The 144179-nt window shown below is 42.8% G+C and overlaps 6 protein-coding genes, 3 long non-coding RNA genes and 1 pseudogene across 15 annotated transcripts; 7 read left to right on the top strand and 3 right to left on the bottom strand.

Annotated features, from left to right (window-relative positions):
• The first annotated feature begins 13751 nt into the window (after nucleotides 1–13751).
• Nucleotides 13752–16568, top strand: LOC133724482 (actin-7). Its single transcript, XM_062151238.1, has 5 exons — nucleotides 13752–13902; nucleotides 14849–14919; nucleotides 15007–15400; nucleotides 15488–16101; nucleotides 16207–16568. Exons 2-5 carry the CDS (start codon nucleotides 14860–14862, stop codon nucleotides 16270–16272), a joined length of 1134 nt encoding a protein of 377 aa, XP_062007222.1. The 5' UTR covers nucleotides 13752–13902; nucleotides 14849–14859; the 3' UTR covers nucleotides 16273–16568.
• A 1055-nt stretch (nucleotides 16569–17623) lies between these two features.
• LOC133724483 (stress-related protein-like) lies at nucleotides 17624–18578 on the bottom strand (annotated as a pseudogene).
• Nucleotides 18579–24975: 6397 nt separating this feature from the next.
• Nucleotides 24976–25847, bottom strand: LOC133724485 (stress-related protein-like). Its single transcript, XM_062151242.1, has one exon. It carries the CDS (start codon nucleotides 25727–25729, stop codon nucleotides 25082–25084), a length of 648 nt encoding a protein of 215 aa, XP_062007226.1. The 5' UTR covers nucleotides 25730–25847; the 3' UTR covers nucleotides 24976–25081.
• An 854-nt stretch (nucleotides 25848–26701) lies between these two features.
• On the bottom strand, nucleotides 26702–32703 carry LOC133724484 (nifU-like protein 4, mitochondrial). Of its 2 annotated transcripts, none has more exons than XM_062151240.1 (8): nucleotides 32576–32703; nucleotides 32386–32474; nucleotides 31449–31806; nucleotides 31116–31277; nucleotides 29144–29319; nucleotides 28218–28321; nucleotides 27939–28050; nucleotides 26702–26996 (listed from the first exon to the last, which is right to left on the bottom strand). In XM_062151240.1, exons 3-8 carry the CDS (start codon nucleotides 31648–31650, stop codon nucleotides 26928–26930), a joined length of 825 nt encoding a protein of 274 aa, XP_062007224.1. In that variant the 5' UTR covers nucleotides 31651–31806; nucleotides 32386–32474; nucleotides 32576–32703; the 3' UTR covers nucleotides 26702–26927. The 2 variants fall into 2 exon arrangements, with proteins under 2 accessions (XP_062007224.1, XP_062007225.1); XM_062151241.1 differs by having other exon boundaries at nucleotides 31449–31853.
• An 8163-nt stretch (nucleotides 32704–40866) lies between these two features.
• Nucleotides 40867–47282, top strand: LOC133728871 (uncharacterized). Of its 5 annotated transcripts, XR_009856092.1 has the most exons (5): nucleotides 40867–41012; nucleotides 41509–41642; nucleotides 42054–45256; nucleotides 45353–46437; nucleotides 47099–47282. It is a non-coding gene; the product is annotated as an uncharacterized LOC133728871 (long non-coding RNA). The 5 variants fall into 5 exon arrangements; XR_009856090.1 differs by lacking the exon at nucleotides 45353–46437 and having other exon boundaries at nucleotides 42054–42162; XR_009856093.1 differs by lacking the exon at nucleotides 47099–47282 and having other exon boundaries at nucleotides 41504–41642; nucleotides 45353–47083.
• Nucleotides 47283–49140: 1858 nt separating this feature from the next.
• LOC133725388 (uncharacterized protein At4g28440-like) lies at nucleotides 49141–50589 on the top strand. The gene is made up of 5 exons (XM_062152639.1): nucleotides 49141–49144; nucleotides 49215–49472; nucleotides 50020–50204; nucleotides 50330–50383; nucleotides 50521–50589. The coding sequence occupies exons 1-5, from the start codon at nucleotides 49141–49143 to the stop codon at nucleotides 50587–50589; spliced, it is 570 nt and encodes a 189-aa protein (XP_062008623.1).
• A 302-nt stretch (nucleotides 50590–50891) lies between these two features.
• Nucleotides 50892–51497, top strand: LOC133742199 (uncharacterized). The gene is made up of 3 exons (XR_009862421.1): nucleotides 50892–50991; nucleotides 51183–51230; nucleotides 51465–51497. It is a non-coding gene; the product is annotated as an uncharacterized LOC133742199 (long non-coding RNA).
• Nucleotides 51498–51504: 7 nt separating this feature from the next.
• On the top strand, nucleotides 51505–52310 carry LOC133742206 (uncharacterized). The gene is made up of 3 exons (XR_009862424.1): nucleotides 51505–51731; nucleotides 51840–51896; nucleotides 52131–52310. It is a non-coding gene; the product is annotated as an uncharacterized LOC133742206 (long non-coding RNA).
• Nucleotides 52311–52886: 576 nt separating this feature from the next.
• On the top strand, nucleotides 52887–54435 carry LOC133725398 (probable inactive ATP-dependent zinc metalloprotease FTSHI 5, chloroplastic). The gene is made up of 5 exons (XM_062152649.1): nucleotides 52887–52893; nucleotides 53059–53222; nucleotides 53369–53443; nucleotides 53895–53954; nucleotides 54041–54435. The coding sequence occupies exons 1-5, from the start codon at nucleotides 52887–52889 to the stop codon at nucleotides 54095–54097; spliced, it is 363 nt and encodes a 120-aa protein (XP_062008633.1). The 3' UTR covers nucleotides 54098–54435.
• Nucleotides 54436–59379: 4944 nt separating this feature from the next.
• Nucleotides 59380–61298, top strand: LOC133735202 (B3 domain-containing protein Os01g0723500-like). 2 transcript variants are annotated; one of them, XM_062162613.1, is made up of 4 exons: nucleotides 59380–59467; nucleotides 59906–60383; nucleotides 60463–60602; nucleotides 61013–61298. In XM_062162613.1, the coding sequence occupies exons 1-4, from the start codon at nucleotides 59405–59407 to the stop codon at nucleotides 61253–61255; spliced, it is 924 nt and encodes a 307-aa protein (XP_062018597.1). In that variant the 5' UTR covers nucleotides 59380–59404; the 3' UTR covers nucleotides 61256–61298. The 2 variants fall into 2 exon arrangements, with proteins under 2 accessions (XP_062018597.1, XP_062018601.1); XM_062162617.1 differs by having other exon boundaries at nucleotides 59918–60383.
• The last annotated feature ends 82881 nt before the right edge of the window (nucleotides 61299–144179 follow it).

Below are 144179 nucleotides of genomic sequence, written 5' to 3' on the forward strand. Positions count from 1 at the left end.
TAAAAATCTCTCAATGATCTATATTTAGGTTTTCATATTATTGTGCATTAAGGTTTGACAAAAGTTTCATGCCTTGATTAATATAATCGAAATATTCAAGTATTATATGACAGAACAATCAAATTGCATTGTGACCAAAAATTAAATTTGAAATATGTATTGGACCGATTCAAATATGTTTTAACTAATAATCATTGCCAAATGTTGCTATTATGGTTATAATACATGTATGTAATACACGAGTAATTCGATCAATCACATATTCGCGAAAAAATGATATATATATACACACACACATACAACCATTCTCAGGTGCGGACGTCCGTACCAAAGCAAAAAGTACGGATTTCCATTTTTTTCCCAGTTTCCGATCAAACATTTACATCTTAACCGTTCAGTTTTTAGGTCCTAATGTATAGATCATCTCTGCAAAATTTCAGCCAAATTGGTGATCGTTAAGGCATTCAAAACTGCAATTTACAACAATGAATACGAACGGTTCCGAATCTGTCGAACCAGAACCGTTCGTATTCATTGTTGTAAATTGCAGTTTTGAATGCCTTAACGATCACCAATTTGGTTGAAATTTTGCAGAGATGATATATACATTAGGACCTAAAAACTGAACGGTTAAGATGTAAATGTGTGATCGAAAACTGGGGAAAAAATGGAAATCCGTACCTTTTGCTTAGGTACCGACGTCCGCACCTGAGAATGGCTGTGTATATATATATATATATATATATAGAGTTGTAGTTGACGAAAAACTTTGTAGACTATATAATAAAATTGTTTATATTAAATAAAAAAGTTCATTATTTGAGGTTAGGGCATCCACTTGAAGGTTGTGCAGACATGGCAGGTTTAACTGAACAAGGTATGACATATTCCAGACTAACATCTTCATCCTAAAAGCAACCGTGACATGGTGCTTCAACAAAGAATTTAGTGATATGAGGTCTTTTGGTTCCGTCCCCTTCACTATCGGGTTTGCCGTAACCACTGCAATTACTGTTCATGTGGAATGAGCTGAAGATGGAGGTCGAATTGTGCATATCTTGAGCTTAAAAATTTTGACACCTTATATTTTGGCTCAGATTAATCAAATAAGACGAGATATGGAGAATGAATTTTCTGATAATCTATTCATCTCACAGTGGTGGTATATAAAGAGGATACATGAGTACAATTGACTTACGTCTCTATTCTCTACCACACATAGAATAGGTAAGTACTAACTATGATATAATTACAATATATATTACACTCCTAATGTTAAGCCATGACTCACGCTAACACTCCCCCTCAAGTTGGCGCATACACATCAACCATGCTCAACTTGCTTGGTGAGTCATAAAACGCATTTCTGGAAACTCCTTTGGTAAGTACATCTGCCAGTTGCTCTTCAGTAGGAACAAAAGGAAAGCTAATAATTTTGGCATCTAGCTTCTCCTTTATAAAGTGATGATCAACCTCCACATGCTTAGTACGATCATGTTGTACTAGATTCTAGGATATATCAATGGCTGCCTTGTTGTCACAATACAACTGCATGGTACTCTTGAGTTTGAAACCCAAGTCACGTAACAAATTTCTCAGCCACAGCAATTCACACACTCCATGAGCCATACCTCTATACTCGGCCTCAGCACTAGATCGTGCCACAACTTTCTGTTTCTTACTCTTCCATGTAACCAAATTACCTCCCACAAAGGTAAAGTAACTTGACGTCGACCTCCTGTCTATAATATTTCCAGCCCAATCTGCATCTGTGAAGCCACAAACCTCAAGAATGTTGTGTTTAGAAAACATTACTCCCATTCCTGGAGCTGATTTCAAGTACTTCAAAATCCGCATAACAGCATCCATATGACTCTCACTCGGGTTATGCATAAACTGACTCACCACACTCACTGCATATGCAACATCTGGTCTAGTATGAGCCAAATAAATCAAGCGCCCAACTAACCTCTGATAACGAGCTCGATCAGTAGGTACCTGATCTGGATACTCATCTAAACAATGGTTCTGCTCAATAGGAGTATCAATAGGTCTGCAATCCAATAAACATGTCTCTGTCCGTAAGTCAAGAACGTACTTCCTCTGGCACAGGTAGATCCATTCGCTCCCCTTAGCTACCTCAATTCCTAAGAAGTACTTAAGTTCACCCAAGTCCTTCATCTCAAACTCAGAGGCTAGCTGTCTTTGCAACCTATCCATCTCAACAGTATCATTGCCAGTGATTACCATATCATCCACATAAATAATTAAAAGTTGTTACCTTCCCTTGTTGATGCTTGAGAAACAAGGTATGGTCTGAATTGCTCTGTCTGTAACCCACCTTCCGCATGAACTGTGAAAATCTTCCAAACCAAGCACGAGGTGACTGTTTGAGACCATACAGAGATTTTCTCAACTTGCATACAAAATCACCAGGAGAAGCAACTACATACCCAGGTGGAAGGCTTATGTACACCTCCTCAGTTAACTCTCCATGAAGAAACGCATTCTTAACATCAAACTGTCAGAGTGGCCAGTTTAAACTAGCAGCAAACGAGAGTAGAACCTGAATAGTATTCATCTTGACAACAGGAGCAAACGTTTCATCGTATTCTATACCATATGTCTGAGTGAACCCCTTTGCTACAAGGCATGCTTTATACCGATTCACTGATCCATCTGCATTATGTTTCACGGTAAACACCCAACGACAACCTACAGCCTTCTTGCCTTGTGGTGGAGGCACAAGTTGCCAAGTATTGTTCTTCTGCAACGCCTCCATCTCTTCCTCCATTGCCTTCCTCCACTTTGGATCCCCCAACGCATCCTGCACTTTGTTAGGTACTGATACAGCAGATATTTGATTCACAAATGATTCATATGACTTAGACAACCTCCTAGTGGACATATAATTGGCTACTGGGTATTTTGATTTGGCAGCAAGAATAGGTTCATATCTTTTGGCTGGTTGACCTTGAGTAGTCCTATTTGGTAACACATATTGCCCAACATTAGACTCACTACTACTAGTATCAGTGGGTGGACATACCTCAGATGAGTGATCTTCTGTACCAGGAAGCTGTGGGTCAGGGGTAGGAGCGATGGCAAGAGGGGCAGTTATGGCAGTTGTGTCTGCAACTTCATTGTCAGTGATTGAAACTGGTGCCTGGATGTCTGGAGCTTCTACTTCTGGAGGTGACGAGTTGATGGTCTCAACTGAATCCGTCAATTCTTCTCCTCCTTCTGATTCCTCCCACTCTCCATGATACAGCTCTTCAAAATATGAATTCTCCCCCTGAAGGGCTGTATCTGAAGAGGAAAAATAACTCATGTCCTAAAAGAAAGTAACATCCATAGTGACATAGTACTTTCTGGTGGGTGGATGATAGCACTTGTACCTTTTCTGATAGCCTCCGTCGCCAACAAACACACACTTAAGCACCCGGGCATCCAACTTAGACCTCTGGTTTTTAGGAACATGGAAAAAAGCAACACAACCAAAGACACGAGCTGGAAGATTATGAAATGAAGGTAAGGAGACATCAGATGCAAGAACCTCAAATGGAATTTTTCCCTAAAGGACACTAGATGGAAGACGATTGATAAGATGGGAGGAAGCATGTACAGTATCGGCCCAAAGATACTTAGGCATATGAGCACTAACGAGAAGAGCATGAGCCATATCAAGTAAATGACGGTTTTTCCTTTCGGACACTCCATTCTGTTCTGGTGTTTGCGGGCATGTAGTTTGGTGGATAATCCCATGGGTTTTGAAAAACTCCTGGAAAGCATGATTAACATATTCTCCCCCATTGTCAGAACGAAGGACTTTAATGGTGCTATGATATTGTGTTTGAACAAGAGTACGAAAAGTTTGAAAAGCTGGAAAGACTTCATCTTTGGTTTTAAGAAGAGAAACCCATGACAATCTCGTACAATCATCAATAAATAACACAAAGTATCTCATACCCGATACCGTGGGCTCTCTAGAAGGTCCCCAAACATCAGAATGAATCAACTCAAAAGGAATAATACTTTTATTAGAAACACTAGGAGAATAAGTAGCACGATGACTCTTGGCCAAAACACATGTTTCACAATGTAAAACAGACTCATTCACACCAATAAACAAAGTAGGCATGGTTTTTCTCATAAGATTAAAAGATGGATGCCCTAAACGGCGATGCCACTACCAAATTTCACTTAGCTTATCAGAACTCGAAGTCAAAGCAGCGTGGGACTGTGCTCCTAGTTTCTCCCCTGCGTATGTCTGATCCAGATGGAATAACCTGCCCCTCAGATACCCCCGACCTATTATCTCCCTGGTGAGAAGATCCTGAAAAATTACATACATCGGATAGAAGGTTACAGAGCATTTAGACTCAGTATTCAACTGTGGAACATATATCAAGTGATGAGACAAGTCAGGCACATATAACACATTATGAAGTTCTAAGGTAGGAGTAATACGAACTGACCCTGACCCTAACACAAGAAAGGCCTCACCATTAGCATTGGTGACATAGGACACTGGTGGGGAAGACAATTCAGTAAAATATGATTTATCATAAGTCATATGATCGGAAGCGCCAGAATCAATAATCCATGTATCAGAACCAACAAAGTTAGAAACTTTTAAAGCCATACCAATCTTACCACGACCAGCTATAGATGCAGTAGGAGTGGCCCCACCTGCCGTATGATGATCTTGTCCAGCCACGCCATAAAAGTCTGGTTCTTGGACCTATTGAACCGCAGCTGCCTTTGCCTTAGGACGATAACCCTTCTTTTTAGGGTACCCATTTAGTTTCCAACAAGTCTCTCGGACATGTCCAAGGTCGTTGCAATAAGAGCATTGAGGATGAGGGCGGCTGGTGAAGCCTGGTGGGAAACCTTGCTAATGAAGTGGAACTGAACTTGGCTGCTGAAGGACAGGTGCTGGTGACTTGGCCTGAATGGCTAGACTAAAGACTTCAACCTGTGCATGTTTGATACTCTCCTGCTGAGACTCATCCTTTTGGATGTATGTAAAAGCTGTGTTTAGGCTAGGAGGGTCTATCATTCTGAGCAATTCTCCCTTGGCACTGCTATGCTTCTCATCAAGCCCTCTCAAGAATACATGAACGTTTTCAAGTTCATTCTCCTTCTAGTACCACACAAGATCTTCCTGATTCTTGATCTTGCAAGGACGCTTCTGATCAATCTCAGCCTATACATTTTTCAGCTTGGTGAAATACACAGCTATTGGGGTCCCATTTTGTTGCATACTGGCAGCTTTGGACATCAGTTCATGAACCTGTATAAAATCAGATTCATTTGTATACAGATCCCCCAATGTCTTCCATATTGCTTCAGCAGTCTCACACTCTTCTACCAACTGTAGCACATCTTCAGTCATGGCTTTGAATAAGATTGTCATCACAGATCCATCATCATCCTCCCACTTAGTATAGGCATCAACATCCTCCTCACGAGGCGCTTTGGTTGTTCCAGTCACATGCCCTATCTTATGTTTGCTGCGAAGATGGACAGACATAATCTTCTTCCACGTTCAAAAATTGGTACCATTGAGTTTCGTACCCCCAAAAGAACCATCGTCTGAACTTCGGATAGAAACCTCAACCTTTTGGACCTCATTGATCTTGGAACTCTGACCTTCACTTTCATCACCACCCATTGCAACAATATAGTAGCAAGATCACAAAAAAACAGAGTATGCAGCGGAATAAAAAGGACAAGAGATTCCAGAAGTAACAATAACACAACGTGTAACAATATCTTATTTCTTTTTCTTCCTTTTTTTTTTTTTTTAGAGATGTTGCACGGGTTGAGGTGAAACTGACTGGGTTCTAGAGGAAAGAAAATACCCGATCAGATCTGGTCTGAGTTCTCCCTGACGTTGAATAGGAGAAACTGATGGCCTAGACTGAGCGAACTGAAGTAGAAGCTCGACGGCGGGATTGAGCGACGGCGAGCGAAGCAAAGCAAGGGCCGACGGGTCTGGGCGACAAAGGGAAAGCGACGACCTGGGAACGTGATGAACATGAAATCGACGGGTCTGAGCTTGATCGGTCGAAGCTGTTCTGAGCAAGAGATGAAGATGATAGACGGTTCTGAATCTGATAGGTTCTAATGGGAACCCAAACTGTTGATGATGTCACCGAACGGAATAAACGGTCGGACGACGCGGTGGAGGAAACTGATCTGGAGAAGACAAAGCCGACCTGGCGTTGATTTTCTGGTGCTGGTACCCAAGCAAAACGTTGGGTCTGAACGAGGAAGACGAAGCCGACCTGGACAGGTGACGAAGGCGGCTGGTCTGATAACGTCAAAGTCCAAGAAGAAGACGATCTAGTCGTTCTTGGACGGATGTCAACGCAAGAGGAATAACGACGGAAGAGTAACGCCGTGAAGGAAAACAATAACCCTAACAATAGAGTTTTTGAGTTAATTCTTCGAACTATAGGAAAATTAAAAGTAGAAAATAAGAAACAAAGTCCTCTCGGATCTTTGCTCTGATACAAAGTCAAATAAGACGAGATATGGAGAATGAATTTTCTGATAATCTATTCATCTCACAGTGGAGGTATATAAAGAGAATACATGATCAGTACAATTGACTTACGTCTCTATTCTCTACCACACATAGAATAGGTAAGTACTAACTACGATATAATTACTATATATATTACACTCCTAATGTTAAGCCATGACTCACGCTAACAAGATTATCCATGACGAAGGGATCAATCTTCATACTTTGATTGGTGTTAGAGATAGTTGGAGTTGTGCAAGAACTGTAAAAAAATCATTGGATTACTGTGAGCTTTTGTGGCTCCATTTTTTGTCACTGTTTATCAAATGGACGATGCGTGGGTTTGGGTAGAGTCGTAGACTCACGCCAACGAGAGGAACACAATAGCATCGGTCCGTCATTAAAAGGTGGTTAAATGGCAGAACAATTTAGTCAAGTTTGGTCTTACAAATTGGTCGGTTAATAGGTAAGTATCTATAGGTTGGAGCAGTAGCATTTCTGTTCGAGGCAATAGCTTTTTTAAGGATGCCAATAGCATTCCTAAGGTTTTGAGTAGTTTTTAGGACACGATGGAATTGTTCTAAATATTGAAATAAAGATAAAGTGGGGTGTCTTTGTAAATATTGAAGTTTTTAATGTTTATTTGTTTTTTTTTTTAGGGTAACGGAATCGGGTTCCATTAATAATCTCAACGACCTCACTCGGTCAAGCTAGAAGGATTCGAAAATCCCTCATAATACAACTCAATGCCCAGACAAACTGCTCTAAGCAGAGAAACTAAAAAAACCAAACCAAGCGACTACTAAAAAGACAAAAGCTTAAAGACCCCTAGACCTCATTGGCCACGATCAAAGCAACTAAAATGACAAACTTGGATGCCTAAAGACCTCTGTGGTGTACATCGCCATTCATCAACCAGCAATAGCTAAGACCAAGGACCAAAAGGTTAAGAGCATTATTCAAAGCTAACAACCAAAAAATACCGAAAAAAAAAAACAAAAAAAAAAACAAAAGAACCTACACTACCCAAACCAAAACATCTGGCATGGAGGCAAAGACGCCTAAGATGTACATCCCTGCAGCCATCCCAGCAACGCTTGACGGAGGGTAGTGTAGGACGCTAAAACCTAGCCCTCTTGGGAAGGGGACTCCTACTCAATCGGTGCAGGCTTAGGTTTGTTCCTCTGACCACGGGGCCTACCCTTCTTCTTCGACACTTTCTCAACAAAAGCAATCGGGACATCCACAAGAGCTTCTGGTTGCACAACCAGCGGGACAATCGCATGCTTTAAACTCTTGCCAACCTCCACATAGTCATCCTCTCTCAGCCTACGAATGCCCAAAATCCTAGCTGACTCCCTAAAAGAAGGAGGAGAAAGCCCAATTCCAGCCTCAAAGCCATTAGCAACAGTAAAGCCCGACCCATTTTCTGCCAGCCCAGTCTGCCCCAGCCCGGTCAACCCTAATTTGAAATTAGGGTTTCTTGCTGAAGAATCCGGAATCACTGAAACAGCCGACTCCGACGCACACACCACCGATCCAGCCTCCGCTCCATGTTCCGACCCCGGTCCAGTATGCTCCGACTCCATTCCAACATGTTCCGATGCCATTCCAGCCATCACTGGCTCCGTGACCGACGCCGTCAGCGCCGGAACCTCCACCGTCAGCGCAGGAACCTCCGCCGTCAAACCTTTGTCACAATTGCCACAGCCATGCCCAAAGAAACCACACGCCGTGCAGATACCATGGCATTTCCATCTCTCCCTGCTTTCTGCCTCCACAATAGCCCATGCTATTGGATAGATTCCATTATTTCCATCTATTCCAACTGTAGAGGGGAGTTGACCTTTGTGTATAGTCTTCAAGTGGCAGCCATCCAAACCAATGTATGGCCTACATCCCTCTCTCCCAACCCTTTTCAAGCAGCTATACAAATGTAAATCCGCTTGAATCTGCATATCTCCCCATCAAGTTCAATTTGTATCCATACTGCTGTTCCAGGATTCCTCTTCTTGAGCTCATGGGCATATGTTTCTAACAAATTGTACTGGTCCTCATAGCTGCCTTGTGCTAGCTTCTTGGCTTTCATCCTGGCTCTATAACACATCTGATATCGAACCTCCATTCCAAAGTCTTTGTTAATTACATTCTGCATGCCTTCCCTTGTCCAATTTGGATCACCCATAAAAAACTCTTGATATTCTTCTACAATGAAGGGAGCATGCATATGGTAGACCTTCTTAGCAAGTGAACTACAAGTATGTTCAAGCTGCATACTTCTGATGAATATGATGAGGTTGTCTAGATCAATGGTTGATGCATAAATCCTCCATGGACATTTAGGGCCAGTCCTGCAGACAACACACACTTGCTCAAGGCATATGAAATAGTTAGAAAGACATATTCCATTCCAAGTGTTCAAAAAAGTATAAACATAACATGTTCTAGCAGAATGCTCACCTTGTGCCTTGTGTTGGGTTTAAATATGAGCTCCTTCTTTGTTATAACAGAATGCTTCCTAATAGCACTCTTGAACACCCCAGAGTTGGCAAACTCCATCCCCAATTCAAATGTAGGGTTTTTCATATCCTCTTTTCCCTTAAACTCTCTCCATTGGCTGAACTTTTTCCTACACTTGACAGGAAACCTGCCTCTGTTTTCACCATCCTCCTCTAAAGAATATTGCCCTCCATCTTGTCCTTCTGAACCATATCCATCATTTTCTGATATGTTCCCCTCATACCCCATCTCATCCCATTCATTGACCCCATTACCATCCACATTCTGTTCAAATTGAATGTCATCATCCTCATCATGGAGATCATTACCAGAGTCAACAATTCCATCAAAGTTTGAGTCCTCTGAATCTGTTGAATTTTCAGAGGACACATCATGTCCATCATCTTGTTGCTCAGAACCCTCAGCTTGTGCCTCTGCTTGTCTTGAAGATTTCCCTCCAAATCTAGTGGCATATCTCTTCTGGACTTGTCCCCTTGGTATTCCCTTCTTTTTCTTTGGTGCAAGAATGTCCTCTACTTCCACCCTTTGTTTACCTTTGTCAACAGCTCTTTTTTTTTCCCTCTTTGGGTTTCAATTTGGGTCACTCCAGAAGCACTTAGAAACCCATCATCCTCATTACCATGTACTGGCCCATCATCATTCTGTGCAGGTAATGGCCCATCACCATCATTACCTGAAACAGGCCCACTTCCATTACCAACTTCTGGCCCATCATCATCATCATCATCCACCACCACAACTTCTGGAATAAACTCATCAATCAAATCCTCATCCTCTTCCTCCTCATCAGCATTGGGCCCTCTTTCAATGCCATCAATCCACCAGTTCATGAATCTTGTGTGGTCAATATCTTCATCAAACTTATTCAGCTCATCCTCTCTAAACACTGTCCTCTCATTTAAGCAAACAATGTACATGTCAATGCTCTTTGTTCTTGGGGAGACGAAGGTGCACATGTCCATTGCATCCTTGTCATCAGTAATTGGCAGAAATTCACTCTCTTCCTCACTACCAGGAATCCTAAACCACATCTGTAATGGAGGGTTTTGATACCCTAGATCAAAAGCCCAATAGTGCAGCCCTGTCAGAGACACCTTGTCAAGTTCTACTCCATCAAGATACACTACCTCTCCCCCTCTATAAACCCTATTTAAACCTCTCTCACTGTGAAACCTTCCTCCATGGTGTATCTTCACAGTGAACACATCAGTACATGCATATGAAATTTCAAAACATCATGACCTAAACCATTGAGTGCAGATCAAATTCCACAATTTTAAACCCTAAGAACATAAGCTCATTACATCACATTTTCTTCTTAAAGTTTATTACTCAGATTTATTCCATAAATAGCACACATCAATTAAGGACAAACAATGAACTAAGATTTATGATTTTCACCAACCCAACATCAACAACCCGACCCTCTTCATTTAAGTCCGTAACCTCTAAAGCTACTGTTAAGCTGCTCTGAACTTAAATTCACAACCAACCAAACCACAAACCCTAAGCTAGGGGTGGGCACTTTGTACCGAAAATGCGGTTACTGACCCGAACCGCACCGAAAAAGCGGTTCGGTAACCGCACCGAACTAAAACGGTGTCGTTTCATGGTCACACCGCACCGAACCGCTTTTATGCGGTTCGGTTGCGGTTTCGGGTCATAAACCGCCCGATTTAAACCGACCTGCACCGAATTTGTTTTAATTACATTTTATTTATTTATTATTTCTCTGTTGATGGAAATGTTGGTTTTTAATATATAAGAAATCCATTTTTGTTTAGGTTTTCAAACAGTTTTAAATACACACCCCTAATTACTTAATACACACTCCTTACTCAATACACCTATCATTTAATTTCTCATTCTAACATTTTACTAAATACACAACCCAAATTACCTAAAATATCCTTAAACTTAAAAACCATGAAATACACTATTATTTAACATTTGATTAGTATATATAATTGACCATATTAATTACTTGTGTTAGTTATTGGGAAATCCATAAGGATTCATTATTGTTCCCTTCAAAGTTCAAATAGATGCTTAGAAATAGGTTTTATATTATTTGAGTTCTCATCCACTAAACATCCTTTTGATCAAGTATAAAATTTTGAGTCGAACATTCAACCAAAATTGTATCGGTAGTTTCTCCACAATGGCGGAACTACGAAGTTGTCATTGGATGGTCAAACACATTAACAATTACAAAGTTTTATACCTGTGATGTTTTATATTAGATAATAAATTGTCTAATAATCACTTTTAGATAAGAAAAAAATGAACTAAAAAGTGGGAGTAAAGCGATATGTTTTAAAAATCCTACTTAATGCTATTGATTTCAAAATTCTAAATTACATGGTATCTCACCCCATTTAATTACAATTCATTTAAGGAAAATTTAAATTAGATGATTTCTAACTTTATTCTTGTTTTAAATGAGGATGTCATGTATAGAAATTCATTGTGTTTATAATTATAGAATAATATAAGGAACATATGATTATTTTTTTCTTTTTCTTTTAATACATAGATGTCTATTTTGGTCATTTAACCTACCTATAAAATCTGATTTGAAATATAAAATAATAGGGATGTGTATTAAGTAGTTTGGGGTGTGTATTTAAAATTTCTCTTTCAGTTTGTAATAAGTTGCTATGTTTGCTTGATTATATATATATATATGGGTTTGTTAAGTGTTTAAATATGGTCTTTCTGCAAGTTGCTTGATATTTGGGTGACATTTGCCGATTTGTGTGGACTCTAAATGCATTCAAAATTTATTTATGCCTTATTGAAACTGTTAGGTAAATATAAGCATGATTTTGGCCCTCTATTTCTAGTTGAAATTAATAAATCGGTCCAAACCGAAACCGACCCGCACCGAAAAATGGTGTAACCGAAATAATCGGTTCATCCCTTTTGTAATGCGGTTGCGGTTTGATATATAGACCAACCGAAAAAAGCGGTTTCGTTGCGGTTTGGGCCTTAAACCGATCCGAACCGCACCGCGCCCACCCCTACCCTAAGCCTAAAGCATTTAACCTCAGCTACCACTTCAAGCCCGACATCAAATAGACAAGGAAATAAACAATTGCAGATGGAGATAAAAATGCCCTAAACCCTAAACCAAACCCTAGACAAAACCATATATAACGTTAAACAAAGCCATTCTACTCGAATAGAGTAAAAGGGAAAAATTTACACTGAGGACCATTTGATTTTACCTGAATAAACTGGTGGCTCCCTATAGACTCGAAAATACCTCCAGCTCTCTATAGTACCTAATCAGGAGAATCAAATCTCCTTTTCTCTGTTGTTTCAATGGATAGGGAATCAAATCTCTGTTGTGTTCAATAAAAGAGTGGAAGACTGAAAGAGAGAAGACTACAGATTCGGTATGAGAGAGAGAGTCTGAAAGTGAAAGTGAATCCAAATTGGGGATAACAGGTAGGTTAGAGAGAAAACATGAATGCCAATGAGAGTTGGTTCAGTTGGCAAGGGCGGACTTGAGGTGTAAACCCACACAAGTTCAATCCCGCTACCAACAATCTCTCATATGGTGGACAATCTAGAAAATGTCCTACATAATTCCATACCAATGGGCTGGGTTGGGACACTGGCCAGTTTTGTAAGTCCTGTTGGGTTGAGGTCGTAGGTTTGCCTCGGTCCTGGTAGTGTAGGGAAGCCTCCCTCTTACCTAAACTTTTTGTAATAATAATAATAAAAAAAAAAACATGAATGGATGAAACGACCCTTGCAAATTTGAATTTTGGCTAATGCTGTAATGACCAACAGTGTTTCAGGTACTAATATTGGGTCAGGGTCCAAACTTCAGGTACTAAAGTGACATTTTTTGAAGTTCAAATACGAAAGTTACTAATCGGCTAAAGGTCAGCTACTGTTTGCATTTTTTTCCTTCAAAATTTGGGTGTGACAGCTTCGGTCTTTCAATTGGTGGTATACTTCAACCAAGGCAAGTTAGATTTTTTAGGTAGAAATGATGTCATAATCAGTTTGTAGTTTGATACGATTTTTAGACTCCTAAACATTTTTGCTCTAATGTGGTTGTGAAGTCAAAATATTGTTAAAGTAAATTTTTCTTTTTATCTGCGAACTAGCATAACAAATTATCGGTTGATACGTGAAATTTTTTTTTACATTGGAGGATTTTTGTAATCAATTATTGTAAGATTTTTTTTTTTTTCAAAGAAGGAGTAAAAGAAAAATAAAATTGGTTGGTTTACAGTAGAGTGATTTGAAATTTGAAGAGAATTGGTGCCAAAGTCGCGTGTGTTTTAGTGCAAGCCAAACACCACTGTTCTACTACTTCTACATGAATAATGAATAATTGTCACGGGACAAACAGACCAATACAATACTCGAGATTCTGTAATGTGACGCGAACCGTGGGGCCCCAAACGCCGACGTGGCACTGATCTTCCACGCCCACAGATCGGACGGCTGAGCTTTACTCAAGCACAAACATCCATAACATGGAAAAGGCTGTCAGCCAGGTCAGTCTATCTTTTCTGGTGGCCGAAATGATTCCCCCTCACACAGAAATTAAATTCCTTTTTATTTATTTTTTCAAAAGAAAATAATTATATCCGAAAATTCAAAAAATAAATAATCTAAAATAATGAAAATTCTTAATTTGGTCCGAATTTCATGTGCATTTCAAAACCCCCGGCTATATATATAGCCCACTCTTATTTCAAGCTCACCCTAATTCTGCTTCATTTTCGAGTCCACTGAGTCAGAGACAGCCAAGCCTTCGTCAGCAGAGGTCGGCTCGGTGTTCTTCATCGCCGCCGTCTTCGATCGTCTTCAACTTTTTCAAGGTAATCGGAGCGGATCTGTGAGCTTCTTTCTGTTTTTGTATCATTTCGTTGTGAAATTCTGCTAGAGTTTGAAGTTTCTGGTTTGAATTTGAGAGCGGTTTTTTCTTTTTTTAAATGAGAAGTAGATTGGAGGTTGTTTGTGTTTGATCTGAAAGGTTTTGTGCTGATTCTGCTGTATGAGTGATGGTTGGAGTTAGATCTGGAATCAGCTTTGAATTTTATTGACCGATCGCTGTGTTTGAATGCGATTTTAGACTTTTCGTTGTGTTAGAGGCTGTGTGATTGTCTGATCTGGTTTTAGTTTATTTGGATCTCATGCTTCTGATCTGCTTTATCAGTAAATCGTTTAGATCTGTCTGCTTTTTTTTCTTCTTTTTGTTGTTGTTGAAGAATTGTGGAAGTTTTTCATGCTTAAAACTGTGCTTGGTAACTGTTTGGCGAAGCATTTGAACTCTGATAGTTTAGATTTAAACTCATGCAAAGTGTTTTTTGGTAATTTTTCAAAACAAAGTAGGATAAGATATAGATGGTTGGGGGAAATATAGTAAGCTGTTTGAAAGATAATGATGAATTTTGATGATTCATCACATTATTTAAATCTTTCTTAATGAATGTATGTCCTCCTTTTATTCAATCACTGATTTTTTGATTGATCAAATGATTTGAATAATGAGGCCTTAGAAAGTTTCTACCGGCATGTGTTTTTTTTTTTATTGAATTGAATAGCATAGTCTTGGATGAGATCTTTAAGTATTTCTTTGTTGATTAAAATGTAAGCTATTTGGAAAGGAATGGATATATGAGAGTGATTTACTGTTAAAATCTATGAACTAGAACACTGAATGTTCATTTGATTACTGAACAATGTGCCCGGTTCTGACCAATGTATGACATTAAAAAGGTAATTTGTTTTCATTGCACTAATTTCTTCATGTCCTTGCTTCAGGTTTGTAAAATATGGCCGATACTGAGGACATTCAGCCTCTCGTTTGTGACAATGGGACTGGAATGGTGAAGGTAAGTGTCATTGCTTGTTCCTGTTTATGTTTTTATATCACCCGTACCACTGCTTGTCAACATCTTAAGTCGACATTGGTTGTGTAGGCTGGTTTTGCCGGTGATGATGCTCCCAGGGCTGTGTTCCCTAGTATTGTTGGTCGGCCACGACATACTGGTGTCATGGTTGGTATGGGCCAGAAGGATGCCTATGTAGGTGATGAAGCACAGTCTAAAAGAGGTATTCTTACCTTGAAATATCCCATTGAGCATGGTATAGTAAGCAACTGGGATGACATGGAGAAGATCTGGCATCACACTTTCTACAATGAGCTGCGTGTTGCTCCTGAAGAGCACCCAGTTCTTCTTACTGAGGCTCCTCTTAACCCCAAGGCCAACAGAGAAAAGATGACGCAGATTATGTTTGAGACCTTCAATGTGCCTGCTATGTATGTTGCCATCCAGGCTGTTCTCTCTCTGTATGCTAGTGGTCGTACAACTGGTTAGTATAAACTATTTCTCTGGTCTGAGTCTTAATATCTTTATTATCAATGTTATTCTGGCATTGAATGGGCTCTTCCTTTCACAGGTATTGTGCTTGACTCTGGTGATGGTGTGAGTCACACTGTGCCAATCTACGAAGGTTATGCCCTCCCCCACGCCATCCTTCGTCTGGACCTTGCTGGACGTGACCTTACAGATGCTTTGATGAAGATTCTCACTGAAAGAGGGTACATGTTCACCACCACTGCTGAACGGGAAATTGTCCGTGACATGAAGGAGAAGCTTGCATATGTTGCCCTTGACTATGAACAAGAACTTGAGACTGCCAAGAGCAGCTCCTCAGTTGAGAAGAACTATGAGCTTCCTGACGGCCAAGTCATCACAATTGGAGCTGAGAGATTCAGGTGCCCAGAAGTCCTCTTCCAACCATCCCTCATCGGAATGGAAGCTGCCGGCATTCATGAGACTACCTATAACTCCATTATGAAGTGTGATGTGGATATCAGAAAAGACTTGTATGGCAACATTGTGCTCAGTGGAGGTTCAACTATGTTCCCTGGTATTGCAGACAGGATGAGCAAGGAAATCACTGCTCTTGCTCCAAGCAGCATGAAGATCAAGGTTGTGGCTCCACCAGAGAGGAAGTACAGTGTCTGGATCGGAGGGTCCATTCTTGCTTCCCTCAGTACCTTCCAACAGGTGTGTATCAGTTCCCACAGTACAATGTGTAAATGTTTTTCTGCAGTTTTAAATCTTTATGCATAGGTTTTGTTTGAGGCTGACAAGCTTTCTTGTGTTGCTCAGATGTGGATTTCTAAGGGAGAGTATGATGAGTCTGGTCCATCCATTGTCCACAGGAAGTGCTTCTGAGTTCTATAAATGTTTTGGTGGTGAGTTATTTTTTTTCTTTTTCAATTTAGTTGGATTTTCGTGTCAAGTGTCATGTGGTTGGGATGTTTGTAGTGGAGAGTGATTGGGATCTTTTTTTTCCGTCCTTAATTCCCTTTTTGTTCTATATTTGACGGTTCTTTTTCTTTCTTTTTTCTTGGGAACATTAATATTACTAGCTTTATTGTATCTGAATGATAGTGTCAGTTTGTGGTCATAAACTGCTATGGAAATTATATTTAAATACTGGCTTGAAAGCTTGAGAGGAATTTTGCTCCTGTGCTTGCTTGCATTTGTATTTATTTGTTGCCCTTTCCTTGAGGGTTACACATTTTATTTTGAGATGCCACTATGCTGGAGGTGTTTTATCTATCCTGTTGGTAGTTTGGAATTTACATTCTACAAGTTGAGAACTGAAGAGAAGTCGGAGTATATCCCTATTCTGCTCTCAAACTTGAATCTATTGACCACAGCTTCAATCAATTGAGGCTGGGAAGGACATTTTATTTATGTTTTCTTTTCTTTTATATGAGTGCTTAGAAAACCATTGATGCCCACATTTTTGTAACTGCACGCACCCAGCATCTGGTTCTGTGTGATGTGGTGGTCTATTGACCATAGAAAAGAAATGCCTAGATAAAAATTTTGCTTCCCAGACCATACCAGTTCCACCCAAAAGAGTGACTACCATACCAAAAGCTCCATTGGCAACCCTTATACTACCCACCCATATTCGTTCGATGTAGATAGACTTACGTTTCATATTCTCACTTGCTGGGGCATAGAGGAAGTTGCAAGTAAAATCATGAGCAAATGACAAATCAACTACCATCACGACAGATGGGCATAGAAATTCTTAGCTTCAAAAGGGAGACAGCAATCTGAAATTGGACTCCCAGTTCTTAGCTTTGAAAGGTAAGACATCAATATCAATCTGAAAATGAACTTCCAGTTGTTAGCTCCGAAAGGGAGACGTCAATCTGAAATTAAACTCCCATTTCCTTTCAGCACCAAACCGATTGATATGCAGACCTAACGGATAAATTTGAACAGGAAGACATATTTGCCCATGTGGAATATGAAAGTACAGCAAATTTAAGAAGAGGGCCACACTCAAGCCACTTGTCCAGTCCAGGGAGCACAGTTTCACCATTCCCAAATCTTAATCACAAACCCTGTGTTAATAACGGGGCACCATAGAAGAGCAGCAAGCCAGCAAGTATTAGTTATGTCCTTAGCTTGCAAGATCCTTATGTTTGGAGTACTTTGCATGTAGTTACCGCTTAACCCCAAAATCGCTCATCTTTATACACACCAATCACACAGTGGCTAATTTCTAAAACATCACTATTAAACATCAGGTGATAGATTTCCCAAAAGCAAGATAGCAATGTCCCTAATAACATAATAACATCCATACAATACTCATAAAAAAGGCAAAGGCATAAGAAAATGTTACAAAGGCCATAAAACATCACAATTCACAACTGATAAAACAAACCAACAATGAAATAAAACAATCACCGAACGGCTTCAGGCACATTCCCTCCAAAAACCTTAGCAATTTTCTCTGTTGGAACCAAAGGCAAATAGGAGGCCACCCTGTACCCCTTCTCCGCAGTGCAACGGACACTGATTGTACTTTTCGGAACAATATGCAGCAGTCGGTACAACAATCTCAGCCACCTTCGGTACCACAGGTAGCTCATTCAGCTTTCTCCATGCACAAACAGCACATTGCTCAGCTTTCGGTTCGTACTTGGAGTATACCGACTTAGCCATGCTTGTGCTCCTTTGCTGAAACTCCGATGCAACAGCTCGAGCCGCCTCTGGCGCTTTCTGAGCAAAAGACATTGCTTGGGATGAAGCCAGCTTGGTCACAGATTCGTCGACCTTGCCATCAAGGAAAGCGAGGAGGTTGGCGGGGAGAGCCTGGTACTTGTCATACACAGGTCCAACAACAGTCTTCACAGCTCCCTCCGCTGACTCAACGCGGGGCCTCAGAGGGCCGGATTTCTCCTTGGCATAACCATAAGCATTCGAGAAGCAAACCGCGGCGTGAAGTGCAGCCACTTGAACAAATTGCAGGTACTTGAGCTGCTGCTGCTCTTCCACCTCCTCCACCATCTGTTTTTGCTGCGTGGTCAAGTCCTCTTGAGCCATATTTCTAGCTTCTCCTTTGTTAGTTTCTTTCTGTTGGAACTGAAATTGCAGATAAAGAACAATGAATAATGAATATTTCTCGATGTGAGTTGTGTTGGAGGGTTTGAGGGGACGATGAGGCTTTTATAGGAGAAAGAGTCATCGAGGAATTGAAACTTAATTAAGAAGCTTCGGCAGAAAACACTATGTTGTGTTGCGGTGCTCAAGTCCGTGTTATGAATTTCGCTTAAGGAGGAAGTCGGGCAACGATGAAGTCAATAATGTTGATTCTGGATGATCGGGCTAAGCTAACATAGGCGCACCAAAAAAAAAAAAAATTTATTAACCTAGAAATAATAAAAAGAAATGCAATCTGGGATTCTGAGGTGCTAAATAACAATTTTCTTACTCTTTTTTATTTTATTTTTTATTTTTTAAATAAACAATTTTCTTACTCTTTAGAGCTCACAATCATGAAAACAAGTTTTTCTTTACAATGGAGACTCAATTTTCCCTTGAGATGAGCCATCAAATGAAGTACAGGTTAGAGAATTTTGTAGCTTATTTACTACAGTTCTTTTTGAACTTGGTCCTGTTGTGATTCGATAAATCAGAACTGAACTGTTTGATAAATGTTTACCAAACAATAGCTATTATACGTGAGAGAGAAAAGCGGAGCTCGGGTTTTCTAGGGTTTTTTGCCTTCTCTTTCTGGATCAGATCTCTAGGGTTTCATCATGGTTGACGAGGTTTTGGTTCGTTTAGTAGCAACTCTTGCAACCATGGAGGATGGCCGGACCTCCTTTAGTCCGGTAGACGCCATGGCGGTGTTGAATCATCTCTTCGCTGTGAGACGTCTTATGTCTGTCACTGCATAGTGTAGGGGCGAATCCATGAGCTTTCATGGGCACCATAGCCACTGTCTGGGGGTTCGGAAGCTGACAATCAGAGAGCAATGCGGTCGGTTTATTTTTTAGTTTGCGTCAACGGTGGATCGAGAAAGAGTGGCTGATGGGGGCCCGTGGTTTTTTGGATAACATGTGCTAGCAGAGGCGCCATCCGATGGTTTTGGTGATGTTGAGACTGCACCGATCAAAACGATTCCGGTGTGGGTCAAGATTTTCAGTCTTCTTCTGACTCTGTTCACTAAGGGGGTGGTGGCGTTAATCGGCTCCGCACTGGGCGAGGTGATTGAACTGGACCGCCCAGAGATTCGTCGAGGCACAACGGCCCGGGTGAGAATCTGGCATGATGTGTTAGCCCCAGTGAAACAGGTTTATCCCCCGACGACCTTTGAGTTAGCGGCAGGCGCGTCGGTGACGGTACGCTTCAAATATGACCGGCTGGTGGGTTTCTGTAGAACCTGTGGATTGTTGGAGCACTCTTGCTCTGGTTGTGTTGGACTACCGGCAAAGATGGAGTAGATCCAGGTCAGCCCTAACCCTAACCCTGGGGCTAGGGTTTCTGAACGACTTCCAACACCGAGGGTATCTAGCTCGAGCCAAGCACCCATACCTAACTCATTTGGCACGGCTCCATGGCTTTTGACCCTCCCTACCCGGAAAGCTAGCTGCAACTGCCAGCCATGGTGGCTCCTCCTGTAGCACCTAGTGCTCCTTCTGCATCTGTTGAACCAATTACAGGCAAGAAACGTGTTGCTGCACCACTAATGGTGATCTAGTATAGCAAGAGATTCAAGGCCTCCAAGGTGGTGAAGGGAAATGGTTGCCAAGACAGGGAAGCAGACACTCTTGGGATCGAACCTAAGCTAGCTCTCAAGAGTGCCAATAGCATCATCGTAGTTTCTCCTCCAAAGAGATAAAAGGCCGGTCGTCCTCTAGGAAGGAAGAATAAGGATATATTGCAACCCAAGAAGATAAGGATGAGTGGGGAGTCCAAACCCCATAAGAAGAGGGTCTTCAAGCTGGTGGTGATAAAGGAAAAGGTGGGAGAGACCTCCGAAAGTGAGGGCAAGTCCCCTGCTGAGGATGCGTTCATGGAGGTTATTGGGGGAGAGACAGCGGTGGTTGTTATGGAGATCGAGGAGATTGGCACCGAGCTAGACGTGGTAGTTGGCACTCCTGCAAGTGCCCTTGGGTAGGGTACTTGACGGGATCAGGAATAAATTGTAGAAAAGGTATTTCAGACTGTGCAATTCTTTCATTGATGTAATAGAGTTATATACAAACTAGTTCTTGGACGTTAAGCAAAAATCTACAAACTAGGAATAAAAGTAAGATACAAAAAATCTCCTAAATATACATGTAATCACAACATTTGATACAAAATAGTCTTTACACTCCCCTCAAGTTGGAGAGTGAATATCAAGCACTCCCAACTTGCACAACAAGGCCATGAATTTGTCTTTGCCCAACGCCTTTGTTAATATGTCCGCTAATTGCTGCAAAGAACCAACATATCGAGTGCTGATAGAACCATCCAATATCTTGTCCCGAATAAAGTGACAATCCATTTCAATGTGACGTGTTCTCTCATGAAAAACTAGGTTTGCGGCTATGTGTAGAGCTGCTTGATTATCACAATGCAAAATGGCAGGTCCATAAATAGGTACATGTAAATCAAGAAATAATTATTGTAACCAAGTGAGTTCACAACATGCACCAGCCATAGCTCTATACTCGGCCTCCGCACTAGACAATGATACAGTCTTTTGCCTCTTGGTACGCCATGAGATCAAAGAATCTCCCAGAAAGACACAATATCCAGTGGTAGACCGACGAGTAATAGGACAACCCGCCCAATCAGAGTCACAAAATGCTTTCACATTTAAATTATTATTGGAACGTAAAAGCAAACCTTGACCACGAGAGGATTTTAAGTATCTAACAACTCGAAGTGCGGCAACCGTATGAGGTTGACGTGGCTCATGCATGAATCTACTAAGAACATGAACATAATATGTGATATCAAGTCTGGTGATTGTAAGATATATGAGCCGTCCAACCAGACGTCTATAAGCAGCCGAATCCTTAAATAATTTGCCTTTATCTGACAACTTGGCTTCTTCCATAGGAAAATCAACTGGCTTTGCACCCAAAAAACTAGTATCCTTAACAATCTATAGAGCATACTTACGTTGAGATATATAAATGCCTTTCTTTGAATGAGCAATCTCAATTCCAAGGAAGTATTTAAGGTCACCCAAATCTTTGATGCGAAAACGAGTATGAAGAAATTGTTTGAGAGCTTTGATGGAGTCCAGGTTGTTCCCAATAATGAGAATATCATCAACAGAAATTAATAATACTGTGAGAGAATTACCAACCTTTTGGACAAAAAGAGAGTAGTCAGCCTTAGATTGAGTGAATGCAATGGCAAGAATTGCTTCCGTAAACTTGGCAAACCATTGACGAGAAGCTTGCTTCAAACCCTATAAGGATTTGTTAAGGCGACACACATAATTCTCCCCCGGCCCTGTCGCCCAAGACTTGGAGGAGGGGACATATATAATTCTTCATTCAAATCACCATTAAGGAAGGCACTATTAACTTCAGGCTGGTGAAGAGACCATGCTTGACAGGCATCAATGACAAGAATACAACAGACAGTAATCATCTTAGTTGTAGGAGAAAAGGTATCATGGTAATCAATCCCAGTAGTTTGGGTAAAGCCCTTGGCAACAAGGCGAGCTTTATACAGCTCAATGGATCCATCGGCATTATATTTAATCCGATATACCCACTTGCAAGCAATGGGACGCTTGCTAGGAGGAAGAGAGACCCATGTCCAAGTGTTGTTGGCAATGAGAGCGGTAAGTTCATCGTCCATTGCTTTTTTCCATTTAGGATAAGAAGCTGCATCAGCATAAGAAGAGGGCTCCTCAGCCCTGCTGATGGATGCAACATAAGAAACATGTGACGGTGAGTACCGTTTATAAGAGATAAACTTACAAAGCGGGTAACGCGTACCCGGTGGAGGACTTGGAGGAAGAGATGATAGATGGTGTGGTGGCAGAATCACCTGCGAGCAAACATAATCACAGAGACGAACATTAGGTTCACGGGAACGCTGAGACCGGTGTATCATAGGTGCAAGGATAGGAGGATTGGGAACGTGTTCTGAAACCTGTTCAACCGAAAAAGGATGGATATGGTCTGGAGCTAGTTCAGGGACCGGTCCAGCCGCCGGTTCAGAGGTCGGTACAAAGGTCGGGTCGGGTACGAAAGCAGGGACAGAATGGCCGGAAGGTGGAGGTTGGGTTGGGGGATTGGACGCCGGTGGTGAGTCAAGAGAGAGGAGGTCAGATGGCGCATCAAAGGGAGACGACGGTGTGGCCTGACGGGCGGAGGTGAAAGACTGCAGCGTGTCTGGGTCTGGGTGAGAGACGAGCGTGGCCGAGACTAGGTCAGAAGGGATTCCGGCTGGGATGGAGTCAGGTGCGACGCCGGCCGAGCCTGGGTGAGAAGGGAGGCCGGCCAGGAGAGATGGGACAATGTTAGGTAGCACATTCTCAGTTTGGGAAGAAGAAGAAGAAGAAGGAGAAAACGATGAAGAAGAGTATGACGAAGGGAGAAAAGTACTTTCCAGAAAAAGAACGTCCCGATTAATAAATCTTTTTTTTTGTTTGCAAATCATAAAGCTTATATGCTTTTTGGCCAATTGGATATCCAATAAAAATGCATTTGTGAGCTCTAGGAGCAAATTTGGAGGATGGATGAACATCAGTGGCAAAAGCAATGCAGCCAAATACGCGCATGCGAGAATAATCAGGGGATTTTTTTATAAAGGACTTCAAATGGAGTTTTCTTATTCAATAAAGGGGTAAGAAGTCGATTAATTGTGTAAGCAGCGGTAAGAACACATTCCCCCTAAAAATCGATGGGTAAGTGAGATTGGAAGCGGAGAGCCCTAGCAGTTTCAAGAAGATGTCGATGTTTGCATTCAAAGACGCCATTTTGTTGTGGTGTATAAACGCAAGAATGTTGAAAAATTACCCCTTGTTCAAGAAAAAAAATCTTTCAAAGAGAGAAATTCTACCCCGTTATCAAAGTGTATTTGTTGAACATGTGTCTGAAATTGAGTTTTGACATAGGCAAAAAAAATTTAAAGTAAAGGTAGTGTTTTACTTTTGTGACGCATCAAGAAAACCCATGTAAAACGAGAAAAATCATCCACAATAGTTAAAAAATAATGAGCTCCATAAGCAAGGGAGTCTTATAACTCACTCTAATTGGTCAGAGCACTCAACCCTAGGAAACCTATCTCTCTCTCTCAACCCTAGTACGCGCCTCCGCGACTTACTCCCTTCCAGCTCGTCCGACTACGCCGCCATGCTAGGCGGGCCTCGGGCTTTGCCAGCGTGCGTTGTGCGTAGTCGGACGAGATTAGTTTTTCTGAGATGCTTCTAGATGTGCGGCGAGGCTGCAAGCGTGAATGAGATCTGAATCGAGTTGGTGCCCGGATTGATCCCGATTTGGCTACGGACTGGTGATGGGATCGGAAGCGTTTGGTGGCTACTAATGGCTGACGGGGAAACTGGTGGCTGGGTGCAATCTGCTGCGACCTTTAGATTTGGAAGAGGATGAGGCTCAAATGCAAATGGGGTGGTTGCGAGGCTGGATAAGGCGGCGGGCGGCGGGAGGACAGAGTTACAGGTCAGTTCTAGTGGAGATCTCGTAGTCTGGTTTCGGTTGAGGCGCTGGCCTTGGTGTGTTGGTGAGGTGATTAACCAGTGTGCTACGACGATGGCGATTTCGTGGATGTCGATGGCGGCATCGATGGTTGTGAGTGGCGGCGGCGATGTCGTTTTTTGGTCGTGGTGCGGTGTTCTGCTCGTCACCAATGCTTTAGGGCTGGGCCTGGTGGCTAGGGCTGGGCATTTGGGCTATGTCCTTGGGCCAGATCTGTTGTTCATGTGGATGGGACATCTGGTGTTAGTTTTCTTGTCTAGTTTTTCAAGTGGTCTTAGTGGCTTCGGCCTATTTCTAGTTTTCTCTAAGCTTCCTGTTGTCTAGCATTTGAGGTAGAGTCTGGTGCTATGTAGGTTAGCTTCTCTCGTCGTATACTAATTGAGGTCTCTAGGCGGCTAGGGTTGCTATGGCAAGAACTTAGATAGTTTTGGAGTTTGTTTCATTTGGCTAGGCACTATAAAATGTGCGTATTTTGTTTGTTAATGAGGGTCACCTGTCATATGTTTGGCGGCTTGTGCCAACTAATTCTTTTGGTGTGAGACAGCATATGATGTACGTGCCTTCTGACCATGGATAAGTAATGAAGTTATCTATTTCTCAAAAAAAAAAAAAAAGCAAGGGAGTCTTATGGCGCCCCCAAATATCACAATGTATAAGAGAAAAACATCTAGAAGTTAATATTGAACTAGAAGGAAAAGGTTGGCGAGTTTATTTTGCCAAAGGACAAATTTCACACTTATGACTAGAATCAAAATGAAAAAGAAGCGATTTACTCGCTGGATACTGTAAACGAGCAGAAGAGGGATGTCCCAAGTGGTTTTAGTCTATTCTAAACCAACTGAAAGCATAGTTGATGTTGTGGAATATAACAATCAATGAATAGCAATGCCCCTAATAACAATGATACAATACTCATAAAAAGGAAGAATAAAATGTTACAGAGGCCATAAAACATCAGAACTCCTAGTAAAACATAAGGCAACAATGACATCAAACAATCACTGAACGGCTTCTTGCACATTGCCTCCAACAACCTTTACAATTTTCTCTATTGGAACCAAAGGCAAATAGGAGGCCACCCTGTACCCCTTCTCCGCAGTGCAACGCACACTGTGGTTGTACTTTTCAGAACAATATGCAGCAGTTGGTACAACAATCTCAGCCACCTTCGGTACCACAGGTAGCTCATTCAGCTTTCTCCATGCACAAACAGCACATTGCTCAGCTTTCGGTTCGTACTTCGAGTATACCGACTTAGCCATGCTTGTGCTCCTTTGCTGAAACTCCGATGCAGCAGCTCGAGCCGTCTCTGGCGCTTTCTGAGCAGCAGACATTGCTTGGGATGAAGCCAGCTTGGTCACAGATTCGTCGACCTTGCCATCAACGAAAGCGAGGAGGTTGGCGGGGAGAGCCTGGTACTTTTCATACACGGGTCCAACAACGGTCTTCACAGCTCCCTCCGCTGACTCAACGCTGGGCCTCAGAGGGCCGGATTTCTCCTTGGCATAACCATAAGCATTTGAGAAGCAAACCGCGGCGTGAAGTACAGCCACTTGAACAAATTGCAGGTACTTGAGCTGCTGCTGCTGCTCTTCCACCTCCTCCGCCATCTGTTTTTGCTGCGTGGTCAAGTCCTCTTGAGCCATATATCTAGCTTCTCCTTTGTTAGTTTCTTTCTGTTGGAACTAAAATCGCAGATAAAGAACAATGAATAATATATATTTGTCGATGTGAATTGTGTTGGAGGGTTTAGGGGGACGATGAGGCTTTTATAGGAGAAAGAGCCATCGAATTGAAACTTAGTTCTTAAGAATTCAGAAGCTTCGGCAGAAAACAGTGTCGTGTTGCAGTGCTTTTGGCAAAGCCAGCTGCCAAGTCCGTGTTATGAGTTTCGCTTACTGAGGAAGTCGGTCAACGATGCAACATTATTGACTTATTCAGGATGAAGTACTATCCGGCTAAGTTAACAAGGACGCGCCATAATAAAAAAACAAAAAAATTGTCAGTAATACCAAGAATTTGTTTGATAATAAAAAGAAATTGCAATCTGGGGTACCAAATTTCACTCTGTTATAATTTTCCAACTCTGGTGAAAAATAATTAAAAAGAAATTTCTAACTCTTTGTTGAGCTCACAATCTGTCGTGGATAAATTCATCACATTAGTTTTGTATCCTTTAGGAGATGCAATATAATAAAACACTTGGTTTCTCTCTACTGGGATTGAACATCTGCACCTAATGAATGATATTCCCTGTTGTTAAGATTAATGATAGTATTCCACTAATAGGCGGTTTGTTTTTTCGCGTCCCTGAAACTACACTTCTAATTATCATGTCAAATAAATATTCGTATGGCTTGGTGTCTTCAGAAAACACTGCAGACTGGAGTCGCTCAAATTCAGACAAAGGCAAAAGAATGAACTCGCACAAGATGAAGCCATTATGCCGGAATGCAAAGACATAGGTAGACAACAGAATGAATCACTAGCGCCACATACAAAAATTACGCAATGTGAGCCTGTGATGACATATTCACTGCACAGCCAAGAATCCAAAACATGCATTTCAACACGTTCAACCCAGATCTCTTGGGAAAATTAGAAATGCATCAGTAGCCTTCTGAAGAAGAGGAAAATTTTGATTGACCAAGTAAACCAGTCATCCTCACCGTAATACAATTTAAAGCTCTAAATTCTTGCTATAACATCAATAATTCTAAGATAGTGACCAATCAATAAATTAAATACAACTTTATTTGCTACTGTACAGGAATGCTACCCAATCCCTCGTGAGCTCACCATTCTATCTAAAATTATGCCTCCTTTGAAGAAAATTATAAATCTCTACTCCACATGCCCCGTTAATGCTGCATCTTCATCTTCTTCATCATGTTCTTGCTCCACACCTTTGACCTGTAAATGCAGATATCCATGTCAGATACAGACAATCTTGAGCTAACGAACTTATTCAATATGTTCCAACTTCTTGGACAAATAAGGGGGAAGGCAACAATGTCATTTTGAATAGAATAAAAAAAAGAAGTGATAATCTATAAGAGGTAGGAAGCAAGAAGTAAAGCTGGAGAATAAATTTCTGGTCCTGAAACCTGAAAACTTTGGAGACCAGAAGATAAAATGGAAATTTGGACAAGCAGTTGGTAGCAATGTGAAACTGTTTCCTAGTGGTATTCTTTTATGAAGTGTTGAGATTCCCATTTAGGAGAAATTCAGTCATATTCTTTTACTAGATAATTCAAGTACAGGCTAATGGGTGGGATTTCAGGATTGAGCACGTTTTGTCCTCTCCTTTAAAATTCATAACTCAAGGACCGAGGAATATACTCATTCTTCTAGGAGCTTACATTTTTTCGTGCAAACAAAATTAGACATGGGAAGATAATTAGCAAGGACATTCATCTGTCACCTCTTTGTTACTTAATTTATATTTGGGTATCCACTAGTCATACTGTTCTAATCTCTTACTTTCACTATTCTCAAATTTCTCTAGGGATACAAGTAAAAAGGTGGATATTCCTTAGGAGAGAAGCACATTTTGAAATCTCAGTGGGCTTCTTTGATTAATCATTCTACGGCCAATTTAACACAGATAGATCATGATTGGATGGGAATTATGCTTCACTGTAATGTTCCTCTATAAGTATTAGGACACTTTCTTAGATGGATAATTTGTCTGTCCTTTGCCTTTACAAGTAATTGTATCTTAACCAATATAAGAAATGGTTGTTGTGTGTGTGTGCACGCGCATGGCGCATCTACAGTTAGTCTACAGACAAGGCTTCTAGTCCAAAAGATATATACATTCTTGAGAATCAAAGCATGATTGTCATTTGTTACCTCAGGTACATAATGCATGAGCATATTTTCAATGCCAGATTTCAGGGTGACTGATGAGCTTGGGCAGCCACTACACGCTCCTTGCATGCTCAGTTTAACTATTCCGGTTTCTCTATAGACAATATTCAAGAAGTGATAAAAAATAATCAGGAACTCTCCGATATATAACTATTAAAAAATTACATTATATAAAAAATGAAGCCACCTAAAACAAAAAGAAAGTAAAAAATTATCCAACATCAAAATAAAAAAGACTAAATTAAATGAAGGAAAACTTACGGATCAAATCCCTTGTACTCAATGTCCCCACCATCATCTTGAACTGCTGGTCTGATGCGAGTCTCCAACAATTCTTTGATCATGGCAACTATTTCTGAATCATCCTGCAACAGTAACCACAACATGTTGATAAATATTGGATTTATAATGGAAAAAAAAAGGGATCTTATGAGATTTTTGCACAAAACACAAAAAGTTTTTTATTTTGGCCAGTAAGAAAAGAGTAACTATATGCTCAAAATTTCAAGTTCTAATTTCTGCTTCGTAGTCTTGGCAGGCTCTGTGCATGAGAAACATCCCGGTGAATAACAGCATGCCCTCATCACTGAGGTTTACACAGAGTATTCGCAAAGTGGATGACTTTCTTGCAAGTCCTTATTAGTATTGTTGTATCAATAATATTCCACCACAAGACGTAATAAATAGTATTTTAAAACAAGAAAAAAAAAAACGTCCCTGTCCAAAGGGGACCCACTATTTTCAAGAGCTAGCAAGGCATCATTGACTGTTAAAGCGGGCACACAGATATATTCACAACTTTGAGCGCATGATCGAAGGAACTACTTTTGCATTAACAAAATGGCACTTTCTTTTTGTACATTTTTCAAGAAGACTAAAAGAGCAACTAAATTGGTCTCTGAGTAACAAAAGAGTAACAATAAAGAGTAACCAGTGGTCCTTCCAGAAGACACTCAGATGTTATTGTAGCTACGACTCCCGGATAGGCACAATAATAGGTATGATAAGGTTGTAGTGAGACTAACATTTTCAAAAGTCAAGAAGGTAAAAAAGAAACATGCTATTTCATGAAACTTGGGATAAATCCATAAAACTAATTTCAGAGCGAAGGTATAACTCAGTTCTGCTGACTGTCAATTAGCATAAAAACTCAAAATGCATTGACAGACATGAATTTGTGGACATACCTCATTAATAGCTGTGTCCTTTGCTGCCGCAGCTTTTGAGTCGAGAAAGAGTGGCTCCCCAGAAGAGTAAAAGTCCATGATTGCTGCAAAGATTTCTGGCTTCAAAAGATCCCATGAAGTATCTTCTGACTTAGTTACAGTAACAAAATCTGATCCAAAAAACACTCGAGTGACACCTGTATTACAGGAAAACATGTTAAGTTTATTACTTTAACTAACAAAATGCCGAAATAAAAGTTCAAGACCAAAAGAAAGGAAAGAAAGAGAAAAAAAAAAAAAAAACATTTAAACTCACTCAAACTGCATCATCAACAATAACTGGAAAATACTAGGGATCAAGTTTTCGGCAATTGGTCAAAAAATTCACAACACTAGCTGTTCTGGGATCAACAGACTTGATAAAAAAAAAAACCTTTTTCTTTTGTAACCAAAATATCATTCAAGTAGTCATACTGTTGCTGGGTATCTTTGAGATTATTTCTATAATATTTCAAACTTGTGGAGAAAGACCTACAGGGAAACTGCTTTTTCAAGTTTAAAAGAAAACTATTCTATCTTTACAAACTGATCTTCTTCTACCCAAATACACATATTATAAACCCTATTAGCACTCCCTTAACTCAAAATCTCATATATGGTGTAAAAAAGTTGCATTTGAAAATGAATCTCAACTCATCGTTTGGAGATCTTGAGATAAGGTTTCTTTGCGTTTTCTTCTTCCTTTTTACTTGAGAATAAAATTCTCTAGTCTTGTTTGGAAAATCGATGTATACTTAAAAACTGAAGAAAAGAACCACAAGAAGAAAAAAAATAAGCTAAGAATAGAAAGTAAAGAAAGGGGGGCGACAGTGGGTATAGAGTAAAGTGACCCTGACTAATGACTTCCAGATTAATAAGGGCTATTGTGATATTATAGAGGATAGAAGACATGAAATTGAAAAAAAAATTAGTGGGTCCTATAAGTTAGTCTGTGTGTGTTGTGTGGGGGAGATGGTGAGTAACTATGCATAAGTAAATATGTGATGCAAACTGAAACCTAAAGAAACAAGTACACCAACATCAAAGCAGTGTGTTTTCTCTAAAGAACAGCATTGCAATAAAGTAATTCAATTTTATTTTATATTTATGCTGTATTTTAGCAACGAGTCCGGATAACTTTAATGGAATGAAATTGCTGGACAGTTGCCATTATTATTTAACTAGCAAGTTAGGCTAATGGCCTTTTGTAATATGATCTGAGCAACTGAGGACTGCTAGTCAGAAGGAAACTTAAAAGATTATAAATTGATCAACAATCCTGTGAACTGTTGAAGTCTATTAATGAAAAACATTGTTTAAATTGTCTAGAAGTTTTCTTCCTAAGAGGAAAAAGGAAATGAGTACACAATCATTTCTTGAAGTTGTTTTGGTTCATAGAAGGCATCTTTTTGTCTATCTATACAGTTCAGATGCAGTATACAGCTAGTGTCTACAATCATCAACAGCGTAAATCTTAAAGCACTCTCTTCCCCGACTGAACCCTAGGCAGGGTGCAGACAGTATAGTGCTTTAGAACTCCAATTAGGACCTCCGCATTCTCAAAAGACATGTCTTTTCCATCTCTCAATATAAACCACAGTATACAGACGGAACCATTCCCCATCCATTAAACAATCCCTCTAATCCCATTAAGAATTCCCCTCTGAAATCATTTATGATCTATATCCTCTTAAGGGCCAAGGAAAACATCTAGGCACAGACGTGTGCAGTTAATAATGATGAGGAGTTACATATAGGTGCATGCTGTAAGCCATAGTTATCAAACACATAGAAATATGTCCTAGCAGTCCTGATAAAGTCGGTTTTCAACCACCAGTCCAATTAAATGAAACATAAACAGAGCCAGTAGAAAGCTAGATGCTCCTAGTACTAATATCTTCCAATAGTTAATCACGAAAACAAATACCATAAATAGTGTCAAGAATGATCTTACCATCAATTCCATAAAGGGCTTTGGCCAGTGGGGAATTCATGGCGGATCGGGGATTCGGAAAGTCTGCACTGCCAACTTCCATAACAGGCTTCCCGGGGTAAAACATAAGAGATGCAGGATTGGGTGTCGACTGTGTTTGTATAAACATGCTTCTCCTCTGCCCTGCACAAATGCAACACCAATTACAGACAGCCCATTATTCCTTTTACTTTCTTCACTTAAATCTCACCAACGATGCCAATAATGATCGATAAACTCCAAAATTGAATCAAAAGGTGCAATCTTTTTAGCTTTCCTTCATTAAATTTCCAAGCTTTGATTTTACAAACTAACCTGAAAGAAGGCCCCATTTTGTAGAAGCGAAAGGAGATGAGGCAGAAGAAGAAGAAGAAGAGGGGGAGATACGGCGACCCAAATAAGCAGAGAGGAAATAGGTCCGGCGAGAGATGCAGCGGAAGGTAGTGGATGGTCCAGAAGGTTGGAATCTTTTGTGAGATGAAAGACTGCGTCCGATCAATCTTGCCAAACCCCTCATTTCTTTTTCTTTTGTGTTTCGGAACAAGGAAATCGCGAGAAGTAAGAATTTCTGAAGGAACAAAAGAACGTTGGAGCGTATGCCCAGTACGTTTTGTGCGGTTGGTTGTGCCCAGGGGCGGATCCAGGATTACAAGCTCGGTGGGGCTTGAACTTCCTAACAGAGGAAGGAAAAAAAATTCAGCCACAAATGTTGACACTAACCTGAAATATTGAATTACACACACAAAAGCTGCAAATTCAGCAGTTCATGGTTCAACACAAAAACATGAAAGATAAATGCATTCTTAACATATCTTAACAACAATCCCCTCTTAAAGATACTCGGTTAGGACCCTAAAGACATCTAAAAGACATGTTTGAAGTTTAAAGCTACAAAGCCCTTATCTTGGTATCAATAGCTTGTCTCAAGAAACCGTTCCCTTGCTTCCTTAATTCCATATAATTGAGCTTCACAGAGAAAGCACCAAATGGACTCCTCTGTATCATTTGGATTATGGGCAACATCTATTCGGAACTGCTCTGCCCCTTCTTCAAATTTGTACATAAAGATAAATAATTTAACCCTAGACACATAGCTTCACCAAACCAGTTCTAAAATTTTACACTCAATTTGGGGACCAATAAATTTTAGTTCCATACACGCACAAATTCAGCAAACCCAACCCACCAATAACTGGGATTTATCAGAATTAACAATTTCAATTTGGAGATGAATCGGGTTTTACTAGAATACCTCTTTCGGTGGAGTGACTGGAGTGAATAACCCAGCAATTTTGAACATTGATCAAGGGCTGAGCCGCGAGCCGCCGAAAAACGGAAGAACTGAAGATCAGAATTCGGAAATCAGAAACTTCAAAAAAAGGGTATATCTGAATATAAAGGAGAAGAAGCAGAGAAGAAGACGGAGAGGGGGAGAGAGATACCTGGAGGCTGGAGCTCGGAGACGGAGAAGAAGTGAAGGAACAGCGCTGGAGTTCGGGAGTCCGTAGTTCGGTCACTTCAGGAGGCTTGAGAGAGGAAAAGAGTGTTCCCCGAAAAACCCAACATATATACCTAGTTTTTTTTTTTGGGCCCAAAAAGCCCGGTGGGGCTTGAGCCCTACCTGCCCGTGGCTGGATCCGCCCCTGGTTGTGCCCAAATCCCAATTCTCCTCTCTCCCAGCTCCATTTTACCTACATGTTTTCACACCTGTCCATTTACTTTAATATTCTCTTTTCTCTCTTTTTTTATGCTAGGAAATTTCTTTTATGTTAGAGATTTTTGAAAGAAAAAAAAATCTTATGCATTAATTAAGACCAAGGATTCAAATTTCGGTTTTGGTTTCGATTTCGTTACTTTAAATTTAAGAAAATTTCAGAGAAAGTTTGGATTTTGATGGAAATTTCGGTTAAAAATAAAGAAATCACATTAATTTCATTTATAAAATGATATTTCTGAATGAAACTTTTACATAGATTAAACTAACCTATAATAAACCTATTTACAATATAATCTCTTTAAAATTGTACATTTATAATAGAATTGTGATATGTTGAGTCAAGACTCGAAGAACAAAGAACATTTAAAAAGAACTTTTGTTAGGGCAACCTATAATAAACCTATTAGCTAGAGGTTACATTATTATATAACAAAAAAATATATCGCAAAGAACAAAGTTCAACTTTATTATAGGAATTCAATGTAACCTCGTCTTTTTGGCTATTAATAAAGAACAAATTTATTCAATTAACAAAATTTAAAAAATAAAAAAAAGTCCCTTCTCTAGAATGTAACCCAACAAGTCACTATATTGAGTTCCTATGTCTATTGAGCCAAGACTCGAATAAAGTGATTCAAACTCATTTAGAGACAAATGCTTATCACGTCTTCCTTGTGTATCCCCTGTACTTGATTGCAAATAAAATCCAAATTTATATTTTCTCTATGAAAATATGAAGTAGAAAACTCATTGTTGGTGACATGTGAAATTTTGGAAATTTCGGACAAAATTTCTATGTGAATATTTTAATATATTTTTTGTGTGTAGATATCTCAGAAATTAAGAATTTCGCGGAAATGAACGGAAAATTTCGGAAAACTCCTTACGAAAATTATATAGCATATGAATTTCGTTTCGGTACTTCAAAATTACGGAAATTTCAGCAGTTTCAGAGAAATTTCAATCCTTGGCTAGAAGAAGAATAAAAACGAAGAGATCATCATAAGAGAGTTAAACGATCCGTGAAAAACGGTATATCTTTCATTAAATATTCGAGCATAGAAAAGAGCAAGGGATCCTAACTATCTAGCCTTCTTAATACAATGGTACATACGCATGCCTTTTGGGTGATATGGGGATCTCTTGGTCCCTTCAATTAAATGCGATATGAAGTAATGAACTGGAACTAGGTGGAGGACTAAAAGGCTCAATAGAGTAGAAGAGGAAGAGAAGAAGGGGGTGCGGCCAGAGAGAGGAAAGAGATGGGTAGAGAGGTAAGATTTTTTAATATATAGCCGTGAGAATAATAAGATTTAGTAAGGTGTATGGTAAAGAAACAAAAGATTTATTAAATTTGAAAAAAAAATAAAGAAAAAAAATTGCTTGTTATTTCGATAAACAAAAAGAACCTTTTCAATTTCTATGATATATAATCAAATGGTATCGAATCAAAGTGCCATTTCTTTCTTAGTTAGTCCTTTTATTCCGGTTTAAATAAGAAAAAGGGAACTCTCGTTTCTTGACACAACCCATTTTTGTGTTATGGCTTAAGTTCGAGACAAAACCTCGGGTAAAAAAACACTTGTTATTTAATTATTAACCCTAGTATAAAAAGAATAAAAGATGGGTAAGGAATCAGACAAAAAAAAAGGGAAAAATGCACCAACAGTGTTTGGACTTAAAGAGGACTGTCAAAATGATACCTGACCTTTAAAACGTATCAATGTGATACCTAGACTTATATTTTCTTATTAACGTAGCACCTATATCAACTTTCCGTCACGGTGCTGTTAAGTTAACCATGTGTGATGCACGTGACGCTGAAAAAAAAGAGCTAAATGACTGATGTGCCCCTCAAATAGCTTTTTTTATCTGATTTATGATTTAATATAAATAAAATAATTAATTTAAATGGATTTTATAAATAAAAAGAGAGAGAGAGAGAGAGAGAGAGAGAATTAAACAAATTTCTTCTTCTCTCCTGTTCATCATCAGTTACCCAGAATCGATCCTCCTCCAACTCCACTCTTAATGTTAGTCCAGAGGCCGAAGCTGTCGGCGAGACCGATGAAGTTGCAGATGCGGGTGGTGTGGAGGTGGTGTTGCATGTCGGGAACGACGGAGAGGATGGTGGGGTGGGATTGGAGCTGTGATTTGAGAGTGGAGGGTTGGCGGGTCTTGAGTTTCTGATCAATGGTGTATACGAAGGGGTCGAAGGAGAGAACGAGAATGGTGGTGGCTAAGTCGTCGTCGGCAGCGGCGGGGATGAGCAAAATACGTTAGTACCAACCCATACGAGAGCCCATATCTGTTCAAAATACCCACTCGTGATGAGCAAAAGCCAACGGGATCTTACTAAGATCACCGCGGAGGATCAAGGCAGGTACGACGAAGCACGAATGAGCCCATGGCGATCTGCAGGATAGTGAGATGAAGTCGCCGTTGGTTTTCGGTAGGGGTAGAGGCAATTGGTTTGGACCGAGTCGGAACTAGGTTGGGTTGTGGTGGCGGTGGTGGTAAAGTTTGAGGGATGAGAGTTGCTTAGATTTTTTTTAGAAATTTTTTCTTCGAGGTCATCAATTTTTTGGCTGATATTAAGATGCTGAGTCTCCTTCATCATCGAAACTTGATCACAGTGATTGGCATATGTGTAGTTTGTGTGGTTTATAATTGTTTGTTTGGTTTCCTATCAATTGCTTGTTTGGTTTCCTGAAAGAAAAAGTTGGTCTTCAAGAAAATAAATTCTCTGAATCCCTTTGTTCTTTTCTCTTTTTTGAATATGTTCTGCTTAGTTGGGCTTATGAAGCATAGTGTGAGTTTGTTCATGCCAAGGGTTCGTAGCTTCTTCTTGTTGAGTTTTGACTCATGAAACACATAATGGGTTTTCTTTGGTTGGGTTCATGTCATCAATGGGTTTGCTCTAACTTGGAAGTTGTAAGAGAAACTCAGATAAAGGAAAGATGAACAGTTGATTTTAACTTTAATCTTTGCTTAATTTGCTTCGTATGTTGTTCTGATCTGAACTAGGTAAGCAAACTCAAGATCAAAGCTTGTCTTTAATCTTCAGATTTCAAAATTATGGATGGAGGATTAATTCCATATCGGGTGGGTATTTTGAACAGATCTGGGCTCTCGTATTTTGCTCATTCGTGCTGCTGTTGTTGTTGTTACTAACGTGATGGCGGTGGCGGAGGAGGGGGGATCGTGCCGGCGGTTTTGTTGTTCAAGAATTCAACTTTTATTTTCATTATAATAATTTATTCAATTTTTTGTAACCAAAAAAAAAATTTATTCAATTTTTATTTTTAATTTTCAATATTTAGGGTTTGATGGAGTAAAAATTCTTTTTTGCCCTTAGTTTAGGCGTCACATGCGTCACACGTGGTTAGACTTGACGATGCTGTGACGGAAATTTGACATAGGTATCACGTTGACAAGAAAATATAAGTCCAGGTATCACATTGATACGTTTTAAAGTTCGGGTATCACTTTGACAGTCCTCTTTGAGTCCAGACACTGTTGGTGCATTTTTCCCCAAAAAAAAAAAACAAGTATAAAGAGTAACTATTGGGCCTAACGGGTTGAACATTAATTGAATTTCAAGGCTCGCTCGGACCCGGGCCCGAACCGTATCTCACAACTTTTAACAAGGCCCGAACCAAACGGGCCGATTCGAGACGGGCTGAGCCGGGTTTTCAGTTTTTCAGCTTAAACTACCCACCCCAAAAACATTCTCTCTAGCAGGTCTATTCTATACGCATCAACAAATTAAGAGAATCGCACTCGCAGCCTAATAGGCACTGTCTACTGGTACATCAAATAATTGAAACTAGTATTTCGCTCCAGCCAATAGGTTTTTGTCAAAACACCCATTGTCCTTATTGGATTTGGCTCCTCTAAAGTGAGAATTGTGTGAAGTTATATAAATTTCATAAAATCTTAATCATTTAATTAATCCAATGGTTATTAAAGTGGCCAAATCAGCTAATGTAATTTTAACTGGTATTGTCCGCAAACCGTCGTGAACTCCATCACGTCTAATTCATTTCTGTCTCCATCACGTCTAATTCATTTCTGTTTCGCTCTATCTATTTTTCCAATGGAAAACATTCAAGGTTACGAGAATGTAAATCAAATCAGGTAATATTGCCTCTATATTCAGTTTATACTCTTCTCTAGGCTAAAGTGGGTGAGGGTTTCTTATGGCTTATGATTAATACTTACTCACCAATGATTAAATAAACGATGAGAATTGAAAAGGCCATAAACAAACTTGGATGAGTACTGAAAAGTTAAAGCAACCATTCATCAAAGAGCAGAGGTTGGAGATTCCCTAGTCAGCTATTTACTCTCTGCAGTTTCTTTGAATACTGAATAAGACAGTTGAAAGTCCTTTGCTATTCACACCAATACTGAAAAAGTGTCTTCACGTGAAAGCCTCTAGATTTCAAAACTGAAAAACCTAAAATTCATGATGCAATTGAATTTACAATTGAAATCTGATCTTGGGGAAGATAGGAAGAAATGAGAATAGTTGGGAGTTGGATCCCTAGTTCACAAAGGATCGATCAAACTTCCCAACACATGAGAGGAGGCTGTTATGTTTACGGAAAAAACCAAAAATGTTAGATTAACGGCAACGTTAAATGGTTTAGGGTATAAAAAGATGATGTGGACTCTTGTAACCATTAGATTACCTAAAGGGTTAAGATTTTATGAAATTTACTAACTTCACGCAATCCTCACTTTAGAGGAGTCGAATCCGTCCTTATTATACCAAAAATACCATATGATGAGTGAATGAATTAGGAAAAGTAAAACAATATTATAATATGAGAAAGAAACTAAAGGCAAGAAAACCTGTAGATTCTTTGCAGCATCTTAAACTTTGGATGTTTCTTTATCATGTATCTGTTTGATACGCTCAAAATAAATGCTGAAAATTAACCCTGCATCGAATTTGTAGTTAGAATAAGTAGGGTCCGTGTTAAGCTGAGGATTGGGGTACACTTCCTATTAAAAACGTTAAACAAATAAGTATTATTCGCAAAGTATGAAACAAAAATAAAACAAAGTATAAATATTTATGAAAATTACAAGATAAGAGGGGGTTTAAAAGAGTTTGTATTCTAATCTAACTATTTAACCTAGGTGATCAATCAAACCATGAATCAAGATAGATACAAGGAACGAAGGAGATTTAAGGATGAAGTTAACATGAAAACAAGTAATCTAAACTTAAATCATAGATTAAAACATGTGGATGAAAGAAATCAATCAAGAACAGAGATGAACGCATACAAAGTCCTTATTAGTTTCCTTACTTAACTTAACTAGATGAACGCATGCAGTTGAGAATTTACCACCACTGCCTCAGCTTGTGCACCGTCAACCTCAGCTGACCGAAATTTTCTACTATTGCATTGAGAGGTTGACTCACTGGACTTCTGGTGGATTGCTCCTCCACGGAGGAAGCGGTAATGGGAAGAGCTACTGCACTGATGTTGTGGTCCGGCAATTGGAGTTATTGTCCAGTGCGGTGTAGGCTGAGTGCACTTTTTGTATCACTGAGGTTGATCTACTGTTCGTGATAGCTTAGGCTGATTTCATTCCTACCTTGGTTACCAAGATGGACATTGATGTTGATGTTGGTGGTGACGCATTTGAGGCTTTGCATGCCCATGTCTCCCAACAGTCTCGTAGTTATATGTTGATTATATTTGTGGACAACGTTGACAAGTGCGCTCAAGATGACGCATGGACTACAACTTTTGACTTGGTGTTTGGCATGAATGCCATTGTGGAGGTGACACTGATTGGTAAGCATAAAAATATTTGATAATAGTGACATTGATTGGTTGTTTGGAGATTTATTTTTGGATTATTGGTAATGGATTCTGTTATTGTTTATTATAATTTAAGGAATCGGAAGGCAGCTAGTTGATCTCAACATCAACATTTTGATCCAGGACCTTTCATTTCTACCATACAACCTACATCAGATTCGTGCCATACTTGTGGATATGCTTATTAAGGCCTAAGTACCTGAGCACGCACTTGCAGATCCAGTTTGGGACACATGCGTTTTGAGATTTAGCGAACAACCAGAGGAGTTGAGATTGTTCTACCACATTTGCACAGAGGCAATGAAGAGAATACAGATTCAGCTCAAAGAATGCATATTTGTTTCATCAACACTAAAGGCCTAAGTCTATCAAACATGCAAATACCGATCAATTTTTATGGCAATTCATAAAAGACATGTTGAGTTTTGCTTTACATTTTAGGAATTAATTCGACATGATTGTTCAATTCTAATCCCAAATAATGTGGCATTTGTCACATCATTAGTTTGTGTTGATATAATCACCAACTAATACATTAAGTCATTTAAGTGTATTTGTTTAAGGAAACAATCATTACTTATATTATGTTTAAGAAGAAAGTTCCTTACTTGATTTTAATATAAAAAATTGAACAATCGTGTTGAATTTAATTTTAAAGAAAAAATGAACACCTCTTTTATGAATTACCATAAAAATTGATTGGTTTATGCATGTTGATAGGTTTAAGCTTTAGCATTTGATGGAAGAATGCACATTTTTCATTAAGGAAAATATCACAAATGGTCACTGAGTTATGATCCGTTCGACACTTAACTCATTATATTTCTAACAATATCACTTAATTCACTCACTTTTACATCCGTTTTTCACTTAACTCACTGTCGTTAATTCTACCATTAAAAGCCATTAAAATTGAGGGTATATTTGTCTAAACACTACAAAAATACATATCTAACTTAAAAAAAAAACAGAAGAAAAAATAACAAATATATTTTTTCAAATTATGTTAAAATTGAAAAAAAAAAAACTAATAAATTTAGATTTTTTTTAGTTGGAAATGTAATTTTTAAGCGTTTTGACAAATATACCCTCAATTTTAACAACTTCTAACGTTAGAATTAACGACAGGGAGTTAAGTGAAAGACGGATGAAAAAGTGATTGAATTAACTCAAGACTTGTCGGTGAGTCGTGGTCTATTGGAAAGTGAATGTGACTGTAATGGTGGTTTATTTTCTTGAGGTGGGTAGCTAGGCAGTCGCAAGCTTCTTCTCTTTATATTGGCCGGTTTGGTTAGACTTGGGTTGTTTCTACTGGTGATTTTGATGACTAGTATGAGTGGTAATGTTGCATGCAAACTTAGATGGCAGTTATAATGGATTGTCTCGTGTAGGCTTGCTTAGAGAGTTCCTAGGTTGTTGGACAGGTAGCTCTAGGGTTAGCTTGGAGTAAAAATGGTTGTGGTGGTGGTACACTTTCATAATGCAGGACTAGTTTGGAATCGAAGGCTTCTTCCCCTCACATTGTTGCCAAATCCATATCAAGAGAAGAAACCTGTTATCGCGCAATCTAAACACACATCAGGAAATGCATCATCATAATAGCCAACTTCACGTGATCTCTTGAACTAGTCTAACCTTAGAGCTAGCCGAATGATCATCACAGCTCTAGCGTGACCTCATGAATAAATTAAGGAAGATTTTTGACTGTGTTTAGAGCATTCCCTGCTAGTGCCAGATTGAACTCTAGAATTACATTACGTTAGTTTACTCCAGAGTTTTCTTTACTTTAGGGTTTTCTTTTGTGGTTCAATTTTGTCGTAATTGGACTGTTCGGGTGAGTCATTGTGTATTATTACCTTCATTTACTATTAATGGATTGATATCACTATTAATAAAAAAAAAATTCTAACACATAACAAATAAATTAATTAACTGGCTTTTTGAAAAATATAAACTCTCCTAAATTCAAGATTTGAAAGTTCAATTTTAACAGAATTTTCGCCCAATATCATTGAGTCTAGTGGCATAGTCTCCCATTCAAAAGATTAGTTGTAACATTTGAGTTGTTTATCTAACCATAAAAAAAAAAAAATTCATATTTATGAAAATTTCTATATCGATATAAATTGATACTTGAAAATTAATTTCAAAAATAATTGCAAAGAAAAATCAGTTGAAAAACCGGACCAAGCCTCACCTGCGCGGAAGACTTCTTGTCTTTTCCGATTCTGAATTATCCACCGGAATAAAGAGAAGAGAGAGTTTCAGGCCATTGCTCCTCTGCCACCAACCCTAAATCCAACCACTATTCCCAAGGTTTCAATCTCTTCCTACGCTTCTTAAATATAATTTTCTGTTTCCTTCTTAAGAATTCAAGTAAAACAGATGCAATTTTTGATATTTACCTCCACATTTACATAGCATGATTACAATCACATTGGTTGCAATATAATTTTATCCTTCTATTGCTTACAATTACAGTTGTTCATCGCTTTCCAGTCCTTTCCTGGATTTGGTGTCTGTAGTTTTACATATTGTAGCTGATTGATGCTGTAATGGCATTACTTTTCGTACTGATTTGCAAGTACATCTGTCATGGTTTATTGAATTATAACTACTCGGCAGAGCTATCCAACAAGAAAAAGAAAAAAAAAAAAAACATTTAAACATTGATGTTAGAGTTGGATTGAGTTGTGTTGGTGGATAATGTCCTTACATACATCCAGATTGGTATGTAAAAACCTTTTTTTCAGGACAATGCCATGTATAACATGAGTGCGTTTCTTTTGGTTTGGCGTTTTGTTTAGGACAGAGGAAGAGAGACTAAAGAAACAAACAGACCATGTTTCTGAGGTGTTTTTTTTTACCATGGGTTGGTGGGAGTCCTAAGCTTGAGGAGAAAGGAAGTTCTGAAAAGCAGAATGCTACAAAGATCTCTAATAACAGGTACTTTCGATACTGTTTTCTCTGCATCGTGTTACATTATGTGAAAATATGTTTCTTCACTAATGTTTGAGGACTGTGGGGATGTTTTGAAGATAAAATGCATTTCTATATAGAACTTGTAGACTTGAGTTTTAGACATGAGGTTGACAACTGGTGGCCATATGTGTCTAGAGTTTAGGCTCAGTATTCTTTTAATATGCACTTGTTCTTGATATGTAATTCCAAGTTTCTAGGCTGTAATAATGAGTAGAATTGCAAGAATGTCTTTGATTATAAATTCAGAACTTGATTTTTCTTGCCGTTAGCATCTCAATGATGCCTGAATAAATCAATTATCTTTTTGGTTTTTATTGCATTCCTGGGTTATTTTATTAGATTGATCTCACTTTTACTCTGAACACCTGTTTACAGGTCTAGCTGAAGTACAGTTCATCATGGCCTTGGCACAGTAATGGAAGGTGGACAGTTATTTGAATACTCAAGGATCAGAACATCGTAGCTGATGGTGACATTAATGGAGGTAAAGTAACTTGGATAATAAGACCTAACATAACCAAAGTACTCCATAGTAGCTGCATATTTTTAATTGAGCTGCATTATGATATTATGTTGTGTAGATTTGGATTCTTCTTGTGCTAGCAACAAATAATTTGCTTTTACTACTTTATATCTGCTCACATATGTTATGCAGTAACTTTACGGTATAATAACTTTTCTTGAACCTTGATTGTTTATCAAATCAAAAACCAAGTATTTATTAATGCAATTAGCAGTATGACAGCAGAAGCATTTACTTTAGTATTTCTATCCAGATAGAGTAGTCATGCAGGAACACTTTAAAACACACATCCAAGTTAATTTACTCATTTAAAACTATCATAGATAGTATTTTGTATATTAATTTGACAACATCTTCATCAAGCAACTGTACCCAAGATATAAAGACAATAATCTTACACAAACCCCCTTCAGTGGATGACATAAGACCTTACGCTGAAAAGCCAGCTGACTTGGTTTGGTGCTGTATAGTTATAAATAACTGCTGCAACATGAAATTATATGTCTTTGGGAGGGAGGGGGTGCGAGATGCATGATATGCGTACTCAAGTCTATTAGTTGGTCTTATGACATAATTCTGCTGCCTGCTTCCTAAAAACTTCATAAACCAATCATCTTTCCTTTGTGACATTTCCAACAAGTCCTATAAGAAAGCCACAACCATAGCCAATACACACAATTCTCTAACCAATCTCAAAGAAAGACTTTCTGCCTTGCTCTTTTTTGGGTGTCGAATGTGGAGATAGAAAGGCAGCCTGGAGTGTCCACATTTGATTGGCAGTGACATGCCACAGAAACTTAGATTTATCTTGAATTAAGTGTATGAAAAACATGCCGAACTGAGTTCCATATGGTATTGGCACAATGAGATTGTCATTTGAGCCGCTGAAGGATCCGAGGAATGTGAGTATTGCTAGTTGTGGGGGATCTCAATTGACAACTTGTTCTGAGAAAGGTCCTTTTGAAAGGATGATGATGCAACGAGTGAGACTTTATTGGACAGGTTGAGCAAAGGAAGTCCCTTTCAGTGTCTGAGGGACTCTGGAACTTTCCCTTCCAACCTGTTTCTTGGAAGATCCATGACCGTGAAGAAATCTTGAACATTATATTACACCATTTCTGTGCCTTTATTGGTTATGTTCATTGCAAAATAGGGCATTGACTACTACCCATCTCTCACAGAGAAGTATTGCAACTTCTTTGTGACATCATCAATAATTGTCATGACATTTTACTGTTGGAATATGCCGTAGACAAATATCTGAGAAACGATTGTGAGAGGGGATCAATCATGAACAAGTTTGGGATTGTACTATTTATGCTGCTTGGAGTCCTTAGTACGAGTGTGGTAAATGATTAAGGTGCAAAACAAGAACCTTCAACAGGGAAACTACTCCCATCCACGAAGGTCAAGTTTCAATAATTTGATACTTACCAATATGGATGAGCTCCCACATTGTATTGCTAATGAATGATCCTGGTAGTTGACCTTGAAGTTGGTTGGACTTAGATAGATCATCCTTAAGATGTCTCAGTTTGTGCAGGTTAGAGTAATAGTGCTGTTGAAATCATTTCCTTTTAGTCTTAGGACCTGTAGGAAACTGCTCAATTTTCAGAACACAGTGGTAGCATGCTACTAAGATATTTGGAGGAAGCATCAAGGATATCGAGTAAACTGAGTTTGCAAATGTGAAGCAGTTTCCTCAACTAGCATGCATTGTGGAACTTGGCACACCTGATGGATGGTGGTGCTATGGGGATAGGTCCTTGAAGCAGGATGTCATCAAGCGCTAAAACTTCTATGTTTTAGAAAATTATTATTTCAAGAAAAAAATCTCGCAAAGAGTCTGTAGAGTTTTTGTGTGCTTGCAAAGCCATTTGGGTACGAGACCTTAAATATGGTCTTCCTGCAGCTCTAGGCAACTCAAATTATGTTGGTTCCTCTGGAATTTGTGGAATTTTTTTTTTTTTATTATTTGCACCAAGCTAATCCTAGAGCTTGAAACTGTATGAGGTAATATATCTGAACCTGATTCAGTAAGCATTGACAAGCTGTCTATTCCCACCTTCCCAGTACGGTTGTTGGGAGTCAGGGTCATACTAGCAAGATTCTTAAGTTGGGAGAATGAGGTTGGAAGTTGGCCATCCAATGAGTAGTATCCAAGCTCGAGCATTATTTTGTAGGTGAGATTACCAAGTGAATGCTGGATAAGCCTAAAAAGAGTTGTTCTGGAGGTCCAGTTTAATGAGAGTAAAATTACCAAGTGAAGGAGGAAAGGTACCTAAGAAGTGACAGTGTGATATAATGATTTCAGTCAAGTAACCAATTTTTCAAATTGAAATTGTTAGAGCTCACCAGAGAAATCTGTGATACCTTCAGAGCACTGTTCAAATAAAATTCAGGCAAGCAGCTGGTGATATGCTTGTTGGGCTGCAACATAAGATACTGCAGGTTAGATAGGTCACAAATTTGGCTTGGGAATTTGCTGTACAATCTGCAAAGTTGTAGAAGAAAGAGGATTAAGGAAAGATAAAATTGGCCTAGATAGGAAAAAACTAATTCTATTAGATTCGGGTATCGACGATAGTCAAATGTAGCCAGTCATAGAGCTGTCTGAGAACCATATTTTGGATTAAGAAGCGTGTGGTTTGTTGAAATCTTTTTTAGAAAGAGGGAGAAAAAGTCTCTGTACTGCACCAAACTACAAAAGACATGGCTAAAGTAAAAACAACTCATCAAACGTCGTCGTTGCATTGTCAGCATCATCAAAAATAAAAAAATAATTTTGTAACTGCGATCTGATATAAACAGTAGGAATTATGCCAGTTTAGGAGAGAAAAAATATGGAAATCCGCTTCCCCAATCCATCTAGTATTACTTCTTCAAACCTACCCCCAAACACTTGTGTGTTCTCCGATTTGCTCCGAGAGACATCTGGCAGTCAATCAAATTTCAGATCTAGAGTAAAGGAAGGTGAAGGTACCCAATTTGGCTCACAAATTCTCCAACTAGCTTAGTAGAATGATAAGATCGACTTCTCCTTGATATATGAGTGGTATGCAGTAGTGTTAAGATTACTTGTGTTTATTTTGGATTAGTTCTTAAACCACTACAATTCATGTTTTATGATTATGTTTCTCTTAATTTGTAGTGGAAATTGAAATCAAGTTCATTTACAATAGTGAAAGGACAAGAATTTCATTAGCACAAGCATAAGATAATGGCAACTGTAGGTTGTGAAGGTGAAGGAATATGTATCGACAACAAGAATATGATAGATAGATTTAGTAATCTTCCAGAAGGTGTTTCTGATCACATTCTCTCCTTTCTTACTATGCTTCACCTTGCTCGAGTGGGTTGTGTATCCAAAAGATGCAAAGAATCATACATATCAACTCCTTCACTGAATTTCAAATTTTAAAACCAGGATCATCCACATGTAATAAGCGGCTATGGCTGTTAAATTCTTTGGATAGGTTCTTTGTTCACCGTGGGGATAATAAGATACAATACTTTGGTGTTAGTTGGCGAAGTCACTCTGTAGATGAAAGTCAAGAGTTACCATGCTTCTGTGATGATGAGAATTTTCGAATGATACTCACATGGATCCAAAATGCAGCAAGGTGTAATGTTGAAAAACTTGTTATTGAGATCAGTTCTCCGCCAGAATATGTGACAACGATGTCTATGACGTACATATTTCTTTGTGCATCTTTGAGGTCTTTAGTGCTGAAAATGTTTTGTACAATTCATGAAGCACCATCCTTTGCTGTTTCTTCTAATCTCAAATACTTGATGTTAAAAAATGTTGGTATTAATGATGAGGGGTTTTTCAAATGGATATCACGTTGCTGCAGATTCATTGAGGAATTAGTTCTCGAAGAAGTTTGTGGGATAAACACTATCACCATTGAGAGCTCAACCTTGAAAAGATTTGGTTTTTATTTTCCAGTTCATATCTGCCGTCTTATCATGTCATGTGAGACACTTGAAGTCATATTCATTGACTGGAGATTTGATGAACATAGTAACATATTGTTAAATACTTTTGCTCCCAATCTTAGAAAGTTGATGTGGTACGGGAATGTGATGAATCAGCGAAACCTGAGAAAATTAGAATGTATAGAACAAGTTACACTTGATCTGGAGCCTGAAGTAGACTAAAAAAATGTATACGGTCTTCTTTGCAATTTATGCTGGGTTCGAGCTCTTATTATAGATGTACTCACCATTCAGGTAAAGAGATCTATAACTCTAATGCTGATGTATTATTTATGTTTTGGGATATTTGCCTATTTCAACTGTTCGTTCCTTCTGCTATGGCGATTATAGAATAGTTTAAATTGTTTTGGTTTCTGTGTCCTGGTCAATTCCGAATTGGTCCATATGCTACCAGTTTAGGTTCTTTGGTCAATTTGTTATCAAGTGTTTACAATGGTGGTCACTGGTGCCAAAATTTGGTCAAATTGATGTTGAAAACTGTAAATTGGCTGTGGGGGTAAGGGAGGAAAAGACAAAGAACCTGTGTTTACGTGGTTCTTGTGCGATTTGAATGGAAAGTTGATGGTTTTTGCCACCAGTGACCAAGGTTGAAACCGAAAAAGAGTGACCAATAATCCTCTGGTACCAATTGACATTCTGCCAAAACAGAGGGTCCAAAAATTGTTTTTAACCAATAAGGCAGTTAGCCAGTTTTGTTCTTTGAATTCAGTGTCTTTTTGTTTTTCCTCTCTTTCCAACTTGAGTGATATGTTGTTGTTACATGATAATGACATTGTTTTTGGAAGGTGTACAAGAACTTGGTTTTGTGCAAGATTTTGCACTTTATTCAACTTTTGAATTGCTCCTGTAATATAGCATTTACATAAATTAAGAAACAAGATCAATTACATTGCAGGATCTATTCTGGGAAGGATGCCGACCAGCTCAATTACATGATAATGACATTGTTTTTGGAAGGTGTACAAGAACTTGGTTTTGTGCAAGATTTTGCACTTTATTCAACTTTTGAATTGCTCCTGTAATATAGCATTTACATAAATTAAGAAACAAGATCAATTACATTGCAGGATCTATTCTGGGAAGGATGTCGACCTGCTCAATTACATTGAAATTGAAGTCATATTCATTGTTTCTTTAACCAAAGAAAATCTAATCCAATAAACTAGCTAATGCAAAACAATGGCAGTCGTCTAACTTCTTTTGGTAACTCCAAAGCAAATGTGACCAGGTGAGTAGAGAGATGTCGGTGGAGCAAGGCTTGCTTAAGTATCACTAATCTCAAAATCTTCCTAGACATCACACTTACTTTGGATGAGCCTAGTTTGAAGAAAGACTAATCCATTCATTTACTACAAAAATAATATGGCAATTGCCTACATCTCTTGGAAAATAAAATGACTTAAACAAAATCGCCAGTCTCTTGATCTTGGCCTTTGAAGTCTTCCACCCTCAGAGCGAGATCGTCATCTTGATCTTCTTGCTCCATGTAGTTTGCTTCCCTTTCTTTACGATACGTCTTGTATGCGTTTGCAACATTTTGGGGTGCTTTACATGCTTTGGCCCAATGTCTGAACGCTCCACACCGAAGACTAGCATCATTATAGTCAGGCTCCCTTGATATCGAGGCGCTTTAGGAGCGCATTGAGGACGGCTTCTTTCCTTGGTGGCGTCACCACTATAGCCGGATGCTTAGCCTCTCTCTCTATTGAAACGTTGACCTCCACGGTTCTGTGTACGCCTATCTTGGTGGTTTCCTTCCTCTCACTACACCAATTTTGTTATCAGACAACACTTTTTGCACAACGAAAAAAAAAAATGTGTTGTGTGATGAAGAAAAGTGAATCACACAACATGTTTAGTAAACTTACGTTGTATAAGGTGGTTAAAATTCTGAAGTTTTTGTTTAGAAGGTCATTGCACAACGGTTACAAGAATAATCTGTTGTCTGAATCATAAAAAAAATAGCGGCAGATTTCCCTCCTAGATCGACTCAAATTTGGCTCCAAATTGGTACTACATAGTACAACAGTATAGTTATATCTGTTGTGTGAGAGTAGCATGCAAAACATGATACAACGGTTTTTGACCTTTTGTTGTGTGATAAAGTGGGAAATATTTGAATGTGCCTTTATTTGGCCCAAAATGGCGCTGAAGCCCCCCAAAAACCTCCAAGTTTTGATTGAAATATAGCACTAGATTGATGATCCCACAACCAAATGAGTTATTTCCGTTGTGTGAATGAGCATTGCCTATCATGTTACTTTGGTTTCATATTATAGCGGGTACTTTTCCCTCTTTAGAACCTTAGCTGAGGTTTAATTTGTTCACAATCAGACAACAAAACTTCGTCTTTATGTTGTCTGATTCATAAAGCAAAAATTAAAATCCCGCCTTAGACAACTTAGTCAGCTAGCTAGGTTAATTTATTGGATTTGCTCTCTCCTCGTCAACACTTTGTCAAAACAGCCGTTTCCTCTCGTGGAGCAGCTCTCTTCTCAACTTCATCAAAAACCATCACTCTCTCATCAAAACATCATGAATCTCTCATGAAAACACCATAGCTATTTGTCTCCTCTCACTCCCACTTAGACAAAATAAGGGTTTTTCTTCGAATCGTTTCCATCAAAGACTTCTCCGTCACTTTCTTCACACTTCACAGTCCCTTCCCAAAAACCTCGACTTCCCTTAAACATCGTGCTTTGGCGCTCTCTCTCTCTCTCTCTCTCTCTCTCTCTCTCTCTCTCAAGCTCTCAGCATCCCCAAAAACTTCATAATGAAGGGAAAAATAACACACACGCACTCTCTATTTCTCTGTCTCTCTCTGTGTTCCTCTCGTCCTGCATATCGAAGGAGCTCAAATCCAAAGTCTGAGCAAAGCAAATTTGCTCAACCCTAATGAATAGGTATTCTTTCCTTTTCAATTTCAATTTCTAGGTAATGGGTAAAACCGAATTAGGGTTTCTATCTGAGTTTTATTTTGGGGTTTCTTGAGATCTCACGATGAACACGAGAGGCGAGCCCAGCACCTGCAGTAGTAGATTTATTGCTACAAATCGAGCAATCAAAAGGTGGAGGAGATCCAGCCTGGCACGAGCGGCTAAACCCTGACCGTCAAGGTCGTCACCACCAATCTGGTCGAGAGGTCACCTCCAAGAATGGCGGTGCTCGATCCTCTCTCTCCTCTCTCCCTCTTCAGCCCCCTCGCATCACTGAGTGCCTCGTTAGCGATGAGACTGGAACCATTGTCTTCACTGCTCGCAATGACCAAGGTACGTATATGGACTCTTAGTCTTTGCTGAGTGCTTAAGGCTTTTAGGTTTCAACAGTTTAGAATGAGAATTGCACTTTTGGGTTTGTATTGATTCATGAGAAATTTAGTTTGTGGAAGCGAATTTTTGCATTCGGTTTCATTTTTTTCAAACCAGATTATAACGTTTAACATTTCTATGTGTAAATCTTTGTGGTGGATCTTCAAATCTATGTTTCTAGGGATTTTGTTGAATTAAAGTTAAGGTGTTTATGGATCTCTGATATTGCTGTTGTTTTTGGTCCGACTTGATTAGCTATGCATATGAATGTTGAATGTGTCCTATATTTGTATATATCATATCACAGTTGTAGGATGTTGGGTTGTGGAATTGTGGGTGTGGTTGATATGACAATAGGATTATGGAGCATTAATTTGTACCCTACAGAATATGGAGTTTTCAGGAGTGTGTTTGATTGAAATGTACGTACTATATATGGAGTATTATGGAGTGTGTATGATATAAATGTAAAGTGATTATTGAGCTTACTTTTGGGTTATATTTGCAGTTGACATTATGAAGCCTAGTACCACTGTGATTCCACACAATACAAAGATTGACATGTTCATCAAAGGCACTATGAGGCTTGCAGTTGATAAATGGGGTCGTGTTGAAGTCACAGAACCAGCCAGCTTTGAAGTTAAGGAGGTCAACAATCTTTCTCTTGTCGAGTATGAATTACTTAGTGTTGCTGTATGAGATCAGAAAAGCTAATTTGATGAAAGACTGAATCATGGGTATATTGTAAGAGTGGATATTAGTGAATTAGTAGCAAATCTGTGGGATGCCTATCTGATAGTTCTCAACTGTTTTTTCAGGTGAAAAGCGGAAAAAGTAGCTTAGAGCAGATATCTAGAGTTTACGGAAATCAGGTAATATCTTTGTCTAGTTTTAGGTGCATGCCCATAATGCTTCAATTCATTTATATTCTGTTGAGATGATCTACACAGTTTCACGATATGGTATAAAAGTTCTTTGATAACATTGTGGTTCCAATTAATTATAATAGTTCAATTTTGTGCATTTTATATGCATTGTTTTCCTTGTTGATCATTACCTTGGCTTATGGTTGCTCTAGTATTTCAAGGTATGAACCTCATGATTCATAAATAGCAAAACCTAGTTTTCTTAACTGTTCTTTCTCTGAACATGCACCTTAATGGAATTTATATAATTCATTGAATTTATTTCCTCTTGTTTTGCGTGAGAGATTCCTATAGAAAATAGATCTTTTCTTAATTACAAGCCCCAACTTTATATGTTTGGTATCTAGGTTTTTTGTAGAATGCAATTTGAACATTAGTTTCCTAATTATACGCTAGCATGTGAACTTGTTAATCAGGATTCACATGATTCAGAAAACATGAATGTGGTGATTCAGAAAACATGAATGTGTTATTTCAGAGAACATGACCTTGAAACTTAATGGCGGCGGCAAACATGAACTGCATGCGAGAACATTAGTATTGAAGGATTGAAGGTACAATATTGAAACATTGCTCATATTTGCATAAGAGGTTAGTAGATAACACATATTGATACTGTGGACAATATATATATATATATATATATATATATATATATATATATATATATATATATATATATATAATATCCTCTGCTGGAAGTTATACACCATCTTGATATGCTAAATGTTTCTGACCAGGACAGTCTATTACATCTTAGCCCAAGTCAATGTATCTTGCAGTTGGATTTTAGGTCAGCTCACATCCTTTATTGCGATTGCCATTTCATTTTTGAGTTACAAGTTTTGTGTATCTATCCTCTTCAGAGCTTTCATTTATATACATGTTTGTATTTTTCTCTCAAGTTTACCTTGTATATTTTGATATGTTTTATAGTGTTTATGACTACATAAAGTAGGTAGTAAAAGAAACAAGAATTATGCTCTTCTACTCTATTGAATTGTTTTTTTTTTTTTTTTTGTGGCAGAATGCGTGCTCTACTTGAAGATTTTATAATAGGTAAAGTAAGGAATGTTTGTATTTTGATTATGGCTTATTGGTTTATGCTATAAGTGTACCAAGTCATCAAGCCTGGTTACCTCTGAGCCTTGAGGCTTGATGGGATAAATTGTAATCTCAAGTTCAGTTTTCTCTGGTCCCTTCCAGTTATTTATCAACTACTGATTTGCACAAGACAGGGTTATACCAATGGTTGCTTTGAATATAGCTATTTGTTCAGATTCCATGGCTCATGGTTAGTATCACTAATCCTTAATGAGTTTATGTTTTTGAGATTATGTAAATGAACTAAGGATCAATGCTGAATGCAGTTACCTTTTTTCGTTTACATATGTGCCTGCAGGAAATAAAAGATCAAGGCTTTTGAGTAGCAGATGATTAGATACTTAAAGCCATGAAGGTCTACTTCCATCTCTTTTTTTCCCCCTTTGAATGATTAAGTAGTTAGTTCTCCTTATTATGTATGGATGCATAAGAGGTTCGTTGATAACACAACGTTGTGTTTTTAATTTTTATCTTGATTAATATGATGAAAGGTGCTTTAACAAAAACATAATATAAAACAGTTGATGCATGCAATTGTTAACAATATATTCTTATTGACAAACAATAAAAGAACCCAAGCAATCTGCAGGTTTAGCTTGTCACCATCAAACACTAGAGAAAAACCACCAGTTTGATAGTTGGTAAGCAATACGCTTGCAAGACCCTGAACCAACCACCACAACTAAGCAATATGCATGCAACTCCATTTGAGCTCTCATTCTGCCTTCAGTTTGATAGTTGGTAACATTTCATTCCCCTCATGTCTTCATTCATCTATTGCTTAGCTTAGTCTACCTGGCAATGTGTTGCTGGTGCTTCTTTTCTTTGGTTTCTTTGATCTTTTTTTCTTTTTTCTTTGATATTTATCAGGTTGTGATTGAAGATATTGGGAATTAGATTAAGCAACTATAAAGCTACAAGGTGCAGTAGGTTGGATTACTTGACTACAATTAGATTAAGCCTCCTTCTCTATATCGTCATCCTAGCTATTATATATCTATAAGTATTTTGTGCATATATTGTAACTCTTTTTATCTTTATCTTCCAGTTGTCTTCCTAAAAAATGCTGAAATTGGCTATTTGCTTTCCTCTGATTCTGATATGATGGCTTAAATTATGTTATAGATGCATTATAAGTTACACCAATATGCTCTTACTGTTTTTATTCATCTATCTAAAAAATTTAAAAGTTTGTTCCTCTCAGCTAATTGAAAGTAGAAGTAGGAGAACTAGGCTGAACTTTTGTATTTCAAAGAAAAGTAGGAAGTCCATTGTCCAACTGTGTCATGGTATAGCTACTTGTTTTACTTCATTATCGAATTGGTTTTATAATGCAGTCTCATCCATGAATGGTGAATTTAAATTTTGTTGCTTAAGTTCTCCTCTTAGTCCCGAAGAAATTGTGAAACCTTGAAAGGTGTGCAATTTGTAAGTTTGTGGGAGGGGATGATGTTAACAATGTTATTTTTATGGAATTAAATCTAAATGAACACTAGTAATTTAGCCTTCTTCTACAGGGAAGGCCAGAAATGAAGGTTCTGGGAATGGAAATGCTGAATCAAGATCATTCCTTGAAAAGAAGCTCGTATTTTGTTTTCATTCACACATTGCAGCACAAATGCTACTCCCTTTCAGAGAGGAGTACTTGCTTTCTTCTTCAGAGTTAACGCAAGCACAGGAGGTTGATTTCATTCTATGCTTTTTGTTTTTCAAGGGTATTAATGTAAAGCAAAAAATAATCTTAGAGGATATGCAATGCATGATCATTTCTCTAATTCCCTTCACTTTTCTCTAATTCCCTTCACTCTTTTACTCAATTTGCAACAGATAGCTACACGAATGGTTATTCAGGATGGGTGGGGACCTGATGATTGTCTTGCAATATATTATCACAGCAATGCGGTATTCTTCTTTCTTTGCATTCAAGAGTTGGTCATGACTTGTGTTAGAGATATAGATATTTCTCATGTGCCGTCTAAAACTTCTTTGATTCTATTTTCCCTTATTCATTTTGTTAAAATAGGGATATTGAGCTTCTAACTGGAAAGGTTTTGTTAATATGAGCTTCTTTAGCCTCCATACCTCTGTTTGTTCTTTTTAGTTATAATATTGTATTTGTTGTCTAGAGTTGGTTTTTTTTTTTTGCTGTACTGTTTTTGCCTTTTCAGTTTGGTTGATTACTCTATATATTTGTGTTAAAATATGCCCTCTCAAAAAAATCAATTCCCTTTGTATCTTGCTGGAAATTTAGAATGAGGTAGTGAATTACAATTTTTACTTTGCATTCCATAATCTATCAAATTTCCCTATAAAGGATAAATGTTGAAGTCCTAACATGTTCTGTTTGGTACAGTCTACTACTTTAAGCATGGGGAATAACCATGAGTATGATATGGCAGTTAAAGTTGAAAAGGTATGACGACTATGACTATTATTTTGTTCTAAGCAATTACTCTATGTTGATATAACTTTCCCTAGTAATGCTTTTTTATTTTGTAGATCCATGATTTAGCATATTATAAAGCTAAAGAAATGCTCCATCGAAATGAGTGGTAGCAGCCAATACACCCAAGCGGATACTGATCAAGTGCGAAATGAGTGGGGGAAGTTTGTTGTCAACACATGTGCATGAGCCATGAAGTAGCGCACTTGTTGCTAGTCCATTTTTGTGAAGGAAAGCATCTTTCTTTGTGCTTGTCTGCTGGTACATTGTCATGCACCATATGTGGCATGTTTTGAAACAATATATATGTGTATCAGCTTTTTGATGTCCCAAGTAGATGGGCATGCACTAGAATGCTTTTCTTGTGTAAAATGTTGGTTTCAATGATTGGGAAATGCATCCCTTTTGCTTTTGAAGTTTAAAGTAATGGTTATATGAATCATTTGATGGTTTGCAATGTTTGTATTTGATAGAATATTGTTCATTTCGTAAATAGACCAAATGAATGCACAATCTAATTCAGGAATGGAATGTTCAAATGATCACACAACAGACCAAAGCTAATGATCACTGCCTGTTGTTTGAATGACCAAAAATGGGAGAAAAACACATTGTAATCAATATATCACACATCGGTTTTTAACGAATTAGTGTCTTCTGATTAATACTCAGACAACAGAATTAATTGAACTCTGTTGTCCTACAAGTTAATCACACAACAGAAGCAATTGAACTCTGTTGTCCTACAAGTTAATCACACAACAGAAGCAATTGAACTATGTTGTCCTAAAGTTAATCACACAACAAATATAGTCTAAGAACTGAAGTTTGAAGAGCAATCAGACAACAGACAAAATAAAAAAATGTTGTCTGATATGATTTACATACAACGGTTGCAAACTGGCACTGTTGTCTGAAGACGCCCCTTAACTGCTACGCAGCTGCGCGCTTAGCATCTGCCGAGCCATCTGCCGAGCTATCACACAACAGTTATAACACATACCTGTTGTCTGTGTGTTTATCACACAACTGTGTTCCACCGTTGTCTGATTTTTCATCAGACAACGGCTCACTCTACAACGGTTAGTCTTCAAATCACACAACGGTTTTCTGCCGTTGTCTGATAACAAAATTGGTGTAGTGTTTTTGGGGCGAGAATATGGACCAGAATTATCCTTGGTCTTAGGGTTTCGCTCCTTGCGTCGTCCCTTAGGGGCGCGACTATAGTTAGACTCCGAAATAGACTTGGTTCCCACAGGTCTAGAGTTATAGTTCTTCACAAGGATATTGTCATGCTTTTCAGCTATGTTCATGACACTAATAAGCTCATGAAACCTTGTGATGCGTCCTGCATTTAATCGATCGATTCAATAATTCTTGGAAATCATCAATGTAGAGACGGGGAAGGTAGAGAGAGTCTTCTCGATCAACATCGTATTAATGATGTTCTTGCCACAGAATTATGAAGGGCTTCCGAGTTGTAGTCAAGTACATACTTGAAATCACAGAAGGAGAGGCTATGCCATCTCACTTATAAATCAGGAAGCAGGGAGTCACGAACGTTGCCAAATTGCAGCTTGAGTTCTACCCTTAGCTTTCTAGGGTCCTCTTCATTGAGGTACTCATTCTGGAGCGCGTCATTCATGTGCCTTGTCATGAGAATGATGGCTTTAGCTTGGTTTGCCCCAATAGTAGCTCTATTCGCTTCCAAAACAGCAGCTTGTTGATGAGTAAGCACGTTCTAACTTGGCTCTTGGATCGTATCTAGGATCCCTTCAGCCTTAAGATGCTGGCGCACATCATGGACCCATTTGTGGTATCCTGCGCCTATTGTCTCCAGTGGAGAAAAGTTCAACTTGTTCAGGTTACTCATCCTGAAAAACAACAAGAAAAGAGGGTTAGTTTCGGAGCGAAAAAGGCTACCACGAAAACAATAAGAATTTCTGAGCGTAATTGTTTCTAAGAAATTAGAAATTTCTGAGTGTAGTCGCTTCCAAGAAATTCAATTTCAAGAGGTATTGGATTAGATCGAAACAATGATGTGTTTGTGGTCGATCATAACTTCTCAGAAGTTTGGAGGACTCTACAAGCTCCAAGCTTGGAGTGAGCACGGAATCCCCATAGTTCGGCTTTTTGGTCTCCTCTATGAAGAAGAAAAAGGGGGGGGGGGGGGGGGGAGGTAGAAGAAGGAAGGTTGCAAGTCCCCGAGAAAAAGAATAAAAACTTCTAAAAGGGGAACTTATAGAACCTTTAAAACATATCTCAAAAAATGTAGAAAATTGCCAGAAAAAGTCGCCAGAAAAGTCATCGGAAAAATCTGGCCGGAAGTCGGAGGTGGCCGAAGGTGGTCAGCGGTGGCTGGAGCTGGCAGGTAGCGAGGCTAATCTGCCTTTGTGCGTGCGTGCTGCTGCTGGGATGCGCGGGGTGGGGTGTGCGCATGCAGGGGCTGTCGAGGGACTTCTGACGGCCTGTTCAAGGCGATTCCGGCCGGTTCTGGTGGTTTCGCCGCCGATTCTAGGGTCTTGGGATCGAGGGCTTCGATGTGTGAGGCGGTGGTTGCTAGGGTTTGAAGGCTACGATTTTAGGGTTTCAGGGTTAGAGATTCGTGCTGATAACATATTTTAGGGAATCGATATTTGTGAGAGAATTTTTTGTGCTTTCATTGATAATAGGGGTCTCTTTATATAGAGGATTACAAACATAGAACCAGAGTTGTACATGGAAACATAATCGTACATTGAATGGATATCTACTAAGATTCTCTAAGTTTATCTCTAAGCGTAACCCTATTACAACTTAAGCAAGTAACCTAGAGTTTGGGCCAGACACATATTCTGGATTTACTTGAACAAAATGTTATTTGTTAGAATAGTACAGTTTTTTATTTTTATTTTTTTAATATTAGAGCAGATACACATACTTCAAATAAAGCCGAGGAACCAAACAACCATGTCTGGACCGACAAGATCAGAGCAAGAAGGGAACCAAATGAAATGCATGTTGATCCACACCGAGACTGTGAAATCACCGATCACAGGAGACAAAATTGGAGCAAAACAATGCCAAGTCATCATGCTCTTGTAGGGATATTGAACTCCCCTCGCACAAACTAACAAATTCCAAGGAGAGACGCTATAGCAAGATCTAAGAGAAATCTCTTGTTTGCTTTTTTATTTAGATTTCAACTTTTAATTGTGTTTTTAGATTTCCACTAAAATCTAACAATAGAATCTAAAATTTATAAACTTCTCTTTCACCCTCACATAACCCTCAATTCATCACTTTGTCACTACTAGTTGCATCATGCATGTACGTGTCGAACATCTCTTTTTAGTTTACAAATTGTTTCTAGCTAGAATTTTGAGTTTACGTTGCTCAAGTACCTTAAGTGGTTTTATAGAAGGATTTTTATTCTATTCCCGTCTTTTATTAGACTTCAACAGAGGTATGTTTTTTAAGTAGATTCAAACCCTAAAGGTTTGTTTGGTTCACGAAGTTGACCTTTGAGAAAGGATATTCATTCCTTATTTCCTATGTTTCATAAGCACAAGTATCAAAAATGGATGAAATTAAAACCTTCCACAGTTCAAAAGATTAGTTTTCACTTATTCTTTTTCTTCGTATTACTTATTTTTATGCATTAGATTAAAATATTCTAATTACTTTCCCAATAATGTAAACAAATACGAAAGGATGATAGTTTTAATTTTTCATGACCATGAGAGAGGCCTCATGAAATTGGTCTCCTATTTGCGAACCAAGAAACATGGGAATAAGACGGGAATTTTAATTTTTCATATGGGCGATAAACATTAAAAATTGAAAATAGTAGAAACCCTAGTAAACTCTTAAAAACCCCCCTTCTTAAGCCTGGATCAAGGGTGTAAATTTTGACATACCTTGTGAGCCATTAGATTTTAAAATATTCAATGGTTCAGATTATTGTTTGAATGATGGTAACATTGTGTGATAAATGACATGACATGACATTACATTTTCTAATCTAAAATTGAACTTTTTTCATCAAAAGAAAAAAAGAAATTAAAATTTGAAAAATCAAAATCAACAAAAACTACAAAGAAATAAAAGAGGAAGAAGAATAACATAATAAGGAGTGTTCTATTCAATCAAAAGAAAAAAAAAATAGCAGAAGAAGGCTGTGAGCTTGCAGTTCATGTCTGGGCACAATTGTTTGTCACGTAGTTGGATTATGAGACTCTTAAACACACAAATCATATGCTTCATTAATGAAATGAATGATTAACAAAAAAACATCACAAAAGTATGTATGATATGAACTTGCATGTACTTGTGTATCGGGTTTTGGTTTTTGGAATTAGATGAACAAGAGTTGAAGTACTAAACTGCGCACAAGAAACTGAGCAAGAAACCAATCAACAAAGCCAAGAAACTGATGGGCCTCCTTAGATTAAAGAGAGTTGAGCTAAGACAGATATATTACACTGAAAAATTCAATATTTCAAGAGGGTTTAGCTAGCGAGAAACAGACGGTGATGAGGAAGAAGAGGGATTGATCAATATACGGTGTCGCCGGGAATATTGTACCATCAAATCATACCAACCACCTTCAAAAGCTTAGCTAGCTAGCTAGCAACACAGAGTGCATTGTAATGAATCGTAGACTCATTAAAATAGCAAACAAATTAATAAATGAAAAGGTCAGAAGAACATATAATTTCACGTTCATATATGTAGAAGTATAGATCTGATTTTCCTCCTTCTATGTGTTCTCAGTAAGTGCTTGTCACTTGCTGTGGCTACATCACGTATTTGAACTAGCTACAGCAAATCCATTCAATATGAAAACAAAGAGTGCATTGATACCATTCTTTTATGAAAACAAAAATAACATGCCTCAATTGGGAGGATGGAGATGAGAGCTGGTAGTTGGAAAGGACGATGAGAGCTTAAAGTTAGAGAAGAGATCGATGTTCTTTTTGGCGTGTTCTTCTGTTATTTTTTTCTTCTTCTTTTGATCGAATAGAACACTCCTTATTTTGTTATTCTTCTTCCTCTTTTATATTTTTTTAGTTTTTGTTGATTTTGATTTTTCAAATTTAATTTTGTTTTTTCTTTTAATGAAGAAAAGTTAATTTTAGATTAGAAAATGTAATGCCATCAATGTTGTATGTTGACATCATTCAAACAATAAATCTTAACCATTGAATATTTTTAAATCTAATGGTTCACAAGGTGTGTCAAAATTTGTGTAAAAAAAGGTGTCCCTTGATCTGGACCCTACATTTCATTAAAAACCCTTAATCATCTGGGTCGATTGTTATTTAATAGGATGTTGATCGAAGGAAATTTTTTACACAAAATACGAGTGCGAGACACTGAGTAAGGGATAGGGATTCCGAACCTTGCTAGACGAAGAAGTAGACGAACACAAAATCGTCATGGCAAGAAAAAGAAAGCCTTCCTTTTTCAAGGTTCTTATAGGTGACTTCTCTGACAAGCTGGTAAGACCCTCTCTCATACACGTACTCTGTAGTACGTTTTTTTGTTTTTTTTGTTGTTGTTTTTTAAGAGAAGACTGTAGTACGTACACATAAACAACAAGAATCGGCTGAATCGCTATTATTCCTTCGATAGCAAGAAAACTAAAATTAAAAGATATCATATTGTTTATATCAAATTGGTTGTTGCAATTTTCGTGACTAAAATATAAGGGTTAAATCAATTTAAACTAATTGGGTTTGTTTGGTCTGTAAACTGGTTAAATGAAGTATGGACTTGCAAAGTATCCCCTTTTTTGAGATGAAGTTCCTTGTGACTATTGGAGAGTATGCTTTTCGTTTTTCCACTGTGGTTATGAAAGAGATGTTTGCTTTATAATTTTGTTTTAGTATAGTGCGTATATTGTCAAGTGATTCACATCCTAACCACTTCTGTTACAGAGAATCCCACAGGCTTTTCGTAAGCATTTGGCTGCAAGTGTACTTCAACAATCCCATCTTCGGACCCCTGCTGGAACTTGGCTTGTTGATGTGAAAAGCGATAACGGCAGGTTCTTTTTACAAAAGGGTTGGAAGCAATTTGTGCATGATAATGGTTTAAAGCTTGGAGAGTTTCTAATTTTCCAATATGCTGGAAATTCAAAATTCTATGTTGACATATATGGAAGACATGGTTGCAAAAAGGAGTTTGTAATGCCGGCTAGGAGAAGTGAAAAACCATTTAAAAAGAGGCACGGTAATGAAAGTCATAGAACAAACGCTGTTATGAGTTCCAGCATATATCCAAAGAAGAAGATGGATTATCAGAAGTTAAAAGGTTCAGCTGGTGAAAATAAAACTAGTCAAGAAACTATTTCCGTCAAATCTGAACCAAGTGATTTTGAATTGGAAACATCTATGGATATTGACGAGTCAATTAGTAAGTTTCTGAACGCGCGAATAACTTCTAATACACTTTGTAAACTGCAAATGCTAATGTTTTCACTTGATTTATGCAGGAAATATGAATTCTAGAGAGACTTTGTCTTTCCAGCCTCAAGTGGCAAATAGTGCTCTAGAAGCAGCCAACAGATACTCATCGAACCATCCTTGCTTCAGAACTCTTTTGACCGAAACTTATGTGACCAAAGGAATTCTGGTATGAACATGAACGAAACCCCAAACTTGATATTGTAGTCATCCATATAGGGATTTAACTTCTCAATAAAAGATGCATTATATCTTCCTGTGGATCAATATGATTGAGAGCATGGAGTTTATATTCACTGCCATGACTGTAGGCATAAGTCCAATTATATATGAGTCAAAATTTATTAAAATGAACGACATATTATTACAAATTTTTCTTTGTAACTCTCACAAATTTTTGGAGATCGAGGCACTATATATTCTTACTTGAGAACTCCAAGAAACTATTGTCCTTGTCAGGCAGAAAATTTGTTGTTCTCGTTATGTTCATCTGTTACACATGCAACAGCTTATTTGGTTGCTTGGTCATCCATCAGTTTTATAGAATGCACTAATTTACCTATAATCTAACCTTTGCAGCATATACCATGTACCTTTGTGAAAGATTATATTAAGATAAAGAAAAGGACAGCTGAGCTTCAAGTTTCAAACAGGTTGTGGTCTGTGAAGTGGATAAATGACTCTCGCTCAAGTAGATTCTCTCAAGGTTGGAATGAGTTTGTAAGGCAGAATGATCTGAAAGTGGGAGATGTTTGTGTCTTTGAGCTGATTAAGCAGACGAATGATGTTGTGATGATGAAAGTTTCTTTTTTCAGATGTTGATTTGTCGGTCAATTCAGACAAATTAACTAGTGATTTTGTAACTCTGGGGATGCATGTTTTTGCACATTTGGTACATCTAAAAACAAGAATGGAACTTTGATTTAGTATGTAGCTGCAAAGATTTCACTGGTGTCTTTAGCTTCTCAGTTGGAAACAACATTCATGCAAGTTTGTAGTCTGCTATTATGTCTTGGCTTGAAGTTTTCTGCAAGATTCTTCTCTTAGGCTTCAGATGGAATGTGCTTTATATCTTCATTCTACCTTTTTTTTATTTTTTATTTTATTTTAACACACTACTAAATATTCTTGATTTGTCGCTAGTATTATTCTTGGATATGAGACTTCATGGTCGATTTCAACAATTGCACTACAATACAGTTCTTAAGACAGTGTCATCTAACTGGGAAAAATAGAAATCGCTCTGCAACCAGCATGTATTGGAAAAACAAACTTGGCACAAGGCAAGAGCCAAGTTGAACATGAATCTCCACTAATAAATCATTGAAATTAAAAACTGTATTACATATGTTAATATCATCATTTCAGCAGCTAGCTTGTTATTGCAATCAATTCTCATACAGCAGACTCCCTGGTAAATAACTAATCCGATTAATTATCTGACTCAATTCGGCCTGTGTTTCCTTCGTCCTTTATCTGACCCAATTAAAGAACTGGGAGCCCAAGGTTCAGGGTTAGAGAACTAGCAGCCCTCTGATCCCTACAGCTACTGCTCCTTCTCTTCGGCCTTTATCTGGATAAGTGCTTTACGGGGGCCTGCAGATTGGCTTCACCATCTTCTCCCCAACCTGATGGAAATGAAATAAATATTTTCCAATTATTACCAACATAAACCTTGATGAGAAATATCAGTTTATCACACACAATCATGTTTTACAAACAGTAGCAGTTTAATACAATCTTATCAAGGATAAATCACACAGATTTTCTAGATCTCGATCAAAACAAGATTTACATTCCAATTTCCTTCCAGCAACTGTATCGTCTCTGAAAATACTTGGATGAAACGTTTTTCTGGGTTTCGGGGATTGATAGACACGTTGCAATCCTTACTGGGCAGAAATCAAAATTTTCACACAGAAAGCACAATTTTGGTTACGTAGTGAAAATCTCAATTTTGAGATTAAAAACACTGCGGGGCTCTTACTCTTAAGAACCCAAATAAAATCAATCAACTTATTGATGAAGGATATGGTTCTTTACAAACACATATAGCTCTCTACGCGGCTACAATCTCTAGACTCACCAGAGAGGTGCTTGTCTTGAATCTTGACCTTCTTCTTCACTTGAACGATCTGCAAATATCGCTCCACTTGCACCACCAATCTTCTCTACTGATCTCGAGAGAATTAATGCATGTATATGAATGAACAATGAAACACTTAGACACGGAACAAGTGTTTCATGGACTCCTATGGAACTCTTTCTAAGCAAGCAAGACACACAATAATTCTTGCATCAAAATCCCTACACAATCAACGCTGCTTTTCTGAATATATTGAGGAGAAAATAAATTCTCAACAATTAAGACTCAACCCTAATTGGACTCCTACTAGGAAAGATCTTTTAATAAAAGATATCCAATTAAAATAAACAAATCCTAAATCACCTAGGACTTCAAAAGCACGATTTTATTAGTTGAAAAATATCTTTGTAAAATAAAATCTAAAAACCAAAATATACTTTCCAAAATTGGACTCTCAAAAACGTAGGGTTGACTAGGACTGACTCAGGACACATGCATGTTGCAATCCCATGCTTATGCATGAGGTGCAATTACCTGAAATTCTCCAAGATCAGTTTTGATGAACTTTGTAGGCTTCTTCAGTGCTTTATATAGGGATGCCAACACATCAAGTGTAAACCTTATACCTACGATCTCCTCTTTTTGGCATTCCTATACAAAACATCCTATTTTAGGCACACTCCCCCTCAACAAGTACTTGAAGATCATCACATTCCATCAGCAATATGCCTTTCCTGAAACACTTATCAACACACCTGACACCTTGTAGAAAGCAAGTTAAAGACAAGGCATAGGAGTGTCAACACAATTTCAAGATCAATATCAAAATATTTAAACAATCAAACACAAGTTCATCAAATTCACCAATATCTCCCCCTTTTTGTCTAGGAATGACAAAAGCAACTTATGTAGTGGAAGCTATGTAGAATCAATCAGTTGGAAATAGTCCAAGTATCAATACTCCCCCTGAGTGTGATCATGCTATGAAAGATGCAAGAATGAAATGCAAACACACAATGAGTGGGTTTGTATCCTTGTACAAATTACAGAGACAAAAGCATAGCTTTTAGACAAGAGTGTTAGCACCAATCCTCAAACATGAAAGTAATAAGTTAAGGTCACATGAGTGAAGAGATTTTGTTGTGTAAGTGAACATAGCTCAAAGTGGGGTTTGTAAAAATCTCAGATCAGAGAAAGTAGAACACACATAAGAAGTGAAAAAAATATAATCACAATCAACTCAAATCTCCCCTTATGACACCGTGAGGGCATAATATTTTTTCTTTTTGCCTTTCACGCACTATGAAACTTTTTCACATTTTTTTTTCCAAGAAAACTAAGACTCATGTAACAAGTTTTATGCCAGCAACTCCCAAGTCAGTTGACTTTAGGGTACTAGATGTAACAAGGACATCCCAAAGGTCATATCAACTCGAGTCAATAGTTTCACAATCCACCGGGGTGACCAAACCATTCCCTTTTCTTCCCAAACCTCATATCGTTCATCACGACCAAGGCCTGTTTACTTTGGGAATAGCCTGGCCTTGCTCCAAATATTTGAACCTTTTTAACAGGGAGCAACAACAATATTCACTCACTTAGTCTGTGTGAATTAAAATCAAATCAACCAAGAGGATACGTACCACCACAAAGGAGTATGTGTGCATGTGAGAATACAAAGTGATAAAGAATATGTTGTTCATGCTCAAGATTACAAAGTGATGCAAGAACCCATTCAAAACATGTTATTCGACTCATCACAATCATATTTAAGGAAAGTATTAGAACACTTGTCAATCTAAGTTCAATTTGATCTGTCAGACACGCTGGGATACAAACCTCACATGCAATCCTGATTCTCCAGAAATCTGAAAACAGAAATGCAGAAATAAAAAGAGCAATGCACCTATACTAATATGATATCATACACTATGAATTAATGCAAAATGGATCAAGCGAAGTGAGAGTATCAATACTTAGAGCATCCACCAATGGTGCTTCTAAGTGATTCAAATCGAGTTATGTCTAAAGGCCTAGTAAACGAATTAGCCAATTTGTGTTCAGTAGGAACAAAAGTAAGCTCAAGCATATTATCAAGGTTATCCATATGAGCAGAAAAACGATTATTTGAACCTTTTTTTAATCCAGATTTGCTTATGCTTCAAATTCTGCTCTTTGGGGATTGCAATACGCTCTGCAATCCTGCTAATCAACTTCAGATGCTCTTTCAGCTCAGCTTGCAGCAATGCAGTTGGGCTAATTTTTGATGCTTTCCTCTGATTTTGAGTGACCCTACGAAGTATATTACACCTAGGACGTATGTGTCCCAATTTTCTGCAATAATGACAAGTGAGAATAATGCTTTTAGAGTTATGGACATACCTGGGCTGACGCACAGAATTGTGACTGTCAAAACTTACCTGAGCAACTTTTTGATGGGTTTGAAGGGCTAAATTTGCCTCTAATCTTTTGGGCAACTTGGGACTAGAATCATTGTTATTTGAAGCTTGTGACTGATCCAATGAACTTTTACATTCTACACCTTTTACAAAGTCAGAATGATCGATTTTTACACCTTCTGTTTTTGCACCTTCATACCCCAACCCTTTCTTGTTGGTGTGTGGTTTTCCAATTCCAATCATTTTGGAAACCAAATCTGACCCTATTGAGAATATTTGTTGAACTTTTCTTGAGACTCTTTAAGCTTAACCTGCAAATTCTCAATTTCAGAGGTTAGTGAGACATTCAAATTTGATTGAGCTTTAACTTCAACCTGAAGGGTTTTAATCATGTCAATCAACTCAGTACGCTCCACCTCCCAAGTTTGGGAATTCATCTTATCCTGCAAAACATCAATTTTGTCAGTATAAGCAATGCGTTCACCGTCCCATTTTTCTTTGCATGATTTAAGATTTAACTCGGCCTTTTCCTTTGCTTTTCTGACTTGCTCAATCTCGTTCTCTAGCTTGAGATTTCTTTTGAGCATCACTCTTGAAGCTTTATACAGTTCCCTGCACTTATCATTAGTCTCATCATCAGATACATCAAAAATCTCACCTTCATTGTTGGAATCATCAGATGCCTCTTGATGAAGTGAGGAGGTGAATGCAATGTTCTCTTCTTCATTCTCAGTTTGAGAATCTTCCTCACTGTCGCTCCAAGTTGACTTAAGAGTCCTGTCATTTGGTGAGCTATATTTTCTGTTTCCACAATCAGAAGAGATATGACCAATACCACCACATTCATAACATTTAGGTTTTTCAACAACACTTTTCTCTTGATCAAAATTATTGACTTTGGTGTTTTTGTCAAAACGTTTTTCAGATAATTGCGCCCTTTTTAATTCAGATATACTTTCTGAAGTATTACCAAAGGAGTTTTTATTTTTAAGATTTTTTTTTAAATTCTTTGGTTAGTAAAGCCAAATCCACAGAACCACTATCATCTACTTCTTTCATTTTAACAGAAGAGAAAGCAACATTTTGTACCTTTTTCTTGGGCTTGAACCTCATCATGATCTTCCATTGCGAGTAATCTCCACCATCAAAACATGGGGGACAATTTATCGAATCAGCAGCTCTGTCAAATTCACGTTCCATCTTGTCCTCAGATCTACTAAAAAGCTTTAGAACCCGCTCTGATGCCAAGTGAAAATATTTGGATGAAACGTTTTTCTGGGTTTCGAGGATTGATAGACACGTTGCAGTCCTTACTGGGCAGAAATCAAAATTTTCACACAGAAAGCACAATTTTGGTTACGCAGTGAAAACCTCAATTTTGAGATTAAAAACACTGCGGGGCTCTTGCTCTTGAGAACCCAAATAAAATCAATCAACTTATTGATGAAGGATATGATTCTTTACAAACACATATAGCTCTCTATGCGGCTACAATCTCTAGACTCACTAGAGAGGTGCTTGTCTTGAATCTTGACCTTCTTCTTCACTTGAACGATCTGCAAATATCGCTCCACTTGCACCACCAATCTTCTCTACTGATCTCGAGAGAATCAATGCATGTATATGAATGAATAATGAAACACTTCGACACGGAACAAGTGTTTCATGGACTCCTATGGAACTCTTTCTAAGCAAGCAAGACACACAATAATTCTTGCATCAAAATCCCTACACAATCAACGCTGCTTTTCTGAATATATTGAGGAGAAAATAAATTCTCAACAATTAAGACTCAACCCTAATTGGACTCCTACTAGGAAAGATCTTTTAATAAAAGATATCCAATTAAAATAAACAAATCCTAAATCACCTAGGACTTCAAAAGCACGATTTTATTAGTTGAAAAATATCTTAGTAAAATAAAATTTAAAAATCAAAAGATACTTTCCAAAATTGGACTCCCAAAAACGTAGGGTTAACTAGGACTGACTCGGGCTGACTCGGGGATTGCAACATGTTGCAATCCCGTGCTTATGCATGAGATGCAATTACTTGAAATTCTCCGAGATCAGTTTTGATGAACTTTGTAAGCTTCTTCAGTGCTTTGTATAGTGATGCCAACACATCAAGTGTAAACCTTATACCTACAGTCTCCTAATGACCTCTACGTCATTAAGGACGCACAACGTCCAGTCGTTTCTGCAGGTATATAAGAGGTTCAAAAATTAAACAGTGAGGATAATAGATTGATTAACGTAGATGACTAGCTATAATATATAGTTATATACTTGTCTTTGGTAAATCCTCAATTCGATATCAACTGTTTATGAAGTTGAATCTTCTTCTTCATCCTGGCTATCAGATGCATCAGATCGAGTTCTTTCTTCACCATGATATCACAATCGAAGTCAAAACCTAATCCCTAATTACAGAAGAAAGTGACGCTGGGTAGATTTGGGGGATCAGAGATACTGATTTCTGAGTGATGAGTTGAGCACTTGTGAGCACCTTTCAGCTCCTTTTATAGGAGCAGTGGAGGCTTCTAGAAAGACAGATTTGTACAAAAAAACGGCAACCTTAATCTACCTGGTTTCAGGTTTTGGCAGGGAGGTTTTGAGATAAGATCTACTCAGTCTCTTCCTTGCTTCTCAAGATGGATTCCACCTCCTATGAATGCCATTCGAATAAATACTGATGCATCATGGTTCAAAGACTCTTTTATGTGGAATAGCAGCAATTGCTCGTGATTCGAATGGTCGATTGGTTGCGGGCAGAGCACTAAAGACGTTGGCCCCTTCTGCAATGGCTGCAGAAGCTTTGGCTATTAGAGAAGCTATGCATCTTGCCAACACTTTCCCGTTGCAGGATATTTTCATTTCTTCTGACTCTCAAGATATTATCAACTCTCTTAGACAAAATAGCCCTGCTTCAGATTGGACAACAACTAATATTCTCTCTCAAGTCCGGTATCTCCTTTCAACCCGGCATTTTAACTGGTCGTGGACCAGTAGAAAGGCAAAAGCGGCACATATTGTTGCTTCGTTAGTCTATAGTGGGAGGTGTCCTCCTAACTGGGTTCAACACCCTCCTTCTCCCTTAGTTGCAGTTCTTGTTTTTGACGGTTTACCTGGTCCTCCTCACTTGTAGAGGTTGTTGTTTGTGTCTTTTTTTTTGTTGTTTCTCTCAAGGGTTCTTTTTCCCCTTGTGTTTTTAATGATATTCCCCTTTGCCAAAAAAAAAAAAAAAAAAAAAAAAAACGTGTTCGTTAACCGACGGGTACGTATTTTGTCTTGGTTTTTTTTTTGGTATAACCAATGTTAAAAAAAAAAATCTACATATATTGTACTACTAGTTTAAACTTAACGTGAGATTCATCGTTTTTTTTTTATTTTAATTTTTTTATTCAAAGATTCATTGTTTTTTTTTTTTTTTTTAAATTTTCATAAAATAAACAGCCAGGGAATCGCATTCCTTTGCCAACGCTTTGTTTTTTTTATTATGTTGTAAATTAGTGTTTATACTACTCACCTCACCGGTGAGCTTTGAAACCCTACTCATACACATCCTGCACGTTTGTAGACAATTATTGTAACGTCCAGTATGCATGTCCTTGATATGCACAATAAATTAATGAATATCATAAATAACCGGTCTTTTGTAGTAAGGCCTACATGAGTCATACAACGTATTTATTAAGCCTAATACGGTATTCATGATTCAGCAGCTTGAAGCGGACAACATAACAGGGTTGTAGGGGACCACACCATCGGCATATATACTTAGTAAGTAAAACTACAGAACTACTTGGTCAATTGGCTTGCTTGCTTTGCTCTGGAAACAATCATTGATGTCCTCAATTTTTTTTTTTGACGAGATATTGACGTCCTCATTTACAATTGTAAGTTTGTAACTGTCCGTGGGTTTCGATAAATTACACTTCAAACAAAAAAGTAAAAAGTGATGTTTTTGTTTTGGTCTGATTAAAATGTGATGTTAGATTGTTAGGACAGTACAATCTTTTTATTATTTAAGGCATGGTACATATTTTAAAGAAAGCCGAGGAACCAAACGACCTATGTCTAGATTGACAAGATCGATCCGAGCAAGAAAGAAACCAAGTGAAACTGTTGACCACTACTACAGAAATTGAAACAGACGACGGTTAAAAACTGTCGTCTGATATGGAGGCTGACTGTCGTATATTTCGGTGCCGTTTGATGAAGGTCGATTTAGGGAACTGTCATATGAAAAACTCAGCATCCATGTCAACAACATGTCGACAGGCACTCGACAACATTAACTGTTGTGTGAACTTTACTCAGACAACGAGCAACTTGAGCATCCGTTGTATGATTGCGATTAAGAAGTCGCTTTTTTGTATAGCCGTTGTGTGACTTTTATTCACACAATTGTTTTTTCATAGCATCTGTGATTTGTTTTGTATTCAGACAACAATTTTTATTTTGAGGTGCGACAGTTTTTTGTGTGGTTATTGTTGTCCTAATAGAATGATTCAATGCATTATATTTGCTGGATGTGGAATAAAAAATGATCAAATTAACAGTAACCGATCAATATATATATATATATAATAAATTGTTATAATCCACATCATATATACACCAAAATGGATTGTGCAAAGATAATCTTTTATCCACAAAATGAGTACATCTAATAGTACACTCCTAGCAAAATACATCCAGAAATTTACTTGAGTGTCTAGCTTTGCAAGCTTTGTTGTTTTCATGGCCTCATTGGAGTCTGAGGAGCTTGAAGTTTGAGGAGCTCCCAAACTCTACACTCTTAATATCTTATGGAGTTTCTTCAATAGCATCAGAACTAAATTCAACTTTTCTTTTAGCATGTGCTTTAAGCAACTCAAGGTCCTGTTCCAGCTTCTGAATGTGCTTCCTTACTGCTCGAAGGCCATCCATATACTTCGATTTATTCAAAGCCTCTAAGGGGCAGGAGAGAACAAAAGGAGAAAAATGAGAATTAATGATGGACAGAGTCTCAAGTATATAATTAAGGGCTCTAGTTTTAATTTCAACATCAGTAAGCATCTGACTAGTGTTAAGTGATCAGGAGATCCAGTTTCAACTAAGCAAAGTGGCAAAAAACACTAATAACCCTTCAAAATTATATAGCGAAAATTGCATTGAGAATACGGCCGACAGAATTAAGCACTAACAAACTAGTAGTTATTGTGCATGTGTTCAACAGATATGGAAAGAGTTGCTGGTGATTTCCATATCTAGTCTAATGATGTGCTCATATTTTCCTATATTTCTATGCCTCTTAATCTTGGTTTTTATGTTTAGTTCTCCTTATTTATGATTCATTTACATCTTTTAGTGTTTTTGTAGGTTTGTTCCATAGAAAGCAGAAAATGAGCTAACTAGGATTGAAAGATGCCCAGGTCCCAGAATCTGTCTGTGCAGAACATCCAACTTCCTCGAATTACTGGGAGTTGCTCAGATCGAATCAGACAATGAGCCTTATATCATTGGAAAGCTACGGATATCAACTTTCTGTAGAATTTTACGGATCTCGATTTCGATATTTCAAGAGAAAGTTATGATTATTTGAGTGAAGATAGGTCAGACAGAAAATCTGCTCGGGATTTTACAAACATTCGTTGAGAACTCAAGTTCCGTGGCACAAGATCATCAATCCTAATGTTTCAAGGAAGTTAATTCAGATGAGTATTCAATGATGAACTTATTCCTACTTCTACAAGAGATATTTCAAGGTTTTCCCATTCCAAATGAAGAAAGGAATCTAAATCCAAGTTTTACAAGGAAACATGAAGCCAAAGATGAGCAGAAATCTTCCCTATATAAGGGAGCACGAATTTACATGAGAAAGAGAGTCTCGGAGCACAATGTAGACGCCTAAGGAGCGGAGACGACTCATTCATCTTCCCCATCTTTTCCCTTCCATTCTTTTTATGTCTTTCCTATGTTTTATTTAGTTATCTTTTGCTAAACCTTTTTCTAGGGTTAAGATGATGCTCTATCATGATTGTTTATGTACTTTGATATTATATTGATGGATTTATAGTTTCTTTATGATGAATTCTTAGTCACTATTTGAATTGATGCTTTATGTTTAAGTTCTTTGATTGATCACCTTAGGGCTTTGCATCTAGTAATTAGAAGATGAATTTGAGGCGTACCTGCAATATAATTCAAATTAGCTTCTTGTGATTAAGAGTTGTGAATTACATTATTGTCGTACCTGAAGTAATGGTTTGCATGATTCTCTTGTTTTCTAAAACATAATGAGTCCTATGTGTTAAATTTATGCCGTACCTGGATAAATTGCATGTTAGGATACACGACCTCTGCCGTACCTGGAGAGAATCATACACTTAAGGAAAACTATGGTCTAAGTGCCGTACCTGGACTTAGATACGAGAATTATCATCAAAAGGAACAAAAGAATCAGTTAATTGCATCGAAACATAAATAGGATTGTTAGTGGTTGATTCTGAAACCCTAGGTTTTATCATCTTTGCTTTTCAACTTATAAACTTTATTTTGTTTGTTTGTTTGTTTCACATTATTTCTTTATTCGAAAAATCTAAAAACAATACTTTCGTTATCTTAATTGTTCTTGTGTTTTTGTGATTTTGTGTTTGGATAAATTGAGTTAGGATTTAAATTGATTATCAATCCTCAGTTGGAACGACCTCGTACTTGCACACTATACTAACGACGATTCGTGCGCTTGCGAGTTTTAATTAAAATTTCACAACATCTAAGAATTGCACAATGTTCAATAGATGATTTCCATATCTAGTACATGTAATATAACTAACTGTAGATACCTCTACTAGCAAGCTAGTTTGCTATCTCACCAAGCATAAGTAAGACCCTCTTAGTGGGCCCACAAGCCATGGTGGGACCCGATCACGATATACATCTCGTACCTCGACACTCAAGCTACGACCACCGATACGTCGCCGGGAAGCAACCTTCCCGGCCTTACCAAGTTACCTTCACAAACATGCTTTCTAAGACTAGAATAGTGGTTTTGCATCCCACATCTAAGAAAATGTAAATGAGAGGGGTTCCCTTACCTATAAAAGGGACCCCTCCTCCCACTTAAACTCGATCGCATTACATCTCTTGTAATCCCTCTGGGCCGCAAGGCCCAAACACACTAGTTAAGCTTTCAAGTGGACGTAGTTTTCCGCTAAGGCGGGAGACGAACCACTATACTTCTTGTGTGTGTGTGTGTGTGTGTGTGTGTCTCTCTCTCTCTCTCTCTCTCTCTCTCTCTCTCTCTCTCATTCTTTACGTTAATTAGAGTCACCGATTCTAAACGTTAACATTTGCGCCGTCTGTGGGAAGCCGATACAAAGGCTTTGTCACTTACCGTTGAGTTAAGTCATCTTAACGGAACTCAAAATAATTTTTCTTTGAGTTATATATTCTTAGCGGCAACTTGTGCCATCTGCCAAGTCAACGCTTGATCAACACCCAAGGGGCTGGTCAACTCCGTTCAATGCCCACGGGCTGATCAACGCCTATCTAAAAAAGTCAACGCTGCAAAAAAAAAAAAAAAAAATCTTGGCGGCAACTCACTCAGCGGTAATCCCATTCTTGGCGGACTTAGCGTTAGTCTAGTGGCACATTGGCCTCTTACCACAACATCATGCCAGCGGTACAATTTTTTTTTTGTGGTGCCAAATTACTTTGGACACCCACAAGTCCACTATGGGCAACCTGCCTTCTTCATTGTCGCATCCAATCGCCAAGCTGATCATCAACGTCGAGCTCCAAGTGAGCACCAAGCCTCCAAGTGAGCACCAAGCTCCGCTGCTCCGCCAATCAAAGCCTCCGGCTAGCGGCACCGCCAGCATACCAGCCGTAGCAAACACCAGCTCCGCCGAACTCCAAACCTCCGGTTGACCAATCTCTGCTCCACTCCGCCAACCGACAGCAGCCTCCCTAGCATCTCCGCTGACAACCTCCGCTAAGAAAAGGCTCCGCCAACTCGCTGGCCAAGCTCGGCTACCGCTGACCAAAGCTCCGCGCTCACGAGCTCTAACACTCATGCCTTCACGGCAACCCCGAGCTCTCACGCTCACGCCTCAGCGGCACCGCCGAGCTTTCACGCTCTTGCCTCAGCGGCACCGCCGAGCTTTCACACTCTTGCCTCAGGGCATTACGTACGAGCTTCCCGCTCACGAGCTCCTCGCTCACGCCTTCATGGCACCCCCGAGCTTCCCGCTCACGCATTCCCGGCAACCATCGAGCTTCCCGCTCACGCCTTCACGACACCCATGAGCTTCCTGCTCACGAGCTCCGCGCTCACGCCTTCACGGCACCCCTGAGCTTCCCCCTCACGAGCTCCACGCTCACGCCTTCACGGCAACCATCGAGCTTTCCGCTCACGCCTTCCCGGCAACCCCGAGCTTTCCGCTCACGCCTTCCCTGCAACCATCGAGCGTCCCGCTCATGCCTTCCCGGCAACCCCCGAGCCTCCCGCTCACGCCTTCCCGACAACCTCAAGCTTCCCGCTCACGCCTTCCCGGCAACCCCCGAGCTTCCCGCTCACGCCTTCCCAGCAACCATCGAGCTTCCCGCTCATGCCTTCCCGGCAACCCTCGAGCCTCCCGCTCACGCCTTCCCGGCAACCATCGAGCTTCCCGCTCACGCCTTCCCGGCAACCCCCGAGCTTCCCGCTCACGCCTTCCCGGCAACCCCCGAGCTTCCCGCTCACGCCTTCCAGCAACCATCGAGCTTCCCGCTCATGCCTTCCCGGCAACCCCCAAGCTTTCACGCTCTTGCCTTCCTGCATTCCCAAGTTTTACACCACATCCCCTCGACATATTACACATTAATGGAACATTGAATTCTTCTATCATTTGTCGTTTGTCACAAATCGAATTCTTTTCGCGTCCCATTATTACGAGCGAAAACCAAACACAAGCGTTCGCTTATTCATCGTTCACGAATTACAAACGCTTGCCTTCATGGCACTCATGCAACTTACACCGAGCGTAACCTCGTCAACTTGACCTCGTTCGTTCTCTTGCGAATACCGCGCGTATCGTATGCAATTCACATGCTTATTCGTGAGATGTTCACACAACCACACGCGTTCTAGAGTTTATACGTCATAATCGATCGTACTCGGCTCCATTCGCATGTATACATCAACATGTATCATGCACCTCGTACATTCGCATATGCCAATGCATATCCGTGCAACTCACATACGTTGCCCAATACAACAAACATTCTACATATGCGTGCTTTGTCTTTGTTGTTCAGGTTAACGAGTCCCTTCTTGCTTACGGAGTTCGGGGACTTGTAGGGGCTAGGCGCCTCTCGGACGTTACTTATGCTTGATGACATCATGTTTATAACTCCCCAACCAAGAAGCTCCTCTTACTTGGGGACTTCGGGGACTTGTAGATACCTCTACTAGCAAGCTAGTTTGCTATCTCACCAAGCATAAGTAACACCTTCTTAGTGGGCCCACAAGCCATGGTGGGACCCGACCATGATATACATCTCGTACCTCGACACTCAAGCTACGCCACGGTGGTCGGAGGCGGCCAATACGTCGCCAGGAAGAAACCTTCCCGGCCTTGCCAAGTTACCTTCACAAACATGCTTTCTAAGACTAGAATAGTGGTTTTGCATCCCACATCTAAGAAAATGTAAATGAGAGGGGCTCCCTTACCTATAAAAGAGACCCCTCCTCCCACTTAAACTCGATCCCATTACATCTCTTGTAATCCCTCTGGGCCGCAAGACCCAAACACGCTAGTTAAGCTTTCAAGTGGACGTAGTTTCCTGCTAAGGCGGGAGACGAACCACTATACTTCTTGTCTCTCTCTCTCTCTCTCTCTCTCATTCTTTACGTTAATTAGAGTCACCAATTCTAAACGTTAACACTAACTATACCCTATTTCAAACTCTAGCAACTGAGCAACTAGCGATAGCCATATAACTAAACAGCACGTTGCATTTACGAATCATAAACCTACTCTAACCTATTCCAAATTCTAGCAAAGAGCAATACAACATAACACAATAACACATTTCGCGAATACTCAGTAACAAGAGTCATAAACATATATATAGTTATCTGTACATACATGTACATTTGCAAGCATAATTAGCTATAATGGGCCACACTCATTGTACCGCCAAAGGTACTAATTCCAACCAAAGGAATGACATGCAGATACACCGCCAGGCGGGCTACAACCTCAGCGTCGGATCACCTCCAGATCACCGCCGACGCGCCGCCACGCGCCGCGCCAAGATGGCATCAGTAGCTCCCAGAGCTGGGAACTGAAGCACTTCAGTCCCACATCGAAAACAAAGAGAAGGACCTCCTCTTCCTCACCTATAAAAGGTTCTCTCCTCTCTCCTCATTAATTACGCATTCAATACTTACCTACTGTTACTTTGTCAACATAAATACATTGACTAACTGTACCTACATGTACGTTGCAAAGCATAATTAGCTATAATCGGACACACTCATCGTACCGCCAGAGGTACCAACTACCGTCAAAGGAGTAACCCACAGATAGGCAGCCAGGCGGGCCACGGCCTGAGCACAAGAGTTCCCCAGGATCACCGCTGACGCGCCGCCACGCACTCTGCCAAGACGGCATCAGAAGCTACTAAAACTGGGAACTGAAGCACATCAGTCCCACATCGAAAACAAGGAGAAGATCAGACCTCTCCTCACCTATAAAAGGTCCTCTCTTCTCCCTTCATTATTTACGCATTAACTCTCATTTATTACTGTGCTGCCTGTATATCAACTGACTTAGGCATCGGAGAAGTGAAGACCGCCCAACGCGGTCTCCCTCTGACGCCCTGTCTTTCATTTGGCAGCTAGCAGGAATCACCAAGTATACAGAGTAGCGGTCCGCCCGCCGGACCCGCGTTAAACGAAGGTTTGGCTACCGCCAGACTTTGAGCATTAACATTGGCGCCGTCTGTGGGAATCCTTGAACAAGAGGTCATCCCACCACAATTACCATGACTAGCGGTAGCGGGGGAAACGCCCATGAGCAGGCAGACCAGTCCGCCATCCCCCAACCATCCAATCCAGCGGTAGGTGTTAACCGCGCACTATTCAACACCCCAACTAACCCTGGCGGTGAGACGGATCCAGGCAGCAGCCGCCCACCAGGCCAGGACCTCGCCGCCATGTACGAGTTGGCACTGGCAGACCTTCACAAGGCAAACAGAGAACGTGAAGAGGAGCGCAGAGAGAAGACCGAGGCCCAAAAGCAGGTGGCTGCACTGATGTCACGTTTTGATGACCTGAAAAGGACGTTAGAAAGAACCGCCAACCCGGTACAGAGCGAGCATTCTCATAGTACAAGGCGTAGTCATCCCAACGCTGGTACATTGGGACCAGAACCAGTCGTACAGATGCAGGTCCCGCTGGACCCCCCTGAGTTACTGGGGATGGGACCACCGCCCATTCCCCAACTCATGTTGGAGCAGGAGGCAGAGTCGGTACCACGCATCAACCGCTCGGAAATTAGGGCAAGAACTGAGGGTGGTCCGCCTGCGCCTAGGCATAGGCAGACCCAGCGAAGTACATATGCCGGACCCACCGGCGACGCAACAGCCCAAATTCTGGAGAGGATGCAGCAGTTGGAACAAAGGTTGGTCCGGGCGGAGTCGGGCGCCGCGCCGTCAACTCAAAGTCCACTTTTCACGTCCAGACCGGGACCCTTCACCGCTGCAATCCTACAAGCTATCAGGCCTGCGTACGCAAAAACTCCAAAGATGTCGCACTACAGCGGTACAACCGACCCCTTCGTCCACATGGACACCTTCAAGAAGGTCACCAACAACAAGGGATTTGACGACCCCACTCTGTGCCACTTGTTCAGCGAAACACTGGACGGAGAGGCAATGAATTGGTTCTTCGAATGTCCGCCAGGATCCATCGACTCATTCAACGCACTGTCACATACCTTCCTCTCCCGGTTCATCTTACTGTCCGCCGGACATCATAACACGAGTCAGCTGTTCAGCGTCAAACAGGGAGAGAATGAGTCACTCAAGGCATTCGTCACAAGGTGGCGAGCGGCGGCATCTCAGTGCCGCGATCTGGACAAATCGATGGCATCGGCGGCCTTCAAGCAAGGACTCCTCAAAGGGCCGTTCCTCTATCACCTCAACTACAATCATCCAAATGCGGCATATGACCATATCATGAGTGAGGCGGTCATTCACGCCCAGGCGGAATTCATTACATATGGAGAAGTCCCACCGCCACCGGTAACGCCAGCAAAGGCCACACAGCCTACCTCCAGTCATGAAACCGTTAATAAGGCACCCGCCGCATCACCAACTGACAAGAAGAGGGAATGGCCACAGGGCCACTACCAGAACAAGCGGCAGAAGGATCAATACCACAAGGGAAACCGCCCAACCCAGGAAGATAACCGCAACAGACAAACGGAGTCTTCTCAACGGTATGCAGTGTTCACGGTCCTCACAACCTCGTACGAGGAAATATACAATCAGTGCAAGGATCAGATCCCGCCACCTCCTCCAGCAAAATACCCAAAGACGGGCAAACCCAAAAACACCGGCAGATGGTGCAAATACCACGAGGACAGCGGCCACAATACCAACAGCTGCAACGCACTCAAGACGGCAATTGAGACCTTGTATCGTGAAGGCAAGATGGAACAGTTCAAGGTGCGCCAACCGCCACCAGTGATCGCCAACGTAGAGACGTTGGGCCGCATTAACACAATCGACGGCGGTGCTCCAATCACGGGCTTGTCTCACAGAGCCAGGAAGCGTTACGCACGCATTAATCACCCAAAGGAAGTCTGCAATATCCATTACGAGAGATCCGCCAAAGTCCCAAAGGTTGGTTGGGAACCTATCACATTCTCTGAGGAGGAGGAGCGCGGGGTGCACCTACCCCATGATGACCCCTTCTTGGTCGACGCCATTCTTGGTAGGTTCTCAGTGGGGAGAATATTGGTAGATAGCGGGTCCGCTGTCAACGTCATCTTCAGCGGTTGCTACAGCCATCTCAAGCGGAATAACAAGTTGCTTCAGGATCATGAGCCACTGCTCAGCTTCTCTGGTGACGTCACACAGCCGCTCGGTTCTGACTACATGCGGTTGACTATTGGCACTAGTCCGTGTATGGCGGAGGTACATACAGAATTTATAATCGTTGATTGTCTCAGCTCATATAATGCCATCCTCGGCCGACCGGCGCTCAACAAGCTTAAGTGCATTATCGCCGGATACATGCTTCTCATGAAGTTCCCCACACCTAACGGCACGGGCAGTGTGAGGGGAAGCCAGCAGTTGGCACGCGAGTGTTATTCAACGACTATGGCACGGTCAACACGCCGCCATGATGTCCTAACGGTAGGAAACCAGGCACCACCACCAAATATCTTCGAGGACCCTAGGGATGAGGAGGAGAAGTATGTAAGGAAGGAGCCGGTCAACCCGGACACATCCTTGAAGGTTGTCTGCATCTCGGACGAGCACCCTGAGCGGACGGTCCGCATAGGCGCCCAACTAGATCCAGAAGTAGAGGCAGAACTCATTCAATTCCTACGTCATAACGCCTCCGTCTTTGCATGGTCCTACGCGGACATGCCAGGTATCTCCCCTGAGATTATCACTCATAAACTGACCATCAAACCCTCTTTTTATCCCATCAAGCAGAAGCGGAGGGCCTTCGATGAAGAAAAATACCGGGCAATCGGAGAGGAGGTCGCCAAACTCCAGGACATTGGATTCATCCGCCAAGTCGTCTATCCCCAGTGGATCTCAAATTTGGTGATGGTCAAAAAGCCCAGCGGCAAGTGGCGGATGTGTGTTGACTTCAAAAACCTCAACAAGGCATGCCCAAAGGATAGTTTCCCGCTACCCCGTATCGATCAGCTGGTCGATTCCACCGCTGGACATGAGCTCCTCAGCATGATGGACGCTTTCTCCGGATACAATCAGATCAAAATGCACCCCAGCGACCAGGAATGCACAACCTTCACCACCGACAAAGGCCTCTACTGCTACAATGTCATGCCTTTCGGTCTAAAGAACGCCGGTGCCACTTACCAGCGGTTGATGAACGCCATGTTCGCGGAGCATCTGGGAAAAATCATCGAGGTCTACGTGGACGACATGCTAGTTAAGAGCATAAAGGCCGGCGGACATGTGGCAAACCTCAGGATCATAGTAACCATTCTCTTGGCCTATGGTATGCGCCTCAACCCGGAAAAATGTTTCTTTGCAGTCACCGCTAGCAAATTCCTGGGATACATTGTCAGCGAGCGGGGCATCGAGGCTAACCCAGACAAGGTCCAGGCCATCCTTGACCTGGCGGACCCAGAGTACAAGGTGCACGTCCAATGCCTCCAGGGCAAGTTAACCGCCCTTTCTCGATTCATCTCTCGACTCACTGACAAGTGTGCCCCATTCTTCAAACTCCTCAAAACAACGCACAAGAAGGTCATCGACTGGAATCCGAAATGTCAGGCGGCGTTCCAGGGCCTGAAGGAATATCTGGCGGCAGTCCCTCTCCTCTCTGTCCCTGTCCAAGGAGAAACCCTATTCATATATCTAGCGGTATCTGCATCAGCGGTAAGTTGCGCAATTGTCCGAAGGGAAGGCCAGGATGAGCTCCCGGTTTTCTACGCCGGCAGAGGCATGAACGGAGCGGAAACAAGGTATCCTCCCTTGGAGCAACTGGCCCTTGCACTTATCGTTGCCGCCAGGCGCCTCCGCCAGTACTTCCAGGCGCACACAATCCATGTGTTAACAAATCAACCACTGAGACAAGTAATGCAGAACCCTGAACACTCGGGGCGCCTCAGCAAGTGGGCCATCGAGCTCAGCGAGTTCGACATAGAATACAAACCAAGAACCGCCATGAAGGGCCAGGCAGTGGCGGACTTCATCGCTGAACTCACCGAACGTCAGCCTGAACCCGGTGTAGAGATGATACCCGGAGCGGAAGTGATAACCGTCGGGGAGGCAAATCCCCAGTCGGATTGGAACCTACATGTGGACGGATCCGCCAGCGCCAGGGCCAGCGGCGCCGGAGTCATCCTAACAGGACCCGGGGGACTGAACGCGGAGTATGATTTGATGCCTAAAATGCAACTTACGCGCAACAAGGACACGGTCATCAAAGAATTGGGAAATATTTAAACCCGGAAATATCGTACCTCGGGGATCTTGAGCTAACTCAAATCCAATGGTTTATGGGTCACAAAAGTCACTTGCTAAACTAAAAGAAAATGTAAAATGGCTAAGTGAGACACCAAGTCTCACACATGCACGGCTTAAGTCTCCCGAAGCCAAAAAGTAGTCAAGAACTCACCAAAATAAATTGGTAGGCTCAAGGCCTTATGGTAGTTACAATGAAAAATGTGAGCAAATATTTGGGGGAATTGATTTTTGGTTTTGTAAATTAAAAACTAGGAAATTAAAATTTGCAAAAAAGTAAAGTGCTAGAAATTTAAAGGTTTGGAAAACAATGGACAAAATTTGGGAACTAAGGCATCCACTCTAGCAATCATTTACCGTAACAACACAATTTTTGGCACACAACAAAAGGGAAATGGCGCAATCCCTAACTCTAAGCCGGACTAGGGCCTTAGAGTGATAATGCAAATCCGGACTAGGGCATTCACATTCTCATAGTACAAAAATAATGCAAATCCGGGCTAGGGCATTCACATTCTCATCACACACACATTAAGACCGGACTAGGGCTCCTAACATGCATAAAATGGCATTAAGTCAATTTTTAGAGACTAACAATTTGCTCATAACAACACACTCATTCATAAAATTAAGCCACTAATTAAATGAATTTCATGATGAGGACAAGAACTAGTCATAAAATTGGCTAATTTCTATAACAAATTCCCATAGAAAATTACGCAAAGTCATGAACAAAAACCACAACACACTTTCATTAAGCACCAAAAATTAATGTCATTACATGGTAAAAATTGCTAGGGCTTCAAGCCCTAGACCCAAATAAGAAACTACTCACAATCCATCAACATACCCACAAAGAAATTCATCAATACAAGAAATTAAAGCAAGAAAAGAGTTAAGAAAAGAAGGAGAGACCAATACTAATCACAACAACACTAGAGAGTGAGCATGACTAGCTTGGAATTACATTCTCTCTTGTACCTATAAATCCGGATTCTTGACAAAATGAAGGAATTTGATTGAGGAATGGTGAAGAATAATGAGAGGTGAGAGAGAGATGGTGGTCTTGGTGGTAGATGGTAGATCTTGATGAGGAGAAGAAATTGGTGAGGAGGAAAATAGATCTTGGTGAGGAGGTTCTTGGTGAGGAGAAGAAATTGGTGAGGAGGTTCTTGGTCGTGTTGCCGAGAGGAAGAGATAGAGAGAGGGTAAGGGGGGTGAGGTCGGCTATGTTGGAGAAGAGAGATTATATCTGGGTGTGTGGTCTCGGCCTCCAGCCAAAATGGGATAATGACAATTTATATGTGTGGTTGTAGAGAGAAAGGATATGTGTGCCACGTGGCAACACATGATAGGAAGAGAGGGAAAATAAAAAGAAAAGAAAAAAAAGATTGAGGTCGTGCACATGTGTGTGGGGGGGGGGTTCTGATGCTGACGTCATCATGACGTCAGCAGAGCCATTTTTCATTTCTTTTTTTCTTTTCTTCTCTGCTTTCTTCTTTTCTTCTTTTTGCTTTCTTCTTCTCTCTTTTCAATGCACTTCCGCATATGCTATTGGAGTCGGATGCACTTGGATTCCGCTCCCATGATGGCATTGACCACGGTTGACCCGCACCGACTATTTCGTCTTTTTGTCGGAAAGATCCAATTTACTCCAATTTCGCCTCATTTTATCACGATTTCCGGAACTCCATTTATTACCTATAAATAATTAAAAATAGATTAATTACATAATAATTGGCTCAAGAATTAGCTTATTTCTAGTGTTTTAGATACAATTACATGCATATAAATGCGTGTAATCACACCCCCACACTTGAACTTTGCTTGTCCTCAAGCAAACTAAATGAAACATAATCCAAAAATCTACTAACTCAAACATATGTAAAATGTGGTATTAGCCTTTCCAACCATAACCCTCGGAGAACTAATTATGTACATAACCATGAAGTAGATATAAGCGCAACTTAAGATTTTTGAATTTGTAAGGCAATTAAGAGGCACATGTGAAAAATGCTCAAGTATATGCATGTGTTGACCATGTGTCAAATCAATCCACCATAATCAAATAGGCACATAGAAGACCCGATATAACCCGCTAAACTCACATAGGTTCACTAAATATTACCGCTCAAGTGTTTAGGGGCTATATGTGTTTCACTCAAAAGCAATTTCACAACACGCGCCGCCATATGCTTGCTCTTCGATCTCATCTCCGCTAGGTAACCCACAACATTCAAGATTAAGAGGTCTTTTATTTGGTTGTAATGGGGCTAAGGGCGAGTGGCTATAAGAAATGAAGGATAAGGGAATACAAAGTCCATAGAAATCGATGAAGCAACTCTCTCTTGTAGAGATTTAAGACTTTTGCTTTCAAATGCTAAGTCACTCACTCTAATCTCAATATATAACCCACTATCTAAACTACGTAATACTTTCCTTTTTTTTTACTTTTTTGAACTTTTTTTTTTTTTTACCTTTTCTTTTCCTTGAACTTTCTTTTTATTTTCACAATTTCTTCTTCTTCTCTTTCTCTTTCTTTTTTTTTTTTTTTTTTTTTTTTTTTTTTGAGAACTTTCTTTTCTATACAAATCACTCACCCCCACACTTATTCTTTTGTAACCTCACACTTTTGACTTTTCTTTTCTTTTGAAGCACTCAAACATAAAGTCATTCTCTCGAATTGCTTCACCAACTACCATGGAAAGGTAGGATAAAAGTGTATAGGCTAGGTAGGAATTTGTGGTGGTAATGAACAAAAAGGCTAAATATATAAATAGGCTCAAAATGGCAATCTAGTGGTAAATATCTTTGGGCACATGCTTCTTTGGCCATGGGGGTATATAGTCCTAATGCCTCAATCCTTTCTATCATGTCGCAAGCTAAAAGTAGCCTCAAGAGGTCTCAAGCAAGTTCTAGATACGCAATGTCATGAAATTGTACACACATAAAAGAATAAGTGAATGAACAATGCATACACTATAGATATTAGGCTCAAAAGCTCACAAATAAGGCATGCAAGTTAATCGAATAATTTATATGCTTCTCTAACTATGATGAACGAACCCAACATAGGCTATGTGCACACATATAATCAAGCATAGATCACATATACACTAATCACAAAACAAATCCAAAGTCCTAGATTATGCTCAATCTATCCACAATCACAACAAGTTAAGTCCATGGCTCGTCATTGGGGTTGGAAAAAGGCATTAACCACTAAAATATAATTACAAAAGCTAATCTAAATTTTTTTTTTTTTGTTTTCATAGGCGCCCGAGCCCTCACCCCCACACTTAAAACCAACATTGTCCTCAATGTCGCAAAGTGAGCTCGAAAGTCAAATCCATGTCGGATTTAGGCATGAGAGTGAAGTTCGGGCGTAGGCACAAAAAAATAACTATGAAAATGAAAAATCTAAATGCGGAGAAGAAATGCGAAAACCCCCTTTGTAGACATCCCATAGCTCACGACCTTCGGAGAAGACCAATAGACACCAACCTCAAGGCATAAGCCTTGACTTCCTTTGCATATGCTCCAAGTTAGGCTCCATGGTGCTTAAATGGTTCAAGTCTCCATTTTCAAGTGAATGTGGTCGTTGGAGCTTCCAATCCTCCACAAAAGGAGTATCAAGCTCCTCCCAAAAACAAACTCCATCTCCATACCCTCCCAACCTCCAAAAGCATGGCTAAAAAGGCCTTATTCAACTACTACTTCTATAAAAAGGATAATCAAACTCTCAAAATTTGGTGGGGTTGCCTCCCCACTAGCGCTTCTTTTTAGAGACCTCAAAGCCGGTCTATCTCACATTGCTTCTCACTTCAAGGTGGTGTCATCAAGGAATTGCACCTCTTTACAAGCCTCATAAGTATGGTCAAAGTAAGGCCTTAGGCGATGCCCATTGACCTTGAATGTTTCCCCATTCCTCAAGTTCTTGACTTCAATGGCTCCATGTGGGAATACCTCAACCACTTCATACGGTCCACTCCAACGAGATCTTAATTTTCCGGGAAAAAGATGAAGCTTAGAATTGTATAGGAGCACCTTTTGATGAGGCTCAAAGATCTTCTCAACAAGTCTTTTATCATGTGTTACCTTTGTCCTCTCCTTAAACGATTTGGTACTATCATAAGCCTCCCTTCTTATTTCCTCCAACTCATGGAGATCAAATTTTCGCTTCTCACCCGCTTTGTTTAGATCAAAATTTAATTGCTTTATTGCCCAAAATGCCCGGTGCTCAAGCTCTACGGGTAAGTGGCAAGCCTTGCCATAAACAAGTCGGAATGGAGTCATGCCCAAAGGGGTCTTATATGCGGTACGGTATGCCCACAAAGCATCATGAAGTTTGGTACTCCAATCCTTCCTTGAGCTATTCACCGTCTTCTCTAGAATTCCCTTCACCTCCCTATTGGAAATTTCAACTTGCCCGCTTGATTGCGGGTGGTAGGGAGTGGCGACCTTGTGTTTAACCCCATATTTCTTCAAAAGTGAAGCAAATGCTCAGTTGATAAAATGGGAACCACCATCACTTATGATGAACTTGGGTGTGCCAAATCTAGTAAAGATGTGCTCTTGGAGGAATTTGAGAACTACCTTAGCATCATTGGTCCGAGTTGCTTGCGCTTCTACCCATTTTGACACGTAATCCACCGCAACAAGAATGTACTCAAACCCATTTGAATTAGGAAAGGGCCCCATAAAGTCTATTCCCCATGTGTCAAAGATTTCCACCTCAATGATGTTAGTCAAAGGCATTTGGTCTCTAGAGGTGAGTCTCCCCACTCTTTGACATCGGTCACACTTCTTGGCATAATCATGAGAATCTTTGAATAATGTGGGCCAAAAGAAGCCGGCTTGTAGGATCTTGAAAGCGGTCTTCGTTCCACCAAAATGTCCACCACAAGTGTGGGAATGACAATGCTCAAGAATATGGAACTTCCCATTGTGGCACACATCTTCTCAAAACTTCGTCTTGACCAACTTTCCATAAAATAGGGTCATCCCATACATACCGACATGCATCTCTTCTAAATCTCCTCTTGGTTTGATAGTCCCAATCCTCCGGAATAAATGTACCACCACTTGCCCAATAATTGACAATGTGAACAAACCATGGAAGCTCTCTTGATGTAACAGCAAAGAGTTTCTCATCCGGAAATGAATCAACAATAGGAATAGTACAATCATCTCCCCCATCAATAAGTCTTGACAAATGGTCCGCTACCACATTTTCCTTGCCGGCTTTGTCATGAATCTCTATGTCAAACTCTTGTAGAAGCAAAACCCATCTAATAAGTCTTGGCTTGGAGTCTTTCTTGGCTAATAGATACTTCAATGCCGAGTGGTCCGTGTGCACAATCACTTTAGAACCCAAGAGATAACTCCGAAACTTTTCTAATGCAAATATGATTGCCAAGAGTTCTTTCTCCGTTGTTGTGTAATTCACTTGAGCTTCATTCAAGGTTCTACTTGCATAATAGATAGCATGCATCAATCTCCCATGCTTTTGTCCCAACACCGCCCCTAAGGCAAAATCGGAAGCATCACACATCAACTCAAATGGGAGTGACCAATCGGGAGCACACATAATAGGAGCACAAGTCAAGAGTCTTTTGATTTCATTGAAAGCAATGAGGCAAGCTTCGTTGAAGTCCCAAGGAGCATCTTTTGCTAACAAATCACATAGAGGCTTGGATATCTTGGAAAAATTTGGAATAAATCTTCGATAAAAGCCGGCATGTCCCAAAAAACTTCTTATACCTTTGATGTTCACCGGTGGAGGTAGCTTTTCAATGACTTCAATCTTTGCTTTGTCCACCTCAATTCCCCTCTTAGAAACCACATGACCTAAGACAATGCCCTCTTCCACCATGAAATGACACTTCTCCCAATTCAAGACCAAATTGCTTTCTTCACAACGCTTCAAGACTAGGCTCAAATGGTGTAGGCAATCATCGAAAGTGTTACCATGAACCGAAAAATCATCCATAAAGATCTCCATGAATTTTTCGGTCATATCATAAAATAGAGCCATCATACATCTTTGGAAGGTTGCCGGAGCATTACATAAGCCAAAGGGCATACGCCTATAAGCAAAAGTACCAAAAGGACAAGTAAAAGTCGTCTTTTCTTGGTCTTCGGGAGCAATCACAATTTGATTATATCCACTATAGCCATCTAAGAAGCAAAAATAGGAATGTCCCGCCAATCTCTCCAACATGTGGTCAATGAAAGGTAGAGGGAAATGGTCCTTTCTAGTAGCACTATTCAACTTCCGGTAATCTATGCATACCCTCCAACCATTTTGCACCCTCTGAGGAATATCTTCTCCTTTGTCATTCTTCACCACCGTCATTCCTCCTTTCTTAGGAACTACTTGTACGGGAGAAACCCATTTTGAATCCGAAATAGGATAAATCACACCGGCATCTAGAAGCTTTGTCACCTCATTCTTAACCACTTCCATCATAGGAGGGTTAAGTCTTCTTTGAGCATCTCTAGAGGGCTTGCTACCTTCCTCCATGTAAATGTGATGCATACACTTGCTAGCACATATTCCCTTTATGTCCGCTATAGTCCACCCCAAAGCTCCTTTGTGCTCTTTCAACACTTTCAATAACTTGGCTTCATCAACGTCACAAAGCTTGGAAGAGATAACCACCGGCAATGTGTCATTAGGTCCCAAAAATGCATACTTGAGAGTAGATGGGAGAGGCTTTAGCTCAAGTGTAGGAGGAGAAATAATAGAGGGCAACAATTTCGGTTGAAGATCAAGCATGCTAATAGGAGTGTGTGAGGAAGAGGTGGGCATAGCAACTTCAATAGTGGAATCATCTTCTTCAATACTTTTGTCATTGAACTCTTCTCCATGATGCGTAATAGAAGCTACTAAAGAATCCTTGGCACTTGTTTCAATGAAAGTCTTCTCCACCATGGAATCAACCACATCTACCCGAAAACACTCACCTAAGTGAAGAGGACTTCTCATGGCATCAAAAATTCGGAAGCCAATAGTAGTATCAAAAACGGTCATCGTTAAGATTCCCTTCTTTACACTAATGTTGGTATCGGCGGTGGCCATGAATGCTCTACCAAGCAATATGGGAGATTCATCCTCCTCAACATCAATACTCTTAGCCATATCAAGAACAACAAAATCCGCCGGCACATAGAGAGAATCAATATTCACAAGCACATCTTCTAGCATCCCTCTTGGGTAGACAACACTCCTATCTGCCATTTTCAATGAAATTTTTAAAGGCTTAAGATCATCAAGACCAAGTGTTCGATAAATATCATATGGCATCAAATTAATACTTGCTCCTAAGTCCAACATCGCCTTGTCAAAGTATCTTGACCCAATAGTGCATGGCACGGTGAAACTACCGGGATCTTTAAGTTTAGGAGGCAATTTTCCTTGAAGAATAGCCGATACACTCTCACTTAGACAAACTTGCTCATGCTCCTTAAATGCTCTTTTGTTTGTGCACACATCCTTTAGAAACTTAGCATAAGAAGGCACTTGCTTTATGGCTTCCAACAAAGGGATATTGATGTTGACTTTCTTGAACAACTCAATGAACTCTTTCGTTTGTGCTTCTTGCTTCTTCTTTAACTCTTGCTTCCGCTTCACTTGAGGATAAGGCAATGGAATCTCATAATCCGTCATATCTAGAGGAGGCACACAAATTGGACCCTTTCTTGGCTTTTGAGCTTGAGTAGATGCTTGACCACTTGATGGATCCCTAGGGTTACTCACGGCTTCATTGGGGTCCCTAGCCTTCATAGCCTCGCCCAAATTATCAAGAGCCATGGAATTCCCATTCTTAGGATCTACGACATCACTAGAAACCATCGGTTGCACAATAGAAGGATTTGTAGTCTTGTCTTGAATAAGAGTGGGAGAAACTGAAGCTTGGCTAGTGTGAGGCTTGTCAACATTAGAAACTCCTCCGGAGGGTACATTTTCTTCCCCTCCGGCTACCTTATCCACCCCCTTATTCCTTCCTTTTGCATTCAAAGCCACATCACCCACTCCAATTCCCGGGGGTACATTTTCTTCCCCCCGGTTCCCATCCTCCTTTGAATTAAAAGCATGCAAATAATCATTATTCAAATTGCCACGAGGTACATTTTTTTTCCTCGTGACACCATCATGCATATCACTATTATCACTATCATATTCCTCAACCAACACATAATCATCATTAGAATGTAGAGAAGTAGAGTTGGGAACATGTGTGGAAGGGGAAACACAATTACCAAGAGAAGGTGATATAGTAGGAGAGGGAGCATTAAATGGGGCATTCACATGCAAAGGGGATTGAGAAGATGAAGGTAAATATACCTTATTGTCGTATGTCCTCCCGCTTCGAAGAGTAGTAATAGCCTTGGCTAAATGCTTCGAGTTCTTCTCCGTTGTGGAAGGAAGAGCTCCCATTGGTCTCTCACTCAAATTGGTTGCTATTTGGCCCATTTGTATCTCTAATTTAGTCATGCTTTGTTGTAGATTTTGATACCCTTGAGCTAGTGAAGAGATGTTTTGCTTGGTCTCCACATTGGTAGAAGTTTGAACCTTGAGGAACTCACCCATCAATTCTTCAAAATTAGGCTTCTTTGGTTCACTTGGAGCTTGAATCGGCATGCCTTGAAGAATAGGTGGGGAATTGTAGCTCTCGCCTTGATTTGAACCTTGAAATGAGCTAGAATTGCCTTGAAACTTGCTACCACTATAGCCAATACCTTGTGTAAACCCGGGAGAGACATTTGGAGCTTGGAATCCTTGTGAAAAAGCGGCTTGACCATGAGAATAAGGCATATATGCTTGCTGCCCTTGTGAAGAAATAGGCATAAAATGAGTGTTTCCTTGGTGCACATTGCCATGGGGCATGAAATTGGATGATCCTTGGCCTTGGTTGCCTCCAAAGCCTTGCTTTCCTCCTTGGTGCATATTAGAAACTCCACCTTGATCTTTCCAAGAAAAATTGGGGTGATTTCTCCAACCGGGGTTATAAGTGTTGGAGTATGGATCATTTCTTGGGTTCCTTGGCACAAAACTACCCACTTGGTTAACATGCTCCTCCATAAATTCCGGATATTGAGAAGATAAATGGCACTCTTGAGTGGAATGTGCTAGGCTTTCACAAAGCAAACATGGTGTAGAAGTTGCCATCTTGACTTGTGCTTGAGGAGTGTTCCGGTTAACTTGATTTAGAAATTGGTCAATCTTGCCTTCTAACCTTTTGAATTCATGCATAGAAGGCCCGGTTGATGTCCCTTTAACCTCATAAATACCACCTCGGTTAGGTATACTCTCCTTGTTATGCACTTGGTGTCTCCTTGTATCAAGATCATCCCATTGAAGGGAGTTGAGAGAAAGCTCCTCGTATGTGTCCCAAGCGGCATCCGGGAGTTTACTTGCAATAGTTCCACCACTAAAAGTGTCAACCCTTTGCCTTTGATCCGGCATCAATCCTCTATAGAACTTGTCCACAAGGAACCACTTCTCTAACCCATGGTGAGGACATGACATCTCCAAGTCCTTGAATCGCTCCCAACACTCATTAAAACTTTCTTGTAGGAGTTGTCGGAATGCAACAAGCTCATCTCTAACATTGGAAGTTCTTGAAGGAGGAAAATATTTTCCCAAGAAAGTTTCTTGCATCTCAACCCATGTGCGTATGGATCTAGGAGGCAACTTACTTAACCACTTCCTCGCATAGTCCTTGAGTGTGAAAGGGAACAATCTAAGCTTTAAACCATCGGGATTGAGACCATGTAGTTGAACGGTAGTACACACTTCTTCAAACTCCGTAATATGATCATAGGGATTATTTGAGGGCATGCCATGGAATACGGGTAGAATGCTCAAAGTACTTTGCTTGATCTCAAAATGATGCTCACATGGAGGGAGCACAATACAAGAAGGATGATCAACAATTGTGGGATTAGTGTATTCCCTCATTGTCTTTTGCTCCCCCATGGTGTTTGTAGGTTGTGATCTTAATGGACTCGGTGAAAGGATTCTTGGATGTACTCTTGGTCTAGGAGGTGCTCGCTTTCTTGGACGACCTCTTTGTCTCTTTGGAGCTTCACTCATGCACCTCGCAAAAATATGACCACGTAAGAAATACTCAAGAATTCACAAAATAAGCAATTTGAATCCAATTTCACGCTTCACAATGAATGGGAGATGTAATGAGATAAGGTAAGACAATAATTAAACAAGAAAATAAAATAAATTAAAGCAAAGAATAAGTGAAAATCTAACAACTCAAGAAACTAACGACTAATTAGAAAATGTAATAAAAAGCTAGCAAACAAGTCAAGCCAAGTGATGATCGCTATCGATGCTCATGTCTTACATGTACTACAAAGTAATACAAGGCCCGTCACTTCGATAGAAATAACCACAATGTCTCAACAAACAAATCACACAAGTAAAAAGTAACAAAAATAAGCAAAGTAAAACAAACAATCACCAAATTATTATTATTTTTTTTTTAAGCTACACACAAAAAGAAAAATTAACTACGACTAAGAAAATAATGCAAATGACCTAACAACCTAAAACCAAGGGATTAGAGATATTACACTCTAATCCCCGGCAACGGCGCCATTTGATTTGATGCCTAAAATGCAACTTACGCGCAACAAGGACACGGTCATCAAAGAATTGGGAAATATTTAAACCCGGAAATATCGTACCTCGGGGATCTTGAGCTAACTCAAATCCAATGGTTTATGGGTCACAAAAGTCACTTGCTAAACTAAAAGAAAATGTAAAATGGCTAAGTGAGACACCAAGTCTCACACATGCACGACTTAAGTCTCCCGAAGCCAAAAAGTAGTCAAGAACTCACCAAAATAAATTGGTAGGCTCAAGGCCTTATGGTACTTACAATGAAAAATGTGAGCAAATATTTGGGGGAATTGATTTTTGGTTTTGTAAATTAAAAACTAGGAAATTAAAATTTGCAAAAAAGTAAAGTGCTAGAAATTTAAAGGTTTGGAAAACAATGGACAAAATTTGGGTACTAAGGCATCCACTCTAGCAATCATTTACCGTAACAACACAATTTTTGGCACACAACAAAAGGGAAATGGCGCAATCCCTAACTCTAAGCCGGACTAGGGCCTTAGAGTGATAATGCAAATCCGGACTAGGGCATTCACATTCTCATAGTACAAAAATAATGCAAATCCGGGCTAGGGCATTCACATTCTCATCACACACACATTAAGACCGGACTAGGGCTCCTAACATGCATAAAATGGCATTAAGTCAATTTTTAGAGACTAACAATTTGCTCATAACAACACACTCATTCATAAAATTAAGCCACTAATTAAATGAATTTCATGATGAGGACAAGAACTAGTCATAAAATTGGCTAATTTCTATAACAAATTCCCATAGAAAATTACGCAAAGTCATGAACAAAAACCACAACACACTTTCATTAAGCACCAAAAATTAATGTCATTACATGGTAAAAATTGCTAGGGCTTCAAGCCCTAGACCCAAATAAGAAACTACTCACAATCCATCAACATACCCACAAAGAAATTCATCAATACAAGAAATTAAAGCAAGAAAAGAGTTAAGAAAAGAAGGAGAGACCAATACTAATCACAACAACACTAGAGAGTGAGCATGACTAGCTTGGAATTACATTCTCTCTTGTACCTATAAATCCGGATTCTTGACAAAATGAAGGAATTTGATTGAGGAATGGTGAAGAATAATGAGAGGTGAGAGAGAGATGGTGGTCTTGGTGGTAGATGGTAGATCTTGATGAGGAGAAGAAATTGGTGAGGAGGAAAATAGATCTTGGTGAGGAGGTTCTTGGTGAGGAGAAGAAATTGGTGAGGAGGTTCTTGGTCGTGTTGCCGAGAGGAAGAGATAGAGAGAGGGTAAGGGGGGTGAGGTCGGCTATGTTGGAGAAGAGAGATTATATCTGGGTGTGTGGTCTCGGCCTCCAGCCAAAATGGGATAATGACAATTTATATGTGTGGTTGTAGAGAGAAAGGATATGTGTGCCACGTGGCAACACATGATAGGAAGAGAGGGAAAATAAAAAGAAAAGAAAAAAAAGATTGAGGTCGTGCACATGTGTGTGGGGGGGGGTTCTGATGCTGACGTCATCATGACGTCAGCAGAGCCATTTTTCATTTCTTTTTTTCTTTTCTTCTCTGCTTTCTTCTTTTCTTCTTTTTGCTTTCTTCTTCTCTCTTTTCAATGCACTTCCGCATATGCTATTGGAGTCGGATGCACTTGGATTCCGCTCCCATGATGGCATTGACCACGGTTGACCCGCACCGACTATTTCGTCTTTTTGTCGGAAAGATCCAATTTACTCCAATTTCGCCTCATTTTATCACGATTTCCAGAACTCCATTTATTACCTATAAATAATTAAAAATAGATTAATTACATAATAATTGGCTCAAGAATTAGCTTATTTCTAGTGTTTTAGATACAATTACATGCATATAAATGCGTGTAATCAGAGTACGCGTTGAAATTCAACTTCAAAGCTTCAAACAATGTGGCGGAGTACGAGGCACTGATCGCCGGTCTACTTCTCGCCATTGACTCGGGGGCTGACAGCGTCAACATATTCAGCGACTCTCAATTAGTCGTTAACTAGGTCAACGACAGCTTCCAGGCAAAGGACCAGCAGTTAGCGGTATACTTGGGATATGTCAAAACGTTGCTCAAAAAGTTCAACTTTCACACCATCACACAAATCCCCAGGGAAAAGAACGCCAAGGCTGATTCCCTGGCGAGACTGGCAACCGCCCAGCCACATCAAAGTCCAGCGGACACAAAGGTGGAATGCCTTGACAAGCCAAGCATCACGAAAACCCTAGCGGAGATCTTCAACATTGAAATCAACCCCAGCTGGATGGACGAGATCACTGCATACAAGCGCAGCGGCACACTACCAGAGGATAAGGTCAAGGCACGCCAAATTCAGCGGAGAGCAACCCGCTACAATATCCAGAATGGCAAGCTTTACCGACAGGGGTTCACTCACCCCAACCTCCGCTGTTTAACCCCGGAGGAAGGAAAGGTCGTGTTGGCAGGAATCCATGGCGGGGAGTGCGGAAACCACTCGGGCGCCAGATCCCTGGCCAATCGTACAATGCGACAGGGCTACTTTTGGCCTACGCTTGGTGAGGACGCCCGGCAGGTGTCAAGATCTTGCCACAAATGCCAGCAGTTCGCCGATCTCCCGCATGCGCCGGCTGAACCACTTTCAGTCATCATCGGTCCATGGGTCCACTCTACATGGGGCCTCGACTTAATGGGAAAATTCCCAACCGCCAAGGGACAGTTCAAGTACATCATTGTCGCTATCGACTACAACAGCAAGTGGATAGAGGCAGAGCCACTGACGGCCATCACTACCGCCAAAGTCATTCACTTCCTCTGGAAAAACATTTACTGCCGCTATGGTGTCCCACACACAATCATTACAGACAACGGCACACAGTTCAACAATGAGGAGCTCATTTCATTCACCGCCAATCTGGGCACCAGGATGAGCTTTGCCTCTGTCGCCCACCCCCAAACCAACGGCCAGGTCGAAGCGGCAAACAAGATAATCAAGAAGCTGCTAAAAAAGAAACTCGACACTGCCAAGGGCCTGTGGGCGGAAAAGCTTCCAGAAGTGCTATGGGCCATCAGAACGACTCCATCCTCCGCCACTGGTGAAACCCCCTTTTGTATGACGTTCGGAACTGAGGCCGTTCTGCCTGTCGAGGTAGCTCAACCCACCACTCGGGTCGAGTGCTACCACCCAGAGACCAACGGCGATGGCATCAACCTGGACTTGGACCTCCTAGAGGAAAAACGACACAAGGCCCATTTGCAAAACCTGCAAAACAAACAACGAGTTTCGCGTTTCTACAACGCCAGAGTCAAGGCCCGGAACCTCCAACTGGGGGACTGGGTAATGAAGGAAGTCATTCCAGCACCAACAAAACTCCGCCCAACTTGGGAAGGTCCATATAAAATAGTAGAAGTCGTTAGCCCAGGCACCTTCTACTTAATGGACAAGGATGGCGTCACTACGACCCACCCTTGGAATACCGAACACCTTCGGTATTACTACAAATAGTCATGTCGCTACCCAGGAGCATCTTGACTTAGCTAAATTTTTGTTCAATATTTAGCTAAGGGAAGCTACCCAACGGGTACATCCCCACTTTTGTTAACACTGACCAGTCAGTTATCAATGAAACGAGGAATTATTCAAACCATTGTTACCAAGTCTAGCACTGAGGGCAGCTGGCAACGCCAGCAATCGTCAGCGGACCTCGTCCGCTACGTTGTGCACTTGGACCAATCTTAATTCCTTTAATTTTTCATTGATTGCAAAAGAACATCCTAAGTCAAAACTCTAGCGGTATAGACATGTCATCACACAACGTCAAAAATTCCATATTTCATATATTCAGGGCTGGGACTCCCCACCCAAAAATTGTTCCTTACATTCAAAAAAAAAAAAAAACAAAAGTACATATATTTTCAGCCTCAGCGGCTACACAGTCAAAACAGAGCACGTCCGGCATGTCAGGGGTTGGCCTCGGCGTCGCCTACTTCGGCCTGCGACGGCTGTTCACAGCTTGCTTGGTCAGTCCCTCGAGCGGTGGGACTTGGCGTCTCAATGGTCCCATCCGCCGGAGTCTGATACCCACTGCCTGAGCTGCCACCTCCTGCTGGGGGACTGGGTACTGGCGGGGGTTTCTTCGTCGGCGCTGCATTTTTTGCTTGCGGCGCCTTGGGCAGGGACGCCTTGGCCCAATCAATGGCACCCTTCGCTCGCAACATCTCGACATTCGCCAGGGCGCCGGCCTTCGCCGCTTCATTCAGCGCGTTTTTGTATTCCGCCGAATGCTTGAAATTCTCCACAGCGGCGGCGGCGGCTCGGCTTCCATCATCCCTCAGCCGGGTCAACTCACCCTCCAGTCTCTTCACTTCCCCTTGCCTGGCGGCAGACTCCCGCTGCAGGATGTCAATTTTCTTCTCCTTGGCAGTCACACGCTCTTGCAGCAAGGCCTTGTCTTGCTCCAGCTGGGAGACTTGATCATTTCGTTCTATGTCCCGCTGGATGGCGACGTCGAGCTTGCCTCGAGCGTCCGCCGCGTCACAGTCTGCCTTCATCAGGCGTCGCTCCACATCCGCCAGCCTGTCCTTGGCCTCCGCCAGCTCCCTCTCAAGCCTCTTAACCTCTTCCCGGAGCTGTCCCTCAATTCGAGGTTGCTTGGAGGCCGCCAAGAACATTTCGTTCAGCCCAACCGCCAAGTGCCCAAAGGCTGAGCTAAAGGGCGACTGCTCGATCGCCGTTGGCCGCGTCATCCCTGCCAGACCGCCGAACCCCAACCGCTCGCACAAATGGTAGAGAAACTCCCGCTCACTGTCGGTCATGAACTCGGTGAAGGCAGCGAAGGAGTCCAGATCGCTCGCGGGCATCTCTCTCTCGGCCGTCACGGGGGCCTTTGACGGGTCTGGTCGGCTCTTCTTCTGCCTGTGGACCTCGAGGATCTCGTCCTCATCCTCCTCCCCGGCCGAATCACACTGGCGCCGCCTCCGCAGGATCGACCGGGTATCTCCAGTGGGCGCAGCCCTGGTCCCCTTCGGCGGTTGTCTCCCCACCGCGGTAGCGGCAGCCCCCACTGGCGCCACGACCTTTTCTCTCTGTGGCCCACGTCGAGTGGCAACCACTCTTTCCTTCTGCGGCCCGGAAGAGGATCCCTTTTTCCCCCCGCCCGCTTGTCCATCCGCCTGCACGCTGGGCAGACCGTCGGCCCCTAGGTGCGAGTGGTGCGGCATGGGCAGCGTCACCGGAACCTCGGATGCGCTCACCTCCAGCGTCTCCGGGTTCACAACTGTCATCTGGGCCGCCTCGCCTGAAGCATACATTGTCTCCAGGAAGTTGTCTATCTCCGCACGGTCCATGGCTTTGTCAAAGGCGTCACGGCTCGCTTTGTTGCCTGGCGGAGTCTCTGAGAACATGCAAACCTGTCAGCTTTAACCAAGTTATCAAGAGATACAATGTGGCGGAGGTCTCTTACCAATGGCGCGCGTTAGCTGCTGATCGACCAACAGCTCCCAGCCGGTGAGGAGATGGAAGTCCAGCAAATTGCGGTTCTTCCAACAACCTTTGATACGCGCAACCCGGCACTCTTCCTCACGCGTCAGATTGTAGCGCAGGCCCGCTGTAAAACAACAGAAGGTGTCAGTCAAACGATTGCAACATGTATACCATAAACCGCCAACTATGTTCAGCGGAGATCGACGGACTACCTCGGATTGGCTGAAACTCCGACTTAATCCTAAACGTCGGCTCCCCCTGGTTGGACTCCGCTTGATACTCCCACCCCGTCGTTGCCACGCAAAACGTCCCCCGCCAGTAGGACATTGAATCCCTCAAATTCTCTATCAGCTTGGGCGCTCCCTGCCGGCGGCTCAAATTTACTTGCCCCCTACAACCTTGGCGATTAATGTACACCAGTTCGTAGAAGTGCAAAACCTCCGCCACCATCGGCCCCTCGCACCCGGATAGCCGCCACAAGGAGTTCATCGCCAGCATCAACCGCCACATGTTGGGACAGATCTGCCCAAAAGCGACGCCGAACTCACACACCAGGATCTGAAGGTTGGGCACTAGCGGCAACGTCACTCCTTGGCGGAATATTGCCTCGTGAACGGCGGCGAACCCCGCTGGAAGGATTGAGGCCTTTTCGTCCGCAGTCGGTTGACGCAGTTTCACCACTCCCGGCAGCCGGTATGTCCGTTTCATCCGATTAACCGCGGCGGCAGTCATCCGCCCTCCCGCCTCGTCGACGGGGGTCCCATCCGGGAGCACCCACGCCGATTCTGTCTCCTCCTCCGTCACGTTTCCCCCGTCAGCAGAACCACTGGCGGCACTATTACTTGCTAGCCGCTCCTCACTCCTCTCCCGCGCAGCAGCTTCCTCACCCGCCCTAGAACTCTCCGGACGCGACGTACGGCCCATGACAACTTCCCAGGGTATGGTTTGCAGCGGCTCGATGTCTAACGGCTCTGGCAGTGAGGTTCCTGCACGGGCAGACCGACGCAACGAGTCAATAAAAACCCTATCCGCCGTACTGATTGACACGTCAGACCCGGAGTCCTCACTGCTCGAGATCTCTACGACGTTGGCCATCCCAAAACCCTAAAACCCAAATAAGTTAGCCCACAGAAGGATCTAACCTATCCCTATATCAGGCATAGCAAAGCACCACGAACAGCTACCCAGAAATTACCAAAATATGAACAAACCCCCCTCAACCCAGATTCAACCATCTAGCAAAACCCTAACTGACAACTCTCTGTTAAACACCGTCACCTACCCTCAAATCTCACCTTACACCCCCGACGAGCATCAAGAAACCCAGTTCACACACCAATCCCAGACAAATACCCACAAATCAACAAAAACACAAAACTGAAGAGGGAGACAACCAAAACACTAACCTCAGTCGTTAAATCGCCGGCGTACTGATGCTCTCTATGCCCCGACGACGGAAATTTTCGTCTCTCCGACCACGAGAACTCCACCAACGCACGGCACTCTCTCTGCAAATCTCGGCTGGGCAGAGCTTGAAGACGACAAACAGTTCGAATGGATTTTCTGATCTCCCTTCTCAATACGTTCCCCCCCTTTTATGTCAACGTCAGAGGCTTTTGGGCCGTCCGCTAGAAAACGACATCACACCCCAGCCGTACACGTGTCCCCTGTCCGCACTAACCCTCCGGGTTAACCGAGGCGTCGCCTCGGTTACGAAATCCATCATTACTCGCATTAATGACGAGAAGACGGCCGGACTGAGGAGACGCGTCTCCACACGCTAACCCTCTAGTTATTTGCCACGTGTCAAGGCGTATCACGGAAGCAATCCAGGGTACGCCCTTCGCCAAGTGAGTCTCCGCTGAGCGAAACCCCGCCAGCGGAACTTCTCACTTGTCCTCTCCAAGTGACAGTCTCCGCTGAGCGAAACCCCGCCAGCGAAACTTCTCACTTGTCCTCTCCAAGTGAGTCTCCGCTGAGCGAAACCCCGCCAGCGGAACTTCTCACTTGTCCTCTCCAAGTGACAGTCTCCGCTGAGCGAAACCCCGCCAGCGAAACTTCTCACTTGTCCTCTCCTAGTGACGTTCTCCGCTGGGCGGAACCCCGCCAGCAGAACTTTTCACTAGCTGTTATTTACGAAGTCTCCTAAAAGCGGCACTTCTCCCTTGTCATCATACAAACGGGGCACCTTCCGCTACGCACCTCTAGCGGAAACCTCTTTTATCTGGCAAATCGCGTACTTTATTCAGCGCAGTACCGCTCAATAAATTAACGCCAAGCACGTCCACTGAACGCTGTTTACTGCTATGAACCAGCGGGGGGACTCCCGCCAGCGGCGGATCCCGAGGCCACGCCTCATTCTGACAAATGACCGCCACGCGGCATTACAGTCAGATTGTCCCTACGGGACACGGGGACTAGTCAACAGTCTACGACGACCCTGATCAGGTACGTTGACCCCCGTCACTCGGGTCCTAAAGATTGGGTTCGCTACCCAACACCCTCTGCTCCGTGCAGCTCCCCCTCACCAAACAAATTTTGCGACCATCCGGAGGTCCATCTTAGCCGGGGAGTGGGGGACTCCCTGGGGGGCCTAGCAGGGGCCCACCCGAAAGGGTATAAAGCGTTTGCTCAGTAATATCCATGGTTGACAACGCACTGACGCTAATTATGCTTTTGCAAAAGTCTAGCGGAAGAGAACGCTTCACACCGCCGATCAACTCCCCAACCAAGGTTGCCCTCCTTGACTGGGGACTTGGGGGACTTGTACCTACATGTACGTTGCAAAGCATAATTAGCTATAATCGGACACACTCATCGTACCGCCAGAGGTACCAACTACCGTCAAAGGAGTAACCCACAGATAGGCAGCCAGGCGGGCCACGGCATGAGCACAAGAGTTCCCCAGGATCACCGTTGACGCGCCGCCACGCACTCTGCCAAGACGGCATCAGAAGCTACTAAAACTGGGAACTGAAGCACATCAGTCCCACATCGAAAACAAGGAGAAGATCAGACCTCTCCTCACCTATAAAAGGTCCTCTCTTCTCCCTTCATTATTTACGCATTAACTCTCATTTATTACTGTGCTGCCTGTATATAAACTGACTTAGGCATCGGAGAAGTGAAGACCGCCCAACGCGGTCTCCCTCTGACGCCCTGTCTTTCATTTGGCAGCTAGCAGGAATCACCAAGTATACAGAGTAGCGGTCCGCCCGCCGGACCCGCGTTAAACGAAGGTTTGGCTACCGCCAGACTTTGAGCATTAACACTAACTTAGGCATCGGAGAGTTGAAGACCGCCCAGCGCGGTCTCCCTCTGACGCCGCTGTGTATTTTACTTGACAGGTAGCGGAAGCTTTGAGAGTACCACTAGTATCGATCCGCCCACCGGATCAGCGTTAACAAAGGTTCAGCTACCGCCGAACTTTTAGACATTAACATTGGCGCCGTCTGTGGGAACCCTTGAACAAAAGGTCATCCCACCACAATCACCATGACTAACGGTAGCGGGGGAAACGCTGAAGAGCAGGCAGACCATTCCGCCATCCCCCAACCCTCCGAACCAGCGGTAGGCGTTAACCGCGCACTATTCACAACCCCAGCCAACCCCGGCGTCGAGGCAAATCCAAGCAGCAGCCGCCTGCCGGGCCAAGATCTCGTCACTATGTACGAGCTGGCACTGGCGGATCTTCATAAGGCAAACAGAGAACGTGAGGAGGAGCGCAAGGAAAAGGCTGAGGCCCAAAGACAGGTGGCTACGCTCATGGCACGTTTTGAGGAACTGAAGAGGACGCTGGAGGCCACCGCCCGCCCAGCACAGAGCGAGCAGTCACGTAGCACCAGGCGTAGTCGACCAGGCACTGGCACATTGTTACCAGGGCCAGTCATACAGATGCAGGTACCGCTGGACCCACCTGAACTTTTGGGGATGGGACCACCGCCCATCCCCCAGCTAATGATAGAGCAGGAGGCGGAATCACTGCCGCACACCAACCGCTCGGAAGCTAGGGAGAGGACTGAAGGCAATCCGCCTGCGCCGAGGCGCAGGCAGACCCAGCGGATTATTCAGGCTGATTCCGCCGGCGATGCAACCGCCCAGATATTGGAAAGGATGCACCAAATGGAGCAGAGGTTGATCCGGGCGGAGTCGGGCGCCCCAGCGCCAACTCAGAATCCACTTTTCGCCTCCAGACCTGGGCCCTTCACCGCTGCGATTCTGCAAGCTATCAGACCAGCGTCTGCAAAAACCCCAAAGATGTCGCATTACGGCGGAATGTCTGATCCCTTCGTCCACATGGACACCTTCAAGAAAGTCACCAACAACAAGGGATTTGACGACGCCACCCTGTGCCACTTGTTCAGCGAAACATTGGACGGTGAGGCGATGAGCTGGTTTTTCGAGTGTCCGCCAGGGTCCATTGACTCATTCCATGCACTGTCACACGCCTTCCTCTCTCGGTTCATCCTATTGTCCGCCGGACATCACAACACAAGTCAGCTGTTCTGCGTCAAGCAAGGGGCGGACGAGTCACTGAAGGCCTTCGTCACAAGGTGGCGAGCGGCAGCGTCTCAGTGCCGTGACCTAGACAAAACAATGGCATTGGCGGCCTTGAAGCAGGGACTCCTCAAGGGGCCATTCCTCTATCATCTCAACTACAATCATCCTAATGCGGCATATGACCACGTCATGAGTGAGGCCGTCATCCATGCCCAGGCGGAATTCCTCACATATGGAGAAACCCCACCGCCACCAGCAACTCCAACAAAGCCAACACAGCCATCCTCTAGTCATCAGGAAACTGCTCACAAGACCCCTTCAGCACAGCCAACTGACAAGAAGAGGGAGTGGCAGCAGGGCCACCACCAGAACAAGCGCCAGAGGGACCAGCATTACAACAAGGGCAACCGCCCAACCCATGGGGATAACCGCAACAAGCAGGCAGAGTCCTCGCAGCGGTATGCAGTGTTCACGGTCCTCACGGCCTCGTATGAAGACATCTACAATCAGTGCAAGGATCAGATCCCGCCGCCACCCCCTCCAAAGTACCCAAAAAGGGCAAACCTAGGAACACCGGCAAGTGGTGCAAATACCACGAGGACAGCGGCCACAATACCAACAGCTGCAATGCTCTCAAAACGGCCGTTGAAACCTTGTACCGTGACGGCAAGCTGGAGCAGTTCAAGGTACGCCAACCACCACCAGTAATTGCCAACGTTGAGACCTTGGGCCGCATCAACACCATCGATGGCGGTGCTCCAATCACCAGCATGTCTCACAGGGCAAGAAAGCGCTATGCATGCGCCAATCATCCAAAGGAGGTCTGCAACATCCGTTACGAGAGGTTCGCCAAGCTCCCAAAGGCAGGTTGGGAACCTATTACCTTTTCAGAGGAGGAGGAGCGCGGAGTGCATCTACCACATGACGACCCATTCTTGGTCGACGCCATTCTTGGAAAATTCTCAGTGGGGAGAATCTTGGTGGACAGCGGGTCCGCTGTCAACGTCATCTTCAGCGGATGCTACAACCACCTCAAGCGGAACAAGAAACTACTCCAGGATCACGAGCCACTGCTCAGCTTCTCCGGCGACGTCACACAACCGCTGGGGTCGGATTACATGCGACTGATTATTGGTGCTAGCCCATGCATGGCGTAGGTACATACGGAATTCATTATTGTTGATTGTTTCAGTTCGTACAACGCCATCATTGGACGACCAGCGCTTAACAAGATCAAGTGCATTATCGCCGGATACATGCTTCTCATGAAGTTCCCCACACCCAACGGCACGGACTGTGTGAGAGGAAGTCAACAGTTGGCTCGAGAGTGCTATTCAACGACTATGGCGCGGTCAGCCCGCCGCCATGAAATTCTGACGGTGGGTAATCAGGCACCAAATATCTTTGAAGATCCTAGGGATGAGGAGAAGAAGTATGTAAAGAAGGAACCGGTCAACCCGGAGACGTCGTTGAAAGTCATCTACATCTCGGACGAGCACCTTGAGCGGACGGTCCGCATAGGCGCCCAGCTAGACCCAGAGGTAGCGGCGGAGCTCACTCAGTTCCTGCGTGATAACGCCGCCGTCTTTGCCTGGTCCTACGCTGACATGCCAGGTATCTCTCCTGAAATTATAACTCACAAGCTGACCATCAAACCCTCCTTTTATCCCATCAAGCAGAAGCGGAGGGCCTTTGATGAGGAAAAGTACCAGGCAATAGGAGAGGAGGTTGCCAAGCTCCAGGGCATTGGATTCATCCGCTAAGTCATCTATCCCCAGTGGATCTCCAATTTGGTAATGGTCAAGAAACCCAGCGGCAAGTGGCGGATGTGTGTCGACTTCAAAAATCTCAACAAGGCATGCCCAAAGGATAGTTTCTCGCTACCTCGTATCGATCAGCTAGTCGATGCAACCGCCGGACATGAACTCCTCAGCATGATGGACGCTTTCTCCGGATATAACCAGATCCAGATGCACCCCGGCGACCAGGAATGCACCACCTTCACCACCGACAAAGGCCTCTACTGCTATAATGTCATGCCTTTCGGTCTGAAGAACGCCGGCGCAACTTATCAGCGGTTGATGAACGCCATGTTCGCTGAGCATCTGGGAAAAATCATCGAGGTCTACGTGGACGACATGCTAGTCAAGAGCATAAAGGCCAGCGGACATGTGGCAAACCTCAAGATCATAGTAACCATTCTCCTGGCCTATGGTATGCGCCTCAACCCAGAAAAATGTTTCTTTGGAGTCACCGCCAGCAAATTTCTGGGTTACATCGTCAGCGAGCGAGGCATCGAGGCTAACCCGGACAAGGTACGGGCCATCCTTAACCTGGCGGACCCCGAGTATAAGGTGGACGTACAGTGCCTCCAGGGCAAGTTAACCGCCCTTTCTCGATTCATCTCCAGACTCACTGATAAGTGTGCCCCATTCTTCAAACTCCTCAAAACGACTCACAAAAAAGTCATCAACTGGAACCCAGAGTGTCAGGCGGCGTTCCAGGGCCTGAAGGAATACCTAGCGGCAGTCCCTCTCCTTTCTGTCCCTGTGCAAGGAGAAACACTGTTCATCTACCTAGCGGTCTATGTATCGGCGGTAAGCTGCGCCATTGTCCGGCGGGAAGGCCAAGACGAGCTCCCAGTGTTCTACGCAGGCAGAGGCATAAACGGAGCAGAAACAAGGTATCCTCCCTTGGAGCAACTAGCCCTCGCACTCATCGTTGCCGCCAGACGCCTCCGCCAATACTTCCAGGCTCACACCATCCATGTGTTAACCAATCAACCGCTGAGGCAAGTGATGCAGAACCTTGAATACTCAGGGCGCCTCAGCAAGTGGGCCGTTGAGCTCAGCGAGTTCGACATAGACTACAGGCCAAGAACCGCCGTGAAGGGCCAGGCAGTGGCGGACTTCATCGCTGAGCTCACCGAGCGTCAGCCAGAACCCGGTACCGAGGCAGAGCCCGGAACAGAAGTGGTAACCGCTGAGGAAGCAACTCCCCCGCACTCGGATTGGAACCTGCATGTGGACGGCTCCGCCAGCGCCAAGGCCAGCGGCGCTGGAGTCATCTTAACAGGACCCGGGGGACTGAACGCGGAGTACGCGTTGAAATTCAACTTCAAGGCTTCAAACAACATGGCGGAATACGAAGCACTCATCGCCGGCCTGCTCCTCGCCATTGACTCAGGGGCTGACAGCGTCAACATATTCAGCGACTCTCAATTAGTCGTTAACCAGGTCAACGACTGCTTCCAAGCCAAGGACCAGCAATTAGCGGCATATTTGGGGTACGTCAAGACGTTGCTCAAAAAATTCAAATTTCACACCATCACACAAATCCCCAGGGAAAAGAACGCCTAGGCTGATTCACTGGCGAGACTGGCAACCGCCCAACCACATCAAAGTCCAGCGGACACAAGAGTGGAGTGCCTTGACAGGCCAAGTATCACAAAGACCCTGGCGGAGATCTTCAACATTGAGGTCAGTCCCAGCTGGATGGACGAGATCATTGCATACAAGCGCAGCGGCACATTGCCAGAGGATAAGGTCCAGGCGAGACAGCTCAAGCGGAGAGCAACCCGCTACAACATCCAGAATGGCAAGCTTTACCGCCAAGGATTCACCCATCCTAACCCCAGAGGAAGGAAAGGTCGTCCTAGCGGAAATCCATGGCGGAGAATGTGGAAACCACTCAGGCGCCAGATCCTTGGCCAACCGCACAATGCGACAGGGCTACTTCTGGCCCACACTTGGTGATGACGCCCGGCGGATTTCGAGGTCTTGCCACAAATGCCAACAGTTTGCAGATCTCCCACATGCACCGGCAGAGCCGCTGTCAATTATCATCGGCCCATGGATTCATTCCACGTGGGGCCTCGATTTGATGGGAAAGTTCCAAACCGCCAAGGGCCAGTTCAAGTACATCATTGTTGCCATCGACTACAACAGCAAGTGGATAGAGGCGGAGCCACTGACGGCAATAACTACCGCCAAGGTAACTCACTTCCTCTGGAAGAACATCTACTGCCGCTATGGTGTCCCACATACAATCATTACAGACAACGGCACGCAGTTCAACAACAAGGAACTCATCTCCTTTACCGCCAACTTGGGCACCAAGTTAAGTTTTGCATCTGTCGCCCATCCCCAAACCAACGGCCAGGTCGAAGCAGCAAACAAGATAATCAAGAAGCTGCTAAAAAAGAAACTCGACGACGCCAAGGGTTTATGGGCGGAGAAGCTTCCAGAGGTTCTATGGGCCATCCGGACAACTCCAACTACCGCCACCGGCGAAACTCCTTTTTGTATGATGTTTGGCACAGAGGCTGTCCTACCTGTTGAAGTAACTCAGCCTACCGCTAGGGTCGAAGGCTACTGCCCAGACACCAACAGCGACGACGTCAACCTGGACAGGGACCTCCTAGAAGAAAAAAGACACAAGGCCCATTTGCACAACTTGCAAAACAAAAGGCTGGTATCGCGTTTCTACAACGCCAGAGTCAGGGCCCGGAACCTCCAATTGGGGGACTGGGTAATGAAGGAAGTCATTCCGCCACCAACAAAACTCCTCCCAACTTGGGAAGGTCCATACAAAATTGTGGAAGTCATTAGCCCAGGCACCTTCTACTTAATGGACAAGGATGGCGTCACATCGACCCACCCTTGGAATACCGAACACCTTCGGTATTACTACAAATAGTCATCCGCTACCCAGGAGCATCTTGACTTAGCTAAATTTTTGTTCAATATTTAGCTAAGGGAAGCTACCCAACGGGTACTACCCCACTTTTGTACACGCTGATAAATCAGCTATCAATGAAATGAGGAATTATTCAAACCATTGTTACCAAGTCTAGCACTGAGGGCAACTGGCAACGCCAGCAATCATCAGCGGACCTCGTCCGCTACATGGTGCACTTGGACCAATCTTAATTCCTTTAATGTTTCATTGATTGACAAAAGAAAAATCTAAGTCAGAATACTAGCGGTACAAACACATCATAACAAACACATTCAAAAGTTCATTCCATTTCAAAATGTTTGGTACAAATTTTTAAGCCTCAGCGGCTACAAAAGTAAAAGAAGGAAAATATAGTGAAGGTTCGAGCATCAGGGGTGGCCCTCGGCATCTTCTGCTTCAGCGTGCGGCGGCGGGATTGCACGGCTCGTTTGGTCAGACCCTCGGGCTGTGGGACTTGGTGTCTCTATCGTGCCGTCCGCCCGGGTGTGCGCCGCCAGGAAGCCAGCACGTGACACCTCCGACTGGGTAGGACGAGGAGTCTGCTAGGACCCTTCCGCCGGCCGTGCGCCACTTTCTCCGCTACCTGAGCGGGCACCTTTCGCGGGGGCAGGTACGACGCCTTTCTCCGGTGGGGCACTCTTAGCCGGCGGCACGTCGGGCTGAGACGCTTTGGCGAAGTCGATGGCGCCCTTCCGCTTCAGCATGTCTATGTTCGCTAGGGCCCCTTCCTTCGCCGACTGGGTCAGAGCTTTCTTGTACTTCGCCGACTGTTTGAATGCCTCAACAGCGGCGGCCGCGGCAGTATTCCCTTCAGCCCTTAGGCGGGCAACCTCACCCTCCAGCCGCTTCACCTCAGTTATTCTGGCGGCGGACTCCCGCTGCACGATAATGAGTTTTTTGTCCTTGGCGGCAATCCGCTCCTGCAGCAGGGCGATGTCCTGCTCCAACTTGGAGACGTGATCATTCCGCTCCAAGTCCCGCTCGATGGCCACCGTCAGCTTGCCTCGAGCGTCCGCAAAGTCACACTCCACCTTCGCCAGGCGCCGCTCTACCTCCGCAAAGTTTCTCCTTCGCCTCCGCCAACTCCCTCTGGAGGCCTTGGATTTCCTCCCTGAGCTCCCCCTCGACCAGAGGCTGCTTTGACGCCGCCACGAACATATCGTGCTGCCCCGCTGATATTTGACCAAACGCCGAGCTGTAGGGCGATTGGTCAATCTCCGTGGGGCGCGAGATACCCGCTAGGCCGCCGAACCCTAGCCGTTCGCAGAGATGGAAGAGGAACTCCCGCTCACCATCCGCCATAAACTCCGCATACGTGGCAAATGAGTCCAGGTCACTGGCGGCGGGCGCCTCTCCCTCCACCACAGCAGTTTTCGACGGAGCTTGACGGGCCTTCTTCTGTCGGCGGGCCCCAATTGTCTCCACGTCCTCCCCCTCTTCCTCGTCACGGGAGTCAATCTGCCGGCGCTTTCTCTCCAGCGCCCTTGGGTTCCCGGCGGCGGCCCTCGTCACCCTCCCCGGCGGCGGCCCTCGTCACCCTTAGCGCAATGACAGTCTCCGCCGGCTGCACTACCCTCTCCTTTTGAGGGCCACGCCTGTTGGCAGGTACCCTCTCCTTCTGAGAAGCCGCTGCTGCGGCCCCCTTTTTCCCGCCCGCCACGGGGGCCCCCGCCTGGACGACGGGCAAGCTGTCGTCACCAAGATGGGAATAGTGCGGCATTGGCAGCACCACCGGATCCTCGGACTGGCTCAGCGCCAGTGTCTCGGGGTTCACCAGTGTCTTCTGGGCCGCCAGCCCCTCGGCGTACATGGTCTCCAGGAAGTTGTCTTTCTCCGCACGGTCCATTGGTTTTTCAAAAGCGTCGCGACTCGATTTGTTACCTGGCGGAGTTTCTAAAAAAAAAAAAAAAAAAAAAAAAAAAAAAAAAACCAGTCAGCCTGGGTTACTTATTATAAAACAAAAGCGCTGTGGCGGAGATTTCTTACCAACGGAGCGAGTTAGCCGCTGATCGACCAGTAACTCCCAACCGGTCAGAAGTCGGAAGTCCAGCAAGTTGCGGTTCCGCCAGCAACCCCTGATCCTTGCTACGCGACACTCTTCTTCGCGCGTTAGGTTATACCGCAGTCCCGCTGCACAAACACAATAATCGTTAGTAAAAATACAAGTCTGCAAATACAAGAGTCCGCCAACTACGTTCAGCGGAAACCGGTTACCAACCTCGGATGGGTTGGAACTCTGACTTAATCCTAAATGTCGGCCCTTCCTCGTTCGACCCAGCGTGATACTCCCAACCCTCTGTGGCGACGCAGAAGGTCCCCCGCCAGTAGGACATTGAGTCCCTTAGATTCTCGACCAGCTTGGGCGCTCCCTGGCGGCGGCTCAAGTTCACTTGCCCTCCGCAACCCTGGCGCTTTACATAGACCAGCTCGTAGAAATGAAGCACCTCCGCCACAATAGGCCCTTCACATCCGGACAACCGCCACAGAGAGTTTAGCGCCAGCATCAACCGCCACATGTTGGGGCAGACTTGACTAAAGACAAGGCCAAACTCACACACCAGAATCTGAAGGTTGGGCACCAGCGGGAGTGTCACTCCTTGGCCGAATATCGCCTCGTGTACTGCGGAAAACTCCTCCGGGAGAATCGACGCCTTCTCATCCGTCGTCGGCGGGCGCAGTTTCACCGAGCCCGGCAGCCGGAACGTCCGCTTCATCCTATTAATGGCGGCAACATTCATCCGCCCTCCTGCCTCGTCAACAGGGGTGCCATCTTGGAGGAACCACGCCGACTCAGCGTCCTCCCCCGCTGTTTCTTCTTCCCCAGCGGAGCCGCTGGCAGCGCTGTTGCTGGCCAACCGCTCATCGCGCCTAGCTTTGGCAGCAGCGGCCTCACCCGCCCTAGAGCTCTCTGGACTTGAAGCACGACCCATGACTGCTTCCCAGGGTATGGTCTGTAGCGGCTCAACCTCTAGCGGTTCTGGCAGTGAGGTTCCTACATGGGCAGACGGACGCAACGAGTCAATAAGTATTCTATCCGCCGCGCTGAACGACACGTCAGACCCGGAATCTTCACTGCTCGAAATCTCTATGACGTTAGCCATCCCAAACCCTAAAACCCACACCAGTTAGCACAAACACAGATCTAGCCTATTCTTACATCAGTTATAGCCAAGAACATCAGCAACAATTTACCCAGAAAACACCAAAACAAGAACAAACAACCCGAAAACACTTAACCGAGATTCGACCATCTAGTGGATCCAAAAATCCCAACTGTGTCAAAAACACCAAAGCCCATCCCCAAAACCCACATTACACACTCAGAACACCCCAAATTCACGAAACCCAGAAAACTGACAGAAACAAATACACAGAAATTCAATGGAACATGGATGAGATTCAGAGAAATTTGATGTGATTGAAGGCGCTTGTCTTCACCGGTAGAAGCCTTGTCCCCAAGATCCGATAACTCTAGCAGCTTTCGTCCCACAGAACTCTCTTCGCAAATCACACAGAGCTTGAAGACGACGACTCAGGTTTGAAGTTTTCACAAAGTGTCAAATCTCGCTAAAGTTCCCCCCCTTTTATGTCAACGTCAACGCGTTCTAAGCCGTCCGCTAAAAAACGACAACACACACCAGCCGTACACGTGTCGAGGATCTCCACTTACTCTCCGGATTAACCGAGGCGTCGCCTCGGTTACGAAATCCATAATTACTATCATTAATGGCGAGAAGACGGCCAGGCTTAGGAGACAAGCCTCCGCACGCTAACCCTCTACGGGTTGGACACGTGTCAACCACCACCAGACGAAGCGTCTGGTGGAAGTAACCACTTGGGATGACTTCCCCAACCGTCCGAAGTCTCCGCTGAGCGAAACCCCGCCAGCGGAACTTCTCCCTTGTCATCTCCCAAGTGACGAAGGCTCCGCTGAGCGAAACCCCGCCAGCGGAACTTCTCCCTTGTCATCTCCCAAGTGACGAAGTCTCCGCTGAGCGAAACCCCGCCAGCGGAACTTCTCCCTTGCCATCTCCCAAGTGACGAAGGCTCCGCTGAGCGAAACCCCGCCAGCGGAACTTCTCCCTTGCCATCTCCCAAGTGACGAAGTCTCCGCTGAGCGAAACCCCGCCAGCGGAACTTCTCCCTTGTCATCCCCCAAGTGACGAAGTCTCCGCTGAGCGAAACTCCGCCAGCGTAACTTCTCCCTTGTCATCTTCCAAGTGACGAAGTCTCCGCTGAGCGAAACCCCCCCAGCGGAACTTCTCCCTTGCCATCCTGCAAGCGGGGCGTCTTCCGCTACACACCTCTGGCGGAACCCCCTTTCATCTTGCAAGCTGCGTCCTTTGTTCAGCGCAATATCGCTCAATAAAGTACCGCCAGGCACGTCTACTGGACGCTACTTCCTGCTACAGTCAGCTGGGGGATATCCGCCAGCGGCGGATCCTGAGGCCATGCCTCACTCTGACAACGCCCGCCACGCGGCATTACGGTCAGACCGTCCCTACGGGACACGGGGACTTGTCAACAGTCTACGACGGCCCTGATCAGGCACATTGACCCCCGTCAGTCGGGTACTAAGATTGGGTTCGCTACCCAACACCCTCTGCTCCGTGCAGCTCCCCCTCAACAAACAATTTGCCGACCATCCGGAGGTCTATCTTAGCCGGGGAGTGGGGGACTCCCTGGGGGGCCTAGCAGGGGCCCACCCGAAAGGGTATAAAGCGTTTGCTCACTAAATCCATGCTTGACAACGCACTGACGCTAATTATGCTCTTGCAAGTCTAGCGGAAGAAAACGCTTCAAACCGCCGAACAACTCCCCAACCAAGATTGCCCTCCTTGACTGGGGACTTGGGGGACTTGTACATACATGTACATTTGCAAGCATAATTAGCTATAATGGGCCACGCTCATTGTACCGCCAAAGGTACTAATTCCAACCAAAGAATGACATGCAGATACACCGCCAGGCGGGCAACAACCTCAGCGTCGGATCACCTCCAGATCACCGCCGAAGCGCCGCCACGCGCCGCGCCAAGATGGCATCAGTAGCTCCCAGAGCTGGGAACTGAAGCACTTCAGTCCCACATCGAAAACAAAGAGAAGGACCTCCTCTTCCTCACCTATAAATGGTTCTCTCCTCTCTCCTCATTAATTACGCATTCAATACTTACCTACTGTTACTTTGTCAACATAAATACATTGACTAACTTAGGCATCGGAGAGTTGAAGTCCGCCCAGCGCGGTCTCCCTCTGACGCCGCTGTGTATTTTACTTGACAGGTAGCGGAAGCTTTGAGAGTACCACTAGTATCGATCCGCCCACCGGATCAGCGTTAACAAAGGTTCAGCTACCGCCGAACTTTTAGACATTAACATTATCAAACCCTAACAAAACATATTTCTGTTAAATCAGAAATCTATAATGCAAATACACAATTCCAATAAGAGTAAGAGAGATGACAATTACCTGTATCAGTATAAAATGAATGTGGATTCAAGAGAGACGAAGAGAACCTGAAAGAGAAAACACAAAATACACCAAAGAATCAAAAGTTACGAGTGAAAAACCAAAAAGAAATTGAGAATTGTGCTTCTAAATTCAGAAATTAAGAGAGATTGACTTGCAGTGGGGAGTTGTGAGAGAGAACAAATGAACACTCAAGTAGTACATGAAACTAAACATGTTTTAGAAAACAAGCAGATGCAAGCATATGCCAAGACAAAGGCAAACATTTTAAGATATTATCAAAAGACTTGTTCAGCACATTATCAATTAAGTTCTTGATCAATAACAGCAAGTAGTGCTATATATGCTGTTCTCTAATTAAGGGAAAACATGAAAGAATGATAACATTCATTCCCAGTATTCAATCAACTACCACATTAAGAGAAATAAGTTATATATACTCACCCCTCATAGCACATATCATAACTTTCTAATAATAGATGTAAAAGGAAGAAGAGGGAGGGGAAAAGAACTAGCCCTCATACCATGTTTACTGCAAGGCATGTAGCTTCAATGGTAGGGTAGCTCATTTTGTGAGCTCTGCACTTGCTTTCATTGGCTTTGCTCTTTTTGCCATGAGAATCTGTAATATCAACATAGAAAAACCAATGTTAGCTTAATAAGTTAATATCCAGAATGCAAGATAGATAAGAAATTGCACACATATAGTCATAAGAACATGCAAGATAGACAAGAATAAGGCATTGAACCTCAACCAATAGTAATAGATAGTCCTCTGTCTAAGGTAATACAAAACTGATGCTATATAAAACATGAAGCTGCAATGAACCAAATTTCTTTCAAGTATAAAAGAAATTTATACTATTATGGTCATAAGCATATATATATATATATATATATATAGGATTTTTCTCAGGTAAGGATGTCCTTACCTAAGGTTTAGGTACGGATTTTGTGTTTTCACCCACTTGTCGATCACATTTTCACATCTTAACCGTTCAGTTTTTAGGTCCTAATGTATAGATCACCTCTGCAAAATTTCAGCCAAATTGGTGATCGTTAAGGCGTCCAAAACTGCAATTTACACGAACGGACCGAATCTGTCGAACCGGAACCGTTCGTATTTATAATGGTAAATTGCATTTTTTGATGCCTTAACGATCACCAAATTGGCTGAAAATTTGCAGAGGTGATCTATACATTAGAACCTAAAAACTGAACGGTTAAGATGTGAAAATGTGATCGGAAAGTGGGTGAAAACCGGAAATCCGTACCAAAGGCTAGGTAAGGACGTCCTTAGTGTAGCCGGACTGTATATATATATATATATATATATATATATATAGGGCCCTTCCACTAAGGGATCTTTTTTTTGGTCTTTTCTAGGGATAGGGAATTAGACCAACTTTTCGATTACATTTTGCAATCTTAACCGTTCAGTTTTTAGGTCCTAATGTATAGATCACCTCTGCAAATTTTCACATTAGGACCTAAAAACTGAACGGTTGATATGCCAAAACATGATCGAAAAGTTGGTATAATGCCCTATCCCTAAAAAAGACCCAAAAAAGGGATCCCTCACTAGAAGGGCCCTGTACACACACACACACACCTATATTATACTGCATATATACATAATACATATATCTGTTATATATGTTTTGTTTTTTAGAGAGCAGAGAACTAATAAAGAGTAGTAAACCCAGTAAATGTTAAGCAACTAGTGGTAAGAAATCTACTGCTAAGCAGATGAAATTGCTTACCACACTGCTCTCATAACTGAAGAATGCAAAAGTTACTGCAATAGGGAGATGATGTATTATCAGATGAAGTGGCCCTCTCTCCTGTCAATGCAATGCACACGAGATAAATTAGTTAACTCTATTATCCCTGTTAAATCTTGTATACATCCACCCGATGCTATAATCAGCTGGACAAATTTATATGCTTTAATTAAGTAACAGACCTAACCGCAAATCTAATCCATTCTATTCTAGCAAAATCATGGAAATGCATCATAACAAGCCGACAATATTCAACTCCAGACTATCCATATGCATGTCTACACACACTGGTCTAGCCGAAAAAAGTAAACTACTTCAAGAGATAAGAGTACTTCATAGTTCAAACCCACCTAGTCACAAAATTTAATCCAGTCTATTCATGCATTGCAATCCCAAAACTAAACCCAATTCCTCAATTACTACAATAGTTTACAATCCACCAATATAATTAACAAACACAATACAGACATTACAATTTCCATGCTCTGAAGTTAACCTTAGGATCAATGATCACCAGACCTCAAAATCAACAAACTTTATAAGCATTAGCCACTTCTCTCTTGCTTTCCCGAAGCGCCTCTGCAACAAAAATTGAGAATCACACGCACAATTCAGATCCAATTAGCAAACAAAGTGCTTGAAATTCAGTTCAAATTCGAAAAAATTAGATTGGGGAAGAACTACGGCACTGACCTTTGGCGTTGGGTTTTTTTTTTTTTTTTTTTTTTTCAATTAGAATGAACAGCGTCTCTAAAAATGAAATCAAACCACCACATTTTCAAAAAATTCAAAACTCAAAGGCAAAACTACCAGAATTTAAACTCGTCGGATCCGCGGGTCGGGAGGCCCGGGCCGTCGATAAGGTCGTGGATCTCCAGGTCGACCTGAGGAGAGAGAAAGCCGATGAGCAAATTGAAGAGGTAGATCCCCAAGCCGTACGACACGATGTAGAATCCCTGGACGAGGTAGATGAGACACGCCCTTCTTAATTACCTTCTTAGCCCCAATTTTGACATTTTTGCCTTCAATCCCAAATCCACTGCTCCGCCGAAAGCAACAACCACCATTGCCAAAAGATCTGAAGAACCCTAGAGTTACCCATTAGGTTTTCAACTGCCTCTGAACCAGAAAATCCCAAACTGGAGAAAATCCCAACCGTTTTGTCGACTCACCTATCACACCAAGACTACTGTGGGACCACCGATCATAAGAGACAAAATCGGAGCAAATGCCAAGTCAATATGCTCTTGCAGCGATATTGAACTCCCTTCTCTCAAACAAAACATATCCCAAGGAGAGACGTCATGGCTAGGTTTAAGAGAAATCTCTCGTTTTATCTTGAAATTGTTTTTTTTTTGGATTTCCACTAAACTCTTTTGTTGAAGGGTATTCAATTTATTTTCTATTGTTGTAATAGGAGAAGTTTGTTCTTGTTTCCCAGTTCTAATTAGAATAAGATTCCTTGTACTCAAAGAGTATGTACTTGTATCCTCTACATATAGAGGCTCCTATTATCAATGATCTCTACAATCTCTTTGTTATCTCTTTTTCTATAGAGACCACCAGAACCGTCCAGAAAACTACCGAACTGGCCAGCAGAAGCTCCAGATCGCCCGCAACAAAACCTCCGTTGGTTCTCTGCCTTCCAAACCGCCTTCTATGGCCAAATTTGTACACCTGCAGAGTCTCAATCCCAGGATTCAGGAATCGGTAGCAGACCTTACAGAACTGGTCTAAGAAATGTTGAACCAGACTGCAAAGCAATTGAACCGCTTGTAGAAAAACCGGCAAAAGTAGTTTTTAGCCAATTTTTGCCTGTTCCGGCCAGCATCGACAGCCGCCGGCCACGCCTAGCAGCCGCGGTGAACTCTAGCATGCATGCATCAACACGCTCGTGCATCAAGACTTTTGAGCTTCAAAACAACAAGTTTTAAATTAAAGTTCCCGCTTTTAGAATTTAATTTTAATTTTTTTTTTCTTCGGGGACTTCCAAAATCCCTTCTTTTACATCCCACCTTTCTTATAACGTGGTTTTGATTAAAAGGGGAACTGTGGGGGTTCTCGCTACACAGCGGAAGACTAGAACCAAAAGTACTTGTACCATCAAGCTATGACAGCAACAAAACCTCAGTTTCAATGATAGTTACTCGTTACTTTGACCTGCACAATAACTCCTATACCATGGAATAGTGCACCGGGTTGAAACAACAAGCCCAGTAAGCTTTTGCAAGCTCGTCTGAGTAAACCCAAATAACCACAAATCACCTTTCTGACTCAAGGACAATAAATCAACTCAATGATTATTTCAAAATCAAATCATTTTCTTTTGAAGGAAAACACATGTCACCACCGTGACAAACCAAATCATTTGAAATCTCAACAACAAATCCAAGAAATCACTTTTCTTTGCTCTCGACCGGAAACATTTATCACCATAAAGACATGATAAAGAATTTCTCAACTCATTACGAGTCTCAACCACAACTGCACTCATAAATTAAACTAAATAATACAAGTAATCCCTGCATAGAAAATTAGTTCAGGAGATCACCAAAAAAACACACAATCCAAAACACTAGTAATCCATACATAGAGTTTGGTTCAGGAGATTACATTAAAATCAAACAATAAAAGTCATAGTAATCCATGCATATAGTTTAGTTCAGGAGATTACATTAAAATAAAAAATAGAAATGAAAAAGGAAAACAAATAAGAAAATCAAACAACTCACGCTAAAACCAATGAATCACCATTTCAACTCCAGTGAAAACTCCCACCTTTTAAATATTACACCAATGTCCCTCATGGACAATAAAAGAAAGAAACCACCCGAAACTCTCTTTTAAAAACGTGTACTCATGAGTCGCAAGTAACCTACGTGTTACCCTCATGACATACAATGGCAGACAGACTAGAGGTCTAACTGAACCGTAACCAATCACCCGGCCAAAGGCTTGGTATCCCGATATATTTGCCTCTGTCACTACTGTGACACCAGATCCGTAGACCAAAAACATTTAAAAAGTCCACATGACTCAAAATGTTACACCACAACTCAAAAGTCCCACATGACTCAAAATGTGACACCTGGTCTCCACAAACCAGAAAAACATTTAAAAAGTCCCACATGACTCAAAATGTTACACCACAACTCAAAACTCTCACATGACTCAAAATGTGACACCTGGTCTCCACAAATCAGAAAAATATTTAAAAAGTCTCACATGAATCAAAATATTACATGACAACTCAAAACACTCTTTCAAAACAATATAAATCAACATTCTCAATATATATTGTTTTCCCGTAAATAGTAAAATCACACAACACTATCATGAATAAAATCATAAATATTGTATTCACCACAATACTACACAGTAGCGAAATTGTACTCTTTATAATAATCGGTTTTACAATCTAAAACCAAATCAAAACAAAAGGATTTGATTTGGTTTTAGATTGTAAAACCGATTATTATATTGTTTTTGAGATCATAAATATTGTAAAACCAAATCAATTTTATTATATTGTTTTTGAGATCATAAATATTTATGTTTTAGAGATCATCCTTTTGATTTGGTTTTAGATTGTAAAACCGATTATTATAAAGAGTACAATTTCGCTACTGTGTAGTATTGTGGTGAATACAATATTTATGATTTTATTCATGATAGTGTTGTGTGATTTTACTATTTACGGGAAAACAATATATATTGAGAATGTTGATTTATATTGTTTTGAAAGAGTGTTTTGAGTTGTCATGTAATATTTTGATTCATGTGAGACTTTTTAAATATTTTTCTGATTTGTGGAGACCAGGTGTCACATTTTGAGTCATGTGAGAGTTTTGAGTTGTGGTGTAACATTTTGAGTCATGTGGGACTTTTTAAATGTTTTTCTGGTTTGTGGAGACCAGGTGTCACATTTTGAGTCATGTGGGACTTTTGAGTTGTGGTGTAACATTTTGAGTCATGTGGACTTTTTAAATGTTTTTGGTCTACAGATCTGGTGTCACAGTAGTGACAGAGGCAAATATATTTATGAGATCATAAAATTGATTTCTATATTGTTTTTGAGATTAGATCGCCCAAACAAAAGGATGATCCAACGGTTGGATCCTCACGGATCGAAAACCGAGATAATTGAAACCACTAAAAATCCTAACATGCTCATATGATCTCCAAATGCTACAAATCACATACCAAAATACTCGTATCAATGAGCAGATGATAATGGAGGTAACAGAAGCACAAAGAGTGGCCAGACGCGCCGCCGGGTCAACCTCAAAACTAGGTTGATCCAACCGTCCAGAATGTAGATATTGATGAGAGGAGCAACTTTCATACCTGGAGCTAAGGCCAATTCGGCCTAGATCAAGCTCGAAAATCTGAACCGTTGAACTTCAAATCGTGATTCCAGCCACCACACCTCAAATCGAGTTGCAAGGCTTATATGAATGTGATCAGGAGGAGAAGAGATTCAAAACTTGGTAACTTTCAAGCCCAGCCGCCGTAGGAATTGGAAAATTGAACCGGGTCCGCTGCCTCCAAAATGTCGGCTTCGATCTGCTGCTTCCGGTGGAAATGACGTTGGAGAATGACAAAGGGAGGAAGAGGAGAGGCCGGTGAGTCGATTTGGACCGGTGGCACTGCCGAAGGTCGCCGGATAGCGAAGACATAACCGGGTCGGGTCAGATGGGATCCGGGTCGGGTCAGGGTTTTCTAGAGAGTTGGAAATTATGCCAGATTTTCTGGAAAGATCATATTTATCAGAAAATTTTTGAAAAAGTAAAATCTTCAGCTGACCATAACTTTTTTATACGAACTTTGATTTTTGGGTGCCACATGTACACGAACTCGTATCGACGTGCTCTACGACTTTCATGAAAGAAGTTTTCAGAGAAACTCAACGAATAAAAGGTTAACTCTTTGACCCCTCGAAAATGAAACGTTTTGAGTAATTATTCGTCCAAAACACAACACCGCTAGACAAAGCTTTGCCAAATGCTATGCAACAGCACCGCTAGACTTCTTGGCTCGTTGCCAACCTCTGTCGGGCACGGCACCGCCAAGCACGACCTTAACCCTCATTCTCAGCGCCCAAGGCTGTCACACCACCATCGCCGAGTGAGCAGCGACCAATTCAAGGCACAAGATCATAATCATCCAATCCACAAGCGAAAGCATGCCTCTGGTCGTTCGCTCATTCTCCAAGTATCGCTGCCGCTCACGCTAGAGACCGGTCTTCCTACCTCTGCTCTCACCAACACACCCAGAATTACTCTGGACACCCACAACTATCTCTGACCAACACCGGCCATCTCTATTTCACCGAGCACTGGAAAACTTATCCACCAATCATCAGCAGATTGAGTTCTCCTCTCGGTTTTCCCCGCACCAGCCGGAGAAATTAATTATGAGAACCCGCTTCGTCGACTACCCAGGGATCGCAGCAACTCGTCATAACTGAAAAAGTTAAGTTTTCTGCTTCAGCCTTTGTTTATACACCTATGACCACCACGTGCTTCGCACAACCAAGTTCTTTGTCAAACCAAAGCATGACTAAATTATGAAGGCCACTTGTATATGAAGTAGAGACGCAGCACATGCTATCTACCTCCATATGAGCCTCTGGGCACATGCGACCATATTTTGATGAAGTGTTGAAATTGCTAGGTGCAACCATCTGACCATAGCACGTGCCATGTCTTAATTAAGTATTGGAATTGCTACATGCATATACAAACACATACACACCTAACCATATATGTACTGCACGCTTTCATTATAATACTTGATTTCTAAAGCATGTCCCATAGCATGAGACACAAAGCACTGATGCCACTATCTTGTCTTCTTATGGAAACTAACTTAATTGTATAGCTATTGTGCATATAACAACACGTGTGTCAGTATATGAAAAACTTGACTCACCAACCTTATAGGCAATTGACAGGGCGTCACCGGTGACCTCACATATACTACATATTCATGTCTTTCACTTTATGCAAACTCATTTAGAACCTAGCTATCCAAGCATGCCTCTTATTCTTCCAGTAAGAATAAGTCAAAATTCTCATAAATGCTTATGTCCCATGCTTAAATGGTCCGTCTAGTCCACTTGCCAATGTTTGACATTCATGATACATATATATCCATGGGCTCCAATTGATTCACATTCAAAATGCTTAGTTCATGTCCACTGTATCTCACATATATGCTCCTACGGACATATCAGTAGAAAAGAATACTTCAATTCAGGTTTAATTCGATAATTCTATTCATCCCACAATGGGGGTATATATACAAGTACAAAGGAGTAGTCTAACTCTAATAGGAAACAATCTTTCCATAATTATAGGATATTCTAATTAAATAAAATCCTAATTACATACAGATTTACAGCGATTCTACACTCCCCCTCAAGTTGGTGCATAGATGTCTATCATGCCCAACTTGTCAACCGAGCTGTCAAATACCTTCCTTGACACTCCTTTAGTAAGAACATCAACTAATTGCTCCTCTGAGTTTACAAATGGAAAGCGAATAACCTTTATGTCAAGATTTTCTTTAATAAAATGACGGTCAACCTCCACATGCTTTGTTCTATCATGCTGAACTGGATTATGTGCAATCTCAATGGCAGCTGTATTATCACAATGCAAATCCATAGGCTTTTTAAGCTTGTAACCCAGGTCCTTCAAGACATTACGAATCCACAATATTTCACATACTCCATGTGCCATACCTCGGAACTCAGCTTCTGCACTTGATCTGGCAACGACTTTTTGCTTTTTGCTACGCCAAGTGACAAGGTTCCCTCCAACAAAAGTGAAGTACCCAGATGTAGAACGTCTGTCAGTTTTATCACCAGCCCAATCTGCATCTGTGTACCCAACAACTTCCAAATTCATCTTTTTTCTGAAACAGTAACCCTTTACCTGGCGCCCTCTTCAAGTACCTCAAAATACGAAAGACTGCATCCATATGCTCTTCACTAGGACAATGCATAAATTGACTAACAACACTCACAGCATAAGCAATATCAGGTCTAGTATGTGAAAGATAAATCAACCTTCCTACAAGACGTTGATACCTCCCTTTATCAGTTGGAACTTGATCAGGATAGATAGCAAGTCCGTGATTCATCTCAATGGGTGTCTCGATGGGTCGGCAGTCCAGCATCCCCGTTTCAGCAAGTAAATCAAGAACATATTTTCTCTGTGAAAGTGAAATCCCCTTCTTAGACCTTGCAACTTCAATACCCAAAAAATACTTCAGTTGTCCCAGATCCTTCATTTCAAACTCCTTTGACAAATACTTTTGCAATTCATTTATCTCTTTCGGATCATCCCCTGTAACAATCATGTCATCAACATACACAATAAGAGCTGTAATCTTACCATTCTTGCGCTTGATGAACAAGGTATGGTCAGAATTGCTCTTTCTGTATCCAAAGGCTTTCATGGACTTTGAAAATCTTCCAAACCAAGCTCTTGGAGACTGCTTCAGGCCATACAAAGACTTCTTCAATTTACACACCTTGCCAACATCACTTGGGTAATTCTTAACACCTGGGGCATATCCATGTACACTTCTTCCTCCAAATTCCCATTAAGAAACGCATTCTCTTCACATCAAACTGGTGCAAGGGCCAATCTTTGTTTGCTGCAAGTGAGATTAGAATCCGGACAGTATTAATCTTTGCCACAGGTGCAAAAGTCTCCTCATAATCAATCCCATAGCGTTGTGTATATCCTTTGGCAACCAACTTCGCCTTGTATCTATTAATAGTTCCATCTGCATTAAGCTTCACAGTAAATACCCAACGACATCCTACAGTCTTCTTTCCAACCGACATAGGTACTAGCTCCCATGTTACATTTTTCTGAAGAGCTTCCAATTCTTCATTCATCGCCTTTGTCCATTTTGGATCAGTCAATGCATCCTGCACGTTACTAGGAATAGATACAGTAGATAATTGATCAACAACAAGTGCATGTGACCCAGAAATCCTATGGTTAGACATAAAATTAGCTATAGGGTATTTAGCTTTGGCTTTAATATCTGGTTCATATTGTTTCTTAGGAATTCCCTTGGTAACCCTTTGTGATTTCCTAGGTTCGACACTTTCTAACCCAGAAGACTCATTAAAGTTTAGAGGTACCTGAGGTGGATCATTCTGACCGGGATCTTCAGTTGGTGATGCAGAAGGGGGAATATCTTGTGTGTGAGCTTCGGATACGTCTTGATTTTGATTCAAACTATCCAGAAAAGTCGTCTCTTCTGTCTCAGAATTCACAACGCTCTGTTCTGCAGTTTCGGCAGTTGCATTCTTTGTTTCGGAATTTACAACACTTTGTTCGGCAGTTGCATTCTCTGTTTCGGAATTCACAACACTCCGTTCGGCAGTCGCATTTTCTGTTTCGGAATTCACAACACTCTGTTCGGCAGTTGCATTTTCTGTTTCGGAATTTCTACCTTCAAATCGTTCCTCCAAATTTTCCAAGTCTTCAAAGGCATCAAAATCAATAATCGACCGAGGATTCCCTTCACAACCTCTCTCCCCCTGAAGGGAAGACTGAGAAGCTCCCCCTAAGTAATAAGGCTCGGATTCACGAAAAGCAACATCAAGAGAGATATGTATAGTGCCAGTAAGAGGATCATAACATCGATAACCCTTTTGGAAGTCAGCATAACCAACAAATATACACTTACGTGCACGAGGATCAAGCTTGCTTCGTTGAGGCTTGGGAATATGAACATAAGCTGTGCACCCAAACACCCGGGGCTCCAAATTAGGCATAGAAGGGATGGTCAAAAGTGTATGAAGCTTCTTATGAGGATTCTGAAACTCAATCACCCGTGAAGGAGTACGGTTGATAAGATATGCTGCTGATTTCACTGCTTCTCCCCAATAGGACCGAGGTACATTCATGCCAAACAAGGAAGCACGAACAACTTCCATCAACTGCCTGTTCTTCCGTTCTGCTAAACCATTCTGTTGAGGAGTATAAGAATTGGAGGTTTGATGACGAATTCCATGTAACCGGCAAAACTTAATCATAGGGCCATTCACAAACTCTCCACCATTGTCAGACTGAAACACTCTGATGGATTGTTGATACTGAGTTGCCACCATTTTGTGAAATTCGGTAAACATTCCAAATACATCACTCTTATTCTTCAGTAATGACACCCATGTCATGCGAGTGCAATCATCAATAAACGTTACAAAATACCGAGCTCCAGAAAGAGAAGGAATTTTCGCAGGACCCCAGACATCAGAGTGAATCTTCATAAAAGGAACATGACTTTTATTAAGACTTAGTGAATATGAAATACGGTGACTCTTGGCCAGTTCACAAATGTCACAGTGGAAATCCAAATCACTAACACTTGAAAACAAATGAGGTTGCAGCTTCTTAAGATAAGTAAAGGATAGATGACCTAAACGGCGATGCCATAACCATACAGCTTCCTTCGCATTCTTTGCCCTGTTGATCTGATTAGCTTGTCCCAAAAAATGCTTCTGTTTCTTTCCAGTCTCTGTTATATCCAGATAGTATAATTTCCCCCTTCTAACACCATAACCAAGAATCCGTCGAGTCAGAATGTCCAGAAACACACAGAAAGACGGATAGAAGGTCACAATACATGCAAGAGCTAAAATAATTTGACCAACAGACAGGAGATTATAAGCTAGTGATGGAACAACTAAGACAGATTCAAGGGTTAAGGTATCAAATAAAGCAATAGAACCTTCTCCGATGACCGGAGTTAGAGTACCATCAGCAGTAGAGACAACGGTTTGAGGGGAACGTCTAAGGTTTTTCACAAGACTTGGGTCATTGGTCATATGGTCAGATGCACCTGTATCAATTATCCATGTACTATTAAAAGTAACCTTACCCTTCATACCTGACTGCGCTACATTAGCGGAGGCATTGTCTAGGTAAACTTCCTCTGTAATAGCAACAACGATCTTGCCCGGATTCTTTCACGGTTTCTTGGTGAAGTCCCACCAATCAGGGTAACCAATCACTTCATAACACCGCTCCTTGCTATGACCTAATTCCCCACAGATAATGCACCTTTTGTTTGCATATGGATTTGGTTTATGTAGAGGACGGCGTGGAGAATGTCCTGAGAAGCCTGGAGGAGGACCCTGTCTGCGTTGATCCATAACAGTAAATTCGGTAGTTGCAGAATGCCCCATAGACTATTTCTGTGATTGCACCATTGAGGAATTCAGGATTTTTGCAGGATTGGATTGTCTAGGTTTCAAGATGGATATGAATGTTTTGGAAAAAAAAGTTTTTTTTTTTCTTCTTCTTTTTTTCGAAAAAAGGTAGGGTGATGGTACGTGGTTTGAAATTCAGGATGGTTTGATTTCAACGGTGGTGGTACGCAGCGGTTTGTGGTGTTTTTCGGGATTCAGGATTCAAAGGATGCAGTGCAAGTTCAAAGGATTGAACCTGCTCTGATACCAAGTAGAAAAGAATACTTCAATTCAGGGTTAATTCGATAATTCTATTCATCCCACAATGGGGGTATATATACAAGTACAAAGGAGTAGTCTAACTCTAATAGGAAACAATCTTTCCATAATTATAAGATATTCTAATTAAATAAAATCCTAATTACATACAGATTTACAGCGATTCTACAATATCTTGTTATCTATTAGACATAAACATTTGACATGTTAATTAGCAAACGAATCATATATGATAACTTCATCAAAAATTCTTCTCCAAATTTCATTGCCAAATTTGAAATTTGTATGAGGCAATCAAATATGTCATTTGTTGTCAACTACAACATTGCTTAAAATCTCATCAAAGTATATATGCAAGATCCTATTGTTGATTTCACATACTCATGTACTAATCACCTATTTTGTTTCAAGGAGACATAATCACCGATCACCCCTCCAATTAGCAAAATCATCATCCTTCTACTAAGGAACTTTGCCGAAGCAATGGAGCGTCATGCTTGGACAACTCCAACATGATTTGGGTACTTACAATGATTCCAATTCAAACCCACTCCAAATCGACATAAGATAAGTAACTATATCTCAATATATGCTCTTGCAATTAGAGCTATTGCCATGCCTTTACATGCTTTTACTACTTCTAAACATGCCTACAATATATCTCACTTGATATGCATTTACATGCTTCTATGACTTTAAGCATGTGTACACTAGCTATGTAGCAATGTTACTAGTACGTCTACCATGCTAGATATGCCATGCTTTATATCTCAATGATTCTTAGCATGTTTACAACAATGCAAAAATGATATTAGCAACTACAAGTACATGCTATATACATATGCCATGCTTAAATCAATTTAATGTGACACTCACTTAAACAAACTATGCCGTGTCTAGAAGCATTGTGACACTTATGACTTAATTAAACATGCTTGAATAAAGATTTGCTCGGGTTACGACTCGCTTGGGTATCGAGCATGGCCACGACTTGCTTGGGCCACGCCCCGCATGCTCGTACAGCGCCTACCCGCTCAACTACACCAAACTTGCTCGAACACAACCTAACTCGCTCAAACATATCCAACATGCTTTAGTTAAGCTCTACGTTCACAATGCTTCATAGCTTTCATCCGAAGCTACTCTCAAAATTTTATATGGACACCCATCATACTTGCAACTATCTAATATGCATGTCACATGGCCATAAGATCCATATATTATTACTTGCTATACTTACTTGTCATTGTTCATACAATTACAAACTTTACATATACTCTATATGCAAATATGTTGTCTAGCCTTCGGGCACCATATTTTGTCAAACTCTCCCCACGGGAAAAAGACCTAAACGGGTCTAGACTCCACGAGTCTGTGGTCCACGACCAACTGCAAAGCGGTAAGGCAACACCTCACAATGACAATGACCGCTACGCGGCATTGCAGCCAAGCTTCTTTCCTCCGGAAAAGAGTAAAGCGATCGGTTAACGCAGCCCACGGCAGCCATTGATTCGGTAGTTAACCCCCGATGCTTGGGTATCAAAGATTAGGTTCGCATCCTAACGGCCACTGCTTATACGCAGCTCCCCTCATCAAACAATTTTCTGACCATACGGAGGTCTATAGCCAGGAGTGGGAGACTCCTCGGAGGGCCTAGCAGGGCCCCCCGGAAAGGGCATAAGCGTTCGCTCTGACAAAATTCTAGATGGACGACGCATTTGCACTAATTATGCTCGTTATACGGCACAAAGCTACGCTTTGGTATCAACCCCGCAAGAAAACCCTCCTTTACTAGGGACTTCGGGGACTTATACGTATAGCCCAGCATAATTAGCAACAATCACGCTCATGCCTCAGGGCATCACCTTCGAGCTCTGCGATCTTGCCTTCACAGTACCTCCGAGCTTCTCGCTCATGAGCTCTAATGCTCATGCCTCCGCGGCACCCCCGAGCTTCCAGCTCACAAGCTCTAATGCTCACTGCTACCCGGCACCCCAGAGCTTCCCGCCCACGCCTTCTCGGCACCCCCGAGCTTTCCCTCTCACGCCTTCCCGGTACCCTCGAGCTTTCCCTCTCACGCCTTCCCGGCACCCCCGAGCTTTCCCGCTCACGCCTTCCCCGTATCCCCAAGCTTTCACGCTCACGCCTTACCGGCACTCCCGAGCTTCCCGCTCATGCCTTCCCGGCACCCCCGAGCTTCACGGCACCCCCGAGCTTCACGCTCACACCTTCACGGCACCCCCGAGCTTCCCGCTCACGCCTTCCCGGCACCCTAGAGCTTTCACGCTTACGCCTTCCCGGCATCCCCGAGCTTTCACGCTCACGCCTTCCCGGCATTCCCGAGCTTTCACTCTCACTCCTTCCCGGCAACCCCGAGTTTTATGCTCATGCCTTCCCGGAATTCTCGAGCTTTACATTCATATCCCCTTGAAATAGTACACGTTAATGGAACATTGAATTCTTCTACCATTTGTCGTTTGCAACAATCGAATTCTTTTCGCGTTCCATTAACACGAGCGAAAACCAAACTAACACAAACGTTTGCGTATTCATTGTTCATGAGTTACAAATTCTTGCCTTCGTAGCACTCATGCAACTTACACCTCACGAGCGTAACCCCGTCAACTCGACCTCGTTCGTTTTCTTGCGCGCATCACGCATTTATCATATGCAATTCATATGTTCATACAACCACATGCGTTCTCGAGTTTATACGTCATACTCGTTTATACTCGGCGCCATTTACATATATACATCATAATATATCATGCACCTCGTACATTCGTATATGCCAATGCTTATCAATGCAAGTCACATACGTTGCTCAATACAACAAGCATTCTACATATGTGCGCTTTTGTCTCTGTTGTGCAGCTTAACGAGTCCCTTCTTGCTTACGAAGTTCGGGGACTTGTAGGGGCTAGGCGCCTCTCGGACGTCACTTATGCTTTGTACTTACATGAGCATTTGCAAGCATAATTAGCAATAATGAGCCACGCTCATGCTACCGCCAGCGGTACCAACTCCCGCCAAAGGAGTAACCTACGGGGACACAGCCAAGCAGGCTACCGCCTGAGCCCCGGCTTACCCCTAGATCACCGCTGAAGCGCCGCCACGCGCCGCGCCAAGATAGCATCAGAAGCTCCAGAAGCTGGGAACTGAAGCATATCAGTCCCACATCAAAAACATGGAAGAGGTCAGCCTCTTCCCCACCTATAAAAGGTTCTCTCATCTCTCCTCATTAATTACGCATTTACTACTTACCTACTGTTACTTTGTCAATATAAATACATTGACTAACTTAGGCATCGGAGAAGAGAAGACCGCCCAATGCGGTCTCCCTCTGACGCCCTCTGTATTTTACTGGACAGGTAGCAGAAGCTCTGAGAATATCACAAGTAGCGGTCCGCCCATTGGACCAGCGTTAACCGAGGTTTAGCTACCGCTAGATCTTAGACATTAACATTGGCACCGTCTGTGGGAACCCTTGAACAAAAGGCCATCCCACCACAACAATCACCATGACTAACGGTAGCAGGGGAAGCGCTGAGGAGCAAGCGCAAGCGGATCAATCTGCCAACCCCCACCCCACCAACCCCGCGGCTAACATTAACCCAGCGGTTAACGTTAACCGAGCACTATTCAACACTCCAGTCAACCCCAGCGCGGAACCCCTGTGAGCCCCTGAAAAATTTTAGTTAATTTTCGAAGGTAATTTTTCACCAATAAGATTTTTCGCAAGGTGATTTAAGTGAAGGAATCGTTTTCGGAGATTGTTTTGGTGTCGAGACCACCTATTGGGCCTCATGATTTAAGTTTGGGCCTAGAAGGTTACTAAAGTTCATTGAAGCAAAAGATCGTCGAAGCAAATTTGAAAGGAAGGCGAATTGAATTGTAGTAAAGATTTGAATTTTTTTAGTTTTAACGAAATCGAGTTTTGGGCCTAGGACGAAGTCAAGAATTAATTTGGGAAGTTTCAGACGAAAAACGAATTAAAGAAAAGTTACGAGCTCAAAACTGAAAGCATTTAGCTAGAGGAGTTTTATAATTCGGTGGAAGGGTAAAATCGTCAATGCACACGGGTTATAAACTTGAGGAAACCTAGCACTCCCCTCATTTTTCTCTCTCCCTCAGCCGTACTCTTCTTTCTCTCTCCCCCCCCCCCCCCCCGAACACTCTCTTCCTCTCACTCTCTCTGCTATCACCAGAAAACACAATCTCCGGCCACCACCTCGCAAAATCGCCACCACCAATCAATGCAGCGCCCAAATCTGACCCAAGCCAGAGCCTCACCACCGGCATGCACCGCCTCCAGCTACCGCATGCAACCACCATAATTCCCACAGCCATGCCTAGCCGGAAACGCAACTTCCGACCACTCTCTCCCCTCACCGCCATCACAAATCGATTCGGAACAAGCCATTCACTCAAAAACCCCGAAGCTTTGCACCGCCTCACGCCGGAGCCCCTGCCACAGCCTGTCTCCAATCTCTAATTTCCATTTCGAACCGGGCTACAATACTGGCATGGATACCATCATCGCTTCACGACCTCCCAAAACCCAAACTTTGGACCTCCGGTTTCGGCCAGAACCCCCGCACGCGCCTCACGCGCCACCACTGGCACGTGAGTTACCCAGATACGCCGTGAGTGCCACCGGCTTGCTCTTCCATATGGTAAGCTAGATTTCGTCACACCTCCCCATACTTGAAACCTCTAGTTTGATTTGGACAAAGAACCCTAACTCTATCGTTTGAATTCCGGATTGTGTGAGGTTATGGATTTCTACAGTTTTGGGAGTTTTGGAAACGACGAAGCCACTGCGTCAGTTTTGATTACGACTGAAAAAGGGTAAGGAGTGCTCACGAATTATGTTTTGAATACAAGTATTGGTGAAGAGATGGATTGTTAATTTTGTTATGCTCGTTAGGTGTTCAAACTGTTATCGATGGTGGATTGCAGCAGCGACGACTTGATTCCCAATCTGGAAAAGAAGAACGGTAAGGGACTGTATTTTGGATCTGTTTGGACAGGAACTGGGTGTACTGATCGAAGTTATGGTTTTACGAAGTATGTGAAATATGGTTTAATTGAGCATGTTGTCAGATGATTGGAAAATGGGATAGAATGGAGGTTGAATTGAGTTGACTTTTTATTTTGGGTTAAATGCTTAAATAGTTTGGTATTTGAGATTGGATCAATTTTACGACGTAAACTAAATGCTGTGATTGATGTTAGTATTGAGAAGTTGTTGGTAAAGAAAATGGTGGATTCCATATGATTAAGTTATTCTATTAAAGTTACTGAAACAAATACAATTAAAGTATTCTCTTAGTTATCATATCCCGGAATGAATATACTTAGTAAACAAAATCATTCGGGAATGGTAAATTATCCTTTGTTTTCCTTATCGAAAGAATGCTAAAAAAATAGAAAGGTCAAATAAGTTGAGCCGAACTATGCTTAATGGACACAAGTGTTAAGTTTGATCACCATATCCCAAATGATCAAATGTTACGTCATTTGGATCGTTTGGGAATGGGTGATAAAATCTACTAAAAGGAAATTCCTTCAAGCATAAGTTCGGGATCATTGTTTTGATCAAAAGATAATTCAATGCACTTAAAAAGGGATTGAGTAAAATATTTGGGTTGCTCAGTTAGTTGAGTTGTAATGTTATCAACTTACTCATTGATTCGATTTTATAATAAAGGACTTGGGCTTGTGCGCATGGAATTAGACGAAGTACTAAAAGTCAGAAACGAAGCCAAGTTTGGGCAAACACTCCATATCTAGGTAGGGTGAGCTGTCCCTTCCTTGTTAGAGGCTTTTCTATATATAGAATGCTCTAGTATAATAATATGTTGCCTGCAAGTACGTTTTTGGTTGATCATTAGTTGATGCCTCGTGATACCTGTGTTTCCATAACTGATAATTGTTTATTGCAAAAACCGGGGCTAGACTTGCATGTTGAGATACTGTACCCATTGTATGTTTGTACTTGTGACCTGAAAGTGAATGGGACCTAGACGCGTAGATTCCTAGGAATCCCACAGTGTTGATAACCGTGAACCTCCGGAGGGGGCCGTGCTCCTATGTTTGTCGAGGAAGAGTGAGTACAGACAGTGAACCAGTCATAGGAGACTCAGGGACAGGAAATGGACACTTTCGCTACTTGTAGTCATAAGGACTACAGAGTAGTTGGCTGGTTCTCGAAGGATGACGAACCAGGTCGGTCACCGATTTGTTTGAGTTTAGCCGGCAGGTAAGTATCTCGGAGCTCCAAATTGTGTGATGCATATTGCATATGCTTTATAAAAGAAATAAATGTTTGTGGTTGCCTCTTTTTAAAGTATTTTCGATAAACGTGCACAATATTATGTAGTAAATATTTTCGATTATTATTATTATTTTCAAACCTAGCATGGTTGGGTCGGCCCCTACTGGGCATGCGAGGACGAAAGCTCACCCATACAATAGTGTGCAGGTTTCGAGCATGTGGTCGGGGAGCGTATAGAGGGGGCATATGGCTCGGCTTGGCGCATTCTTCTTTGACTTATTTAAAAGAAGGTTTTAGCCCCTTATCGGGTTTTGAAGTAGCTTATTTATTTACTTTTTATTTATTTCCTACTCGTTTACCAAAACTTCGAGAGGCCCGTAACCCTGGGGCGCGTCTCTCACACTTGTAGTTACTTAGTGATTTGTTTTCCAAATTGGGCTCCGATTGTAAGCCCAAAACTCATAGCCCATTTCAAATTCCGCTTTTGAAAATATGTTGTTCGGTTGCTAGAATGATTTGTCCAAGAAAGTGTTTTGTAAACCAACAGTCTGAACCCAAAAGGCCTTGCGATTTCGGGTTGATGAGTTATCGGGATGTCATTCGTGACATGTCAGTTTCTCATTGGCTCGAGGTCGCGGCGCTGTGGGACGCCCTTCTCGGGTCACCACAACCCCAGGGCTCATCCCCGGTCCCGCTGACCCAAACTGCAGCGGAGACCCGACCGGGCAGCAGTCCCGACCGGGCAGCAGTCGCCCACCGATCCAGGATCTCGCCGCTATGTATGAGCTGGCATTGGCGGACCTCCACAAGGAAAATAGGGAGCACGAACAGGAGCGTAGAGAGAAGGCCGAGGTCCAAAAGCAGGTAGCCATACTAATGTCAAAATTCGACGAACTGAAAAAGGCGCTGGACGCAAACGCTAATCCAGCGCAGAGCGAGCAATCGCGGAGCACCAGACGTAGTCGACCCAATACCGGAGGATTGGTACTCGTACCAATCATACAGATGCAGGTACTACCAAACCCACCAGAACTATTGGAAATGGGCCCACCTCCCCTGCCCCACCTAATGATGGAACTGGAGGCGGAGTCACAGCCGCACACCAACCACTCAATGGCTAGGGCTAGGACTGAAGGTAATCCACCTGTCCCCAGGCGAGAACTGGTTCAGCGGAATCTCCACGCGGGGCCCGCTGGCGACGCAACCACCCTAATCCTAGAAAGAGTGCAACAACTAGAGCAAAGGTTAATTCGGGCGGAGGCAGGCGCCCCAGCGCCAATTCCAAATCCGCTCTTTGCGTCCAGACCGGGACCATTCACCGCCAGGATCTTGCAAGCCGTTAGACCAACACATGCAAAGACACCAAAAATGTCACATTATGGCGGCATGACTGATCCCTCCGTCCACATGGATACCTTAAAAAAATTCACTAACAACAAGGGATTTGATGACGCCACCCTCTGCGATTTGTTCAGCGAAACGTTGGATAGTGAGGCAATGAGCTGGTTCTTTGAATGCCCGTCGGGATCCATTGACTCATTCCACGCACTATCACACGCTTTCCTATCTCGGTTCATCCTATTGTCCGCCGGACACCACAACACAAGTCAGCTGTTTAACGTCAAACAGGGTGCAGAGGAAACATTGAAGGCATTTGTCACAAGGTAGCGAGTGGCGGCGTCTCAATGCCGAGATCTGAATAAGACAATGGCGCTGGAAGCCTTCAAGCAAGGACTCCTCAAGGGACCATTTTTCTATCATCTCAATTACAATCATCCAAATGCTGCATATGACCATGTCATGAGCGAGGCCGTCATCCATGCACAGGCAGAATTCATAACATATGGAGAAACCCCACCGTCACCGCCAACACCGGCAAAGTCCACTCAGCCCTCCTCCAGCCAGCAGGAGACCGCTAACAAAACCTCTGCCACGCCGCCAACTGATAAGAAGAGAGAGTGGCAATAGGGAAACTACCAGAACAAACGGCAGAAGGACCAGCATTACAAGGGCAACCGCTCATCCCATGAGGATAACCGTAACAAACAGACGGAGTCCTCTCAGCGGTACGCAGTGTTTACAGTCCTCACAGCCTCGTATGAAGAGATATACGACCAGTGTAAAGACCAAATCCCACCGCCACCCCCAAGAAAGTACCCAAGGGTGGGAAAGCCCAGGATCACCGGCAAATGGTGCAAATACCACGAGGATAGCGGTCACAACACCAACAACTGCAATGCTCTCAAAACGGCATTGAGACATTGTACCGTGATGGTAAGATGGAACAATTCAAGGTGCGCCAACCGCCACCTATGGTCGCCAACATCGAACCCATGCACCGCATCAACACCATCGACGGCGGTGCTCCAATCACTAACATGTCTCATAGGGCAAGAAAGCGCTATGCACGCGCTAACCACCCCAAAGAGGTTTGCAATATCTGCTATGAAAGATCCGCTAAACTCCCAAAGTCTGGTTGGGAGCCCATTACCTTCTCGGAGGAGGAAGAGCGTGGAGTGCATTTACCCCACGACGACCCATTCCTGATCGACTCCATACTCGACAAATGGTCAGTGGGAAGGGTCCTTGTTGACAGCAGATCTGCTGTCAATGTCATCTTCAATGGTTGCTACAACCAACTCCAGCGGAACAAAAAATTACTCCAAGATCATGAGCCGCTGCTCAGCTTCTCCGGTGACGTCACGCAACCACTCGGTTCTGACTACATGCGACTAGTTATCGGTGCTAGTCCATGCACAGCGGAGATACATACGGAGTTCATCATTGTCGATTGCTTCAGTTCATATAATGCCATCATTGGTCGACTAGCACTCAACAAGCTCAAGTGCATCATAGCCGGATACATGCTTCTCATGAAGTTCCCCACACCCAACGGGACGGGATGTGTGAAAGGAAGTCAACAGCTAGCACGAGAATGTTATTCCACGACTGTGGCACAGTCGACGCGCTGCCATGAGATCCTAATAGTAGGAAACCATGCACCGGCACCAAATATCTTTGAGGATCCTAAGGATGACAAGGAGAAGTATGTCAAAAAGGAGCCTGTCAACCCAGAGACATCCTTGAGGGTTATCAGCATCTCTGACGAACACCCTGAGCGGACGGTCCGAATCGGCGCTCAGCTAGACCCAAAGGTAGCGGCTGAACTCACCCAGTTTCTATGTGACAACGCCGCCGTCTTTGCATAGTCCTACGCTGACATGCCAGGCATCTCCCCTGAGATCATCACACACAAGTTGAGTATCAAACCATCCTTCTATCATGTCAAGCAGCGGCGAAGGGCCTTCGATGAAGAGAGATATCGTGCAATAGGGGAAAAGGTCGCCAAGCTCTAGAACATTGGATTCATCCGCCAAGTCAATTACCCTCAGTGCATTTCCAACCTGGTCATGGTCAAGAAACCTAGCGGAAAGTGGCGGATGTGTGTCGACTTCAAGGGTCTTAACAAGGCATGCCCCATGGATAGCTTCCCGCTACCCCGCATCGATCAACTGGTCGATGCAACCGCTGGACACGAGCTACTCAGCATGATGGACGCCTTCTCCGGTTACAATCAGATCAAGATGCACCCCGGTGACCAGGAGTGCACCACCTTCACCACCGACAAGGGCCTATACTGTTACAATGTCATGCCCTTCGGTTTGAAGAACGCTAGTGCAACTTATCAACGGTTGATGAATGCCATGTTTGCTGAGCATCTCGGCAAGATAATAGAGGTCTACGTGGACGACATGTTGGTAAAAAGCATCAAGGCCAGCGGACACGTGGAAAACCTCATAATCATATTCGCCATTCTCTTGGCTTATGATATGCGCCTCAACCCAGAAAAATGTTTCTTTGGCGTCACTGCCAGCAAATTTCTGGGCTACATCGTCAGTCAATGGGGCATAGAAGCCAATCCTGACAAGGTTCAGGCCATCCTCAACATGAAGGCTCCGGAATGGAAAATGTACGTTTAGAGCCTCCAAGGCAAACTAACCGCCCTCTCTCGGTTCATCTCCAGACTCACCGACAGATGCCTCCCATTTTTCAAAGTTCTGAAGACGACCCACAAGAAAGTAATCGACTGGACCCCAGACTGTGAGGCGGCGTTCCAGAGCTTGAAGGAGTACTTGGCAGCGGTCCCATTTCTTTCTATTCCTGTACAGGGTAAGATACTGTACATATACCTAGCAGTATACCCATCAGCGGTAAGCTGCGCCATTGTACGACGAGAGGGCCAGGAGGAGCTCCCAGTATTCTACGCCGGCAGAGGCATGAACGGGGCGGAGACAAGATATCCTCCCCTGGAGCAGCTCGCTCTCGCACTCATTGTCTCCGCTAGACGCCTCCGCCAATACTTTCAGTCCCACCCAATTCATGTCTTAACAAACCAACCGCTAAGGCAGGTAATGCACAACCCTGAGCACTCTGGGCGCCTCAGCAAGTGGGCCATCGAGCTCAGCGAGTTCGACATTGATTACAAACCAAGAACCGCCATGAAGGGCCAGGCGGTGGCAAACTTCATCGCTGAGCTCACCGAGCGACAGAATGAACCCAATACAAGGGCAGAGGCCAGCGTGGAAATGGTTACCGCTGAGGAACCAGCCCCCCAGCAGCAGTCATATTGGAACCTCAACGTGGACGGCTCCGCTTACGCTAAGGCCTGCGGCGCCGGAGTCATCTTGACGGGACTAGGGGGACTGAACGTGGAATACGCGTTAAAGTTCAATTTCAAAGCCTCAAACAACATGGCGGAGTATGAAGCGCTCATTGCCGGCTTACTCCTCGCCATCGACTCAGGGGCTGACAGTGTCAACATATTCAGCGACTCCCAGCTAGTCGTTAATCAGGTCAATGACAGTTTCCAGGCCAAGGACCAACAGTTGGCAGCATACTTGGGGTACGTCAAGACACTACTCAAAAAAATCAAATTTCACACCATCACACAGATCCCTAGGGAAAAGAATGTCAAGGCAGATTGTCTAGCAAGACTAGCAACCGCTCAACCACACCAAAGTCCAGCGGACACAAGGGTGCAGTGCCTTGACAAGCCAAGCATCACCAAAACCCTAGCGGAGATCTTCAACATTGAGGTCAATCCCAGCTGGATGGATGAAATCATCGAATACAAGCGCAATTGAACGCTACTCGCTGACAAGATCGAAGCAAGGCAACTTAAGCGGATGTAGATACCTCTCACTATGCATGGAGTATTTACTACATCACCAAGCATAAGTAACGCCCACCTTGGGACATCAACGAGACATGGCAAGGCCCAACCGAGACATGCATCGTGTAGCCCTATGTTCAAGCTACGCAACGATATCCGGAAGAGGCAAATCCGACACCGGGAAGTCGTGTTCCCGCCCTTGCCAACATGCCTCCATAACATAGCTTTCTGCATGTTAATTAGACTAAGGAATAGTTGGTTTTGGCTCCCACATCGGAAACAATGTAAAGGGAGAGCAATCCTTCACCTATATAAGGATTGCTCCTCCCACTTAGAAATTCACTCCATTACACACTTTGTAATCTTGTTAGGCCGCAAGGCTCGACACACTAGTACACATTCAAGTGGACGTAGTCTCCCGCTAAGGCGGGAGGTGAACCACTATACATCTCGTGTCAACTCTTTCTCTCTCTCTATCTCTCTTTCTTTATTTATAGCTAACTAGAGTCCCCTCGGATTCTAACGTTAACATTGGCGCCGTCTGTGAGAAGCCAACACAAAGGCTTCGTCACCTACCACGAACTTTGACCCAAAAATGTCGAGTCAACGCTCATTCAACATCAAATTGGGGTTGGTCAAACGCCCGGCGGGGCTGGTCAACGCCCATAGGGTCCAGTCAACCCCTGGTCAACGCCAGTCAAGGTTGGTCAACGCCCAACCCATGATGGTCAACGACCATCTCAAAAAAAAAAAAAAAAAAAAAATTTGGAGGCAAACTTCTCTGGACACCTAGAAAACTTCTCTAGGCACCCCTCCCTTTTTCAACTTTTCCCGCCAGTTCCTATGTCTCCGTCAAAGCTCCAGTTCCGCCGGACTCGATGCCCAGCGCCTCCGCTGAGGTCGCCGTACCTTCTGCAGGACTGTGCTCCGCTAGAGCAGGCACCATCCGCCCAAGAAAGCTCCGCCGAACTAGCCAACCTCCGCCACACTGTACACCGCTAGGAGACGCTAGCGGCAAAACCTCCACCAAGCACCAGACCTTAATTTTGGTTTCTGGCTTCGAAATTTTGTGGCGGACGAAACCCCCGCCAATCTCCATTCCGCTAGGCTTGCCATTCACCATGCTCATGCCAGCGGCAAGAGACTCCGCTAGATGGCACCGGCGGCAAGGCAAACCACCGCTGGCCATTCCAGCTCACACTTCGCACCTATATACCGCCAAACAACGAGCCAATCTATCAAGGGATCCGCCAGCAACAGCGGCTTCGCCGGAGCAAAATTTCCGCTGGGCAACCTCCGCCGAACTTCTCCGCTGAGTTTCACCGCCTGGGGTAGGCACCGCCAGGCCCGATAGTTCCGCCAAGTCCGGCAGCAGCTTCCGCCAGGAAAATCCTCCGCTAAGGGCGTTCAGCGGCATATTCTTCCGCTACTCTCCGACTGCAGCAATCTTCTTCCGCTAAGCTCCATTAGCGGAAACAGTCGCCGGAACCACCGACCTTCCAACTCTCTACCGAGCTTCGACTCTCCGCCGGCCTCCGTGTCAAACATTGGCACCTCTAGCTTCAGCGGCGATCACCGCTAGCCAAACAATCCACCGCCAAGCACAAGCAGCGCCACTGCCAGGCAACTGCAGCGCTTGCCAAGCAGTTGCAGTGCTCGCTCGCCTTCCTTGCTTCTCCGCCCAAGATTCACCTGGGCTCATTCTCGTGCTCTTCAACGATTTGACATGAGTTCCTAACTCTTCCGGCACAACAGCACGTCCAAACGCTTGGCTAACAACAAGATAAGTTTTTAACTTCTATTCACTGTTGCGCAAGGTCAAAGCATGTTTACACACATATCGATCTCTCCAAGTTTATCACATGCAAGTAACATGGCTGCTGCAAGCATAGAGTGCACTTGTCGTGGGTTAGATCATACGTGTGGTCTGCTATACTCCAAGTTGATGACACGCATGCACCAAAAAAATAAAATAAAGTTATATATATATGTTTGGCTACGTCTGCACACCTACAACACACATTTTAGATGCTTCAAACATATTTTATAACCCACTGCACCACTAGGACGTATGGTCTGCATTCATAAATCCAAAGTACTCTGGCAGCTCATAAAATTATGTGTAGCTTCTATGTGCATACCATCACATTGAGAGTGCATACCTCTTGGGCTACAGCTCATCACTTGTCAACATGACAATGATTATTACTTACCTCCAATATTCAAATATTGTTTCACCATTGTGTCATCATGTGAGCAACTAGTTATTCATGCATGTTTTGACACAAATGCATTCCGTCTATGTATGCTTCTTGTGTCTATAAGTTCACTGTCTCATGTCAACAAATTTCATGGCCAAATCAACATGCATATTAGAGCACATCATCAAATATGCCATTTGTTGTCAACTACAATTTTGCATATACACTTTACTTAAAATTTCATCAAAGTACATATGCAAAATACTAGCATTGGTTTTACATGCTTCTGTAATAATCACCTATTTTGTTTTAAGGGGCAAAATCACCGATCACCCCCTCAAGCGGTAAAAGCATCATCACCCTTCTACTAAGGAACTTCGCCGGAGCAACGGAGCGGTCATACTTGGACAACTCCAACATGATTTGGGTACTCATATCAATTCTAATTCCAACTCCGCTAGCCTCCAAATTGGCACAAGATAAGTCACTATTTCTTATCTCTTACGCTCTTGCAAGTTGAGCTACCGCTGATGCCATGACTATACATGTCTCTATAAACCCTTAAGCATGCCTACAACATGTTATTAGCAACTTTACTACAAGTACATGCTACACACATACATGCTTAAATTCAATTACTTGTGACATTCATCTAGAAGCTTGTGACACTTACGACTTAGTTAAAACATGCTCGGATAAACGACTTGCTTGGGTATCGAGTATGGCCACGACTTGCGCTTGGGCCACGCCTCGCATGCTCGCACAGCGCCTACACACTCAACTCCACCCAACTCGCTCGATCATGTCCAACATGTTTTACTTAAGCCCCAAGTTCACAAACGCTTCATACTATGTCACCGGGACTACTCCCACAAAATTACTTTGGACACCCATTACACTTGTCACTATCTATTGTGCGTGTTATATGGCCATAAGATCCACATATACAACTATCAATATTTTACATGTTCGTACACATTAATGGAATATTGAATTCTTCTACCATTTGTTGCTCACTACAAATCGAATTCTTTTCGCATTCCATTAATACGAACGGTAACCAATACAACAAGCATTCTACATATGCGCGTTTTTTGTCTCATTGTGCAGGATCAAGCGAGTCCCTTCTTGCTTGCGGAGCTCGGGGACTTGTAGGGGCCGTGCGCCCCTCGGATATTACTTATGCTTGATGACTTCATGATTTGAACTCCCCAACCAAGAAGCTACTCTTACTCGGGGACTTCGGGGACTTGTAGATACCTCTCACTATGCATGGAGTATTTACTACATCACCAAGCATAAGTAACGCCCACCTTGGGACATCAACGAGACATGGCAAGGCCCAACCGAGACATGCATCGTGTGGCCCTATGTTCAAGCTACGCAACGATATCCGGAAGAGGCAAATCCGACACCGGGAAGTCGTGTTCCCGCCCTTGCCAACATGCCTCCATAACATAGCTTTCTGCATGTTAATTAGACTAAGGAATAGTTGGTTTTGGCTCCCACATCGGAAACAATGTAAAGGGAGAGCAATCCTTCACCTATATAAGGATTGCTCCTCCTACTAAGGATTGTTAGGCCGCAAGGCTCGACACACTAGTACACATTCAAGTGGACGTAGTCTCCCGCTAAGGCGGGAGGTGAACCACTATACATCTCGTGTCAACTCTTTCTCTCTCTCTATCTCTCTTTCTTTATTTATAGCTAACTAGAGTCCCCTCGGATTCTAACGTTAACAGCGGAGGGCAACCCGCTATAACATCCAGAATGGCAAGCTTTACCGCCAGGGGTTCACCCATCCCAACCTCCGGTGTCTGACCCCAGAAGAGGGAAAAGTCGTTCTTGCCATGATACATGCCAGAGAATGTGGAAACCACTCGCGCGCCAGATCTCTGGCCAATCGCACAATGTGACAAGGCTACTTCTGGCCCACGGTCGGCGACGACGCCAGAAGGGTGTCAAGGTCTTGCCACAAATGTCAACAATATGCTGACCTCCCCCACGCCCCGGCGGAACCACTGTCAATTATTATTGGCCCATGGATCCACTCCACATGGGGCCTGGACTTGCTTGGAAAATTCCCAACCGCCAAGGGCCAGTTCAAATACATCATTGTCGCCATCGACTACAACAGTAAGTGGATAGAGGCGGAACCGCTGACGGCAATAACTACCGCCAAGGTAACTCACTTCCTCTGGAAGAACATCTACTGCCGCTACGGTGTCCACCACACAATCATCACAGACAACGGCACACAATTCAACAACAAGGAACTCATATCTTTCACCGCTAACCTGGGCACTAAGATGAGTTTTGCATCTGTCGCTCACCCTTAAACCAACGGCCAAGTCAAAGCAGCAAACAAGATAATCAAGAAGCTGCTAAAAAAGAAGCTCGACGACGCCAAGGGTTTATGGGCGGAGAAACTCCCGGAAGTTCTGTGGGCCATCAGGACTACCCCAACTTCCGCCATAGGGGAAACACCATTCTGCATGATGTTCGGAACTGAAGCCGTCCTACCTATTGAGGTCACCCATCCTATCGCTAGGGTCGAGGGCTACTGCTCTGAGACCAACGGCGAGGGCATCAACCTCGACAAAGACCTCCTCGAGGAGAAACAACACAAGGCCTATTTGCACAACCTGCAAAACAAGCAACGGGTATCAAGTTTCTACAACGCCAGAGTCAAAGCCCGGAACCTCCAACTGGGGGACTGGGTAATGAAGGAAGTCATTCCACCGCCAACGGCACTCCGCCCAACTTGGGAAGGTCCATACAAAATTGTGGAAGTCGTTAGCCCCAACACCTTCTACTTAATGGACAAGGATGACGTCACAACGACCCACCCTTGGAATACCGAACACCTTCGGTATTACTACAAATAGTCATGCCGCTACCCAAGAGCATCTTGACTTAGCTAAATTTTTGTTCAATATTTAGCTAAGGGAAGCTACCCAACGGGTACAACCCCGCTTTTGTAAAACGCTGATCTGTCAGCTATCAATGAAACGAGGAATTATTCAAACCATTGTCACCAAGTCCAAGCACAAGAGTTAACTGGCAACGCCAACAATATTCGGCGGACCACGTTCGCTACATCGTGCACTTGGAACAATTTTAATTCCTTTAATGTTTCGTTGATTAACAAAAGCACAAGTCAAAACTCTAGCGGTATAGCAACATGCAAACAACACAATCATCGAAAGGAAAATTCAAAAGCAAATACCAACTGCATCTATTGAGGGTCGAGACTCCCCCCCCCCCCCCCCCCAAAAAAAATATTGTCACAATACAAAAAATAAAAGCCTCAGCGGCATTACAAAAGCTATGGAGTAGTCTTCATGGATTCTTGGGAGCAGCAGCGACATCCTCACCCTCCAGCGGCGGTTGTTGCTCAGCCAGGCGGCTCTTCTGGTCGGACCCACGAGCGGTAGGGCTTGGCGTCACCATGGTACCATCCGCTCGAGTATGGGCGGCCATGAAGCCAGCACGGGAGATTTCAGATTGAGTAGGCGGTGGAGTCCGCTGAGAGTCATCCGCCGGACGCTCACCACTCTCTCCGCTACCTGAGCGGGCACCTTCAGCTAGAGTAGGAACCACACTGCTAGCAGGTTCCCGCTGACCCGACGGCCCGGCGGACTGGGACGCTTTGACCCAGTCAATGGCGCCCTTCTGGTTCAACAACTCCAGGTTGGTGGTGGCACCGGCCTTCGCCGCCTCCATCATTGCCTGCTTGTACTCCGCATACCGCTTGAACGCCTCCACGGCGGCGGCCTCCATGCAGATCCTCTCCGCTTCCAGCCGGGCAACCTCACCCTCCAGCCTCTTCACCTCCGCAGACTTAGCAGGAGAATCCTGCTGAAGGATCTCAAATTTCTTAACCTTAGCCGCCAGTTGATCCTTCAGCAGAGATATATTTTGCTCCAGCTGGGAGACATGGTCGTTCTGCTGGAGATCCCGCTCAATGGCGACATTCAGCTTGCCGCGGGCATCTAGAGCGTCGCATTCTGCCTTGGTCAGGCGCCGCTCAACATCCGTCACCTTATCTTTGGCCTCCTGCAACTCCCTCTAGAGACCTTTGACCTCCTCCCTCAGTTGCCGCTCAATCCGAGGTTGGTTCGACGCGGCAACGAATAGCTCGTGCAGCCCGACGGACAGATGTCCAAATGCCGAGTTGAATGGAGACTGCTGAATGACCGTCGGCCGAGCGGTCCCATCCAGTCCGCCGAACCCGAGCCGCTCACAGAGGTGGAAGAGAAACACCCACTCGGGGTCGGTCAGGAACTCAGCATAGGCAGAGAACGAGTCCAGGTCGTCCTGCTGCGTCTCCCCAGCGACAGCCACAGTCACCGGCAACGAGGCTTGCTTGGCCTTCTTCTGTTGGCGGGCCCCGATGGTCTCCGCGTCAGCGACCTCGTCCTCCTCGTCCCTGTCGTTCTGCCGCCGCTTCCTCTGCAGAACCGCCCGTGTAGCACCAGCGGCGACAGGCCTTGAGGTCACCTGCGGCTCCAGCCCCGCAAGAGTAGTAGATTCCTTTCGCGACACCACCCTCTCCTTGAGGGGCCCACGCCGATTGGCAGGTACCCTCTCCTTCTGCTGCACAGGGGCGGCAGGAGCCTTGCTCCCTCCAGCGGCCCCTTGCTCATCGCCACCCTCGACTGCCGCCACGGTCTGGCCAGCGGGAGTGAGGTGTGAGTGGTGCGGCATTGGCATCACCACAGGAGTATCGGATTGGCTCACCACCAGTGTTTGTGGATCAACCTTCGTTTGCTGGGCCGCCAGCCCAGCGGCGTACATGCCCTCCAAAAAATTATTTATCTTTGCGCGGTCCATAGATTTGGCAAAAGCGTCGCGGCTCGCTTTGTTGCTCGACGGAGAATCTATACAAAACAATGAGTTAGCCTGGTACAAACTGAACCGGGGCACAGATCAGCGGAAATTACTTACCAAGGGCGAGCGTCAACTGTTGGTCGACCAACAACTCCCAACCGGTGAGAAGACGAAGGTCAAGCAGGTTGCGATTCCGCCAATAGCCTCTAATCCTTGCCATGCGACACTCTTCCTCCCGCGTCAGGTTAAAATGCAGGACCGCTACACAGAAAAACGAAGTAGTGGTTAGAACAAGGTACAGAGGCATATCATACAAGCAAAACCAACAACTCTGAGCAGCGGAGGCTAGCGACAACCTCGGATAGGTTGGAACTCCGACTTAATCCTAAATGTCGGTGCCCCCTCATTCGACCCTGTTTGATATTCCCATCCCTCAGTGGCAACGCAGAAGGTCCCCCGCCAGGGAGACATGGAATCCTTCAAATTCTCGATTAGCTTGGGCGCCCCCTAGCGGAGGCTCAAGTTCACCTGCCCGCTGCAACCTTCGTGCTTCACGTACACTAACTAGTAGAAATGCAGCACCTCCGCCACGGTTGGGCCCTTGCAACCGGGACAAGCGCCATAGCGTGTTGAGCGCCATCAGCAACCGCCACATGTTGGGGCAAATCTACCCAAAGGCAAAGTCAAACTCGCACACCAGGATCTGGAGATTGGGGAGTAGCGGAAAGGTGACACCTTGGCGGAAGATGGCCTCATGAACGGCAGCATACCCCGCTGGCAGAACGAAAGCCTTCTCATCAGCGGTTGGCGGGCGCAACTTCACCACTCCAGTTAGGCGAAACACCCACTTAAGGCGGTTAAAGGCGGCCACAGTTATCGGCCTCCCGCCTCATCAACTGGGGTACCGTCACGGAGGACCCAGGCCGACTCAATCTCCTCCCCGCCAACATCTCCCCCGTTAGCGGAGCCGCTAGAGGCGCTGTTGCTCGCTAGCCTCTCCTCACGCCTATTGCGAGCGGCGGCATCCTCCCCTGCCCTAGAACTCTCTGGATGTCTGGCACGACCCATTGCTACTTCCCAGGGTATGGTCTGTAGCGGCTCGGACAGTGAGGTTCCTGCATGGGCAGACGGACGCAACGAGTCAAAAAATATCCTATCCGCCACGCTGAGCGACACGTCAGACCCGGAATCCTCACTGCTCAAGATCTCTACGACGTTAGCCATCACAAACCCTAATACCCAAACCAGTCAGTTCCAACAAGATCTAAACTGCCCCTACGTCAGATTATAGCCAAGAACACCAAGAACACCCATTCCCAGAAAACCCAGAAAGTGCCAAAACAAGAACACAACGCATAAACACTAAAACCCAGATTCGACCATCTAGCAACGCAAGAAACCTCAACCCCCTGGAAAACACCTAAACCCATCACTAAGCATCATTCTACACCCTCAAAATGTACCAGGAAAGGGCAGGAATCACTCCAAATACCAAAAACAGAAACTGACAAAAGCAAACAAAAAACCCAAAAAAACAGGGACAAGATTTAGGCTACCAACCTCAAAGATGGAAATTCTGGTATGCTCGAGGGTGCTCGTTTTCGCTCAAGAGGTCTTCGTCCTCCAAAGATCGACAACTTCACAGAATGGCAGAATCTTCTTCTTGGATCTCAGAGCGAAGATTGAAGACGACAATATTAGTAGGGGTCGTCAACGGGCCGGGCCTTGCTATATTTTTAAAGAATGGCGGGCCGGGCCGGGCCGGGCTTTATTAAAAATCGAAGGATCCAAGCCCGTCCATACAAAGCGGGCCTTGCGGTCTTTTTCGGGCCGGGCCGGGCTTGGCCTTGTGGGCTTTTTAGGGCCGGGCCTTGCGGGCTTTATTTATAAATAAATATTTAAAGACACAAATTTTTTTTTTTTTAATCAAGCTTTGGAAATTCATTGGATAATGATCAAATACAACCAAAGATAACAGATCTATGATTCTATATTGTACCCAAAAAAATCTATATTTATATATAGATACTAATTTATTGATAAATAAATTTTTAAAGACACTAATTTTTTATAAATCTATATTTATACATCATACACTCCAAAGAGCAACATATAGCAATTCAAAGAAAATAAGAAAACCGACCGTTGGATGTGATTATTACAATAAATTATACGTGTGGTTAAAAATTTAGTCAATTTCACCGTAGTTTCGAACCCGATCGGATTGGTCAACCGTAGTCACTTGCATGTTTTTTTGGTTGACTGATCGCAAAACTTGCTTATTTTTTTACATCACGTTTGTAAATATTTCATCCATGGATGTGCGTGGACATAAGATAAAAAATTCAATTTTAATTACAAATATATTAGCCTATACCAATTTGCCTCTTAAATTTGTATGACTTGTACATTGCATTTAAATTGTTGAGGTTCATTCTAAAGCAAACCTGAAGTGGAAAA

The sequence above is a fragment of the Rosa rugosa genome, chromosome 1 (genome assembly GCF_958449725.1).
Source record: "Rosa rugosa chromosome 1, drRosRugo1.1, whole genome shotgun sequence".
Classification (NCBI taxonomy): Eukaryota; Viridiplantae; Streptophyta; class Magnoliopsida; order Rosales; family Rosaceae; genus Rosa; species Rosa rugosa.

Bases quoted from the DNA above. Each gene is read 5' to 3' on its own strand.
- LOC133724482 (XM_062151238.1), top strand. From the start codon at position 14,860: ATGGCCGATACTGAGGACATTCAGCCTCTCGTTTGTGACAATGGGACT. The intron at 14,920-15,006 runs GTAAGTGTCATT...TTGGTTGTGTAG, and splicing joins ATGGGACTGGAATGGTGAAG to GCTGGTTTTGCCGGTGATGA. The intron at 16,102-16,206 runs GTGTGTATCAGT...TGTGTTGCTCAG, and splicing joins CCCTCAGTACCTTCCAACAG to ATGTGGATTTCTAAGGGAGA.
- LOC133724485 (XM_062151242.1), bottom strand. From the start codon at position 25,729: ATGGCTCAAGAGGACTTGACCACGCAGCAAAAACAGATGGCGGAGGAG.
- LOC133724484 (XM_062151240.1), bottom strand. From the start codon at position 31,650: ATGAGGGGTTTGGCAAGATTGATCGGACGCAGTCTTTCATCTCACAAA. The intron at 31,278-31,448 runs GTTAGTTTGTAA...GCATTTGTGCAG, and splicing joins AAAATGGGGCCTTCTTTCAG to GGCAGAGGAGAAGCATGTTT. The intron at 26,997-27,938 runs GTAACAAATGAC...CTGCATTTACAG, and splicing joins TCATGCATTATGTACCTGAG to GTCAAAGGTGTGGAGCAAGA.
- LOC133725388 (XM_062152639.1), top strand. The intron at 49,473-50,019 runs GTACGTATATGG...TTATATTTGCAG, and splicing joins CACTGCTCGCAATGACCAAG to TTGACATTATGAAGCCTAGT. The intron at 50,384-50,520 runs GTAATATCTTTG...TAATTATAATAG, and splicing joins CTAGAGTTTACGGAAATCAG to TTCAATTTTGTGCATTTTAT.
- LOC133725398 (XM_062152649.1), top strand. The intron at 53,223-53,368 runs GTTGATTTCATT...AATTTGCAACAG, and splicing joins AGTTAACGCAAGCACAGGAG to ATAGCTACACGAATGGTTAT. The intron at 53,955-54,040 runs GTATGACGACTA...TTTATTTTGTAG, and splicing joins TGGCAGTTAAAGTTGAAAAG to ATCCATGATTTAGCATATTA.
- LOC133735202 (XM_062162613.1), top strand. From the start codon at position 59,405: ATGGCAAGAAAAAGAAAGCCTTCCTTTTTCAAGGTTCTTATAGGTGAC. The intron at 60,384-60,462 runs GTAAGTTTCTGA...TGATTTATGCAG, and splicing joins GGATATTGACGAGTCAATTA to GAAATATGAATTCTAGAGAG. The intron at 60,603-61,012 runs GTATGAACATGA...TAACCTTTGCAG, and splicing joins ATGTGACCAAAGGAATTCTG to CATATACCATGTACCTTTGT.